The 121896-nt window shown below is 52.5% G+C and overlaps 5 protein-coding genes and 1 long non-coding RNA gene across 12 annotated transcripts; 3 read left to right on the forward strand and 3 right to left on the reverse strand.

Moving 5' to 3' along the window:
* Positions 1–5920: 5920 nt before the first annotated feature.
* Positions 5921–45895, reverse strand: FAM53A (family with sequence similarity 53 member A). Of its 4 annotated transcripts, none has more exons than XM_045528404.1 (5): positions 45807–45895; positions 33837–34087; positions 21528–21582; positions 18711–19459; positions 5921–6811 (listed from the first exon to the last, which is right to left on the reverse strand). In XM_045528404.1, exons 2-5 carry the CDS (start codon positions 33909–33911, stop codon positions 6491–6493), a joined length of 1200 nt encoding a protein of 399 aa, XP_045384360.1. In that variant the 5' UTR covers positions 33912–34087; positions 45807–45895; the 3' UTR covers positions 5921–6490. The 4 variants fall into 4 exon arrangements, with proteins under 4 accessions (XP_045384360.1, XP_045384362.1, XP_045384359.1 ...); XM_045528406.1 differs by lacking the exon at positions 45807–45895 and adding an exon at positions 45193–45491 and having other exon boundaries at positions 18711–19456; XM_045528403.1 differs by lacking the exon at positions 45807–45895 and adding an exon at positions 45193–45491.
* Positions 29988–31498, forward strand: LOC123622213 (poly(rC)-binding protein 2-like). The gene is given in 3 exon segments (XM_045528407.1): positions 29988–30528; positions 30531–31013; positions 31056–31498. Coding segments are annotated over 3 exon segments (1056 nt in total). The 5' UTR covers positions 29988–30215; the 3' UTR covers positions 31316–31498.
* Positions 45896–61827: 15932 nt separating the features above from the next.
* On the reverse strand, positions 61828–83285 carry LOC123622915 (stem-loop binding protein). Of its 3 annotated transcripts, none has more exons than XM_045529616.1 (8): positions 83121–83285; positions 82822–82938; positions 79478–79582; positions 74468–74527; positions 74019–74156; positions 73223–73372; positions 72039–72105; positions 61828–62925 (listed from the first exon to the last, which is right to left on the reverse strand). In XM_045529616.1, exons 1-8 carry the CDS (start codon positions 83177–83179, stop codon positions 62821–62823), a joined length of 801 nt encoding a protein of 266 aa, XP_045385572.1. In that variant the 5' UTR covers positions 83180–83285; the 3' UTR covers positions 61828–62820. The 3 variants fall into 3 exon arrangements, with proteins under 3 accessions (XP_045385572.1, XP_045385571.1, XP_045385573.1); XM_045529615.1 differs by lacking the exon at positions 61828–62925 and adding an exon at positions 67388–68332 and having other exon boundaries at positions 83121–83282; XM_045529617.1 differs by lacking the exons at positions 61828–62925; positions 74468–74527 and adding an exon at positions 67388–68332 and having other exon boundaries at positions 83121–83283.
* Positions 83286–83345: 60 nt separating this feature from the next.
* LOC123622916 lies at positions 83346–84303 on the forward strand. Its single transcript, XR_006729662.1, has 2 exons — positions 83346–83938; positions 84098–84303. It is a non-coding gene; the product is annotated as an uncharacterized LOC123622916 (long non-coding RNA).
* Positions 84304–87500: 3197 nt separating this feature from the next.
* Positions 87501–92791, reverse strand: TMEM129 (transmembrane protein 129, E3 ubiquitin ligase). 2 transcript variants are annotated; one of them, XM_045529619.1, is made up of 4 exons: positions 91886–92791; positions 89757–90231; positions 89199–89319; positions 87501–89081 (listed from the first exon to the last, which is right to left on the reverse strand). In XM_045529619.1, the coding sequence occupies exons 1-4, from the start codon at positions 92088–92090 to the stop codon at positions 88833–88835; spliced, it is 1050 nt and encodes a 349-aa protein (XP_045385575.1). In that variant the 5' UTR covers positions 92091–92791; the 3' UTR covers positions 87501–88832. The 2 variants fall into 2 exon arrangements, with proteins under 2 accessions (XP_045385575.1, XP_045385574.1); XM_045529618.1 differs by having other exon boundaries at positions 89160–89319; positions 91886–92788.
* A 187-nt stretch (positions 92792–92978) lies between these two features.
* Positions 92979–108278, forward strand: TACC3 (transforming acidic coiled-coil containing protein 3). The gene is given in 17 exon segments (XM_045529620.1): positions 92979–93104; positions 94737–94899; positions 95036–95178; positions 97450–97930; positions 97932–98029; positions 98878–98953; positions 99152–99284; positions 101110–101162; positions 101600–101703; positions 102605–102692; positions 103005–103112; positions 104316–104413; positions 104504–104547; positions 105434–105594; positions 107603–107709; positions 107795–107915; positions 108032–108278. Coding segments are annotated over 16 exon segments (2040 nt in total). The 5' UTR covers positions 92979–93104; position 94737; the 3' UTR covers positions 108095–108278.
* Positions 108279–121896: the final 13618 nt, after the last annotated feature.

The following is a 121896-nucleotide window of genomic DNA, read 5'->3' on the forward strand; positions in this document are numbered from 1 at the left end:
AGAAAGAGAAACTGCATGTCCACGGAGCCAGCTTCAGAAGGAGTTGGCGGAGAATTCACAACCTTAAATGTTTTTATTACTGAGCAAGAGAGACTGAAAATAAATGAACTAAACATTTGACACAAGGAGGGAAAAACAGAACAATAAAGTAAATCCACGGGAGGCAGGAGGGGGTGGAATAAAGATAAAGGTGGAATTAATGAATTGGAAACAAGAAAAATGGGAGACCCCATCAGTAAATCCAAGAGCTGGTTCTTCAGATAAATAAATAAATAAAATAAACAAACCTCTGACCAGTCTAATCCAGAGAGAGAAAACACAAAAGCCCAGAGGACCAAGAAAGAGAGAAATCAGAGCAGCAAAGGAGATTAAAAGTGACAAGTTAATGCATTTAATATTCTTGATAAAATTGACAATTTTCTAAGACAATATAAATTATCAAAATTAACTTAGAGAAGCTTAAAAAAAAAAAACCTGTATCCGTAACTGCAGAAAAAATAGAAAAAGGTGAGTGATTGGGGACCCAGCTACAGGGACTCACTTGCCGTCCAACATAGCACCAGGGCAGAAGCCCACCACTCAGAGGGAGGCAGCCACGGCTGCAGGGACCCCGTTGAGCACCAGCTGGGGGAAGCCCAGGGAGAGGCTCTCTGGCAGTGGGTAGGGAGTGGCAGAGGAGTGAGGGCTGAGGTGTAGGCCGTGGACCAGAATTGCGGTGGACTCTGCCTGCTTGTGACCCTGATCTTGGGGTGTGGTAGGACAGCCTGAGCTTCTTTGTGCAAACAGGGTTCCCTTAGGTGGGGATCAGACAAACGGCAAGGAAGGGGCCACTGCTGGGGTCCCACTGCCCCCTGGGACCAGCTGAGGCTCCTGGGTACCCCCTGAGTTCCATCCCTGCCTCCATCCCCTCCATGCCATCCAGACACACAGGGAAGTCAGGAAAAGGAGAGGAGCCAGCCCCTCAGTCTGACTCCGCTCACAGGGCCAAACCCGAGGGATTTCCACACCACCACCTCAGCCACGTGGCCAGCCAACACCAGCCACCACTGTTCCCGCCTGGTTTTCACATCAAGATGTGCTTCATGAAATAACTGGGAGAGGGTCTCTCTCCATTCTGAGAAGGAAATTGTGAAAGACTAGAATTTCCTTTCTTATGTATTTTGCAGAACTTGCCTATAAAATCATCTGGACCTGCAGTTTTCTTTGCAGGAAGATTTGAAACTATTGTTCATTCTGTTAAAAGGTTACAGGACTATTTGTGGGTTCTCTTTCTTCTTGAGTCAGTTTTCAGCAATATTTTTCCAGGAATTAGTCCATTTCCTCTATGGTGTTCATAACATTCTCTAATTATCTTTATGATCTCTGCTCCATCTATAGTTTTGTCCCTATTTTCAGTAGTAATGGTGCTTATTTGCTCATTATCTCCTTTTCTCAATCCAGCTCAAAGCCTTTTGTCAATTAAATTAGTGTAGCAAGAAAAGACTTGTGGATCTTCTTTGCTGTAACTTTGTCAGTTTCATTCCTTTTTGCTCTTATTTTATGAGCTCCTTTCTTCCCTTCTCTTTAGCTTTATTCTTTTATTCCCCTCACTCAGGGTCAGCAAGTAACAGTTTGTGAACTAAATCAGTCCCCAGCCTATTTTTGTACAAGCCAAGAGCTAAGAATGATTGCTGTTTGTGAAGAGCTGAGATTGGGGGGAGGAACAGGGGAAGAGAAAGACAAGGAGCGAGGTTGGCCGACTCCCAGACAGAGGCCTCCACCCACCTGCCCACGGCTCTGGGGCCTCCTGAGAGCCGGGTGACCTGCCTGTCTCCAGTTTAGAGAGGAAGGATTGTCACCAACTCCAGGCCCACCTGGTGGGTGATCAGCCAAAGCACCCCCTCCCCCACCTAGGCTTTAGGTAAAAGTCCGGGAGCTTTCCCCACCTCTGCCCCCAGGGGCCCAAGTACATACCTGAGGCAGCCACAGAGACCCACACTAGCTGCACGGGCTTCAACTGGTGGAAATGGGGTGGAGGACAGGGCGGTCGCCACCACACCTGAAGTGCCAGCTGCTCTCAGCCTGGTCTCACCTCACAACCCTGCCAACAGGCAGGTGACCCCAAAAGGCAGAGCAGCAGACTCAAAGCCACATCATCCCAGGGGATGGATGGACGGACGGACACACACACACACACACACACACACATACACGGACACCCATACCCCTGGGGACACACATCCCCAGGGCCAGGCTGGGAGCCAGGCATTTCCCCACCAGCTCACTCTTGGCATACACACGCCACACTTTGCCAGACAGATGGGGGGACCCAGGGATGCCCTGAACTTTCAGCCTCTATTTCCCCATTAGCACAAGGGACATGGCAGGTCCATCCCGCAGAAGAACCAGCTGAGCTGCCTCTGGTTTCAGGATTCAGCAGAAGCCTGCTCAGAAGGGTCACTCTGGACTTGGACTACTCTGGGCCCATCCACATTGCCCCACCAGGGTCCCAGCCCCACCAGACACTCCAGATCCTGCCCCACTGCCCTCCCAGGCCACCTCGAGGGCACTGAGGGGGACTGTCCCTGGCACCATCCTCAGAAGGAGCTCCCCACCAGCCAGGCTCCAGCCTCACTGACCAGCCAGTTGAAAGGTCCTGGGACACAGGTGAGCTGAAGTATTGGGAGAAAGGAGGAGATGGGGGAGGACTAGTTCTTCACCCATTCCCAAGACCTAGAAGGCTGAAGGGATGGCCCAAGGCCTGGAGCCCAGACAACATCCCAAGGGAGGGGCTGGCCATCGTACTAGGATCTGCCGAGGGGAGGCTGGGGGCCCGGCAGAGCTTTGGAGAGGACATCAAGATGGGCAAAGTGCATTGCCCACTGGCCACGGGCGTGAGTCTCTCCCAGCCACACAGCGAAAGGCTCTCACCAAGCTGCATGTCTGGGGCCAAGAAAAGTGTCCTTGCAGGTGACATCAGGGCCAGCAGGAGGCTAACAGGCAAAGGCCCCACTAGGGAGGCCTCAGGCGGCAGCAGAGGTGTCCCAGGAGCAGCAGGAGGCCTGTGACTGGATGGGGTAGGAAGGTCCCTGAGCTTGGGCCTAGGGGGCAGTGGCAAGACACATGTCTCTATCCTAAGATTGGCAGAAAGAGCAACAAGACCCACTGTCTGTCTTAAAGGGATTCAAGGTGGACAGGCAGAAGGTGGTCCATCCACACAGTGGAATAGTGCTAGGCCTTAGGACGGACACCCCGACACCTGCTACTGCACAGAAGAGGCTGAAGACTGACACTCAGTGAAATGACCAGTCACAGCAGGACAGGTCCTGTGTGATTCCTCTCAGGAGGTCCCTGGCATCATCACCGGATTCAGAGAGAGCGGAATGGTGGGGCTACAGGCCCAGGGAGGGAGTGGGGAGCTAGTGTTTCATGGGGACAGAGCTTCAGTTTGGGAAGACTGAGAACCTTCTGGAGCCCATGGCATGGTTACACAATATTGTGGATGCAACGTTAATGCCTCAGAGCTGTGCACATACAAATGGTTAGCATGGCTGCCAAACACCCGCTTGCAGGCTCGGGGGTGAGAGGAGTGGGGAGCCATAGGGGTTTGAAGGGAGGCAGCACTTCGTCCCGGTCTTGTGGGAGATGTGAGGACACTAAGGAGGGGCAAGGGAGGAGGGGGTATGGCAGGGTCAGGCATCAGGGACCCTGGGGGGCTGTGGGCAAGACGGAGGCCTGCGTCTAGGGAAGGGGAGCAGCCGTGAGGTGAGCGGTGCTGGGAAATAACTCCACACGCAGACACCCCCTGCCCCTGCCCACCCCACCCCCACACAGCACCCCCCAGCAGCAGCACAGAGCAGTCTTGCCCCTTACCCAGCCCTGCCCCCATCTAGTCCCGCCCACCTGGCCCACCCCCCTTATCTGGCCCTGCCCCTTCCCAGCCTCTCCCCTCCATCTAGCTCTACTCCAGCCCAGCTCACCCTTCTTGTGTGGCCCCTCCCCTCCTGTCCACCTCCACCCCGCCCCTCCTGTCTAGCCCCGCCCCTGACTGGCCCAACCCTCTCATCTGGCCCCACCCCTTCCATCTGTCCTGGGCAGGGCTTAGCCCCTCCAGGTGAGGGAAGCTTCCGAGGTGGGGGCTGAGCTCTGGGGCTATACAGGGCTGAGGGGCCCCCCAAGCCTGGATTGCTGTCCGCGGGAGGGGACGTGGGGCAGGCTGGAGCTGTGCCCTGGAGTCTGACCACCCAGGCCCAAAGGCCCCTGGTCCTCCCGGGACAGGGAGCACAGGACTCACTTTACAGAGCTCAGTATACAAGAAACAACATGCAGCGATTCTCAGGATGGGGGCCCTGGCCCCGCAACCCCATGTTCTGGGCAGCCAGCCTGCCCCCAGAAAAGGAAATGAGGGGACACCCCCCCTGCCACGTGCCCACCAAGTGCCCAGGCCCCCATGGGGACCGCCAGGCTCTGTGCTACTGCGGAGCACACCCTGCATCATCTCTGAGCCCTCCCTAGCCTCCCACCAGGCCCCTCGGGATGCACACAGTGGCCACCAGGAGGGCTTTCCAGCAGGCCCTACCCCCGGCTGCTGTCCAGACCACCCTGTCCCAGAGGCCATCAGTGGCCAATGCCCTGAAAGCCCCCATGACCCCAAAGCCCCCCAAAACTCTGTCCTTGCAGCCACCCTGCCCTGCATCTAGTCATCTCAGAGCACTGCTGACTGCACCCCAAACCCCAGAACACTGGACCCAGCAAGGACCACTGAGTGGGGACCCAACTTCGTGAAGGCAGTCTCCACGGATCCAACCAGGTCCCACTTCCCAGTGTAGTCTGGCAATTGTGCCCCAAATCCTGACCTGCCCTGTGATTCATGAGGGTCTTTCGGGCTCCTCCTTGGGCCAAGGCTGACTCTGGGGAGGCAAATGACACTTTCAGGACCCCGGAGGCCCCGTGCAGCTGAGGGCCCAGCTGGCTCCTGTCCCACTATCACCCATACACACCAAGGCTCCACGGCAGTCCAACTACAGTGTCACAGGCCCTGGCCTGGCCACGCTCCTGGTGGGCTCTCCTCAGCCCGGGGCACGAGGAGCACAGAAGATGGCTCTTCCTGCACCCAGACACCCTCAGCATCTTATTTTTATCCTTCCCTTTTAAATTAAACTCCCCAGTGGTTGAGAGCCACTGGCTAGATGATAGACAGTTCTAGAACAAGGCACAAGAGGCTCTTTATTCAAACCATACAGTGTTCACTAAATGGGCTGCCCCTCTTCATGGGACACCTCCCGCCTGTTTCCTGAAGCATCCGACTCACATGCAAACAAGATTCTCAACTGTGCACCTCTGGAAATATCAGTGCTCCTCAGGCTGCAGCCTAGGTTTTAACAGAAAAAAAAATTCTTTCATATTAATTGGAAAGGAAACCACTACGGCCACTTCAGAGTTGTGCAAATAAACGTATCAGGAGAGCAAGTGCCACTGAACATTCACAGGTATGAGTGCCTGATGTCCTCAGGAGGGCAGGGCCAGGCAGGGAGCCCTCCAGCATGCTGAGGCCTGGAAGCCCCCCACCCTGCCTCCATTTCACAGGGCGACAGGCTGGGGGGGTCCTGAGAGCTGGTATCCTGCTTTTACTCGCTCTGGGCTCTGCCTCAGGAAGGCTGACCCAAAAAACAAATCACTTCCCACCTTTATCCGCCTTTGATCTATCTATAGCCCAAGCCAGTTAAGAAGAAAGCATCAATTAACATCTTGGAGGAAATAAAAAAGGATATTTCTCCAAAAGTTATTAATGTTTTCTTTCGCTATCACAAACTCCTTCCTGTTAACCAACATTCCTTAGGCCAATGTCTTTGGTAGAAATCCCTGTGATTTTCTTAAGTTACAGGAAGGAAAACCAGGTCCAGCCAGGCCCATTTTAACTCATGGAAATGAAAGTCAGAAGTCACACATGCAAAGCAAACGCCTTTTATTGAATTCACAGACCAGGTGCTGACTGGTGCTGCCAAGAGATCTCCTTCCAGGAGGGCCGGCTTCACGTCCCACTTCAGGGGACCAAGACCCTCCTCGGCCATGGAGCACAGACTTGCTGCAGCTCGGCCCGCCCCAGACAGCGTCACCGCCAGCTGGCAGTTCTCCAGCACACGGATGACAGAGCCTGAGGCACCAAATGTCCCTGTGCAGGCCAAAGCACTCCATGAGCCCCTCTGGAGGCTTCCTAGCAACGAAACCGTGCAAGGCCCTCTCCACAGTGGGCTTTTCACAAAAGGAACGTACCCACACTGAACTCTGTATGCAGACTCATGTTTAATAGAATGCCCTTCTGAAAATTCATTTCAAAATAGAGACACTTTCCCCAGAACTATAAAAGCCATAAAAATGCAAAATACTTCTTTAGGAAAAATTGAATCAAAATTATAGCTCAATCTTCAAAATAACACATAACCTATCTTCTGTCTGTGCGCTGAGAGCAGACCCAGGCGACAGCCCCTCCAACCCCATCCCCCAGTGGGAGTCAGTTGTTCTCGATCTGCTCGAGGTCCAGCTCACCATGGTCCAGAGGGAAGACGCCCTCCTCCCCAGCACTGTCCCAGTCACTGGGGTCCCCACTGCTCCTGCCCACGCTCTCATTGGCCACCAGCTCCCTCGAGGCCCACAGGCTGGGGCTGGTGGGGCAGGGCCTGGGGCACGCACCCCAGGGGGCGCAGCCTGCTACAAGGATGCCCATGAGGCCCTGTGAGTGACTTGGCGAGGACACGGCCGTCTTCACTTGGGCATCACCCTCATCGTCATCTTCGCAATCGAGGGAGCAAAGGCTTTTTGAATTTTTTAAAGTCTGCAACAGAAAAGACATGTGCTTACAGCATCTCTGGTAGGTTATGTGGGAGCGTGCGCAGGGTCTAGCCCGTCCCCAAGTCCACACAAAGCGCCAGCATCCTCCATGCCCCATGCATCAGCCACTGGCCCTTGGGGCTGCCTTCTCAGGACCCCGCCCAAACACGTCCCTGGCCTTTACCTCCCACATATCCCAGCCCCACACCAAATGCACCAGGTCCTTGGGCGCCTGACACCTGAACAAGCCCTGATGTCCAGCTGCCATGTGACCATGTCCCTGAGCCGCAGTCTTGCACTCAGCACACGGCTAGACAGGGAGGGCCCGAGGTGCCCCCCACTTCCAACAATGGCCCCCACCCCACCAGGGCCACGCTAGGCAGACAACCTTGGGGCTGCCTTCAAGGCCCTCGGGGGGGCTCCCTCATCCTGCCTCCACCTGGACCCCATTGGGCCCCTCCAACTTCACCCATGGCAAGTCCCCCAAATCCAGCCTCTTCCCCTGTCCCTGGGGACCTGCCTGTCCCACCTCCCACCATCCTCTCTCTCCCCAGGCCTCCTCTTCCACTGCTATTCTTCAAATATGAACATGTATAAACCCTTCTCACCTCAAGATATCTAAGACGACCAGGTACGTACGTACAGGCCTCCTCCAAGCTAGTCCCACGCCACTTCCCAGGCAGGCCCCCACTCCAGCCATCCAGCTGCCTCCCCCACATGCCAAGCCTAGGCCACCCAGGGCATCGGGGCTTAAAGGGCCAGGCTGGGGCAGCCCCAGCCCCTCCCCGGACATGCCACTGCTGCTGCCCGTCTTCTGCTCTGCACCCTGGCCAGCTCTCACACAGCAGCACCCAGGCCCCTCAGAGACAGGGCTCCCTCCAGCCTGCTTCCCCAGACCAGCGCTCTCCTGTGAACTGTGGACAGAGTCCCTGTCCACTCTGGGTGGCATCTCCTGGACTGTCCCCTGGGGCTGAGACCTGGCAGGTGTGTCTACCTGGGTTGTGTCCAGGCCCAGCCCTGGGGCCCCGCAGCAGCAACCCCTTGGCACGTCCAGCCCGTGTCCCCAGACACCACCTCCTGGCCCTCACCTCCACTTCCTCATGCTCAGCACCCAGCGCTGTCCATGGCAACCTCTGCCCACATCTCCATGTCGGCCCCACCAGGAACGCCTCCACCTGGCAGCACCTGGCCCAGCTGTCACCTCCAGGCCTCCTCAGGGTCAGGGGCTCCTCTCCCGGGTAACACCACCCTGGCCTCAGGCACGTTACCTCGTGGTTCAGGGCTTCTAAAGGATGCGTGGGCAGTCAGCACAGGGGTGCCACACTGCTGAGGACAAGGGGGCACACCACGCAGACACAACACTACTTGGATGTCAGCAACACTGGCCACTTAAAATTATGAAGCTAAAATACAAGCTAACCAACTCCAGACAACGAAAATATCTCCCCAAAGTTACCTTTCTCTAGAGCAATGAAATGTCTCACAGGACAAAAAATCTATTTTTTGGCTAAAACATTCCCTAGAAACAGTTCCACAGCAAACTTAAGTAAATAAACACATGTCCCTTAAGAGGACAGAGTTCCTTTTTGAAATTAGTACTTTTAAGGAAACTATTTGGTTCTGTAAGACAAACTGCCATGTTTTTTGGTTTTGTTGTTCTACCATAAAATGCGAATCACTGTTCAGAAGTAAAATTCTAAAGAATCAAATTTTTATGCATACAACTGGCTGTGTGCTTTTGTCACAACATGAGGATGCTTAACTCCTTTTTCAGTCAAATCAAGGTGAACCTGACTTCGGCTTCAACTGAGTCAGCTGTGGTCCCGGCTGGGCGGCGTAGAGGCCTGAGACCGGGTCTCACCCTGGCTCTGGCTGGTCTTGCTGGTGACCACGCGAGCTCCCACCAGCACCCTGCCCAACTAGGGCCGGCTCCGACCCCACAGCACGGGGCCCAACTGCACGTGCACACCTGCGTCCACAGGGTCCTGGGGCTTGCAGCGGCCGGTTTTCCTTAAATCTCACACTAACATTTTTGACTTGATTCAGGGTTGGCTCTCTGGATCAACTGCACCAACCTGACAGAGGAGGAGCTGGCGCCATGACACGGGCCTCACTCACAGACGGCAACTGTGTGGCTCGAGGAGGAAACCAACAGGCTTCTTAAAACCTCCGCTTACAGAATATGTGACTGAAAAAGAACTGTTGCTGATAAACACGGCACCCGCAGAGCTAAGAACCTAGAACACTCCTAACAACCACACAGACATGCACTTCATCCAGCACAAAGCTGTGAGTCACAGTGAGGAAACTGAGGTTCGGAATCGGGTACGCTGGGCCACCAGCCAGGGCTGACCTGGACTGGCACCCATCTGCCCTGTGTGAGCCTGTCCCAGACACCAGGCCCAGGGCTAGGCCCCAGCTTCCGTGGTTGCCTGCACCTGAGCAGAGGCAGAGGTACACAACAGAGCTGTTCGAAAAACAAAAGTCAAGTCTTTGAGTTCTAAATCAGGGGCTCTAAATCCCACAGTGTCTTTCAAGTTGTGTGCAAAACAATGCGGTCTGTGGGGATGCATGGCTACCAGAGGCAGGCCCCGACTTAAAGCTGGGTGAGCCTCCAGCACCTGAAGCCGAGTTAGCTTGGCTACAATTAAGCTGGTGAGATTCTGGAAGAAAAAGGGAAACCTTCTTATGAGCCATCCAAAGTTGCTTTGACAAACGTCCAGGGCCCGGCCTCAGCCACACCCACACTTACCCACTTGCCAAGGCCTCTGGCTTTGAACCTTGTGAAAGCACAGTCTCCACCCACCGTGTGGGAATGGCTTGCACAGCAAATCTGCTCACCGCCAAAGCTGACCCTGGCCACTGGCACTGTGGCCACTCTGCTGGCCAGGGCTGAGTGGCACCCGTGGTGGGCTGGGGTCTGCAACTGCTGAAAGCACCTGGAGCCCAGCACGTGTGCGCGTCAAACCAGGCCTCCAGGTGTGAAGAGGAATACCCACAGACAGTGGGCAGAGCCAAAGGTTCCCTCACCCGCCAGAGGGAGGGGAGGCCAGCCTGCTCCGAGCCGCAGAGGGCTTGGCAGTGTCCACACCACGGCAGAGGGCAGAGATGGCCGGAAGCGGGCTCTGTACACATGCAGGCCTGGGCGTGTGCCCAGAGAGGAAGCCGTGTGGGAGGGGACCCTAGGCCCTTCACTCCCTCTGACAAGTGCCCCTCCCAATCACACAGGATAGAGGAGGTTCACACTCAGGAAAGTATAAACCGGAGGGTTTTGGGACTGGGCGTAGGCTTGGTGGAACCTGAGGGGCACATGCAGAAAAGGGGGCTGAGCAAACATCTGGGCCCCAAATGCAGAGCCTGGGCCCCTCCTCAGTGGCTCCAGCACCCTCCAGGCAGGGGCTGGAAGGGTCTTCTCTGGGGACTCTGACCACATAGGAAACTCCCAGAGACACAGATGCTGGGGGTCCCCCAACTCCCAGCACACCCAGACCACCCCACAGAAAGCTCCTGGCCAAAGGGCTGCACCCACACAGAGCCGTGGTTGACAATTCATGCCCATCTCAGACACTAGCAGACACCAGATGTCACCAAACATCTGAGGGAAGCATTCACCCAAAAGCCAGCGACGAGAATAGCTCAGAAGAGGAAGGCAACGTGGAGGCAACAGGCCGTGTGGGGAATCAGAAAACATCCTCCCCCCGACAAAGCGTAACATACCCTCAAGAGACTGCACCAGCCATCCCTCAAGCAGGAAAATGAAATGAAAACAGGAGTGAGAAGGAAAATTAGAGGATCAGACAGGGAGGCCCCATCCCGAAGAGGGGGAGGGACAAAGCACCAGAGGGTGCAGGAAACGGGCTGCGCTGGGCACGTGGGGACATATACACGCGTGAAGAAATCATCTATGGAAAAACTCAGGAAACCTCAGACCTAAATGACGCGAGTCTTCAGGAGAAGGGACCCCAGAACTCTGACACGCGCCCAGGCACTGTGGGAGTCTCTGAACAGAGCGTGGGGACCGCCGGCCTCCTGCAGGAGGACCAGCATCGGAGCGGCCTCCAGCTCCTCTATGGCGACACTGAGATCTGGGCAGCCCCGCGTCTCCCAAGGTCCGTGGGAAATCCGCTTCCCGCCCAGGATCCGGGGTCTCCAGAAGCATGCCTCCCAGGCATCCCTTCTCAAACACTGCCCCAGAAAGTGAGCCAGGGAAGACGACAGGAGGTGACACCTTACGACTCAGAGGGCACGTGAGGGAGCACCGCAGCTGCACACCAGGCGAGGAGGGCTCAGGCCTCGAGGCGCGAGAGACGGCCAGTCCAGGACCAAGTCCAGGGGGGCAGGAGCCAGGCCATTTGTCCCCTGCACCTGGACTGCACACCCTGCCCAGCTGCCAGCGCCATCTGGGACACTCAGTCACCTGCCCAAGAGCTCCAGGCCCTACAGGGGCTGAAGCACCCACCCCACCATTCTCCTGCCCGGTGCCCGGAACCGCCGCACTCCCAGGGCCTCTGCTGTGCTGAGTCCTGTGCACCCAGCCCGCTGACCCCAGCACCATGTGTGACCCTGGGTGACCCCAAGTACTGTGTGTATGACCCCAGTACCATGTGTGACCCTGGGTGACCCCAAGTACTGTGTCTATGACTCCAGCACATGCAAACCCTGTTCCGTGTGTGACCCCAGCACTGACTTCCTCAGACCAAGGCCAGAGCGATAACCATGTCACCCTTGCTACAGCTTCTGTACCCACCACCTTTCACATTTACCTAAGAAATAAAATAACAAAATAATTGGGAAAAAGTAAAAAGCTAAAGTAGAGTAAATCTTTAAAATAGTTTGTTTATCCAACTTTGGGGGCAGCTGAAGTAGAAACAAAAACAGTCGGAGAGAAAGCAGGCACAGCAGTACACGAGCAGGAAATGAGCTTCAAAAAGCCCGAAGCTGGAGACCCAGCCAAGCCTCTCCTGGGTCCTTCCGGGCCTGCACGGAGGTGGAAGGAGGATGTTCCATGGTGGGCAGGTCTATACAGACCTACCCCCAAGTCTGAGAGAGCTGAGACGCTGAAGAAAGAGGCTGACATATCCAGTTTCTCAGAAATTAACGTTTCATAGGGACCTACGAACAGAAGCCAGGTCCTGGCAGCCATGGGACAGGATGGCGGATGCCTGCACCATCACCCCAGATCTAGGGCTTCCACACCATGGGAAGGAAAGGCAGGACCCTGGAGCCGACCTCTGAGAGGAGCAAGGGTGAACCTGCCTAAGGGCAGGAATAGTAGATAAAGCAGAAACTCAGAGGCGCCCGAAGGGGTTACTTAGAAGTCAGCCTGGGTCAGCACCCAAGGTGGGACTGCTTCAGCCTCCACAGCGGAGGACTCGGCCATGATGTGTGGCCTGCTTCCGCGGAGCTAACTGCCCACCCCAGACATGGCCAGGGCTCCAGAGGAGCCAGGATGACGCAGATGTGGCAGCACCACTTCCTGCCCAACTCGCCCTCTGCTCACCTCATTGCACCCTCGCCCTCGCTGCTGGGCCTCCTGGAGAGAAAAAGTGGTAGCTGCAAATTCCAAACGTTCAGCTGTGCGATCTCATCTCTCATCTCAAACATTTCGGGTTCCTGATGGTCCCTGCTGCGGTTTAAATGCTGAGGGGACCCACTGTGGTGGTACCGAGAGTGAGGCCTCCAGGGAAGTGACTACCAGGCAGAGCCCTCACGGGTGGGTTAGCACCTTGCAAAAGGGCTGGCGGGAACTATGGTGGCCCTTTTGCCCCTCTGTCCCTTCCCCACTCAAGGACACAGCATCAAGGTGCTTTCTTAGAGACAGAGACCAGGCCCTTCCCAGCCATCAACCTGCACAGCCTCAATCTTAGACTCCCAGCCTCCAGAACTGTGAGGAATAAATTTCTATTATTTATAAACTCCCCAGCCTGTGGCATTTTGTTATAGCAGCACAAATGGACTAAGACAGTGCTTTTCTTGGTACCATGAGCTTCTCTGAGCTCCTGGGTTTTCTAGTTCAGTGGTGAGCAAGAAGAAAATGGCTCGGCAAGAGCACTGGAGCTTTACAGAATCTGGCAGAGCTGCGTGAGGGGGGGCCTGGTGTCTTCATGACTCTGAGGGCCGAGGATGGCACCATCTGTTCAACAAACTCAAGATCTCCAGAAGTCCAGGGGCCTGAAGGTCTAGACACAGCTTCCCCGTACATAATTCCGGTCTAACTGGCCTTAGGTCCTTTGGCGCCCAAAGGAATTACTGACAAAGAAGCTACTGCAGCTGTGAAGGTCCCCCGGGTGCCTGAAGATCCGGCTAGGAGGCTGCAGGGAGCTGTTTTCTTCATTACAACAGTCTTAAGTGACCTCAGTCACACCAGAGGTGGCCAAACACTTCCTCTGAGTGGTAGAAGCTTTTCAAAGCCCTAAAAGCACACAATTCTATAAAAACCAGCACCCGCTCCCACACTCTGTGGGAACTGTCACTGATTTGCACATTTTCATTGATAATGTTTTAACTTCAATTGGAAATATAGCTTTGCCAATAAAAGCAGAAACTCATAAATGTCTTGTTGTAAAAACATTCACTGGCTGTAAGTGAAAGGTCAGGAAAGTGCACGTCCACTGGCTGCTGACCAGAGCCCCTACCCCTGTGCCCCGTGCAGGGCCAGCCCACGAATCGAGATTCAGGGTTCCCTCTGGGCAGTCGACAGGCCCTGCCTCTGGCTCACTGATCAGAAAGCTGCCCCCCACCCCTGTTTGGAGGGTGCCCACTGAACCCTGGGGTAAGGCTGGCATGATCCTGAGGCCAGAACCAGAGGGCAGAAGAGCAGCAGGAGGGAAAACAACAGCCCAGTCACCTCATACACACACCTATGCAAAACTCCTAAACAGTGAGTACACAGACTGCACAGCACAGCAAAACAGGGTGTGTGCACCTGTGAGGGGGGGGGGGTGTGCCTGTGAGCACAGTGGTGTGTGTGCACATGTGTGTGCATGTGTGACTGTGCACATGTGAGTGGGTGGGTGGGTGTGGCTATGAGCACAGTGGTGTGTGTGCACGTGTGCATGTGTGTGTGTGCACATGTGAGTGGGTGGGTGAGTGTACCTGTGGGCACAGTGGTATGTGTGTGCACATGTGTGTACATGTATGAGTGTGTATGCACATGTGAGTAGGTGGATGGGTGTGCCTGTGGGCACAGTGGTGTGTGTGCACGTGTGTGAGTGTGTGCACAGGTGAGTGGGTGAGTGTGCCTGTGGGCCCAGTGGTCTGTGTGCACATGTGTACACATATAAGTGTGTGTATACATGTGAGTGGGTGGGTGGGTGTGCCTATGGGCACAGTGGTGTGTGTGCACATGTGTACATGGATGTGTGTACACATGTGAGTGGGTGAGTGGGTATGCCTGCGGGCACAGTGGTGTGTGTGCACATGTGTACATCGATGTGTGTACACATGTGAGTGGGTGAGTGGATGTGCCTGTGGGCACAATGGTGTGTGTGCACATGTGTACATGGATGAGTGTGTGTACACGTGAGTGGGTGGGTGGGTGTGCCTGTGGGCACAGTGGTGTGTGTGCACGTGTGTACATGGATGTGTGTACACATGTGAGTGGGTGAGTGGGTATGCCTGCGGGCACAGTGGTGTGTCTGCACATGTGTACATCGATGTGTATACACATGTGAGTGGGTGAGTGGATGTGCCTGTGGGCACAGTGGTGTGTGTGCACATGTGTACATGGATGAGTGTGTGTACACATGTGAGTGGGTGGGTGGGTGTGCCTGTGGGCACAGTGGTGTGTGTGCACATGTGTACATGGATGAGTGTGTGTACACGTGAGTGGGTGGGTGGGTGTGCCTGTGGGCACAGTGGTGTGTGTGCACGTGGGTACATGGATGAGTGTGTGTACACATGTGAGTGGGTGGGTGGGTGTGCCTGTGGGCACAGTGGTGTGTGTGCACGTGTGTACATGGATGAGTCTGTGTACACATGTGAGTGGGTGGGTGGGTGTGCCTGTGAGCAGAGTGGTGTGTGTGCACGTGTGTACATGGATGAGTGTGTGTACACATGTGAGTGGGTGGGTGGGTGTGCCTGTGGGCACAGTGGTGTGTGTGCACGTGTGTACATGGATGAGTGTGTGTACACATGTGAGTGGGTGGGTGTGCCTGTGGGCACAGTGGTGTGTGTGCACGTGTACATGGATGAGTGTGTGTACACATGTGAGTGGGTGGATGGGTGTGCCTGTGGGCACAGTGGTGTGTGCGCACGTGTGTGTGTACATGTAAGTGGGTGGGTGTGCCTGTGGGCACAGTGGTGTGTGCATGTGTGTACATGTACGAGTGTGTGTGCACATGTGAGTGGGTGGGTGGGTGTGCCTGTGGGCACAGTGGTGTGTGTGCACATGTATACATGGATGAGTGTGTGTGCACATGTGAGTGGGTGGGTGGGTGTGCCTGTGGGCACGGTGGTGTGTGTGCACGTGTGTACATGGATGAGTGTGTGTGCACATGTGAGTGGGTGGGTGGGTGTGCCTGTGGGCACAGTGGTGTGTGTACACGTGTGTGTGTGCACATGTGAGTGGGTGTGCCTGTGGGCACAGTGGTGTGTGTGCACGTGTGTACATGGATGACTGTGTGTACACATGTGAATGGGTGGATGGGTGTGCCTATGGGCACAGTGGTGTGTGTGCACATGTGTACATGTATGTGTGTACACATGTGAGTGGGTGGGTGGGTGTGCCTGTGGGCACAGTGGTGTGTATGCACGTGTGTACATGGATGAGTGTGTGTGTACATGTGAGTGGGTGGGTGGGTGTGCTTGTGGGCACAGTGGTGTGTGTGCACGTGTGTACATGGATGAGTGTGTGTGCACATGTGAGTGGGTGGGTGGGTGTGCCTGTGGGCACAGTGGTGTGTGTGCACGTGTGTACATGGATGAGTGTGTGTACACATGTGAGTGGGTGGGTGGGTGTGCCTGTGGACACAGTGGTGTGTGTGCACGTGTGTGTGCACATGTAAGTGGGTGGGTGTGCCTGTGGGCACAGTGTGTGTGCACGTGTACATGGATGAGTGTGTTTACATGTGAGTGGGTGGGTGGGTGTGCCTGTCGGCACAGTGGTGTGTGTGCACGTGTGTACATGGATGAGTGTGTGTACACATGTGAGTGGGTGGGTGGGTGTGCCTGTGGACACAGTGGTGTGTGTGCACATGTAAGTGGGTGGGTGTGCCTGTGGGCACAGTGTGTGTGCACGTGTACATGGATGAGTGTGTGTACACGTGAGTGGGTGGATGGGTGTGCCTGTGGGCACAGTGGTGTGTGAGCACATGTGTGTGCACATGTAAGTGGGTGGGTGTGCCTGTGGGCAGTGGTGTGTGCACGTGTGTACATGTACGAGTGTGTGTGCACATGTGAGTGGGTGGGTGGGTGTGCCTGTGGGCAGTGGTGTGTGTGCATGTGTGTACATGTATGTGTGCACATGTGAGTGGGTGGGTGGGTGTGCCTGTGGGCACAGTGGTGTGTGTGCACGTGTGTACATGTACGAGTGTGTGTGCACATGTGAGTGGGTGGGTGGGTGTGCCTGTGGGCACAGTGGTGTGTGTGCACGTGTGTACATGGATGAGTGTGTGTACACATGTGAATGGGTGGGTGGGTGTGCCTGTGGGCACAGTGGTGTGTGTGCACGTGTGTACATGTACGAGTGTGTGTACACATGTGAGTGGGTGGGTGGGTGTGCCTGTGGGCACAGTGGTGTGTGTGCACGTGTGTACATGTACGAGTGTGTGTACACATGTGAGTGGGTGGGTGGGTGTGCCTGTGGGCACAGTGGTGTGTGTGCACGTGTGTACATGTACGAGTGTGTGTACACATGTGAGTGGGTGGGTGGGTGTGCCTGTGGGCACAGTGGTGTGTGTGCACGTGTGTACATGTACGAGTGTGTGTACACATGTGAGTGGGTGGGTGGGTGTGCCTGTGGGCACAGTGGTGTGTGTGCACGTGTGCCCACCCAGGTGAGGAAGGACTGAGTGTCCTGTACCACACAATTATATAAGCTTTAGAAGGAAACCAGAACATTTCTTTCTGGCTTTGACCTGGGTAGGGAGGGAACTGACAGGCACCAGGGCCGCAGGCCACCTGTTCACCAAAGGTGGCACACATGAAGACGGGACACAGGCACAGGCTGGGGGAATGTCTGCAACATGCATGATGAGCAGAGTGCCAGCATCCTGACCAGAAAAGAGAGAGACTGCAAACCCACTGGAAAAGTAATCAGCGCTTCATGGAAGAAAGGGGGAGGGGAGGGGAAGGGAATGGAGAAGAGGGAGGGGTGCACTGTGGCGCCCCACACACAGCCTCTACCTGTGGTCCCCGCCATCAGCCCCCCACCTGGTCAGTCCCACCCTCCACTTACTCCCATGGGATCTGGAACGCTTGAGCCTCTCCAGAGCAGGACGGCTGCTCAGTCACCAAGCGTCTCTGGCACGAGGTATCTGTGCCCCACCTCCTGCTATTCACCTGCGTCCCTCCTGTGCTCCAGGCCTGCCACGCTAGCACGCAGAGGACGGCTTGGTGTGTACGGGAAGCATGCGGCCAGCTTGCCAACATTCAGTGGCATTCCTGGTTGGTCCACCTTTACTGCAAAAGACCAGAACCTTCTTTTCTAAACCCCAGCTCCCTGGAGAAGCATTTCACAGCCGGTAAGTCTGGGTTTTCAACCCCTCAGCCACTGAGAAGAATCTTCCAGAGAACCCACTGGTCAGGAGAGGCAAAGCTGATGGTCATGTTGGGGTGGCCTAAAGCAGGCCTCCCAGAGGACCCCCAGGGTCCCACATAGGATCCCGGCCATGGCAGGTGGAGGAAGACCTTGGCTACCCGTGCCACTTCTCCCTGATTTAAATTTCAACAGACCACACTCCACTCGCTGCCCTCCCAGGACAGCCCAGACGCAGCCCACCTGACTGAGAGGGTGCAGCAGACACACCGAGCACAGCCTGCACTCACCCCCACCAGCCCTCAGAAGCAGGGACAGGTCAGGCCGTGGCCCAAGGGACAGGCAAGAGGGGAGAGGCTGACACACAGCCCTGCCCCTCTCAGCCTTGGCCCCCTCTGCCCCTGGCTTACACTTGGAGTTGGCACCAGGATGTCCCTCCTCATACAGACCCTGGGACCCTGAGCATAGCCCCCCCCTGCCCGTTATGGCCTCCCTGCCCTCTGAGTGCCAGGGCCCTCGAGGCTCCAAGCTGAGACCTGAGGAACAGTCTCCTTGGTCCTGTTGCTCTCCTCTAACTGCCGGCCTGTGAGCTGTGGGGGACCAGCAGTGATGGTAGGGAACGAGAAACTCTTTCAGACCACAGTTCAAAGGCTCCATCAAAATGCTCGCTGGGCCAGGGAGGGCCCTAGGCTCATGGATGCTGCCATCGGGGTTCCCGCTGCCTCCCATGAGAGAGGGGCCTGGGTCTGGGCACAGTGCCCCCCTGCTCTGCCTTGTATGAGGCTCCCAGGATGGATCCTCACACCCAGAACCCTCAGCACCCCAGAAAAGGTAGTGAGGGATCCCAGCAGCTGAGGCTACCGAGTGGGCAGCTCCACCAGGACAGAGGCCCACAGGTCAGCGCCTCTGCCCCCAGCTCCCGCAGCCTGCGAGCCGGCCCTGCCTGTGGGGCAGGCGGCCTGACCAGGGCTCTGAAGGCAGGGACAGGACCACCACCACTCCCACAGGGACCCGGCCCCAAGTCTGGTAGGCATTCCCGACCTGGCTCTCCTTACACCCATGTCCTAGTGCAGAGAAAACCAGCCAGCCAGTAAAACCAGCTATGCAGAAAGTCAGCTTGCTGCCTGCTGGCACCTACCTCACCCCAAGAATGGCCATGTCCAGACCTAACCTTCCCTGAGCACCGGGAACAACAACAAAGCCTCACCCGAGTCATTTTTAGGAAATCCAGGGATGGGCGTGTCCACGGGGCATCCTCCTGGTGCCTCCGCTTGCGCTGGCTCCTCGTCCTGCTGAGCACGCACGGCTGTGAGTGGCACCGGAGCAGGCCGTGGCGCCGGCCCAGCTCGGGCGTGGATGTGGGGGTGCTGCTGGCTGAGGGCAGGGGGGTGCACGTGCCCACAAGGTGCTCCTGAGAGAGGGACAGCCGGCGCCTCGAGGGGAGCAGGCAGGGCCCCACCAAATGCCAGGGTGGGCCTGAGCCGGTGCTGCTCTCGCTGCTGTCCACAAAGCCGCCGCTGGCCGAGGATGGCCGGGGTGCCAGGGGCGAGGTGGGGCCAGCCAGCGGCACAACACTCCTCGGCAGGATGGTACCCACGCTTTCCTGCAGCGTGGTGCTCCCGCCACTGTTGCACCACCTCTTGGAGACCAGAGTCCAGACCTTGGAGCTGCTGGGGCACCACAGGGACCTGCAGCGTGCCAGCTCCTCAGGCTCGGATGGGGATCGGCAGTGCCGCTTGGTCGGCGGAGCCACAGGTGGCCCTGTGCTCTCACTGAGGTCCGCAGCGCTGACCGCATCCAGGCCTGTATGTGGGCCCAGCGACTCCGGCTGCCACCGGAGACCCACACTGTGAGCTGCACCAGACAGGCTGGGCAGGAACGGGAGATCGTGGCCTGTGGCCCCCTGGCTTCCAACAGGCCATCCTCCACCTAAGACCTTCTGGGGGTTCTGGTCTGCTGAGGAAACAGGAACGGGGAGAAGAGACAGGTGAACAGCAGGTGAGGGGTGTCCTCTGCCCAGGGGAGCAGCCCGACACAGGCCAGCCAGGGCCTGGCCCGTCACCTCCACCTCAAGGCCTCTTCTCAGAAACGTCTGCTCCGAGGGACTCGCCAGGGCACAGGTGTCTGTGGGAAATGCCACTAGTCACACGGTCAGCACCAGCCCCACCTGCACAGACCCTGGCTCCTGAATGGCCCTGCTTTCCCTCCTCAGGTTAGTGATGGAACTAATTCACTTTGTGAAGGAAGACGCCTGGTCGTAGCAAGGTAAGTTAGTGTCCCCATGCCTGAAAACCACCACCCTGCTCTGTTCTCCCTTGAGCTTCACTAAAATGTTCTCCTTGTGTCATCAAAATGCTTTTCCTTTGTCTGTGGCCAAAGAGTCTCACAGGTGAGCGACTTCCCCAGCTGGGACCCCTAAAAACAGCTCCTGTTACTTCATGATCTGGGATCACACCCCTGAGGGCAGGTGTCTTCAGGGAGTCTGGGCTTCAGAAACTCCTCCCCAACCTTGGACCCATTGGAGCCGAGCCCCAAGGCTCCCAAACTCACTTCCTTCACCCCTTTCCCAGAGAAGCACCCACATAATCCCCCCGAGTCCCCAGTCCTCTCTCACCTGTCCCCGTCCCTCCACCTGGTGCCCGGACCCACAGGTGCTCAGAGCCATCACGGCCCTGGCCACCAGCCTCCTGACCCACTCCACCCCATCACTGTTCACAAGGTGGACTTGACAGCAAAGTCAGGTGTGTGGGCCTTTTCACATGGAGCTGGCCCCCGGCCGCAATTCCTGGACCACAATGACCTCCCCGGACAGTGCTCCAGGATATGCTCTTGGCCGGGGGACATCCGGCACCTCCAGGGCTCCCCAAGTGGCTCTTGCACTGTCCAGCTGAGGGACCCTGAACTGGAGGATACAGGGAAGAAGGCCAGGTCCACTTCTAGGGGAAGACTGTGCAAAGGTCCTGGGGTGACCTGGGGCAGCAGGGAGGCAGGGCAGGGGTGCGGGGAGCAGGTATGGTTGGAGAGAAGCGGCCAGATGAGGAGTGTGCAAAGCCCTACAGGGCTCTGGGCAGGGACTGAGGTAGTCAGTCTGGCCCCGCATACAGGACGAGCCCCAGAAGGCCAAGGCAGAGGCAGGAACAAGGATGTGGCACCACAGGAGGGCAGGTGGTGGGACTCAGACCCTGCCAGGCACTCACACTTCCTACTTCTATCTATTCATGAATTTGGTAAAAAACAAAACAAAACAAAAATAACCCTCCACTTTAGGAACTTGGCGCTCAGAGAGATGAGCCTCTGAACACGGATCGCAGCAGCAAAACCCTAAAGTCCTGCTCCGTGAGCACAGTGTGCTGGGCGCCATCACCCAGCCCCAGTCAGCGGGGGCCAAGAGAGGGTGACGCCCCGATGACCCAGGGCCTTCGCTGGGGGAGGACCTGGGACTCCAGGGTTATCAGGGTGTGAACACCAGTGAGCCTTCACACTCAGGCAGCTGCCTGCTCCTGGTCACAGAAGGGCCCGGGTACGGGGTGGGCCCAGGCGGATCCACACACTCCACAGCACGCACGTCCCAACACACAAAGGCGGCTCGGCATGCGCCACAGCAGAGCTCCCACCAACACTGCATGCGTCACCTGACCCACGGTCCCGTTCTTTCTCTAGAAGCCACAGGATGGCACGGGGTGAGCCTTGTTCCTCCCAGAAAGGCCAAGGCAGCCCCTTGGGCCCACATCGCACCCCCACCAGCAAAAAAGGGATGGGCCTTTCTCGGCCCCAACCCTGGCATGGGCTGTCCTGCTCACAGTCCACCCCGACCCCTGGCCCAGCAGCAGGGAGGATGGCTACAGGTGACCTCCCCCACCCCTCGGTGCAGGACACGCAAATACTTCCCCAGGACCTTTGCTCTGAAGATGTTCATGTTCAGCTTCCAGGACCTCCACTCGGCCTGGGGCCTGGCCCCAACTCCACTCACAGTCTGGCCACGCCAGCCCCACGAAGACCCTGCCAGGGCTGCTAGGACACTCACCACTGATCTCCAAAGGGAACAAATGGCCACTTCTGTTCAGCTTCTCAGCATAATACTGAAATGATAAAGAGAAACTTCAATACCGAGAATTCAGAAATAAGAAATATTCCTGTATTTTCCTCATTGCAATACATTCTATTTTTCCCCAACATTTTCTTTTTGGTGATTAAAATGAAAAGCACTGGCCGGGCGCAGTGGCTCACGCCTGTAATCCTAGCACTCTGGGAGGCCGAGAGGCGGGTGGATCGCTCGAGGTCAGGAGTTCGAGACCAGCCTGAGCAAGAGTGAGACCCCGTCTCTACTAAAAATAGAAAGAAATTATCTGGCCAACTAAAAATATATACAGAAAAAATTAGCTGGGCATGGTGGCGCATGCCTGTAGTCCCAGCTACTTGGGAGGCTGAGGCAGGAGGATTGCTTAAGCCCAGGAGTCTGAGGTTGCTGTGAGCTAGGCTGACGCCGCGGCACTCACTCTAGCCCGGGCAACAGAGCGAGACTCTGTCTCAAAAAAAAAAAAAAAAAAAAATGAAAAGCATTGACCTCTGGAATACTTTTTTTCCTTAATAGAAGTTTTTTAAAACCTAACAAAATTCAACTAAGTTGTCATTTTTCTTCCAAGCCACAAGGGTGCTTCCTGTCTCTGCTCCTAAAGTACAGACTTCTTTCCTTTCTGCTTATCCAAGCTACAACCATCTTTACAAAGCTCACCACTTAGTTACTTTGCAGCAAGATGGTCTTGAACTGGGATATAAGGAGCCCGCTTGCAACAGCTTAAACACGGGACCCAGGCTCTGGAGGGCAGCGCTGATCCAGGGAGACAGGCAGGGCCTCCCTCCCGCCAGCAAGGTGGAAAAGCCACTGGGCACAGTGGCAGCTGCGGGGCCTGCAGGGAAGGTGCTACTTTTTCCCCTTGGTTACGATTCTACCCCATGAAGTCTCAGGGAACTACTTGGCCAGTTGCATCTCCTTCAATGCCTTTGCGTGACTGCCTATCTGCTCCCACACACTGTCCCAGCACAGGCTCCAGGCGCAGAGCCCTGGGGGCCTAAGCCCCCATTAGAACAGGGTAGGGGTGTGCACACAGGAGACACATGTCCTACTGGAGCCCCACGGCCGTCACCGTCTAGCTGGGCACCCAGCAAGCTCTGTAACCTCCTGGAGCCTCAGCTTCCTTGTCTTTGAAAACACACCTGTAGTCCCAGTGTGCAGCAGGACACCCGAACACACCCAGCCCGACGCCACAATGGACCTCTAGCAAGGAAAGGGCTTTCTCAGCCAGCTCAAATGGCTCCCACGGGTGGGTCACGGGAGCCACAGACCTGCACCTGCCCCGGAGTTTCCACCTCAGCGCAAGTGCACACAGCGGCAGGGTGGTGCAGCTCAGTGCTCCCCAGGGAGGACTCCCAGCAGTGCTGGCTGTGTGGGATGGGTGCACAGCAGGGAACAGATGGAGCCAGGACACTAGGACAGAAGGGGACAGCAGGGCTCTCTGCAGGAGGGTGGCTGCTATGCCGCATGCCTTCTACTCGCTAGGACCAGCCTGTACAACATGCCTCATACTCAAGGGTCCTGACGAGACGAGGCGGCTTCTGAACCTTCCCTGGGAGACGCTGCAGAGGCGCTGAGACCACAGGATCCCGCTGAGCCAGCTGAGGCGGGCCCAGCCCCACCATGTACTCCCCGTGAGACCTGAACTCAGACCCTCTCCTCTACTGTAGAACCAGGTGACAACCCGTGCAGTGCCTGGCCACAGAGCCGGGTTGGGGGCTGGGCAAATGTGGCCATAAGTCCAGCTCCCTGACCAGTTCAGTGACCAGGGCAGGTGAGCTCCTCTCTGCAAGCCTCAGTTTCCTCATCTGTGACACAGGCAATAAGACGATGCCACAGGGCAGCGGTAAGGTTTACCTAAGAACACACGTAACCCACACAGATGATGACGGAGACCACATGTCTCTGCAAAGAAAAAAAGGAGAAACCAACCTTGACCCCTGCCAAATACAAAACTCAGTGCAGAGCGCGGTGCCCAAGCTGAAGGCAGAACACACGGGAGGACATCATCAAGTTTGGGTTAGCACAGATTTCTTAAATGGAATACAAAACACACTAGTTTACAGGAAAACATCTACAGTAAATTTAGAATTTCTGATCCTCCAAATATACTGTGAAGAGCAATAATGCAAACCGCTATATAGGAGAAAATAATCGCAAAACACATATCCAAGACAAGACTCATGGCCAGATTACAATTCTGTCTTTAAATCCTTTCTCCTCTCACATTCCACTCCATGCTGTCCAGAGAAGCCACGCTGCACCCGCGACACTTTGCTTAGACGTTTCCTCGGCCAAATACCCAATCTGGTCAGTCACAAGTGCCAGCTTCCAGAGGCACTAGAACACAAACACCACACCGCCAGGCTCCACGCCACTTCATAACCGGGCCTCTCCCCCAGGTTCCAGTAGCACATCCTTCATGTCTGTCGAGGGGGCCTCGGAATGGCCTTTACCGTCCGTACTTCTGCCAATGTTTTGCTCAGGATTACTCAGTTTACCCTCCAGGATGATGCACACTTTCCCTGCAGTTCTCTCTAGAGAACTTTTCCTGAGCCCTCACTAGAGTCACCTGCAAAGGTCTGTTCACAGCAGTGTGGCTTTTCCTAGAGTGCTCCCAGAACTCTCCGCGTGAGGCAGGGCCACAGCCGCTTCCTTGTGTCTAGGTGTTATATTTGTTATAGCAGCCTTCACTTCTCAGTACCAACTTCCCGCACTGACCACCACTGCTGGGGTGGCCCATCAAGAGCAAACACTTGGTGCCCACGGTTCTGGAGGCTAACAGCCCAAGATCAGGCACCAGCAGGTTCAGTATCTGGTGAGGGCTGCTTCCCAGTTCAGGGGCAGTTGTCTTCTTGCTGTAATTTCACACGGGGCTGGGGTTTCCCTGAGGTCCCTTTCAGAGGGTACAAAGCCCACTCATGAGGCTCTACCCTCGTGACCTACTCAACTCCCAAAGGCCCCACCTGCTAACACATCCCCTTGGGGGTGAGGACTTCACCATATGAATTTGGGGACACAAACATTCAGTCCATTGCACATCACCCATAAATTATGCCTCAACAAAAAAATATATTTCAAACGAATGGTTTATAAAAAGCAAACCCTCCACCAAGCAAAGCCTGAACCTGCACAGTTGGACGTGGCTGGAGGACAGCACAGCACACCAACCGCCACCGCATACCCACTGGGCTGGCAGGCCTGCTCTACTCTCTGCCCCCGCTCCTGGCCCCAACACCCCTGCCCATCCCCGCTCTGGGCCAGCCCCAAGTCAGGGGCCTTGGCCTCCCTGACACACTCTCACCCCATCCTGTTGCCCTGACCAGATCACAGCCCCCTGCTCTGGGCCCCGTGGACTCCCCGCTAAGTCAAAACCCAGGTGCCCATTCCCCAGGGTTCCCACCCTTACAGCGTCCCCCAGTGTCTACCCCTGGTGTCCCCCAACATGTCCCCCATGTCATCCCCAGGTGTCCCCCCATGTGTCCTCCCCCAGTATTTCCCCAACGTGTCCTCCCCCAGTGTCCCCCATGTGTCTCCCACCAGTGTCCCCACCGTGTCCTCCCTCATGTGTCCCCATTTCCTCCCCAGTGTCCCCCCACAGGTATCCACACAGCTCACCACCACCCCAGCCCTACCCAAATCCTAGCAAACGTCAGCGCCCTCAGCTCTATTCTCCTACCAGCCACAGTGATTCCTTCTCCACCTGCTCACTGGCAGCCTCCCCCAGGAAGTGACCACCTGCGTTCCCAGCCCAGCACCCAAAACAGACACAGGCACAAAGCAGGGTGGTCTTCACGTGTGAAAGCTAGGCCCCACTGCTTCCTGGCTGCTGTCCCCTCTCTCTGGGGACACCTGACCCCAGCATGATGTGATGCCCAGCCCCGCCCCCCCCCCCCCCCGTCTGCAGCCTACCCCGAGGCCCCGACGGCCTCCACCTGCCTCACCAACGGCAGGACCCCACTCACTGTTCTGTGCGCAGCCCACCACAACCCCGGCCCCTCTGCTCCCGCACCTGGGTGAGGCCCCCATGCCTGCCACCCTCAGCGCATCGAGGACAGAAGCCTCAAGGTGGGCGGCACCTGAGCTCCTCCTCCGAGCCCAGCACCTCATCTGACCTGGAGCCACACAGTGAATGAATGAATGAATCAGAGCCTCTGAAGTGTGGTCGAGAACACCAAGATCAGCCTGTCAAGTTCCACAAAACTCACGTTAGGATTTCTACTAGAATTGCAGTGATCTCTCTACAGGTGCATGGGCAAACAAACCACACAGCCACACCGTGGGACGCTTCACCAGGACAGAGGAGCAGCGACTGCCGCAGACAATCACCTGAGTGCATGTCCAGGGATGGAGTGGAAACGTGCCGCAGATTCTACCTATACGTCATCCTTGAAGTGCCAAGATTACACGGTTAGAAGAGACCAACGACTTCCAGGGACCCAGGAGGAGCAGACAATGAGAGGGAGCAGGCTGGCCATAATGGAGTGACCTAAGTGAAAGACTCAATGTCATCTTAAAAACTATGTTATCCACATAAATGGGCATTTACTCTCTATCTGTGCTGTCCAAGGCAATAGCCAGTAGCCACATGAAGCTATGTGAATTTAAACTTAAATATATACAATTTACAGTTCAGCTCCTCAGCCATACTCTTCGTACCTCAAGGCTCAATCATCACACGCCATAGTGGTTGCTGGCTTTGACAGCATGGGGCTCCACTGTCACACAAAGTCTCACTGGACGGCGTGGCCCTACATCCTCACCTACCTCCTCAGTGCAGCCAGCACAAGGTACGATAACTCAGTGCTACCTGGCACGGACAATGCCAGGAGACTCAAGACACAGCCCCGACTCTCAGGACACCTACTATCCTACCAGGGCAGGCAGGGAGGCAGGCCACGGGCCTGGACATAACCACTTGTCTTTCCAGGCCTTTTTGTCACAGCTGGATGGTCCTACAGTCCAAGTACATGGAGGCTAAGCAGGAAGAGCTCAGTGTAGCCTTGTAACAAGAGAGTTTTATAAAAACAGAGGGGCCTTCAGAGGAAGTAGGGAGAGCACTTCAGACCAGAGTAAAGGAGGCTGGACGTGATGCCTCATGCCCATAATTGTAACATTCTGGGAAGCCAAGCTGGGAGGACTGCTTGAGGTCAGGGGTTCAAGACCAGCCTGAGCAAGAGCAAGACCCCCATCTCTACCAAAAAATAGAAAAACTAGCCAGACGTGGTGGCACACACCTGTAGTCCCAGCTCGCTTGAGCCCAGGAGTTTGAGGTTGCTATGAGCTAGGCTGACACCATGGCACTATAGCCTGGGCAACAGAGTGAGACTCTGTCTCAAAAAAAAAAAAAAAAAAAAACAGACCAGAGTAAAGGAAATAAAATGAAGAGATGGGAGGTGACAGCCACACTGGACTGGGTGAGGCTAGGGGTGGACAGAGGGATAGGAGAATGTCAACAAGAAGCTGTAGGGCCTGGCACCCCCAGGCACTCACGCACAGGCAAAGGGTGCGTGATGGACACAGGCCCACATTGCACAGGTTAGCTGCCATCTATGACAGAGCCCTGGGACTGGGGGAGGTACCCCTGGGTTCCCCCTCACCTCTGCTGGGCCTTCTCAACTCAGTGGCAACCTCTTCACCCCGAACTTGGCCAGAGGTCCAGGACTGTGGTATTCACAGCTGTGTCCCAAAATGATGATGGACTAGACAAATGACCCAGAGCAGCACTATTGCTACAGCACTGGAGGCACTGAATCGTTCATGATTTTTAATTTTACTTAAATGTTTTTACTTTTAATTTTTGTTAGAGATGGGGTCTTGCTCTGTCGTCCAGGCTAGAGTGCAGTGGCATCATCATAGCTCACTACAGCCCCAAACTCCTTGGTTCCTCTCACCTCAGCCTCCCAAGTAACTGGGACTACAGGTATGTGCCACCACATCTGGCTAATTTTTTAAATTTTTGTAGAGACAGGTTCTCACTATATTGCTCAGGCTGGTCTCAAACTCCTGGCCTCAAGTGATCCTCCTGCCTTGGATGCCCAAAGTGCTGGGATTATAGGTGTGAGCCACTGCGCCCATCCTTACTTAAATTTAATTATTTTAATTTTAAAATTGATACTCAGTTGAGCAATTGGAAAATTTTTAAGTATAGTTAGAACAACTTGGGAATGTGACTCTACTTTTTCAACTAAAAATTTTATGAAATCTAAATACAGATAAAATTCTATGTAATGAAAACTTAGTGTCTGAATTGAGATTTACTGTAAGTGGAAAATACACACTAAGTTTCAAAGACTTAGCTTTAAAAAATGTAAATTTTAGATAAGAATGCCAAAGACTATTCAATGGGGAAGAAACAGTGTTTTCAACAAATGATACTGGCACAACAATGAAACTCAAGGAAGACATAGTCTTCATAACCTTGGATTTGGCAAAAGATTCTCACCAAAAGCACAAGCAGCAAAAGACAAAACAGATCAACTGGACTTCACGAAAATAATAAACTTCTGAGCTTCAAAGGACAAGAGAGTGAAAAAACAACAGGCTGAATGACAGAAGCTTTTGCAAACCATATATCTGATAAGGGACTAGTACCCAGAATATATAAAGAATTATTACAACTCAACAATTAAAGAGAAATAATCCAATTTTGAAATGGACAAAAGATTTCAACAGACATTTCTCCAAAGAAGATATACAAATGCCCAATGAGCACATGAAAAGATGCTTACCGTAACGAGTCATCAGGGAAATGAAAACCCAAACCATGATGAGATACAGCTCACACCCTGAGGATGGCTGTAACAGACAGATGGACAAGTGTCCACGAGGATGTGGGGAAACTGGAATCCACATGCGCTGCAGGGGGGATGTGAGGCGAAGCTGCCATGGAAGACAGTTTGGTGATTCCTCAAAAGGTTACACACCGGATTACCGTATGACCCAGAATTCCACCCCTAGGTATGTATCCAAAAGAAATGAAGACATATTTCCACACAGAAACTTGTACATGAATGTTCATAGCAGCATTATTCAAAATAGCCAAGAAGTGGAAACCACCCAAGTGTCCATCAGCAGAGGAGTGGATAAACAAACTGTGGTCTGCCAAGCATGACACTGACCGAGCCTCACTCGCTGCCCAAGAGAGCTCTCTGTGCTAAGGACCGCTGACGGCTCGTTCCATTCTGCACCATGCACGACGACAGCCACTAGTCACACGAAGATACTGAGCACTTGACACGTGTCGAGTGCAATAGAGAAATAGCATTTTTAATTGTGTTCAATTTTAATTAAATAAACTGTCTGAAAAGACAGTTCAGGGACACCATCAGCTGCATGCTTCTGGGGGACGGTCCAAGACAGCAGCTCGGTGTCCTCAACAAACGAACCCTGAGGGGAACCTACAGATCAAAAGAGACATGAGACACAATGCATCTGTACCCCTGCACAAATTCAAACTGAGACAAGTGAGGAAACTTGAACACCAAGTATTTAATGATATTAAGGAATTACTGGGGGGGTTTAGGAGTGAAAACGATATTCTGGTCATGTTTCTTAAAGTCTTTATCTCCTAGAGACACACACTGAACTATTTACAGAGGAGATACGTCTAGAATGTGGTGCAGAACAATCGCAGGAGGAGAGTGGCTGAGGGCACTCAGCAAGGATCCGTGGGCTGATGGTGGCACTTTGCTCTCTTGTTCAGGCTGGGCAGGGGGCTCACTGAGGTTTCTAACTCTCTACTATTGTCTTCATTTATTTTTCCATAAAAATACTACTTTAAGTCACCTTTAAAACCATCAAGTTCTATCTTTATATAACAAATTGGCTTTTTAAAATACTGATTTGTGCCAGTGAGTGTCAAAAGTAACTTGTAAGGCCAGGCGCGGTGGCTCACGCCTGTAATCCTAGCACTCTGGGAGGCCGAGGCGGGTGGATTGTTTGAGCTCAGGAGTTCAAGACCAGCCTGAGCAAGAACGAGAGCCCGTCTCTACTAAAATAGAAAGAAATTATATGGACAGCTAAAAATATATATAGAAAAATTAGCTGGGCATGGTGGCACATGCCTGTAGTCCCAGCTACTTGGGAGGCTGAGGCAGGAGGATCGCTTGAGCCCAGGAGTTTGAGGTTGCTGTGAACTAGGCTGATGCCACGGCACTCTAGCCTGGGCAACAGAGTGAGACTTTGTCTCAAAAAAAAAAGTAACTTGTATTTAGACATTTGCAGGTAACGTGGGAGAGCTGGCCTCACCTATAATTTCCCACCCAGTAACCAGATTTCAAAGTTCTTCAACACAGTTGAACACACTGTCCTGATCACAAAATGATACTAAGAGATTCTGATAGCCCAGACCAGCAGAGGCAGCAGCCGGAGCAGCCGCAGCCTGCACCCTCCACCCGCCCCGGGGTCTCTTTCCCCCTTCCTCCTCCTCCTCCTCCACTCCCCCTTCCTCCGGGGGGCGGGGAAACCTCGCCTTACTGCCCGCCCCTATTGTTCCGCCCCTGGCCTCCCGCCCTTCCCATTCCCACCCGTTCCCCTTTTCCCCTCAGTTGCCTCGCGCCTGCAGTTTTTGGCTTTCACCCCCACCAGTGACCAAAGACTTGACCGCTCAAAGTCCAGCTCCCCAGAACAGTGCTCGACATGGACACTGGTGTGACTGAAGGTGGATTAAATGTCACTCTCACCATCCGGCTACTTATGTATGGAAAGGAAGTTGGCAGTATCATTGGAAAGAAAGGAGAATCAGTTAAGAAGATGCGCGAGGAGAGTGGTGCATGTATCAACATCTCAGAAGGGAATTGTCCTGAGAGAATTATCACTTTGGCTGGACCCACTAATGTCATCTTCAAAGCCTTTGCTATGATCATTGACAAACTGGAAGAGGACATCAGCAGCTCTTTGACCAATAGCACAGCTGCCAGTAGACCCCCGGTCACTCTGAGGCTGGTGGTCCCTGTAGTCAGGGTGGCTCTGTCATTGGAAAAGGTGGTTGCAAGATCAAGGAAATACGAGAGAGTACAGGGGCTCAGGTCCAAGTGGCAGGGGATATGCTCCCCAACTCAACTGAGCGGGCCATCACTATTGCTGGCATTCCACAATCCATCATTGAGTGTGTCAAACAGATCTGCGTGGTCATGTTGGAGACTCTCTCCCAGTCCCCCCCGAAGGGCATGACGATCCCGTACCGGCCCAAGCCGTCCAGTTCTCCGGTCATCTTTGCAGGTGGTCAGGACAGGTACAGCATAGGCAGCGACAGTGCGAGGTTTCCCCACACCACCCCGTCCATGTATCTCAACCCTGACCTGGAGGGACCACCTCTAGAGGCCTATACTAGTCAAGGACAGTATGCCATTCCACAGCCAGATTTGACCAAGCTGCACCAGTTGGCAATGCAACAGTCTCATTTTCCCATGACGCATGGCAACACCGGATTCAGTGGCACTGAATCCAGCTCTCCAGAGATGAAAGGCTATTGGGCAGGTTTGGATGCATCTGCTCAGACTACTTCTCATGAACTCACTATTCCAAATGATTTGATTGGCTGCATAATTGGGCGTCAAGGCGCCAAAATCAATGAGATCCGTCAGATGTCTGGGGCACAGATCAAAATTGCAAACCCAGTGGAAGGATCTACTGATAGGCAGGTTACCATCACTGGATCTGCTGCCAGCATTAGCCTGGCTCAATATCTAATCAACGTCAGGCTTTCCTTGGAGACGGGTGGCATGGGGAGCAGTTAGAACAATGCAGATTCATCCATTATCCCTTTCTGCTGTTCACCACCACCCATGATCCATCTGTGTAGTTTCCGAACAGTCAGCAATTCCAGGTTTTAAATAGTTTGTAAATTTTCAGTTTCTACACACTTTATCATCCACTCGTGATTTTTTTAATTAAAGCGTTTTAATTCCTTTCTCTGTTCAGCTGTTAAATGCTGAGATCCATATTTAGTTTTATAAGCTTCTCTCTGTTTTTTTTTCTTTTTTTGGCTCATGAATTTTATGTTTGTCATAGAAATTAAGAGTGGAATATTAATACATTTCAGTTTAGTTCTGTAATGTCAGGAATTTTTCAAAAAAATTAAAAGATGGACTGGAGCTTTTTCTTTGTGAATAGAAAAAAAAAAGAGAGGTTCTGATAAACTAAACACTCTAAATCAGATGGTGCTAGGGATGACAGGGACTTCTTGCTCAAAAAGGTATGATTTGTGTATACCACTGTATGTAAATTATACTCATTTTTAATAAAGGTGACTATCAGCAAAAGCAGGTGCTATAAACAAAGTATAACACACCCATGCTACAGAAACCACACAGATACAGCAGCAAGTCCTACCAGGAACTCACCGAAACGCCCACTGGTAATAAGGGAATTATTTTCCAAACCGTTTATATTCTGGACAGAAAGACTGACAGGAAATTCACACAGAGGGATTACTGGGTTACAGTGGAAGGAATTCTAGGGGGGATTGTTCTTGTCGTCACATCTCTTCACAATGAAAGCCTTCCTGCGTGCCCCCATCGCCTGCTGCACGCCACCCCAGCGGCACCTCCACAGGAACCCCAGCAGTGGTGAGTGCAAGGCCGAGGCCTCGCCAGGCCACAGTTCTCCCCACAACATAAGGCCAGACAATCCTTCAAACACCAAAACGGCTCCTCTTAAAAGTCAAGATTTAGGTTTGGTGAAAAAAAGTTTCATTCTCCCATTTCAGAAGAAACGACTATGGCATCCACTGGAGTCCTGGGGAACGCATCACCAGAGGCAACAGACTCAACGGCAAACACCCTGGGCTAGGCACCAGCACAAGCAGCGCCAGGCGGAGGCCCAGGAGCAGCCTGTGAGCTCAACCCCCGTTACCCCTCACTCCACGCCCTCCAGGGCCCCTGCAAGGCCGGGGCCTGGCTGCAGAACTGGCCACGATAGCTTCTCTCTGTCAAATGACAAAATGTTCCCTATAAGATGTCAAGAGTGACCATCTAAAGAGCCGAGAATGTGGGGGCCCACAGGCATCACTGCATGTCAGGGGTCTGTGCAGACACCTCCACTGAGGGGACCCTGCCTTCTCCCTGGGAAAGCGACCCAGCACCCTGGCTGACATCTGCTTGCCAGGAATGTCCTAAGAAGCATGGGGCCATCTCATGAGGCATGTACTACCCCATATCCTGTGGCCTTGGTTAAAGTCTCCTTAAAACCGTTTTCTCCATTTAATCAAAAGAAAAACTGGGAACCGGCATGCAGTGTCATGGGCATGGGCTTACAGCCCAAACTCATCTCCCCTGCTTCAGTCTATCCTGTGGGAAGGAGACCTCACCTCCCACCCCATGGGCTGAGAGCCTGGAAGGCACAGACCGCAGGATGCAGTCAGCGCTGCTGTAGTCACCACTGTCACAGCAGCCCCAAGTGCCAGGCCCTGCAAGCAGTGCTGGCAAAGGTTCCGGCCACCTGCCACCTCCTGCAGGGAACGGAGCCCAGTGACCACGCTTACTCACCCCACCTTGAGAGGCAGCTCTTGGAAGGAGTGCCTTCAGCTCAGACCCTCAGATCCTCCTCAAAACCACCTGCAGTCAAGAAAGGCCACACATGCCTGGCCCCAAGGCCTGGGATCCACAGATGTCCCTCTGCCTTCTCATCTCCTTAACATGCAACAGGCTACAAGTTAAACCACATTCATAGGACAGGCATCGAGTGACAGGAGGGAGGCTCTGGGTCCCACTGGGGTCCAGTGAGACCCTCCAGGCCCAGTTGTCTGTGTCATGCGTGAATCTGGTGGCTAGACACTCAGCCACCACCTTCTGGATCTGTGATCTAACCAGGGGAAGGGGGCTACTGAAGATGACACATCAGAAGTTACTTTACCACAATGCAAGAAAATGAATCTGCACACACAAAGTTCAAACCAGGCAAAACTAATCTGTTGTGACAATGTCCAAGACAGAGGCTCCTCCAGGAGGGGTGGTATTGGGAGGGGCACCCAGTGGGAGTCTGCACAGCTGTTGGATCTGGACAACGGGTAACAGGTGCACCACACCCATGACTCCCAGGCTTCTGTGCACAGGTCTGCCTTTCATTAAAAGCTTATTCTTTTTTAAATGACACTGAAAGCCCACAGTGAGGATGTTGATGGGCTCTGGGACCATATGTGTACTGGACACCCCATCCCGGGCCCAGCAGCGCCTCCCCCACCTGCCCTCACCCAGGCCCCTCAGCCTTCAGCCTGCACCACCACCTCTGACTCTGCCGTCCGCCCCCACAGTGGCTTACCGGGCCAGCCTTGGCCTTACGGGTGAGGTCGTCCAGACTCTGGCTCTGCAGCTTCTCAGTGATGAGTGTGACCATGGTCGGGGCCCCAAGTCCTCCATCCACGCTGACAGGCACTGGAGTTCTGGAACATTAGACTTCAGAAGGCCCAGGCCACAGGTGGGGCTGAGCTAAGTCTCAAGGTTATGTCTCCATTTACAGAATGATCCATTTTCAGAATGATCCATTTTCATAGACTCTTCAGAGCTTTGTGTCTGTTTTTCGGTACAGAAAAATCATGTGACTATATGCAAAACCATCTCGCTGACATTTCTGTTATGTGCCAAGTCCCCTGTGTATAAAATATTTCTGATATCCTATAAGTCAAGGATGGGGAGTTAAAGGCACACACTAGACCCAGCCACTCCCCAAGCCTCAACTAAACAATAAGAAAGGCCCCATCCACTCCTGCTTTCAAAAACAGCAAAGAAAACAGGGCAGGAGACAACGGCAAGGTCATTTTGGAAGCTGGGAAGCCGCTGGAAAGCCGATCTCCAGCCAGCAGTGCAGTAACCCTGACTATAAACTACTGAACGCCACCAGGTCTGCTCCAAGGTTGAATGCCCCTCCCACCTTCAATCCAGCCAGCTGGGTTGGAGCCTCCCACTCAAGCTGTGGTTCCCTCCTGCGAGGCAGGTGGGGAGTGAGCCAGAGTTCTGCACTAGGCCCAGCTGACGGCCAGGGACCAGGACATGGGGGCTGCAGGACGATGAGCTCTCCAGCCCAGGAGTGGCGGCTCTGACCACACCTCAGGCAGAGGCTGAGACATCTGCACCCACAGACCCTGCCAGGGCAGGGCACCAGCAAAGTGGCCCACACCCACCTGCAGCCAGACCCAGCTACCTTGCAACTTCGGTCCCCTCAGTGGCCCTGCTGGGTATGAGCAGCTGCCAAGAGCCACCAGTTTAGGACACAATAGAGGCCAAATGGACAGGGAAAAGCAGACAAAACCAGCAACTTAGAGAAGATCAACCACATAAGTGGGCAAAACCTTCCACAGTATCCTCAATGTGACCCTCAAAGCGACAAGTCGCTGTCTCCGTGAAATAAGATCAGGACACCCTTAAAAAGGAACACTCAGAGAAAAAAGAAAAAAGCTCTTGGAAATTATTATAAAACAGCAGTGATGGAACCGCCACAGAATCTCCAGAGCTTGTGTCCCCAACTGCCACCCAGCTCTGCCTTCTGAGGCCCCTGGGGTAGGCGCAGGACACCAATGCACCTGGGAGCCCAGGCCCCACCTCCAACCAGGCAAGGCCACCAGGGTGCAGCATCGCTCACGAGCACTTGCACCAAGGCCTTGGCATGATCTGTACCTGTCAGAAGAACCTGTCATGGCAAACCCAGGCTTGTGTTAGAAAAGCAAGGAGCATCTAATTATATGAAATCTGTTAGGAAAATTAATTAATAGATCTAAGGAGAAAAGCCACATGAACATTTCTATAGATGCTGTAAAGATTTCAACAAAACTCAATACCCATTTTTCATTCTTAATAATACATACATATACATACTCTCAACAGGAATCAACAGATTCCTTCCTCAGAGGCCTAAAACCAGCATCTTATTAAACAGGGCAACACTGAGGCGTCCCGGCAGATGTGGGGAGCAGAGCAGGGCGCTACCAACGCTGCACCTGAGTGCGTGCCTGGCTCAGGGCATTCCTGTCAGGAGGCGCAGGCCCAGGGGACCGGGCAGGCCGAACCCAGGCAGGGGCTGTGAGCAGAGGTGCTGTCCACACAGGGGCTGTTCCAGGCCAGGGGCTACACAGATAACTGAAGTGCTGTTCCTCTTGGCTTATCTGACCTGAGATCCTTTCCACCGTGCCTTTAGCTCTTGCTGTCCTCGGCGCTGACCACTCCCACCATCCTTGGCAGAAACGGCTGTCATCTCCAGCCCACAGCTGAGGACCCCAGGCTCTGAAGGGGTGCAGCAGAGTCAGCCAGGCCCGCCAGGCCTCCCCAAGAGGTCTCTGCACCAGCAGTGGCTCTATTTAAGTGTTTCTCAAACCAAGGAACCAGAATGAGAGCCAACTGCACTGCACACCCAACACTGGCCCGACCTGAGCTGGGCAACCTGAGACGCCAGCTCCCCAGCACTGCACTAGCTCACCTCAGCCCACACTTCAGAGCACTGCCCTCACAGGATGGGGCCCAACAGGTGACAAGCTGCCACTCTCCTTAGCCCCCCACCCCAACATGCACAGTAACTGGCCCCACAGGGCTTGGAGCAGCCTCTCCTCCACCCGGCCCACGAGGGGCTCACACCCGCCTTGTCAAAACCCCTAGTTCCACAAAGTGCACACATACACACACCTAGAAAGGCTACAGTAGCCGCAATACAACTTGAAAAATTAATAAAATAACTAGTATTTTATTTTTAAAACAGGTCACATAGTGCTTAGAGAAATGCCGGATTCCAGGGCTAGAGTGCCTCGAGGTGCAGGAAGTGAGGCTGGGCTCCCAATGGCAACTAGCAGGTGACGGATGACAACAGTGGATTCTATGCCACAGAGTAAAGAACCCACAAATCCATGTGACGGAAATAACTGAGAAAATCAGTGAGCAGGAGAAGGGAAAACTCTTCCTTACAGAATACCAACTAATAAATGTAGATGGAAAGATGCAAATTTTTTTAAAAACCATGATTTGACAAACATCCCAACATAATGGTTTCAGGCAAGAATCGTCAATGATGCTAAAATCTACGGGTGAAAATGTAATGAGAAATGGAACATTTACATAGTCTCAAAGTATCTCCCTATAAGACACTTATTAATTACAAAGAAAAATAGTAACTCCACAGTGGAGAAACCTGGCAGATGCCACCTGAGCCAAGTGATCAGGGTGAATGCAGCTGATAACAGGCCACATGGACCGCAAGCCTCCTGACAGGACCCTGAGGACACAGCCCTGCGGTGGGGCTCCTACCAAAAATGCAGAACCCGGACTTAGTTGAGAGGAAAACTCAGACAAACCCAAGTGAGGCCAACTCTACAATATAACTAGCCAGTGTTATTCAGAAGCACCAGGGACACGAAAGACCACGAGGCTTTGTCCAAACTGGAGAGGAGAAAACGCAACACGCGATCCTGGGTCAGAGAAGGAGCAGAAGGGACCACCTCCCAAACCTGGTTGAACACCATCAGATGACAGTACTGTGCCACACACTCTCTTCCTAGCTGTGATCGCTGTCCTGTGCTCACTTGAAGACGTGAACATTTGGAGGATCCACATGCCCCTAAGTAGGCTAAGTGTGGACAGTCACACTCTCTCAGTTCAGATGTTAAAACATAAAGCATGCTCGCGAGAGCTTGTGGGGCGATGTGTCCAGTGGGAGGAGCGTGCACAGCACAACGCACAGGCACACCAGTGGCATCCAAGGCAGCTCGCACGTGTCAGGAAAAGCTCTGCAGCATGGAAGGGACAGCAGCACTGCTGACAGCACCTCCCTCCCTGAGCCAAGCAGACGGGATTGTGAGTGCTGGGCAGGGGAGGAGACCCTAGTGCAGAACAAGGATTTCCTTCCAGAAGGAAGGCATGTGACTCAGGTAGCTACAGAAATGTGTAGTAGCTTCCCATGGCTGCCACAACAAACTCCCACAGAAAGGGGTAAAACATTTGAAGTTTATTCTCTCACAGTTCTGGAGGCCAGACGTCTGAATTCAAGGTATCAAGAAGTGCCTGTTTGTGGAGACTGAGGGGGAACCTGTCTGTTGCCTCATGGGACACCACAGTCAGGAGGTATGACAGACACCTCCTCTGAGGGGATCTCAGTCTGCTTGAGGGGTCCAGGATGGAGCAGGTCAGGACCTGAGGAAGCCGGGGCAGGGAAAGCCGAGAGATAAAACAGTGACAGATGGTGGCTGGTGAGAAGGAAGAAGCCAGCAGATCCCTCCATGGCAGGATGACCCGTTTAGGGGGGCATGACACTGAAGCCAGGACTGAAAGCTGAGCAAGAGGCCCCCAGAGAAGAAGGGACAAAGGCCAGATGGGCAGGAAGAGTCCTTAGGGTGCCAAGGTGGACACAGGGCAGATGTGGGAAGGCCAGAGAAACCCAGCGCCAGGGTAGCGGAGGGGAGGGACACAGCAAAGCCTGGAAGGGATCACTCCCAGGCGCCTCCAGCAGCACAGCCACTGAGCAACATCCTGCCCCAACTCCTGGGCCACTGGAAGCCAGCCCCTCTGCACAAGAAGCTGTCCCGACTGACCCCACGAGCAGGTCCGGGGGGACCACCCTGAGCCCCGGGATGCCCCCTCCCCACACTGAATGAACCCACTTCAGAGGACAGGCTACAAAGAACTCATTTCTACTTTTCCTACAATAAGTAACTCAAAGCCTCCATCCTCAATTCCAAAGGCTCCAGCTCTTCGTTGAAACTGAGACGGCTAAGCCGACCCTTCCCACCCACTTGGCAACCCTCGACCCGCCCTTGGCAGGAAGTGGATCACAGGCTCTGAGCCCCAGAAACATCCTTCATGGCCCTTAGGACCGACAGAGGCCAAAATCCTCACCCTGACTCTAGGTCCCCCTACCTTGTCCCCTCGCTCCCCACGTTCTGGCCACACAGGCACCCTCCAGGCCCCCAGCAGGGTCACATGCTTAGCGGGTGCACCATAGGAGCAGCAGGGGACAAGCCTGTATTATGGACACTGCCTCACTCAGATTCCTGCCTCTACTGGACAGTGACAAAAACCTCTCAGCTGGTTGCTCTGGCCACTCTCATTCTTTGGAAATCTACTCTCCAAAAAGGCACCAAAGTAGGTTCTATTTTTCTGTTTTTTAATTCAAGTTTATTAACATGGAGTCAGATATAGCATTGGACTCCACGTTCAGCCATGAATCAGTTTCCTATGGCTCTCATAACAAGTATCGCAAAGTGGTAGCACAGAGCAGAAATTTAGGCCAGAAGCCTGAGATCAAGGTATTAGCAGGGGCCACGCCCCCACAGCTCTGGGAAAGGGCGTGCTCAAACCTCTCCCAAACATGGAAGCATCGTGCCAGTCATCCTCCTGCATTCTCCCTGTCTCTGTGTCCAAATTTCCCCTTTTTATGAGGACACCAGTCAGTGGATTAGGGCCCATCCTACTGCAGTGTGACCCCATCTTAACTAATTACATCTGCAACGACCCTATTACCAAATAAGGTTGTATCCTGAGGTCCTGGGGTTAGGACTTGAACACATGAACTTGGAGGGTAGACACCCTGTAACCCTTCACCATGGCAAGGCATACACAGTGGTTCTGGTTTAAAATACACTTCTGAGTGTTTCCTGACCATGTAGAAGACCTGCCCCCAGCTGCTCTCACAGTGGGCACTTCCACCCCTCCAGCTCTTAAACAGCACACGTGCCTGGCTGTGCCGGCTACACATCACCCACTGAGGCTTAGGTCTTGTTCACATCAGCCCCTAAACAGCACAGGTGCCCAGCTGTGCCTGGCTACACTCACCCGCCAAGGCTTAGCTCTTGCCAGCACATCCTCATACCAGCTCCCCCACACCACACTTCCCACTGGGGCTGTGTAAACATCTGATTAAGTCATTGCTGACTTTATCACATCACTGTAAATAGCGTTCCCAGTTAAGCCACACAGGGGGGTCTGTTCCCCAAAGCTAATAATTCCTTCCTTTTTCATATGCAAAGTTTCTACCTAGTACAAACTCTTCCCTCAAACTCCCTAGTGGAATTATAACCTCCCAGGATTGAGCTTCCTTTGGTCCAAGACATCAGGACACCCTTCAGCCTTTTTACCCCTCGAGCACCAGCCTATCTAGCCCTCCCAGGATGCCCCCACCCTCATCTCGTAGCTTCCGGAGAAGGGGTGCGTGTGAAGACCACGTCTCCTCTCTTCCCTCCCGACGCAGGAAGCCCACACCTCTGACGCCTGCCTGGTTCTCGGGGTCTTCTCTCTCCCCAGTGTTGGGACCTGTGCAAGACACCTCGGGGCAGGCAGGGCATTCCAGCCCTGAAGACAAAGTCCTTTGGCTTTCAGAGGCCCACTGGCCTTGAGGCTGATCACCTGCTGCCCTCCTTTCCCCAGTCTGTTTCTGGAGCTGCTCCTGTACCAGGCCCCTCCTCTCCAGCTTCTCCACTCTCTGCTGCTGGTGCCGCTCTACTTTCCAGGATCCGTCCTCAACTTCATCCTCCAAACCTTCCAGTAACATGCTCACTTCTCCTGGCATATGTTTAACCTCCCAGGGCTCCTTCCTCTTCCCTGAATGCTGTTTTAGAACCTCTGTTTTCACTCTTTTCTCTAAGGCCATATACCATAGGGCTATTTTTTGTGGTTTTTAAGAAATTATTTCCTCTGGTCCATGTACTATATATCTCAGTTCCCCTGGTCTTCTCCGCTTTTTTTTTTGAGACAGAGTCTCACTCTGTTGCCCGGGCTAGAGTGCCATGGCGTCAGCCTAGCTCACAGCAACCTCAAACTCCTGGGCTCAAGCAATCCAACTGCCTCAGCCTCCCAAGTAGCTGGGACTATAGGCATGCGCCACCATGCCTGGCTAATTTTTCTATATATGTTTTTAGCTGTCCATATAATTTCTTTCTATTTTTAGTAGAGACGGGGTCTCGCTCTTGCTCAGGCTGGTTTCGAACTCCTGAGCTCTAACAATCCGCCAGCCTTGGCCTCCCAGAGTGCTAGGATTACAGGCGTGAGACACCGTGCCCGGCCTCTGCTTTTCTTGGTATCTGCTTTCAGGCTGAGAGTTTCCTCTGACGTTTATCATCTTGGCTCTCCATTCGCAATAAGAAGGAGAAGCCATCATCCATTCTGCCTTGCTGCAGAGGGACTCAGTGGCTTGCAGGGCTGCATCCCCCTTCAGGTGGCAAAAGAACTTATCCTGGTTGAGCCAGGCGCAGTGACTCAGGCCCGTAATCCTAGCACTCTGGGAGGCCAAGGTGGGAGGATCGCTTGAGCTCAGGAGCTCGAGACCAGCCTCAGCAAGAGCAAGATCCCATCTCTACTAAAAATATAAAAATTAGCTGGGCATGGTGGCACACACCTACAGTCCCACCTACTTGGGAGGCTGAGGCAGGAGGGTCCCTTGAGCCCAGGAGTTTGAGGTTGCTGTGAGCTAGGCTATTGCCATGGCACTCTAGCCCAGGCAATAGAGCGAGACTCTGTCTCAAAAAAAAAAAAAAAAAAAAGCCTCATCCTGCATTTCCACCAGCAGGCCACCTGGCACTGGGAAGTCAGTAAGAATTTTCACAATAAATGAATTTGTGTGGATCACCAGGCTCAAAGCAGCACAAGCCCAGGTGAAATGGATAAAGCTACCTCCAAACCGCAACCTCTTGGAATCCTAGGGCAGGCGCCCAGCTAACCCAGAGCCTATCACTGGCTGCAGATCAGGCACTAAATCCAATCTGGACTTTGGACAAGCTACTTCATCTCCTCCACTCTGGTTCCTAAAGTCTGAAATAGGGAGAACAACTTTTCATTACCTACTTTAAAAGTTTGTTGTGTAGTAAAAAGAGACTCTATTCATCCCAGCTAACGACTGTTTCCTAGTTACGGAACTTGGAAGGCAGAAACCTTTGGAAGGTGCTTAGATCCTGAAGTTGTAGCCCCCTGGAATGGGATTAGTATTGTTACAAAGAGATCCCCAGGGAGCTCCCTCACTTTTTTTACCACGTGAGGACATAGGGAAAAGATGGCTATGAACCAGAAAGCAGGCCCTCAGCAGACCCAGAATCTTCCAATGACATGATCTTGGACTTCCAGTCTCCAGGAATGTGAGAAATAAATTTCTGTTGTTTATTACAGACCACTGAGACCATCTGCCCATTCTTATGTGGCTGTTACTGAGCAGGCACATGTGCACAGCCTGTGGCTTGTCTTTTTATTCTCTTGACAGTGTCTTTTGCAGAGACAACACAATATTGGAGAAGAACCAAGTTGGAGGGCTGACACTACCCAACTTCAAGACTTCCTATAAAGCTACTGTAATCAAGACAGTGTAGTATTGGCAAAAGAACAATTAGATCAATGGAACAGAGTAAAAAGCCTGGAAATGGAACCACATAAATATAGTTGCTGACCTCTGACAAATGAGCAAAGGCAATACAATGAAGAAAAGACAATCTTTTCAACAAATGGTGCTGGAGCAACTAAACATTCACATGCATAAAAATGAATCTAGACATAGATCTTACATCCTTCAAAAAAACTAACTCAAAATGGATCACAGACCTAAAGTAAAATGCAAAACTATAAAATTCCTAGAAACAGGAGAAAATCTAGATGACCTAAAGTTTGGCAATGACTTTTGAGATATAACACCAAAGGCATGACCCATGAAAGAAAGAATTGACAAATTGAACTTTACTAAAATTAAAAATATCTGCTCTGGAAAAGACACTGTCAAGAGAATAAAAAGACAAGCCACAGGCTGGGCACATTAGGTCAAACCTATAATCTTAATACTTTGGGAGGCCAAGGTGGGAAGATCACTTGAGGATGGAAGTTCAAGACCAGTCTGTGCAACGCAGGAGACCCCATCTCTACAAAAAATTAAAAATTAAAAAATAGCCAGGCATGGTGGTACATGCCTACAGCCCCAGGATCAGGAGGCTGAAGTGGGTGCATCACTTGAGCCCAGAAGTTTGAGGTTTCAGTGAGCTATTATCGCACCACTGCACTCCAGCCTTGACAACAAAGCAAGACCCTGTCCCAAAAAAAAAAAAAAGACATACCACAGACTGGGAGAAAATATTCGCAAAGACATATCTGATAAAGGACCATTATCGAAAATATACAAAGAACTTCTAAAACTCAACAACAGAAGCAACCAAGATGCCCTTCAGTAGGTGAATGGATAAATTGTGGTACATCCAGTCAAATATTATTCAGCATTAAAAAGAAATGTGTTATCAAGCCATGAAAAGACATGGAGGAGCCTTTTTGTTTCCTCCAGCTTTGCATGGATAATGGAGGAATCTTAAAAGCATATTACTAAGCAAAAGCAGCCAATCTGAAATGGCTACATATTATATGGCTCCAACTATATGACATTCTAGAAAAAGTAAACTATTGAGACTATAAAAAAAAAAAATCAGTGGTTGCTAGGGGCCTAGTGGAAAAAGAGATGAATAGGCCAAGCACAGAAGATGTCTAAGGACGTGAAACTATTCTGTATGATATTGTAGTGGTGGAAACCTGTCACTACACATCTATCTAAACCCACAGAATATACAACACCAAGAGTGAACCCTAATGTCAACTGTGGACTTTGGGTGATAATCATATGTCAATGTAGATTCATCAACTGTAACAAATGTACCACTCTAGTGGGGGCTGTTCATAATGGGGGAGGCTATGCATGTGGGTGGGTAGAAGGTATATGGGAACTCTGTACCTCCTGCTCAATTTTGCTATGAAACTAAAACTTCTCTAAAAAATAAAGGTTTTTGGTGGGTTTTTGTTTGTTTGTTTTTTTGAGAGAGAGGATCTCACTGTCACCCCAGCTGGAGTGCAGTGGTGTCATCCATCATAGCTCACTGTAACCTCAAACTCCTGGGCTCAAGAGATCCTCCTGCCTCAGCCTCCCAAGTAGCTGGGCATACAGGCATGTCCCACCACTTCTGGCTAATATTTCTAGTCTTTTTAGAGACAGAGTCTCACTCTTGCTCAGGCTGGTCTTGAACTCCTGTCCTCAAGCAATCCTCCTACCTCGGCCTCCCAAAGTGCTGGGATTACAGGCGTGAACCACCTCGCCTGGACAAAAATAAAGTATTTTTTATGTGCACAGAAACCATGTTTGGAGTGTTACCTTTGCAACCTAACAAAGGATAAGAATCTCAAATCTTAAAATGGAGATTATCATTGGTACCTCTCCACTGGTGAGTACAGACTGCACCATGTCACCAAATGGAAGAAGATAAACACCAAGTAATTTCATTCTGAGATAAAGAGTATAAAGTGAGCTCTGATCAGCTGGGTAGAAAACCCAGGTTCAGACTCCAACTGACATGCGTACTAGCTGGGCTTCCCCAGATAAGTATCTTCACCTCTCTGTGCCTGGGTTTCCCAGAAACTGAAAATGGGAAGGCACCACCCACTTCATGAGGCCTCAAGGAATCAAATTAAACAACACATGTGAAAGTATCTGAGTCCCTGGCACACGTTTTTAAATTATGATCACTTATAACAAATGCTTAAAAGATTGTGAAAGTCAATCTTCCTTTAATATCATTGCAGAAAATGCCAAAAGGGTTTATATAAAAAATTTTAATTTACTTTTTAAAAAAAGTTTTGGAGCACCAGTGAAAAATACCTAAGTGTTTTCTTGGTTCTTTTATCTACCAGTAAAAATGGGTTCTCTCTCGGATGAAAGCTTCCTTAGAGTCCTGCTGCCTATGCACATAAGTGCATATGAGCAAATGTTTCTGTAACCAGAAAGGTCCCAATGCAGCCACTTAACAAAAATGATTACTTTGGCATTGTCTCCGACTTACTTCAAGTAGCAAAAAACACTTTTCTTTCTGTGGCCTCCAAATCCAACCTAAATCAAGAAACCCCAAAGGGGCAGAACCATTACCATAGCCCCAGTGTGGTCCTCAAAGTAGCATCACAGAGCACACCAGAGGGACAAAGCCCCAGAACCAAGTTCTAAGTTCATGGGACAGCAAGGGGAATCATCTGTGAAACCACAGAAGGGGATCAGGATTGCCACTGCCCAACACACAAGAGGACTCAGGAGGAGGACAATGGCGCCAGACCCAGGAAACCAGAATTATCTGCAAAATTGCCATCTAGAATTCCTGCTCAAATGAACCCAATTTAAAGAGAAACCACTGTTTCTAAACAATTTCAATTCAATTTCAATTTTGGATAATATTCAAGAGCTTCAAAATCAAAACTGTTTCCCAGCCTTCTACCTTCACAGCCAGAGGCTGCACTTCCCACTTTGATCAGGGACAAGCTCCAGTGACGGTGAGGTCTTTAAACAAGCTGCATCAATATGCTCAAGTTAAATTTCTTAAATATTGTGAAACACGAGCACATTCTTGAAGTCAAACTAGCCATTCTAAAAGTTCTCAGGGCTGAGAGATCATCATAAAAATATCAATTATAAGTCAAGTTTGAGTTTAAAATGAAAAGTACTTTCAAGTTATGGAAGCTTAGATTCAAAGAAAAGCTACCCAATGATAAAATTCAAAAACCTCAAGAATCACTGTAACACAGATGAGTGACAAACTTCAGATCTGTGACTGTACTTACACTAAGGGAAAAATAAAATCCAATCTACAGAGTAAGGCAACAGCAAATCAGGAATAAAGTAAAGGACGCCTAACGCTCCTTTTTCAACTCACAGGAAAAGTCTTTTAAAAAAAAAGAAAGAAAGAAAGAAAACACCGCTCCAGTCTGTAGCAGAAAATGCGGCTTCGGAATCCACTTCCAAGTCATCTTCCACAGGTCGTTGGGAGCGTCTGGCCTCCCTGAACACACCGTTTTATCACGTCAAACTTCCTGCTTCTCTCGCGTTACAAAATGACAAACACATGAGCTCCAGAGCCGGCCATGGGCCGCCAGGCTCAGCACCGCGGAAAACAGCGCAAAGTTGGCTCCACAAGTGTCAGCGCGCGCCGGGCGACCCCTTACAGCCGGGGTGCGTGGAGCGCGCAGGGATCCGGGGCGCACGGGGGGGCCTGGGCTGGTCCGAGAGGGTCCCGGGATGGGCGGGGCCTGGGCCGGGCCGAGATGGTTCCGGGATGCGCGGGGCTCCCGGGCCGCACGGGGGCCTGGGCGGGTCGGAGGGGGTCCCGGGGTGCGCGCGGGGTCCCGGGGTGCGCGGGACCTGGGCCGGTACGAGGGATCTCGGAGTGCGCGCGGGGTCCCAGGGCGCACGGGGACCTGGGCCGGTCCGAGGGGGTCGTCCGCATGGCGCGAGTCCCAACACCCAGTCCCGAGTCCAGGGGGTCCGCACCTGCGACCGGCTCGGGCTCTCCTCCAAACCCGGCGAAACTCTCGGAACCGACAAGCGCCGACTGACATCGGGCGACGCAGCGCGGTGACAGGAGCGGGGACGCAGCGTGCGGGGCGCCGGCCAAGCGCACGGTCCGCGGGGCTGGACACCTGAGCGGGCGAGGGACGGCGGTGGCCGCACAGGCCGCGCTCCGCCCGCATAGGGACAACGCGCCTCAACACCCGCGGAACAAAACCGCGGCCGACGCCCCGCCCCCTCCGACCGCCCCCATTGGCCGCTCGCGCCGCCGCCGCCAGCCAGTGAGCCCGGCCGCCGTCTCCCGCCGTCGCCGCCGTCCCCCGCTGGTCCCTCAGCCGCGCCGACGCAGGGGGCGGCCTGGCGCCGCTGGTGGGCGGGGACTCCAGACCTCCCGCCCCCTTTAGCCCCGCCCACTGGCGGCTGCCTAGGAGCGCGCTACTGCGGCGAGCTCCGTACCGACCCCGCCCCCGTGCGCGCTTACGTGCGCTGGTCATGGCGTCGTCCCCCCGGGCCGGGTGGGGGCGCTACGAGGTCGGGGCTGCGAAAGGGGGCGGCGGCGGCGACCTGAGACGGCTGGACAGAGGCGCTCAGCGGAGACGGTCGGCGACCCCCGGCCGGCGCAGGTGGATGCCCAGCCCTGGGCACGCAGTCCCGGGCCCGAGGCTTGCCGGCGCCTCCGTCCCCGCCCCGCCTTTGACCTGCTGTGTGGCCTTGGGCAAGCCGCTCGCCCTCTCGGGCCTCACTTCTGCATCTGAGCAGTGTGACAGAGAACTGTGAATCAGACACACTCGCGGGCACCTGGACGGGCCTGGCGCTGGGCTCCTGGCAATAGACGGGGGTGTAGACTCTTTCCCCTAGAGCACAGTTGGCCCAGTGTGACCAGACTTCTTGGGGGTCCCTAGGGACGAGCAGCCTGCAGAGAAATGAGGTTGGTGGGCAGCGGAAGGAGGCTGTGCCAACTCTTTTGGGGTCTCCAGCAAACTCCCAGGAAGGGTGTCCCTGCCTGCCCCTCTAACCTCCCATCCTGGGGGACGAATGTGTCCTTGGGTTGAGGAGCCACCTGATCCAAGACACTGGCCTTTCAGCAAGGCAGATGGCCTCAGGTCCCCACAGCAGATACCAGGTCCCCACCATCCGCAGCTCGCGGCCAGGCTGTCTGGGGATCGAATAACTCGGGGCAGGTTCCAGTAGGGTGAGATTTGTTCTAGATGCTTTATTGAAAGTGTGTAGGGGCCGGGCGCGGTGGCTCACGCCTGTAATCCTAGCACTCTGGGAGGCAGAGGCAGGTGGATCGTTTGCTCAGGAATTCGAGTCCAGCCTGAGCAAGAGCAAGACTCCGTCTCTACCAAAAATAGAAAGAAATTATATGGACAACTAAAAATATATACAGAAAAAATTAGCCGGGCAGGGTGGCGCATGCCTGTGGTCCCAGCTACTCGGGAAGCTGAGGCAGGAGGATTGCTTGAGCCCAGGAGTTTGAGGTTGCTGTGAGCTAGGCTGATGCTACAGCACTCTAGCCTGGGCAACAGAGTAAGACTCTGTCTCCAAAAAAAAAAAAAAGTGTGTAGGCAGGAAAATTCTCCCACCGAGGGAGAGTAGTCATACGGTAAGAGGGGCATGGGGACCATGCTGTCCAGAGTGCCGTCATTTGAGTCCCCAAGCCCTGAGCTTTGGGTGGGGGTGGTGAGAAGGAGTGGGTCAGAGGGGAGAAAGAGCCACCTGTGTGCCTTGGCCCCCTGGGAGGTGCAATGGCCAGGCCCTACAGTGGATGCTGAGGCCAAATGCATGGTGGCCAGGTAGTGCCGGGAGGAAGCAGTGGCATGAGGGATAGAGAGGACCAGGTGAAGCTGTGGGCCATGTGGCACCCTGGGGCTGGATGTTAGGAGAGGCAATGGGGTTGCCAGGGGTCAGGCCAGGCCTTGGGCAGGTTCTGGGCCCAGCAAGGCCAGTCCTATGCAGGCTGCGAAGCCAAGCCAGCTATGCCAGGACAGGCTGGAAAGTCATTCTCACCTGTCTGAAAAAGCAGGAGCCCCAGCAGAGCCAGTGACAGATGGGGCCAGGGCAGGCGTTGAGGCTGTTCCTTCCACTGGGGTCCTTTAATCCCCACCTACAACAGTCAAGCTGGGCTGGCCAAGTCACCCGAGGACAAGTGGCTCTGTGACCTGGGCCAGAGCAGGCAGGGGCCAGAAAAGGACTGAGATACCTGGCAGGCACCTATGTCAGGAGGGGTCTGCCCATGGTAGCCCTTCCTGAGTTGGGTTTTCCATCCTAGCCCATCTGGACCTGTGACAACAACTTCAAATCACCAAGGTCACCTGTGTGTGTGTCAAAGCCGTGTGACTGATTAAGTTATATCCACCTGTTTGTGTCAGCACTTACTTGGATAATTATTAAAGACTTTTAGTGGATTAAGAAATAGAGTTTGTGCCCCTTTAAAGTCATGTCTCTCATTTGGTTTGCTGATCTCATGGAAGACCCTTCTGACCTGCAGGCCAGAGGTGGTTGCTGGGTCTCAGCTTATATGTGGGAGGGGTCAGGTCACACATGCACTCCAGGTGTGGGAGGCAGCTGGCCCTCGCTGGCCAGTCGGAATTGTCACAGTGCCAACCATCAAGCCCTTGCCATAGGCAGCCCACAGGAAGGTGTTAGAATCGTCCCACTTCACAGATGAGGAAGCTGAGGCTCACAGCAGAGGGTCCCACCATGAGGTGACCATGAGTCCCACCACGGTGACGTGGCATGTGGCACCACTGCCACCCTCCTGGCTGCCACCTCAGCCCCTCTAAAAATGTTATGTACTCCCATCCAGGAGAGGCTGAATTGTCACTAGGCCACAGTGGCCCAGTGCTGAGGAGGCCTTGAGGACCCACACAGCTTCCCAGAGCAGATCCCCCAAGTCGCTGGGATGTGGGTGGCTTCAGTGGCAGGACCTCAGGACAGTCCTGAGCCTACCTTGCCTGCTGCAGGAAAGAGGTGGGCTGGCACAGCTTCGAGGAAGCAATGACCAGAGGAGCAGATCCCCAGCACGCCCAGCCCACAATGTCAGAATGGCTTTCAACTCTTACTTTAAACACAAGTGAAAACAGTCTAGTGGTTCCTCAAAAAGTTAAACATGGAGTTACCATATGACCCAGCAGTTCCACTCCTGGCTATATATCCAAAAGAACTGAAAACAGGTAGTCAAACCAAAGTCTGTACATGAATGTTCACAGGAGCATTATTCACAGTAGCCAAAAGATGGAAACAACCCAAATGTCCATAAACAGATGAATGGATAAACAAAATGTGGTCTAGCCATACAATGGAATATTATTCACCCTTAAAAAGGGAATAAAAATTTGACACATGCTATATAACATTGATGACACCTTGAAAACATTATGCTCAGTGAAGTAAACCAGACACAAAAGCACAAATATTGTGTGATTCCATTTATATGAAATATCTAGAATAGGCAAATTCATAGAGACAGAAGGTAGAACAGAGGTTTCCAGGGACTGAGAGGAAGAGGGGAGTGAAGAGTGCCTGCTAAGAGGCATAGGGTTTCTTTTGGGGGTGATATTGATGTTCTGGAATTAGTGGTAATAGTTGCACAAATTGTGAAGGTACTAAATGCCACTGAATTGTACATTCCAAAATGGCTAAAATGGTGATTTTTTTTCTTTTTCTTTTTTTTTTTTCTTTTTCAGCTCAGGTAACCAAGCTGAGAAAAATGGTGATGTTTTTATGTATATTTTACTTTAATTTTTTGAAATGGGCAAAAGGGCCGGGCAAGGTGGCTTACACGCTTCAGGAGGCAGAGGTGGGAGGATCACTTCAGGCCAGGAGTTCAAGAACAACCTGATCAACATAGCAAGAGTGACTCCATCTCAGCCAAAAATTTTAAAAGAATTAGCCAGGAGTGATGACATACACCTGTAGTCCCAGCTACTTGGGAGGCTGAGGTGGAAGAATCACTTGAGGTCCGAAGTTCAAGGCTGCAGTGAGCTATGAGTGCACCACTGCACTCTAACATAGAGCAAGATCTTGTTTCTAAATTTAAAAAAAAAAATGGGCAAAAGGTCTGAATAGACATTTTCCCAAAGAAATAGGCAAATGGCCATAAACATATGAAAAGATAATATCATTAGCCATCAGGGAAATGCAAATCAAATCCACTAGGAGATACCATTTCTCACCCACTAGGATAGCTATAATAAAGAAAACAAAAAATGAAAAATGTTGGTGAGGATTTGGAGATACCATCTGTATCTGCAGGCTCCACATCCAAGGATTCAAACAACCTTGCATCAAAAATATTGCAAAAAATTTAAAAATAACACAACCTTAAGAAATAACACAAGTTAAAAATATAGTATAATAACTATTTACATAGCATGTACATTATATTAGGTGTTATAAGTAATCTAGAGATGATTTAAAGCAAGGGGAAGGTGTGTGTAGACAATATGCAAATATTACACCATTTTAGAGCAGGGACTTGAGTATCTCCAGATTTTGGTGTCCACGGTGGATCCCAGAGCCAATGCTCTGTGGATAAGGAGGGATGACTGTGTTAGGGACTTCTTGCAGCTACTTTGGAAAACAATCTGGCAGTTTCCTAAATAGTTAAAGAGATACCATAAGACTCAGCAATTCCATTCCTAGATATCTATCCAAAAAAACTGAAAATATACATCCATACAAAAACCTGTAACAAATTTTTTTTTTGAGACAGGGTCTTGCCCAGGCTGGAGTGCAGTGGCATCATCATAGCTCACTGCAACCTCCAACTCCTGGGTTCAAGCAATCCTCCCACCTCAGCCTCTTATTTTTCTATTTTTTTGTAGAGATGGGATCTCACTATGTTGTTTATTTATTTATTTTTTGAGATAGAGTCTCACTCTGTTGCCCAGGCCAGAGTGCCGTGGCGTCAGCCTAGCTCACAGCAACCTCAAACTCCTAGGCTCAAGCGATCCTCCTGCCTCAGCCTCCCGAGTAGCTGGGACTACAGGCATGTGCCACCCTGCCCGGCTAATTTTTTCTCTATATATTTTTAGTTCTCCATATAATTTCTTTCTGTTTTTTTAGTAGAGACGGGGTCTCGCTTTTGCTCAGGCTGGTCTCGAACTCCTGAGCTCAAACGATCCACCCACCTCGGCCTCCCAGAGTGCTAGGATTACAGGCGTGAGCCACCGCGCCCAGCCCTCACTATGTTGTTCAGGCTGGTTTCGAACTCCTGAGCTCAGGTGATCCTCCCTCCTCATTCTCCCAAAGTGCTAGGATTCCAAGTGTTAGCCACCACAACCGAGTCACAGATATTCTCAACAGCATTTTTCACAATAGCCAAAAGGTAGAAACAGTCCAAGTGTCTATTAACTGACAAATGCATAAATAAAATGTGATATATCCGCATAATGGCATATTACTCAGCCACATAAAGGAATGAAGAACATGAATGAACCTCAAAAACATTACGTTAAGTTTAAGGAGCCCAACATAGAAAGTCAAATACTATATGACTCCATTTATGTGAACTGTCAAGAACAGGCAGAAAGTGGATTAGTGGTTGTCAGGGCTGGGGGAGGGGAATGGGAGCGACTGTTTACTGGGTACAGGGTTTCCTTTTGAGGTGATGAAAATGTTTTGAAACTAGATAGAAGTGGTTTTACAACACTGTAAGTGTATTAATGCCACTAAGTTGTACACTTTAAATGGTTAATTTTATTTTATGTGAATTTCACCTCACTAAAAACCATCTAACAGAAAGGATCTGGAAGCCATCCTGGCAAAGATCTGACAAAACTGTTCTGGGTACATAGGCTTTCATTATGTTGTTTTCCATACTGTTCTGTACACTTCTTGCATATTTCGCAACTTAAAAAACTGAAGGAATAAAGTCAGGACAGCTAGTGGGGCCAGCAGGATGGGAGGGTGGGGGCAGGAGGAAGAGGGAAGACAGAACAAAAATCAGTCAGTGCACACACAGCACAATATGGCTGGACCGGAGGACATGATGCTGACTGAAATAAGCCAGTCACAAATCCTGTGTGATTGCACTCACGTGAGGTTTCTAGAGGAGTCAAACTCATAGAGACAGAGAGTAGAATGGCGGGTGGCGGGGGGTGGGAGTGGGGTGGGCAGTTGTTTAATGGGGACAGAACTTCAGTTTGAGATGATGAAAAGTCCTGGAAATGGTGGTGGTGATGATTGTACAACATTGGATGTATTTAATATGACTGAGCTGTATGCTAGAATATGGTTAAGATAGTAAATTTTATGTGTATTTCACCACAATAAAAAAAGAAAAAGAAAAAAATCAGTCCATACAGCAAAATCAGGAAAAAGCACAAAAAGCATTTTTAAATGAAAGCGCGGTAAGATGGTGGGTCCAGCGTCAGTGACCACTCCACATGGAGGGTTTCAGTTCTCAAGATAAAAGGTAAGTGCTCTGATGGGTAAAAAAACAACTGCTCTGCCACCTGCTGTTGACAGGAGCCACACCCAAACAGGCCACTGGAGAGCAGAAGAGAGGTCCACCCAGCCTGGCCGCACACATCCATCTCGCTCTAACGGGGTGTCCTCCACTGCAGGGGCCAAGAATCCTCAGGGGTGCGCCCACAGCTGCAGGGTCCCTGGCAAAGAGGGAAAGCCATGGGGAAGTGGCCTGAGACACTGTTGCAGGAATGTTAACAGTAAATCCAGGAGGGGACACGGGCACCGTCTCACACAGCCACAGATGCGCTGACCCTCATCACACACCTCTGGGAATTGATCCGAAGGTGCATGGCCAACACCACAAAAACACATCTGCACAAGGGTCCTCTATGCGGTATCATTTAAGGCAAAGTATTGGAAACGACCTCAATGCACCTACCTGGAAATCAGTGAAATAAACCATGATACACCCACACAAAGGAGCTGCGCCCTCACAGGGGATCAGGAGAAAGGAGGAAGGCTCTGAAGTGGTAGAAAGACATGCAGGCCACACCGGAGAGGTGAAGATGCCAAGCACAAAAGAGCATCTATAAGATGCCACCTTCTGCGTAAGAAAGGTGGGGAAATAAGAAAACAGCCACCTCCCTGCTTATTATTACAAAAATTAGTGCAGGAAGGTAACCCGGAAAACAGCAGAGGTGGCTACCTAAGGGACACAAGGGATACGAATCCCTCTGGTAAGCCTGCTTGTGACGGCCCCACACCTGGGTCGAGTTCTGACAAACACAACTGTTAACTACCACATCAAGCTACAGAACATTTCCATCACCCCCAAAATCCTTCCCAGTGACCCTCCTCTACCCACACAACCACCCATTTGCTTTCCACAGTTTTGCCTTTTCTAGAGTTTTATAATATAATCTTCCAGTATGTAATCTTAATGTCTAGATTGTTTCACTTAGCACAAAGTTGCGTTCATGTTGCTGCATGTATCCGTCCATCCTTCCTTTTCGTTGCCAAGTGGTTGGTACTCCACTGTATGGATGGAGCAGTTTGCTTATCCATTTGCCTGTTGAGGGACATTTGGATTGCTTCCAGTTTGGGGTTGTTACAATAAAATTTCTATGAACACATGCACAAGTCTTTATGTGAATGTAAGTTTTCATTTCTCTTGGGTAAAACCCTAGGAGTAGAATTGCTGGATCATATGCTAAGTGTATGTTGAACTTTATTAGAAACTGCTAAACTGTTTTTCCAAAATGGTTGTACAATATTGCATTTCCACCAGCAAAGTATGAGTTTCCATCCTTCCACATCCTCTCCAGCACTTGTTATTTTCTGGGTTTATAATTTAGCCATTCTCGTGGATATGTATTGGTATATTATTGTGGTTTTAATTTGAATTTCTCTAATGGCTACAGACACTGGGCATTCTTCCTTGTGTTTGTGTGCCATTCACACACCTTCTTTGAAGTGCCTGTTCAAATCTTTTGCTCATTGTTTTGACCAGATTATTTGTCATTTCATTATTGAATTGCAAGAGTTCTTCATATATTCCGGGTATCAATCCTCTGTCAGATATTTGTATTGCAAATATTTTTTCCAGTCCATGAATTACTTTTCATTTTTAAAAAGTTTTTATTGTGGTGTAAAAATATACATAACATAGAATTTACCATTTTAGGCCAGGCGAGGTGCACTCACGCCTGTAATCCTAGTACTTTGGGAACCGAGGCAGGAGGATTTCTGAGGCCAGGAGTTCAAGATCAGCCTGGGCAATTGTAAGACCCTTGTCTCTACAAAAAAATAATAATTAAAAAAATGAGCCAGCGTGGTGGCATGTGCCTGTAGTCCCAGCTACTCGGGAGGCTGAACTAGGGGGATTGCTTGAGCCCAAGGGTTCAAGTTTACAGTGAGCTATGACTGATTGTGCCACTGCACTCTAGCCTGGGCAACAGAGCAAAACCTTGTCTCAAAAAAAAAAAAATTTACCATATTAACCATTTTAAGTGTACAGTTCAGTGTCATTAAGTACATTCACAATGTCGTGTAGCCATCACCACCATCCATCCACAGAACTTTCTCATCTTCCCAAACTAAAGTTCTGTCTCCATCAAACACTAACTCTTCATCCTTCTCCCCCCGCCCCTGGCACCCACCATTCTACTTTCTGTTGATATGAATTTGACAGCTCTATGGACTTAATGGAAGTGGAATCATGCAGTATTTGTCCTTTTTCTGACTATCTTACTTCATTTACATAGTGTCCTCAATGTTCATCTTTGCTGTAGCATGTGCCAGAATGCCCTTCCTTTTTAAGGTTGAATAATATTCCATCACACGAATGGGCCACATTTTGTTCATCCATTCCTCTGTCAGTGGACACCTAGGTGGCTTCCATATTTTAGCTATTGTGAATAATGCTGCTATGAACTTCAGTGTACAAAACATCTCTTTGAGACTTGCTTTTAATTATTTTGGGTATATACACAGAAGTGGATTACTATATTATTTGGTAATTCTATTTTTAATTTTTTAAGGACCCTCCAAACTTTTCCACAGCTGCCTTTTATCTTTTAAACAGCATTTTTTGAAAAGCAAATGTTTTTAAGTTTGGTAAAGTTCTATTTATCAATTTTTTTATTTTATGGTTTGTCCCTTTTGTGTATTTCCTAAATATACTTCTGATATTTACCTCTAGTTTAATTTTGTCATGGTCAGATCATATACTCTGTATGATTTCAGTCCTCTTAAATGTCTTGAGACTAGTTTATGGCCTAGTACATGGTCTATCATGAAGAATGTTCCAAGGACCTAGAAGGACACATCAAACTGTAAACTGCTTGTGATTGTGGGTGACTTTGTTCTTTGCTTCTTCTGCTTTTCAGTTTCCTATGCTGCATATATTAACTTCAAAAAAAATAAAGGTTATTTTAAAACTTGAAAAAAAATGTTCCAGGAATACTTGAAAAGAACAGGTATTCTACTCTTTATGGGTAGCATGTTCTGTAAGCATTGACTAGGTAAAGTTGGCTGATAGCTCTGTTCCAAGTCCTCTATATCTTTATTGAGTTTTTAGTCTACTTGTTCTATCAATTACTGTGAGGGAAGTGTTTAAATTCCCAAATTGTGGACTTGTCTATTTCCCATTTTAGTTCAAGCAATCTTTTACTTCCTGTACATTTAAGCTCTGATATTAAGTTTCTACCCATTTTGGATTGTTATATCTTTCTGCAGAAATGACCCCTTTATCACTAGGAAATGTCTTTCTTCCTAGTAATATTTCTTGTTCTGAAGCCTATTTTGTCTGGTATTGATATACCCACTCCAAGTTTAAGTTAATACAGTATATCTTTTTCCAGCTTTTTACTTTGAACCCACATGTGCCCTTATGTTGACAGAGCCTTTCATGTAGACAGCATGGGTTTTGCTTCTTTATCAAATTTGACAATCTCTGAATTTTAATTACAATATTTAGGCCATTTATATTTAAGGTGGTTATTAATACAGCTGATTATCTACCATCTTGCTATTTGGTTTCCATATTTCCATGGGTCCTATCTGTTCTTTGTCCCTTGTTTGCTTGTTTCCTGTGTTCTTTTAGATAGTGTATTCTTTTATTATTACATTTTAGTTCCACTACTGGATCATTAGTTATATGTCTTTGTTGGGTGTGGTATTGGATTGGAATTGTAGGTATCAATTTAAACTGTGGGATACTTTATACAGACACACATCACACATACGATTTTCTGCCACTGTCCACTGAAAGGACCTAGAAGCAATGATAGCCCAGTAGCAATGAGCATACCCAGCACCCAGGGCTCCTTAGAGAAAATGGCTGACTTCAGGTGGGGGATGGTAGGTATAGGATGAGCCTGGGGCATTTTGCTGTGACAAAAATCAAGAAAGTACCTCCCAACACAGGTGAACCTTGAAGACATTATGCTAAGTGAAGTAGGCCAGACACATAAGGACAAATACTATATGATTCCACTTATATGAGGTACCCAGAATAGTCAAATTCAGAGACAGAGAGTAGAATAAAGGTTACCAGGGGCTAGGGGGAGGGAACAGTGAGGAGTTAGTGTTTAATGGGTACAGAGTTTTAGTTGTGAAAGGTAAAAAAAACTCTAGTGATGGATGATGGTGATAGTTACACAACAATGTGAATGTGCTTAAATGCCACTGAACTGTACACTTAAAAATGGTAAGATGACAAATTTTCTATTATGTATATATTAACACAATGAAAGAAAGGAAGGAACAAAATGATGGTATGCCAAAAGGACACAGGAGTCAGCTTGAAGGAGCTCCAACTGGCCAAATCTGAGACAATTTGAGCATCAAAACAAATAAGGACAGTAACAGACATGGTCCACTGAATAAAATAAAAATTCATGAGTCTGTATCCATAATAAGTAAACAAATAGGAGAGAAGGGAAAGCTCCTCCTTACAATAGAAAGCTGGCAAATAAATGTATACGGGATGAAGGTGACAATGGTATAATATTAATAGCAATAACTGATTCAAACCAGAATTATCATGGATGTTGCAATGGCTAATTTTATGTGTCATCTTGGCTAGGCCAAAGTACCCAGACATTTGGTCAAACACGTCTGGATGTTGCTGTGAAGGTATTTTTCAGACAAGATAAACATTTAAATCAGTAGACACTTATTAAAGAATAATGTGGGTGGCCAGGCGCGGTGGCTTACGCCTGTAATCCTAGCACTCTGGGAGGCCGAGGTGGGTGGATCGCTCGAGGTCAGGAGTTCGAGACCAGCCTGAGCAAGAGTGAGACCCCGTCTCTACTAAAAATAGAAAGAAATTATTTGGACAACTAAAAATATATATAGAAAAAATTAGCTGGGCATGGTGGTGCATGTCTGTAGTCCCAGCTACTCGGGAGGCTGAGGCAGTAGGATCGCTTAAGCCCGGGAGTTTGAGGTTGCTGTGAGCTAGGCTGATGCCATGGCACTCACTCTAGCCAGGCAACAGAGTGAGACTCTGTCTCAAAAAAAAAAAAGAATAATGTGGGTGGACCTCATCCAATCAGTTGAAGAACTTCCAAAAAAAAGACTGACCTCCCTGAGGAAGAGGGAATTCTACCAGCAGATGACCTTTGGACTCAGTCTGCAACATTAGCTTTTCCCTCGGTTTCCAGCCTGCCCCACAGATTTTGGACTTGCTAACTTCTTTAAATCAATCACACGTGCAAGAGAGAATGAACGTTATTGGTTCTCTCTCTGGAGAACCCTGACTAGTGACTAATACAGATGCTAAAACTAATGAATGAAAATATTGGTAAAACTAATACAGATACTGCAATAACAGATGAACAGGGTATTTCCATAATCTCAAAGTATTTCCCCAGAGACACTTAGCAATTTGCAAAGAGAAATGTAGCAAGTTCACAATGGGGAACACTGGCAGATAGCACCTCATCCAGGCGCCCAGGTTAGCATCCCCAGTAACAGGGTGATCTAATGTCGTTTGCCTCCCAATACAACCAGTGGGGCATTCACGTGGAAAATCCTTATTCTGGATCTGGTCCCATGAGGAAATATGGGACCACCCAAAGTGAGCCAAGTCTTCAACACAATAGTTGAAGAGTATAGTCTTCACCTATACTCTTCAAAAGTCAAAAAAACAAAATAAGCCAAAGCAGTCAGTGCACACAACAGGTGCTCAGGAAGTACCAAAGCAAACCCATGAGCCTGGAGCAGGAACAGGTTCTCTACGCAGGACACCACTGGGTGCTTTTCAATAAGGTCTGTGCTGTATAAACTTTCCCATTTTGATGACTGTAGCACCTTTTTTCATTTTTTACTTATTATTTCAGAATTTTACTGGGGTACACACGTTTTGGTTACATAATTTGCTTTTGTACAGTTTGAATCAAAGTTTTAAGTGTGCCCTTCACCCAGTTAGTGTGCATTGTACCTGTGAGGTGTGAATTTACCCATCCCCTCCTACCCCCTCCCACCTACTTGATTTCCCTTGAGTTTTACTTCCACACATTTTTAAGTGTCCTATTCCCAGGAAATACATGCTGAAGCATTAGAGGCTAAAGAGTAAAAGGCATGATACATGTGCACCCATGTGCCTGTAGGTGTGCAGACATAATAATATATCTGGACCCACATATCTGCTGGTGTACAGACAATCTACAGACAGAAGGTAGAACTGGTTCCTGGGGCTTGGGAATGGGAGGGCTGGCAGTGACAGCTCCAGGCCGGGGTTTTCTTCCTGGGGTAATGAAAATGTTCTAAAACTGACAGTGGTGAGTCTGCACAACTCCATGAATATACCAAATAGCCATTGAATTGTACACTTTAAACAGGTGAATTATATCTCAATAAAGCTATTAAGAAGGAATAGAATGGCGCCAGCCACCCCAGGAGGCAAGTCCCCTGCCCAGGCAAACCCCACCCTCCCTCGTAAATCATCATCAGCCTGACTTGTAAAATCATCACTTTTTTGCCTTTAAAAAGTTTTATGGCCTTGAGGTGAATGCTTAAGACATTTTAGTGGGTTTAGTCTTGCCTATTTCTTTATTTGGTGTGCCTCTGGCAACTTTTATCTACATAAGCCCCCCTCTGTCTCCTTCCCTTCCCTTCCCTCCCCTCCCCTCCCCTCCCCTCCGCTTCCCTTTCTTTTCTAACCTGTTGCAGAACCTGGACCATAAGACCTGGGGAGCTGCCTGTGGTCTGCATGTGGCTGCTGGCGTCCTCGGGTGCAGCTCAGCACGGTCCTAGCTCCTCTGGATTTCCTACCAATTGGGTCAGACTCAGCTTTGATAACCTTGGCAACACTACAGCTGGCATGGGGCAAAACCATCAGTGGCATGGAATGCCCGGGTGTCTCATTTCAAGTTGCAAACGGTGCTATTCTAATTCAATTTGTTCCTCTGCTTTTATTTGTTGGATCCTTTTGTGGATGCTCCTGTCTGGTGACTGCGTGGCACAGCTCATTTAGGATGGGCTGGAGAGATGCTCACGAGCTTTCAAGAGAGTGAACTGGCTCCCATCATCCCCCAAAAGAGACTGACTCCTCTCTTTTCCCAACATATTTGATGAGCTGCATTTCTTATCCCTTTTGAAGATCAAATTGTCCCATCTGTGGCCGGGGTGGAGGGCAGGGGGTCTCTTCAGGTTGCTCCTGAGTCCTCTGGGCATGACTCTGGTGGGTTTATTGGCATGAGACCCCACTCCCTGCCATTCTCCAAGCCCTTTTATTGAGAAATGGTATTTCAAGACCACAGTATGTGGCAAGGAATACTCATGTGACTGGGCTGGTCACTGTATCTGGACCTTTTCACCAGAGAGAGCTAGAGGGGACACACATGCACATATAAATAAAGTCCTTGGCAACCACTATTCTGTTCTCCATTTCTATAATTTTTTCCTTTCAAGAATATCATATAAAAGGAACCACACAGTACGTAACACTTTGAGATTGACTCTTCATCAGGATTTGTGCCAACAGTTCCACAGTGTGCACATCCACCTTTTGTGTAACCGTTCGCCCACCCAAGGACATCTGGATTGTTTCCAGATTGGGGTTATTACAGACAGAACTGCTATGAGCTTTCATGTACAGGTTTTTGTGTGAACTTAAATCTTCATGCCCCAGGGTATGTGGTAGTTATATGTTTAGTTTTTTAAGAAGCTGTCAAACTGCTCTCCAGAGTGCTGGTACCCTTGTACACCCACGCCAGTGGCGCACAAGAATGGCTCCCAGTCCTCACCAGCACATGGCACCATTGCTGTTCACCACACAGCCACTCTGTCAGGTGCTGCTCAGCTGCATCCCCCAGTGACTAACAATGCCAAGCACCGCCCCATGCACCTATCTGCCATCTGCACATTCATTTTCTTCCATGAAATGTCTGTCCCCATTTTGCCCATTTTCTAACTGGATGGTTTGTTTATTGCGGAGTTTTGAAAGTTCTTTACATAGTCTCGTTAAGATACAAGTCCTTTGTGGAATGTGTGGTTTGCAAATATTTTCTCCCAGCCTGCAGTTTGTCTTTTCGTTCTCTTAAGAGGATCTTTCAAAGAGCAAGTTTTTAATGTTAAGTCCAATTTATCTACTTTTCCTTTTTCAAATTGCGCTTTTGGTGTTCAGTCTAAGAATTCTGCATAGCCCTAGATCCCAGTGATTTTCTACAAGTTTTATACTTTACATTTAAGGTTGTGATCCATTTTGAGCTAATTTTTCTATAACGTTTGAGACTTAGATTGAAGATCATATTTTTGCTTTCGGATGTCTAAATGCTCCAGCACCATTCATTGAAAATACTATCCTTCTCCACCCAATTTCTTTCCTTTTTTTTTTTTTTTTTTTGAGACAGTCTCACTTTGTTGCCCGGGCGAGAGTGCCATGGGGTCAGCCTAGCTCACAGCAACCTCAAATTCCTGGGCTTAAGCAATCCTCCTGCCTCAGCCTCCCGAGTAGCTGGGACTACAGGCATGCGCCACCATGCCCAGCTAATTTTTTCTACATATATTTTTAGTTGTCCAGATAATTTCTTTCTATTTTTAGTAGAGACAGGGTCTCGCTCAGGCTGGTCTCGAACTCCTGACCTCGAGCGATCCACTTGCCTTGGCCTCCCAGAGGGCTAGGATTACAGGCGTGAGCCACCGTGCCCGACCTCCACCAAATTTCTTTTGCACCTTTGCAAAAATTCGGCACCTTGCCAAAAAAAAAAAAAAAGTTGGCCAGACTTGTGTAGGTCTACTTCTGGGTTCTTTGTTCCCTACTCCGTTGGTCTAAGTGTCTGTCCCTCCACCAATACCAGTCTTGAAGACAGTAGCTCTACAATAAGCCACTAAGAGACTCATCCTTCTCACTCTTTTTCAAAGCAGTTTCATCTATTCTAGTTCTTTTCCCTTTCCATATGAAATTTAGAATCTTGCCTCTATCTACAAAAAATTGCTGGGATTTTGATACAATTTCCGTTATAACTGTATATCAGTTTAGGAAGAATTGACATCTTTGAGTCTTCTAATCCATGAATATGGCATAATTCTCCATTTCTTTAGATCTTTCATCAGCATTGTACGTTTTTCAGCATACAGGTCTCGTATGTGTTTTGTTAGATTTGCACCTAAGTGTTCCAGTTTCTAAGCAATTGTAAATGGTACAATTTTTTTTTTATTTCAGTGTCTATGTTTGTTGCTAGTATTAGAATTTTTTAATATTTTTAGAGATGGAGGTCTCACTACATTGCCCAGGCTGGTCTCGAAGTTCTGGCTTCAGGCAATCCTCCCCCTGCAGCCTCCAGAATAGCTGGGATTACAGGCGTGTGCCACCACAAGAGCCTAGTATTAGAATTACAACTGATTTTTGTTTATCTTGTATCCCATGACCCTCATGAACTAGTTTTAGGAGGGTTTTATTTTTTGTAGTTTCCTTGGGGTTGTCTATATAGTCCATGTCATCTACAAACAAAAGCAATATTAGGTCATTAAATATGAAATGTCCAATTTCAAATCAAAAGTATAGTTTATTATATCTCAAACAAGAAGCAGGATAATTAATCAAAGTATGGACCTAAACTATTTTTTTTTTCCAAGCCAAACTGTATCCAGCTTTATTAAAGATACTTTTCATAAACAATCATGGTATTTCAGGCAGGACATGGGCAGACAATCGTTAACAGTATACAACAACTTTCAAACTCCCTTCTTCAATGGTCTACCAAAATCAGAAAGCCACTATAAAATCCAATGAAGCCTTCATTTGATGCTCTGAACAGGGAAAGTTTAGAGTGAGGGTTGACATTTCACATTTAGCATGTTGTTTAACAACTTTTCACAAGCCGACCCTGACTTTCAGGAAATGAAATGAAAATGACAGAATTTATCTGAAGATCCACAACCTACAGATGGAACTGCTGCTCTTTTGAGGGGCACCGTCTCAGTGGTGCCACTGGAAAGTCCAGATCACCCGACATACTGGTAAGCAATTATTGGACGTCAGGCCCCAAGAGGTGTCTGGGTTTAAGGGAGTTAAGACTATGCTGAAGGCAGAGAGGGAGAACAGGACATAAAAACAAATTAGTTTTTCCGTACCACAAGGCGTTTGTGCCAAGGTGGCTATGTGTCAACGTCAGGGAATCCCTCCTCCTGAGAGCCAAGAGGAAGTCTCTCAAAACTAGAAGGGAAAGGTGTTTTCCCCATATGGATCTAGCTTTGGAGACGTTCTATTAGTGACATATGCCCCCTTCCCCCCAAAAACAACAATGAAGTGTTCTGTGTGCTAACAACATAGCTTAAAAAAAAAAAAAAAGTAAAACAAAATTCTGCATTTTTATAAAACTTGATAAAAAATAGTATTTCAAACTGTACAGTCACCAGAAGTACACAGTTATCAAAAATGCACACACTTCACTTGGCATCTCCAGCACCTTCAGCTTTCTGTGCCTGGTCTGTTTTGGCATCTCCGTTTTCTGCAGGGTTATTCCCCTCCTTGCACCCCCGTTCTCAGGGCCTCAGCCTCTTGGCCACTTCCTCCCTCTTCTGCCCTTGCAGTTGCTGCTGCCGCACAGGCCTTGGGGCTGTTGCAGGTTTATGCCCATCCCTTGCATCTTGGGTTCAGAAAACATCTTGTCACCTGGCTTGGTTGTCCCTGGTATCTGTTGGAGTCCAATCTTGCCATCTTGCTTCCGTCTTTCTGTGGGGATATGGAGAGATCAAGAAGCTGCCCAGGCCCCCCAGGTTTGGGCGAGCTTTGTTGAGTTTAGTAAAGCTGACACCATGGTGAGACTGGCTGTGAGGTCAGGAGACTGGGAAGGCCCAGTCTGCACATTCCAAGTGCCTGTTCAACCCACACAGGGCTGTCTGCCAGCAGCTAGACTTACATGTGTGGGACCCAGCAGAGGATGAGGTAGGGGCATAGCTGGGAGTTTCTGGGATGAGAGGTCTTGGCAGGAAGGGTGGGCAGTGTCTCGGCCTGAGCAAGGCTGACCCTCCCTGGCTCTCAGCCTCCATGAAGCAGCCAGGATGCCCTGAAACAGATTTCATACTTCTAAGCACCTGCTGGTTTTTTTTTTTTTTTTTTGGGGGGGGGGCCGGGTCTTGCTCTGTTGCCTGGCTAGAGTGAGTGCCATGGCGTCAGCCTAGCTCACAGCAACCTCAAACTCCTGGGCTTAAGCGATCCTACTGCCTCAGTCTCCCGAGTAGCTGGGACTACAGGCATGTGCCACCATGCCCGGTTAATTTTTTCTATATATATTTTTAGTTGGCCAGATAATTTCTTTCTATTTTTTCAGTAGAGACGAGGTCTCGCTCTTGCTCAGGCTGGTCTCGAACTCCTGACCTCGAGCGATCCACCCACCTCAGCCTCTCAGAGTGCTAGGATTACAGGAGTGAGCCACCGCGCCTGGCCCACCTGTTGTTTTTATTCTTGTCTGAAGACCTTATCCAGCCTAAGAGGACCAAGGAATCAAGGGACGTGCAGGGAGCTCAGCAATAGCAGCAGCACCAGAGGAACTGTATACAGTCACCGTCTTTGTTGAAACCTTAGCCACCAACTTGTTAGTGCTAATATTGGGGCTTTGCTTCCTATACTCCTACACTGAGGGTTTTTCCTGGAAATTTTATGTGCATCTTTAAAGTATGATTTTTACCAAGTGGTTTAGGGCCAATCTGCACATTAAAATGCAAACAAAACAACAACAAAACAAAAAGAAAATCCCTCAAACTTCTCTCTTAAACATAAAATTATACACAGACTAGGCCAGGCATGGTGGCTCACATCTGTAGTCCCAGCTGCTGAGGATGCTGAAGTGGGAGGATCGCTTGAGCTCATTCGAGTTGGAGGTTGCAGTGAGCTATGATGACATCACTGCATGCCAGCCTGGATCACAGAGCAAAACCCTGTCTCAAAAAAACAAACAAAAACCCAACAAATTGGCCAGTGCAGTGGCTCATGCCTATAATCCTAGCACTCTGGGACACCAAGGTGGGAGGAATGCTTGAACTCAGGAGTTTAAGACCAGTCTGAACAAGAATGAGACCCTGTCTCTACTAAAAAATAGAAAAAAAAAATTAGCCAGGCAACTAAAAGTAGAAAAAATTAGCTGGATGTGGTGGTACACACCTATAGTCCCACCTACTCAAGAGGCTGAGGCAGGAGGATCGCTTCAGCCCATGAGTTTGAGGTTGCTGTGAGCTAGGCTGATACCATGGCACTCTAGCCTGGGGAACAGAGCAAGGCTCTGTCTCAAAAAAAAAAAAAAAAGAAAGAAAAGAAAACAAAAACAATTGAGCCCCCCTGCTCAACCTCCCCTAATTAAACACATTTTCTTAATTATATGCAGACTGATGACCAAATAGTTACACTTCCTTCCCCTCCCCTCAAGCCACACCAGGTTCAGAGTAGACAGTAACACACTACTGTGCAAAGTACTTCAGTTTTCCCAAGTACTGTACCATGACTTTACCTAGCAGACCTTCCAGATTTGCCCACATGGAATAACAGATGCAGTAACCCATCAATTAATCAGGAGCCACCACACAGGCCCAGAAAGCCAACAGGAGCTGGCCCTGTGGTTCAGGCAGAGGCTATTCGATTCACCTGGGAAATTCCATTGACATTTTCCTACCAAAGGGATGGAGGAATCAGCAACGTGGTGGCAGGATTGCTGAAAAAGAGAACCTAAAGGACAAGATCCTGACAGGTGAGCAAGAAACATGAATGGCTGCACAATACAGGGAGAACAGTAAGTCTGGGGACGCAGGATGACAACCCTGATAAGCTGACCCCAGCTTATGTGGAAAGACAGAAAAATGACTCACCCACGGGGATGAGATAGCAATCAGCCTGGGATTGTGAAGAATTAATCATGCTGGACAAACTTAATTTAGTTCTGACACTTCTAGGTTTGATGTACAAAAGTTAAGAATAAAGACAACTCAATCCTATCCTATTGGTTATTTGTAACACTCAGAGAAAATACTAGATTACATTAACAGCATTAAGAGGCAAGCACTGAAGTCTGAAGATTGATTTTCTTGCTGCTGAAAAGCATTCCAAGAATTTAAATGTGAAGCAAAACTTAGTAGCCAGAGCAATTCTTCTGAAGCCCAAGTCAGGCCTCAAACCCCCACTTGAGACAGCCATGCCTGTCTCACTCACCCAAAGCAGGGTCAACGTCCTGCCTGCACCCACCCCCAGCCCTGACCTCACCAATCACAGCCCTGCTCAGACCACCATAGCCCGCCCTCTGGCCATATAGATTATTTATAATCCTCCAAAATGCAAGATATGCTCCTGACCAAGGCCTCTAAGTCCCACCCCCACCACAGGGTCAACCCAAAGTCCAGAATGTCATCTGAATCCACTCCCGTGTGGACAGGGCTCCTCGGACATGGTTCCTTAAGGTCAGCTCCTGGGGTTGAGCCTCCCTACAGATGAAGACCTCAGAGCTAAAGAGACAACCTACCCGCCCTCCAGCCCCACCAGGCTACACACCCAAACTTACGATAGGGGGAGTAACAGACCTAGGATGCCTGCAAGAGCCACTCCCTGGTCCGCCCGGCAAACGTCACGTGGGCAGGTCCCCATGAGGGCTTGGCCTTGCTCCAGAGATTCTCCAAGTTTCTGGGCTCAAGGTCCCACCCTGCAATTATCCTTCCTCTTCCATGAAAGGTGGCGTGTGTGTCTCAGCCTGCTTCCTGCTGGTCCAAGGCCTCTTTCATTTCGTATTGCCTAGTCCTTTGCAGCCCAACCTGGAGGTGATTCTGCCAGTGTAATTCTTTCAAAAGCTTTTTCAGACTCCTGTGACTCCTACTGGGGTTCAATTCATTAGGCAAAAGTCACACACACGTCTTTTCAAAACAGCCCTTGTCTGTCTCGTGCTCCTGTCGAGGCACAAGCAACCCTGCTGCTGGAAAGGTCTTAGCGGGTTGCAAAGCCACACCCTCCGCTTCAGCATAGATCCGACCTTCCTGGCTGTCCTCTGGATGCCCCCTTTGCCATCTGGCAAGGCTGTGGACATTTGAGAGCGCTGCTCCTTCAGAGTTAGTGCCCTCCCTCACTTCTCCCTATGCTGTTTTAGCTTTTAACGTAAGCAGGACGCCAGAAGCTACCTTCCTAGAAACCTCGTCCACACCATCCAGCTCGTGAGACATTTTCTATGTTCTGCCATCATGGTGGAGGCAACAGTGTCACTACACTTTGTCTAATCTCCCATATTATCCACACCTTCCCGCTGGTCCTCACTCACAGCCACAAAGCCAAGGCTTCCTCTAGCAGTTTCCTCACAGGCACACCTCAAAAGTCCTCCCACATCTTAGAATGTTGTTGGCAGTCAACATGCTACACTCCTACCCCAGGGCCTTTGCACTTGCTGCCCTCCCTCGGGTGATAAGAGTATCTCAGCTCAAACGCTACCTCATTTGCCATCCCCCAACCACCCTGAAAATACTGCCAATTGCCTGTCCCTACCCTGTTCTACCTGACACCACATTTACTATCTTATCTCCCCACGAGAGTATGAGTGCAGACTTCAGGCAGTCTGTCTCCTGCCATGCCCCAGTATCTCCCACACTGTTAACAGGGTTAACGCAGATGTGTTAACTAAACAAGGAAGGGCCTTTTCAAACTCCTGGAACAAAGTTGCCTGAGCCCACCCTTCGCTTGAAGCAAACCCAGTATCAATTCTGAGGGAGTGTCTTTGGGATGTGGCTATGGCTATGGGCTGGCAGCCATGTCTCCAGGCAGGGTCCCAGATTCGGCTACGGAACGCAGGCTATGGCTAGGCACCCCTTAGGACTCGGCCTAACGCTGGCTCTGCTGCAGGGTCTGTCCCTGTCATCCTAGCTGCTGAGGAATAAGTATGGAACCTAGGTCACTGACTCCCTGTTTTGGGTCGGGGCACCCCCTGAAGGAGCTCCATGCCTATCAGACAAGGGGCCTCACCTAGTGGCCAGTGGGGCTTGATGAGCTAGCAAAGAGGGGCACACAGCAACCACACCTGAGCACTGGTCACAATTCTCTCTCCACACCACGTGCTGCCCTCACCTCATGCCAGATGAGCCCTTCAGACCTGAAACAGACAGATGTACACTCTGCCCCCCCCCCCAAACACATTAGTTCTCACAGTATCTAGCCCACCTGGAAAAATCCTAAATCAGTTAAAGAAGGTTTTATTTTTGCAATATCATTGCATACAAAAGCAATAGAAACTTAAGTCTTAACAAGAAACTTACGATTGAATATTTGAACAGAAAATCTGTACACAGTATCATTTACAGAAATTTTACACAGTAAATTAACTGATTGCAAAAAAAGTTGTTTCTAAATACCTTTGCTGCCTTAACTCTTAGAGTATTATAGATAAAGAGCCTATCTAGCACTATTTACAAGTGCCAAATTAAGACTGTATAACTTACATAAAACCCATTAATTTAACATGTTTAACTGTTCACAGCTCTGTATGAGGAAAAAAACTCACTTCGACATATTGGAAAAAGGCCAAAAACTAACTTTCCATAAAGATATTTAGGTGTCTGACACTGAGAATACTTTGTCTGACATCTGTAAAGAAGGCTGACTCTAGATTGGTCCCATGAATTCATGGTTAAATCCAAAATAACCCATCTGACAAGTGGCAAATTTATGCCTCAAATACTTGTGGGAAACCTGTTGAAGGATACTTGTAAGTTTAACTTGGAGGATGGTTAAGAATAAGCAATTAAGTTTGTTGCAAAATTGCTTTAAGTCCAATCTTCCTTGGATTTAGCGCCGTTAACAATTTAAAACATGCAAAATACACTCACTGGTACATAAAATTAATGTTTCTTATGAAAATAAGGCAGGAATATCAATTCATCATGAGATAATGAGTTATTAACAAAGAAACCATCCAGGTACAAGGGCACAACACATGCTTGGCCTTAGCTGGCCTCCCACCAGGTGTGAGGGCATTTGTTCCTCTGGCCACCGCCAGGTGGCACAGTTAGCTCACAGCTGAAAAGTCTCTCAAGGGTTCAGTTAAACAAGCTTCCAAGTCGAACTCGTCCACCACTTGGCAGTCCACATGTCTGACTTTGGTGGGTGTGCCAGAGAACACATCCTAGAAAACAGAAGCGTGGGTCATGTTGACGTTCAGACAGACATTAAGCACAGGCCTACTACTCGCCGACTGAGGGGACAGTGCACACTCCGGTGCCCAGCAGCAGCACGACAGGCCCAAGATAGACTCAGCATCACCAGTGATGATCACATAAAGGCAGAACACAACAGACAATCCAAAGTAGCTAATTAAAACTCATGGGCCTGGCTGGTGGCTCACTCATGCCTCTAAACTAGCACTCTGGGAAGCCAAGAGGGGGCAATCGCTTGAGGTCAGGAGATTGAGACCAGCCTGAGCAATAGGAAGATCCCGTTGTCTATTAAAAAAATAGAAGGCCGGGTGTGGTGGCTCACACCTGTAATCCTAGCACTCTGGGAGGCCAACGCGGGTGGATCGCTCGAGGTCAGGAGTTCAAGACCAGCCTCAGCAAGAGCGAGACCTCGTCTCTACTAAAAACAGAAAGAAATTATCTGGCCAACTAAAATATGTATATAGAAAAAAATTAGCCGGGCATGGTGGCACATGCCTGTAGTCCCAGCTACTGGGGAGGCTGAGGCAGTAGGATCACTTAAGCCCAGGGGTTTGAGGTTGCTGTGAGCTAGGCTGATGTCACAGCACTTACTCTACTCTAGCCCAGGCAACACAGCGAGACTCTGTTTCAAAAAAAAAAAGGAAAAAAATATGCTGGGCAACTAAAAATAGAAAATATTAGCTGGGCGTGGTGGCACACACCTGTAGTCCCAGCTACTCAGGAGAGTGAGGCAGGAGGATCACTTAAGCCCAGGAGTTGGAGGTTGCTGTGAGATAGGCTGATGCCATGGCACTCTAGCCCAGACAACAGAGCAAGACTCTGTCTCAAATAATAAAACAAAATAAATAAGTAAAATAAATAAAATAAAACTTATGGATAATGAATAACATCAAACTTTAGCTGGAAGTGTCAAATTCCTACCCAATAAACTACCCCCTGCCCCAGGTTAGAATCAGAAGCTCACTGATCCCTTGACATCTCTGAGCCACAGCTACCTCAACTCTAAAGCGAGCTGCTTTGAGGACCAGGCACAGGACATCACCCACCTGTGACATGTGAAGGAGAATCACACCAAAATGGCCAAGCCACCCACTGGCCGAGGAAGATCTGCCTCAGCTCCAGCATGGCAGACCCGGGGACTGAAGACAGGCCTTTCCCGAGCCCACCTCACCCCTAAAACAGGCCACTTCATACACCCCACACCTTAGTGGCATCATGTGATATACTGCACATGAAGGTGTACACCTCAATTGCAGTTGAGGTGGATGTTGATGATATTGCAAAGAGGAATCAGATGTACCATTTACAAAATACTATATAACATATAAAGTTTAGATGTGTACATATGTTACAAGCATAGAAAGAATTCTAAAAGGCACAGAAAGAATTTTAAAAGGTCTCTGGTTGATACCACCTGAATCATGATATAACCTTAACATCACGAACAGGACAAACCGATACACACTCCCCATCGTGGCATTCTTGCCCAAAGGATCCAACCTGAACTAATCCCTAAGGATAAAATCCAGCAAATCCAAACGGACACTGCTTTACAAAAACTAAACTGATCCTCTTCAAAGAAATGAGTCAAGATCATGGGGAAAGGCAGGGAGCCTGTTCTAGGTGAAAGGAAAGAGATGGGGTGGTTTAAGTGTGTGATTCTTGATTTAATTCTAGATCAAAAAAGGAAAAAAGTGCTAAAAAGGACATTGGAACAACCAGAAACCTGAAATGTGAACAGCTTATTAGACAGAATTTTGTCAATAACACATTTCCTAATCAGGTGTGACAACTATTTTGTGCTTATGTCCATGAGAAAATCCTTAATCTTAGGAGACAAAATTGTTAATATTTAGTGGCAAAGTTCCACCACCACTTTCAAGTGGTTGAGGTACACACACAAACAGGAGACAGCTACATAGGTGTTTGCTATAGAATGTTTTCCAAAACAGTGTTTGCTCTTCTACACATCCAGCAATCAACAGCCACCTCTTCTTGGAGGCCCCCAGGATCTCTCACCAGGACCCCACCACCCTCTAATCCTGCCCCCGACACCCCAGCCTCTTTGCAGCCAGGCTCCCCCACATCCCTGCAGTCACCTCTCCTCTTCTCTTCCCCCCAGGATTGTTCGTTTACTTCTTCTTTTTTTTTTTTTTGAGACAGAGTCTCACTTTGTTGCCCGGGCTAGAGTGCCATGGCGTCAGCCTAGCTCACAGCAACCTCAAACTCCTGGGCTTAAGCGATCCCCTACTGCCTCAGCCTCCTGAGTAGCTGGGACTACGGCATGCGCCACCATGCCCGGCTAATTTTTTCTATATATATACTTTTTTAGTTGTCCAGATAATTATTTCTATTTTTAGTAGAGATGGGGTCTCGCTCAGGCTGCTCTCAAACTCCTGACCTCGAGCGATCCACCCGCCTTGGCCTCCCAGAGTGCTAGGATTACAGGCGTGAGCCACCGCGCCCGGCCTACTTCTAACTTCTGACACTGCAGCTGGCATGTCATAATCTGTTTCTTGAACTGGGACAAGAGTTACATTTTTAAAATATTACAAAAGCCATTCTTAATCCAAACTAAGGATACCCACCTGCCAAGATCTTGACAGGTGTTTTAGTCATATCTATGCATAACTATCACAAAACTGAGCTGGCTCAGTTAAATATCCTTTTTACCTATAATTAAATATTCTTTTTAGATTTATCTTGACAAATTTCCCATGTCATTAGATAGTCTTTGAAAATATGATCTGTAATAGGTGTATTCCTTAAGAAGTGAATATAATTTTGCCACTCCTCTACTGATGGACATTTGTGTTACTCCTAATTTCTCCATCACAAATTACCAGTCATAAATAAAGACTGTGTGGTGTTCAAATGGTCAAATAGACTGGAAGGACCTAACCAAGCAAGGGTGACACAGATGGAAGGAAGGCAGGAAAAGGCAACTGTGCACCTTTATTTTATATGTTCAAATACAGTACAGGATCTTATACGTTTTACATGAGTATTTTACAATACTCGTTTACATATTCTAGTTTTTAGCCTGTTTTTTTCACTTAATATGTTGGGTGCTTTTATATGCAAATATTACGGTGGTCTCCTTTATAAAAATAATAAAGGGATCACTTTGCTATAAATTGTGCACGTGCAAAAGGGTCTGGAAGAATGTGTACTCAATCATTACAGAATTAGAACAAGGCAATTTTGTATACTGCTCTTCATCTTTGATGCTTTTCATGATCAAAAACATGTAATTTAAAAAAATCAGCAAATGCAGGGAAAACTGCTAGGCACAAAGCACTCCCTTATTTAATAACAATTAGCACATGATTCCTATTTAGCAATTTACCAGCACAAACCGTATACAGCCTATAATTGAATGCTAGTGACAATGCATATGCAGATGCTAGATTCAAAGGAAAAAGGCCTTTTACTTTCAAATGAAAATGCTGGGTCTGGTTAGCTGGACTGAACCAAAAATCTTAAATTAAGGTCACTACCTAAGAATTAAATCTTACAATCAAATCTGATACTTCAATAATGGGGAATATGGTAAGGAGTCCCTTTTTCATAAGCATCTGAATCAAACCTCAGTTTATATATAAAGTGGCACATGTTATCAACAATTCATCTGAAACCCCCAAGCTGAGAGACCCATCCAAAGAAAGTACTTACAAAGTCATCTTGAGAGCTTGTCTGGGGCTCAGAGCCACTTTCTGTGGACTCGAGGTCTATAGGGTGTCTGTGAAACAAAATCCAACAGCGTGTTAGCCACTGGCCTAACAAAGTCAGGAGACTTGGTGTATACCTAAGTTCTCCAAGTCTGTTCATTGAAAACAAGCCCCACCCCCATCATGCTGCCCTGACAGACACTGACAGTGTCCCTCCTGTTTGCCAGATCCAGCCCTGGCCCAGTCGATCCAGAGAGAAATTGGCAATTACAAGAAGTGAAAAGACCTACCTGCTTCCCGGCACACCAAGACCAGCCCACTCTCTAGCCTCAGGATTACTCGCACCACGAGCAACCTCAGGAGCAGGGGCACTTGTAACAAGCCCAGTTTTCAAGGGAGGGAACGAATACTGTGACAAACAACACTCTACACTATCACTAATGTTCCCCATTTTCTATTCACAGAGAATTGTACAATGGTTCACTCTGGAAAGAAACCCATGTGACATCTATCAGGCCAAATTTGTAAAGCCATGTGAGAAAGCATTTCAAATATGTCAGTTTCTAATAAACTTCCTAGCACAAAGAAATTCAAATATTTGTTGAATGACTAAATGTGTCTGTGGAAGGGAGAGGCTCAGGACCACAGGGAGCTGAGAAGAAACAAATGCCATCCAGGGGAGGCAAGCACAGGATCTCTCCAACGCCCCGGGCAGCAGGTATTCCAATCATGGAGCAAAAGTTCAGGCCTGAGATGTTTTCAACTAGGCATGAGTTTAAAAACCACTAAGGAAAAGATAAAAGCCTTCCTTAATTAAAATAAGACCTTTCATTTTCATAGCTCAACGTAAATGACTCAAATACTTTTTAGGATGTTTCCATTCTTTAAACAAAAACAACCACCGTGTATTCCTAAATTTACTGAGTTCTATCTTTCCTAGCTACAAAAAGTAAATTCAATCACAGAAACAAGCTCCTCCCTCCAACCCCTCCTACCCAGCTTCACACACTACAGAGAAACCCAGCATGGAGCTATGGTGGCCACTTCGCTCCCTTACAACTGTCAAGGGGACCTAGACCTATGACAACCTGCCTGTGGCACTATGTTATCTGCCTGTAAGTGACACACAGAGAGCTGCTCAGTCACTGTACCAATCAGTAACAGAATAAGAATGCAATAAAAACATACATTTCTTGCAAATCACATCCTTGTTCAGCTGGAGGATCCCAAAAATGCAAAGCCACCTTCCAGAGTTTGATTTGCTGGTCCCACGACCGTCGACTATACTTCTTAAATTTGTTGGGGGTCTTGGGATGGATGCCAGGTTGCCGAAGGTGTCTGTAAGAGAGCAACAGCACCCCACACATGCCACTCATACTTGCACATTAGCTTGAAGATTAACCTAACTTTGAAATCAGTGTTATTTTAAAAATTATAGATCAACTGAGATTTTACAAAATGAGATAGTAATGTATAAAAAAGCACTATCTCTTTCAATCTTACTATTCTTTTGCCATCTATGTTCCAGAAAGGTAAGTTTTAACACCAATCCCGCCAAAAAGTTTAGGAAAACTCTAAAGCCTTTTTTGTATCCTTTTGTGTCTATGTGTTCAAGGGAATAGGACAGACAAGAACATGCTGCTTTAGAATACAGGGCAATGCCAACTTTTTCCAGTTAGATCTTGACAATCTTTAACTTCATTTTTTTCCATCATGTATTTTAATAACTATACCTGTAAGTCCTGAAAAATAAAATGTTATCTAACATTCAAAATTATGAAAGTGATTTTATTTTTAATCTTCATGTCCTTGGTTTTTCAGTTGCTAATCCATTCTTTACAACATAAGCTCCTGTGAGTTCCTACTAAACAGTTTTTCTCAGGTGTAAACTATTCCCAGCATCGGATTTACTACCTAATCTGAGCAACACTAGAAGTGCAACACCCCATGACTTGCTGAGGACACGCCACTAAAGCAAGACTACCTTGGGACTTCTTTAATATAGCGATCATAGGCGATCGTGTTCTTCCCATAGTTGATCTGCTTCTGTCTCCTCATCAGGACACTTTCGTCTGTCTCAAAGTCAGCCGGCACTGTAGACATGAACTCCTTTGAATCAGAACTGAAAAATGAAAGATTAACAGAACAAGCCTTGCAATTAAGATCACCACATAAGGTGAGCCAAGAAAATGTTGAAACACAACAATAAAGGAGGACTCATTCTCCAGATTCCAAACCTTATTAATAACAGAACAGTTCAGAATCTTTGTACAGATGGGAATCTGGTACACAACAGACACAATATTACAAATCAGTGAAGGTGGCACTGATCAATACATGCTATTAGGATGATTATTTCTCACAAGAACAGTTCTTTTCATTAACAATCTACAGTCTATCAAATTAGAAAAGAAATGTTTACACAGCCTTTACCTTCCCGATGATGATTTTCTCTCTCTTCCAAAATCATTTATGAGGAGTTTTCTTTTATATCTGAGTGCAAAATAAATATTGCTATTTTTAAAAAGGTATAAGAATACCCCTAATACTCTGAAATAAAATAAAATAAAGAAACAGTAGCACCAAACTGTTCCTAGAAAAAGCATAATTAACTTTTAAAAAATGTTCTGGGGAGGTGGCTGTGAGGAGGGATATAGATGAAACAGGATTGACTCTGTGGAAATGATGGTTGGAAACAGGAGGTGTGTTGACTGGGTGGTGGGGGTGGTTGGGTTGTGATACTGTCATCCACTTGAAACTGTCATCTATAGTTCTGTGTATTTTAAGTCCATTAAAATTTGTATTTATAGCATAATAATTATCAGCAGTAAATAAACCAGTAATAGATAAATAAAAAAAATAAAGCACCCAGTTCTGACAAAACTCTGCCCTGAACCCTCAGGTACACAATCCTATGCAATACAAGGGTTCCCTAGACCAAAAGAAATCTTTGACAGGTTCAGTTTAAGTAGTGAGATCCACATAACAAAAATTTACATCCCCAAACTCAGTAGCCTTTAAAAAAAACCAAACAAACAAACACTTAAACCTAAGTCTAAAAAAGACTTAAATCTAAGGCATGAAACTATAAGAATTCTAGAAGAAAATGCTGGAAAAACTCTTAACGACAATCAGCCTAGGCAAAGAATTTATGAGGAAGACCCCAAAGGCTATCACAGCAACAACAAAAATAAATAAATGGGACCTGATCAAATTAAAAAGCTTCTGCACAGCCAAAGAAACTATCACAACAGCAAACAGACAACCTAAAGAATGAGAGAAAAGGCCGGGCGCGGTGGCTCACGCCTATAATGCTAGCACTCTGGGAGGCTGGTGGATCGCTCGAGGTCAGGAGTTCGAGACCAGCCTGAGTAAGAGCGAGACCCCTGTCTCTATTAAAAACAGAAAGAAATTATCTGGCCAACTAAAAAATATATATGGAAAAAATTAGCTGGGCATGGTGGTGCACACCTGTAGTCCCAGCTACTCGGGAGGCTGAGGCAGTAGGATCGCTTAAGCCCAGGAGTTTGAGGTTGCTGTGAGCTAGGCTGATGCCACGGCACTCACTCTAGCCCGGGCAACAGAGTGAGACTCTGTCTCAAAAAAAAAAAAAAAAAAAAAAAAAGAATAGGAGAAAACATTCACATGTTACACATCTGATAAAGGACTGATAACTAGAATCTATATAGATCTCAGGAAAATCAGCAAGAAAAAAATCAAACAACCCTATCAAAAAGTGGGCAAAGGACATGAACAGAAACTTTTCAAAAGAAGACAGACTAATGGCCAACATATGAAAAAATGCTCAACATCTCTAATCATCAGGGAAATGCAAATCAAAACCACAATGAGATACCACCTAACTCCAGTGAGAATGGCCTTTATCAAAAAGTCCCAAAACAAGGCCGGGCGTGGTAGCTCACGCCTGTAATCCTAGCACTCTGGGAGGCCGAGGTGGGTGGATCGCTCGAGGTCAGGAGTTCGAGACCAGCCTGAGCAAGACCCCGTCTCTACTAAAAATAGAAATAAAAATTATCTGGACAACTAAAAATCTATATAGAAAAAATTAGCCGGGCATGGTGGTGCACGCCTGTAGTCCCAGCTACTCGGGAGGCTGAGGCAGTAGGATTGCTTAAGCCCAGGAGTTTGAGGTTGCTGTGAGCTAGGCTGACGCCATGGCATTCACTCTAGCCCGGGCAACAAAGTGAGACTTCGTCTCAAAAAAAAAAAGTCCCAAAACAATAAATGTTGGTGCGGATGCAAAGAGATAGGAACACTCATATACCGCTGGTGGGACTGCAAACTAGCACAACCTCTGTGGAAAGTAATACAGAGAACCCTCAAAGAGGTACCAGCAGAACCACCATTTGATCCAGCAATCCCATTACTGGGCATCTGCTCAAAGGAACAAAAGACATTCTATAAAAAGACATCTGCACTTGAATGTTTACAGCAGCACAATTCACAATTGCAAAGAGGTGAAACAATCCAAGTGCCCATTGATACATGAGTGGATTAATAACATGTGGTATGTGTATACCATGGAGTTTTACTCAGCCACAAAAAAACAGTGGTGATCTAGCACCTCTTGTATTATCCTGGATAGAGCTGGAGCCCATTCTACCAAGTAACACAAGAATATAAAACCAAGCACCACGTGTACTCACCATCAAATTGGTATTAACTGATCAACACTGATGTGCACATATAGTAGCAACATTCATCGGGTGTCGGGCAGATGGTAGGGCGGAGGAGGGGAACCTAATGGGTATGGTGTGCACCATCTGGGGGATGGACATGCTTGAAGCTCTGACTCGGGCGGGGCAAAGGCAATATATGTAACCTAAACATAGGTAGCAAATACCACAATTACAAACAGGATGTGTGTGCCTGCTAGGCACTTTGTGCCTTTCCCAGTCTCGGTAACTGAACACCACCCCAACATCCCTCACTCCTCGTGAATTTCATGAGGCATCAGCTTTCTGTGGCAGTAACTACCAAAACCCAGCTTTGCAAAAAAAGGATGATGTCACTCAAAGGAGCCTAATGAAATTTAACATTAAAACCACAACCCACCTCAAGCCAGAGGTTCATTCGGGTGTCTGAAAGATGCCACATATCACTGTGCCTCCCTCCAAATCTAAAATCTGCCTCGCAGTGTGCTATGGTATCCAATGCAGTCTGGACACCAGGAAGTAAGGAAATAATTTATATCCTGTGTATCTTGCACAGCACTGGTTATATTTAATAGATCATCTTTGTAAGAATTGAGAAATTAGTCCCACAAATCATTTTCTGTAGGGCTTCATTCTCTCCAGTACCCCAGATGAGAAAGACTGGCTTCAGGTATGATGACAACTCATTTTCAAATTCTTACATTGCCAGTTTGTATTCTGTTACTCTCCTTAAAGTTTATAATAAGCTGACTTCTCATACTCCCCTTGCAAGGCAGGGAAGCTGTCCTGCCTTGTAAAGGTTCACCATGGGGCCAGGGGGTCAAACTACCCAGGTTGTACTAAAAGCAGCAGCCTTCCATCAGAAAGAGCATAATGAGGCCAGGCGCAGTGGCTCACACCTGTAATCCTAGCACTCTGGGAGGCCGAGGCAGGAGGATCGCTTGAGGTCAGGAGTTCCAGACCAGTGTGAACAAGACCTTGTCTGTACCAAAAATAGGCCGGGCACGGTGGCTCATGCCTATAACCCTAGCACTCTGGGAGGCCGAGGCGGGAGATCGCTTGAGGTCAGGAGTTCGAGACCAGCCTGAGCAAGAGTGAGACCCCCATCTCTACTAAAAATAGAAACAAAACAAATAATTTGTTTAAAAGAAAAATTAAATTAAAAAACTTTATAAAATATAAAAAATATATAAAAATATAAATAAATAAATACCTTGTCTCTACCAAAAACAGAAAAAGTTAGCCAGGTGTGGTGGTGTGTGCCTGCAGTCCCATATACTCAGGAGGCTGAGGCAGATCACTTGAGCCCAGGAGTTAGAGGTTGCAGTGAACTACCATGACGCCACTGCACTCTATCCTAGGGTGAAGGAGCAAGACTCTGTCTCAAAAAAAAAAAAAAAACACCAAAAAAAACAGCATAATCAATGGAGTGGTCCAAAACAACACTCTAGACAAGAGTAGGCCTGTTTTCCAAAACAGGACAATTTTCAGATACAGGCCCATAAGATAACTAAGGAACAAAGAGGGGTCTACCCACAGGAGGGTCCAGACAGGTGGGGTCATCCTGCATAAGGGCTGCAGATAGACCCTGGCTAGTGATAACCTGGAGGAGCAACTAGGACCACAGGTTGGCAAGAACTATTCTAATACTCATGAACAGAACACAGAAACTATACAGATCAAGTCAAATGTTGTAATTTTATAGTTGAGAAAATCAAGACCTATGTAAATAAAATTCATTCAAAACACTGGTACCCACATCTGTCAACTCTCGGTTCATTCTTTCTATCCAATCATACTACTCAGCCACACATTTTGATACCTAAAAGAAATTAAGAATGACCCCTGAATGCTCAATAACCAATTGCCATGTGTTCCTGTGCCTTTTCAGAGGAGGCAGCTATAAATACCATCACCAACTGCTCAGACAAGGACAGGAAGGTAAGTCCTGCTCCCCTGGCTGACATTTTCTCACCAGAATTAAAAACTAACGAAGATCCTGCTTGTTCTACAGCCACTTCTCAGGTAGAAATCTCTTTGTAAAATACTTCAATTATAAACCACAGCTTAATTCAAAGTTCATTCAGCTAGCTTGGGTTAGATGGCCTATATCAAAGGAGAAAACAGCTCAAAAATTTTGATAATGTAATCAAGGGAGATTAGGAGATATTAAGGATGCATTATCCAAATGATAAGGAGTCAAGGGAGAGGAAGAGGCTTAGTTTGCGACAACTTGGGCATACAAAACAATTTGTGTACAACTGCAGGCCCTGAGTTAGGGACCCCTCCCTGGACACTGGCATTTCTGAGCTTTGTTACCTGAGCCAGGTGTCAGTAAGAGCACATTCCCTCACCTAGAGGGCATATTACGTCTACTGTGCTGGGCAGTATGAGCATAGCATGTGACAGGTGGCAACATAACTGTAACTACAGTCCAGCAACATCACGGTATATCTACTTCCACTCTCAGAAGGATCACCGCCAAGAGGATGGTGGTGTAGAGGGAACAGACTTTAGGCTTTAGGGAGTAGACTCACCTGGAGGGCTTTGTGCAGGGTGGCCAGGCCCCACCCCACTACCACGTTTCCATCAGCAGGGCTAGGGAAAGGCTCGAGAATATGAATTTCTAAGAAGTTTCCAGGAGATGCTGATGCTGTTGGTCTGGAACCCAGACTTTTGAGAAGCAATGCTCTAAGACACTCCCCAAATTTAATGTACAATTGAAAACACCACAGATAACACCTTCAAAATGGTCCAAAATGTATACCTTGCCATTTCTTTGTTAACTGTGGTCCTCATTTCATCTTCCTCAACTGCACTTGCCCAGTCTGAACATCTGGAACGGGGCTTAGGGCCTTCGGGAGTGGTAAAGCTGTAATAAAATGAAAATGCACATTTGAACCATGACACATACTTTCAGTGTCCTTTCCAATTATATGTCAGGAAATATTCAGCAAAAAAAAAAAAAAAATACTCAAAGGCTGTTTGGCAGAATGTCAAGGGAATAGGCTTCAGAGTTGAATCATATTTGAAAGAGAACCTCTGCTCCATAATTTACTAGTTCACTGAGTTTGAGCAATTCACTTAAAGCCTTTCTAGGCTTCATTCATTAAACTTCTGCCTACCTACCATGTGCCAGCATTGGCTAAATCATGGGGACACAGTCCACTGAAAGCAAAAGCAAAGTCAACAAAGCACTGTTAGCACTGAGAAGAGCACCTAATACAACTTATTTTATTTGCAAAATGAGGAGCTTTTTTTCAGGAGTTTTTAAACAATTTCAGATAATACACAATAAATACTAATCACAGTGGCCAGCACACAGTGGGAAACTAATATATATAATATATGGTGCCTAACATATATTTACCTTGTGGATGCACACAATTAATGATTCAGGATATATTACCCCAAAATTAAAACATGTAGTGGAGGGTAATAAGTATATATTTCAGAGTCCTGGATACATTAGGAGTTAGTCTACTGGTTAAACCTAATCCAGGTGCTCAGTTCTATCTCAAGCTTAAGGAAATCTTTAATCAAGATCAGGAAATTTGGGAGGAAAAAAAAAGTGACAATTTGAAAGCTTAAGGCTCAATGCCAAAAATTCTGGCAGCTGGAATTGCTGATGTGCCTATTATTTATATATTAGATGTGAACTTATATTTTAATTTTTCCACCCCATCCTCTATTGGCCACCACTGATATATCAAAACAAGGCACTAAATTCAACCACACCAAATAAGCAACTTCATATATTTTAGTAGTGAACAAAACGGTGTGCTTTGAAAATGCAATTGCAGTAACAAAGGAATAATTCCTTTATGTAATTATCATTTCTTCATACCACCCAATGAAACTTAAATTGGATTTCTAAAGTAAATTTCCAGATTCAAAAATTGGCTGGAAAGGTCTGATATCAAATTAAGTAATTAACTGAAAGTTAAATTGACTCAGTAATCGTGTTGCAGATAAAAAAACAAACGGAGGCTTGTCCAGGATTAAAGACTAACATCCTCACTAGTGTATCAAGAGGTGCAGATCTGAGGCTCCAGCAGGAATCTGAACTATAGGAATACTTTTTTTTTTTTTTTTGGAGACAAGGTCTCACTCTGTTGCCCAGGCTGGAGCGTAGTGGCATCATCATAGCTCACTGCAGCTTCAAACTCCTGGGCTCAAGTCATCTTCCTGCCTCACTCTCCCAAGTACTTGCTGAGACTAAATGACCAACCCACCACATCCAGCTAATTTTTGTAATTTTTCGTAGAGAAAGGGTCTCACTATGTTGCCCAGGCTGATTTCAAACTCCTGACCTCAAGCAATCCTCCCACCTTGGCCTTCCAAAGTGCTGGGATTACGGACATGAGGCACCACGCCTGACCAGGAATACTTAAAGGGTACATACAAATAACTTTACCCTACATCTCATGTTTTGGTACCTTTCATGGAACTAAAGTCCATTTGTTAGATTAGGCTGGTTATACTCACAATCTACCCTATCTTGGGACAACAAAGCCCATTTATACACTGAGCTAAGCTATTTCCAAAGGTACCACTTCTTGCCTTACTCCATCAATGACCAGCACCATCCCCCACGGAGATGCAGCTGGCTCTACTTGTCAGGTACCTCCGCGCATTCTCCACACAGAGCAAACAGCAAGTACCAAGGCCCCAGAACAAAAGTACTTCTGCCATTGTGAAGAATGAGGAGGCTAGAGGAGTACTGGTCCAGATACCAAGGACTTCTAGAGTATTATAAGGATTTCACATCTTATCTTCAGCTAAATAAGGCCACTGGAGGGCTCAGAGCTTGATCTCAATATGGTTTGATTGTCCTTCCTATCTAGCCCTGGGGCTGTGCTAGGACCTCTCCTATACCTGCCCCTAGTCCTAACTCTTTAAGTACCATCTGTATGTGCTGACAACTCAGAGTGCTTGGCGTGGCCTCCCCGTCCAGACTCCTAGATCCCATTATCTTCTTGACATCTTGCCTTGCTGTCTAAGAAGTTTCCCTCCCTATGCAGGTCTACTTCCACCTCTTTATCCTGGAAATGGCCCCACAATCAACACAGGTGTTCTGGCCTAAAGTCTTGAATCATCTTTGACTCCTCTTTCCTCCTGCTCCCACCCCCTCAGCAAGTCCTACAGGTCCTACCTTCAGAAGTCTATTCTGAACTATGCACTTCCTACCACTTTCACTGCTCCATCTTGACCAAGTCACCATACCTTTTCATTTGAGCTCAACAGCAGCCCTTGGCCTCTGGTCAGTTCACAAACATACCCACCTAAGAGCCTTGGCACAAAGCTCCTCAGAGGGACCCGCACAAAGATCACTTCCTATTTCAGCCCAGTTGTGACCCAAAGGTCCTCCAAGAGAGGCCTTCCCGACCATGGCCCTGAACAGCCCCCTCACCACCACCACAGACACCCCTCCCTCTGAATTACCTGTTTGACAGGCCGTCCCACCTACTTCAGGCTATAAGCACAAGAACAAAGACCTTGTTCAGCTCACATCTTGACCTTCCAGCACACTGCCTAACCTACAAAATGCTCAAGCAAATACTACAAAAGCCTCAGGAAAAGCCTCAGGTAGAGCCTCAGTAGCATCAGAACGGAAAAAGGGATCTGGAACTTGAATTGCATCCTGGCTTTCACTTAACATCCTTTTCCACCCTGTAACTTCTCCAATTTAACTTTTAAGAGTAAAATAAAAGCGCCTCGCTATCTCACAACGTTTTAAAAGTTCGTGATAGTCCCTATCACTCTCCCCGGAGCACAGCAAGGGCTCAAACTGGTTGAAGTTCGCTTTGCTGACACCTATTAATGGGAAAATGCTTCCCGGGCGTCCAGTACCTCACAGTACGGCCATGGTGGCCCAGCCGGAAGGCACCCGAAGGCTGTGCCCGCCTCCTAATCGTCAGTTCACTCAGGTCAGTTAAAGCAGGGGGCTCGGGATCGAGCAGAGACAAAAATTAAGGGGACCCAGACCGCACCTATCTGATCTGTCCCAGTATTTTTTGAAATCAGGAGCAGAGAAGACCCCAAAGCAGCCTCTGCAAGGGCCCCACCGCGCCCCTCCAGACCCCCAAGCACCGGCGGCCTGGGGCCCACCTCTCGGGTCTGCGGTCGGCGCCCCGGCGCTCGCCATGCTCTGCGTCCTCGGGCTTCCTGCGCCTCCAGTCGGCTCTGCGCTTCCGTCCGAGGCTCCATCTCGCAGGGGACGGCGGGCTGGGGGCAGAGACGCGGTCGGCGGGTCTCGCATGGACAAGGACCCCCCCGCCCCACACGCGGCCCTGCCCCGGCCCGAAGACCCCTCGCCCCACACGCAGCCCTTCCGGGCCCCAGCCCCGCCTGACGCGCGCGCCCGTGGATAGGCTGGGGACGCCCACGGCCGCGCGGCCCGGCCTCACCTGGTGTCGCTGTCGCAGCGGCTCCCGCACCTGGGGGGGCTTCGCGGCCGACAGGCCATGGCGGCGTGGGAACGCGGAGCGGACGCGAAGAACTGCCGCTGAGACCGCGACCCGGTAGGTCACCTCGCCGCACGGGCGCCAACAAGCTCTGTGCGCCCCGCCCCCAACCGCTTTTATAGGCCGCTGGCCCCGCCCCTCGGCGCTCCCGCGCGCGCCCGGGCGGGCAAGACCATCCGGCCCGTGCGCGGGGGAGGCCCGTCAGCTGCGCGCGCCTTGCGGGCCGGCTGCAACGGGCCTGAGGCCTGAGGACCGCGGCGGGCAGCGCGGCCTCCCGGCCAGACGCTCCGTCTGGCTGACTGAGAAGAGACCCGAGGGAAAGGTGGCCCCGCACTGAGGCGGCCAGCGGGCCCCTAGTGCGCCGATAGGTCGCACCTTCGCGGACCAGGGAGGGGTCTCGGCGGGAAATAGGGACGTGCGCGACGCGGGCGCGGGAGAAGGGGGAAAGCGGCGCGTTTCTGATTGGTCCCAATCTAGGTTCGGGCGCGTCTCCTATTGCGACGTGTCTCCGCGCTGGCGGGAACCGGAATTCCGAAGGTGCGGTCTTCGGAGCCGCAGTTGGCCTCACCCGAACTACCCGACCGCGGCAGGCTCCCGGGCTGCGTGGTGTAAAAAGGCAATCAAAGTCTCAGGGCCACCCCCCAGCTCCTGTGCAAAAGAGAAGGTAAAGGCCTCGGGCACCTGTAAGGAACTGGCCTCACAGAGCGTTTAGTAAGGAAATTCCTTGCTGGCCTCTCATAAGCACCTAAAACTGAAGCCTGGTGAGTCCACATTAATAACGAATTACGAGTTTATCTTAGAGGTAACAGAACTGGAGAACAAGATGGAATCAGACATTCTTCCACCTACCCAAGGACATCTACATAATTAATGCTTCCTTTACTCCTTTTTTCCTTCCTAACCTTCTTCTTCTTTTATAGATAATGCAGATTTCCTGGGCCTCATGAGAATGTAACCACTTTGCCACAGCAGAGCCCCCACCCTCGCCTTTTCCTCCTCTCTGTATGCCTTCAAAATGCTAAAGGTTCCAACTTTCCCTCCAGAAAAAACAGCCATAGCTTGTCTGTGGTTCGTGTTTTTCCTGGGCACATCTTCAACTTTGGCTTAATAAACCTCCATTGATTGAGATTTTTGCCCCAGTCACTCATTTCCGTTGACAGTGGTCTATTGTTTTAGGCCATTAAAAGTCTTGGCGTAATCTTTTAGACTTTGGTAATTGACTGCATCTTCTTGGTTGCACTGCCCTGGCGGTTGGCCACACACCGGCCACTGCCTGAACTGCTTGTCTCCACCCTTGCTGCTGCTTGTCCCCCTTCCCCGTCTATGACATCCTCCGGAGTCCCCAACATCCTCTTATGTCCTGGTGCCTGGCGCTCACAGGCTCTCAATGTACTTGTGGGTTTAAGAAGTCAGTCTCGTCCCCTTTCCCCGGGGCCAATTGGCCCTGCCTGGGGTACATGGTGCCTGCAGACTGCCCCACCCTGTCCAATCCTGCTTCCCCGCAGTCAGAGCTGCAGCTCCAAGGTTCCAGGTGAAAGAGTGGGCAGTGGAGACAGAGGTCGAGGCTGAGCCCCCAAGGGAAGGCTTGGGATCCCCCTTACCTCCCACACCCCTGGGAAGACTGAGCTTTTGCACATTCTGCACTCAGGATGGTGCCTTGATGTACCCCCTGCCCCCTCCCTTTTGAACTCAGGAAGATCATCCCCAAACTAGGACAGCCATATCCTGTCCCCTGTCCCCCCAGACCCCAGGCATCCCCATCATAGCCCTCAGCACAGATCTAAAGGGTCCTCGAGTGCCTGTAAGCCCTAGGGTCTGATACACAACCTTTCAGTCAGTGTTTACCAGTCTACATTGTTTATGGTTGAAGCACTGCTGGCCTGTGTATGCAAAAGAAAAAAGGTGAAGACAAAGCCTTACATTGGAAAGAATCAGAAGATGTTTTTCTTGAAACGGGATTTTAAAAAATAATCAGAAAACCCTCAAAGCACAGAAAACATGAGTCCATGTGTCCTATTTTTTTCAAAGAGGTTACATGAACTGCTTCCCAAAGAAATGTTCTGTGGGGCAAGTGAAAGGACGGCCTTGTAATCCTAGCACTCTGGGAGGCTGAGGTGAGAGGATCGCTTGGTTTTAACACCAGATAAAGCAGGTCAAGAGTTCGAGACCAGCCTGAGCAAGAGTGAGACCCTGTCTCTACTAAAAGTAGAAAAAAAATTAGCTAGGCAACTAAAAATAGAAAAAAAAAAACAATTAGCCAGGTGTGGTGGTGCATGCCTGTAGTCCCAGCTACTTGTACTTGGGAGGCTGAGGCAGGAGGATTGCTTGAGCTCAGGAGTTTGAGGTTGCTGTGATCTAGGCTGATGCCATCGCACTGTAGCCCAGGCAACAGCAAGACTCTTGTCTCAAAAAAAAAAAAAATTATCTATTTTCTCAGTAAAGGCTAAGATCATTCATATGAGCTCTCTTGCTAACAGGCACCCCACAGAGTTCTGTTTTCACAACATCTGAAAAGAGCTGAGCAAACAAAGGAAATGTAAAAAAATTCACCAGACCTATTGCTTTACAGTCTTGAAGGGTTCCTGAGCTCCAGTAAGGGTGGGAGCTTCAGACCTCAGTTCCTGCCCAAAAAACAAATCTCAAGGGCAAGATCACTGAAGAGATCTTTGACATCCCACAACTGCTTCTGTTATCAGCCCACCACTAAGAAAAAAGAGAAGAAGCGGATACAGCAGTACCTAGCTAATTGGGATATAGACATAAATCATCTTCACCCACTTTACAACCCCTAAATAAAAAGCCTGCGTCACTGGTCTTCTACACCTGACACACTCTCCCTCCCTCTTTCACTTCCATGTTTGCCCTTTTTCCATTTGGAAAAAGTAAAATAAACTTTTTTTTTTTTTTTTTTGAGACAGAGTCTCACTCTGTTGCCCGGGCTAGAGTGAGTGCCGTGGCATCAGCCTAGCTCACAGCAACCTCAGACTCCTGGGCTTAAGCGATCCTACTGCCTCAGCCTCCCGAGTAGCTGGGACTACAGGCATGAGCCACCATGCCCGGCTAATTTTTTGTATATATATTTTTAGTTGGCCAGATAATTTCTTTCTATCTTTAGTAGAGACGGGGTCTCGCTCTTGCTCAGGCTGGTCTCGAACTCCTGACCTTGAGCAATCCACCCGCCTCGGCCTCCCAGAGCTAGGATTACAGGCGTGAGCCACCGCGCCCGGCCTTTTTTCTGTCCTAATCTTTGTGTGAGAAATTTTTCTCCATCTGCACCATGAGCTCCTTTTAAGTTCACCACTCTTACACAAGGAACAGGACGGGGGAAACAGCAGCTAGCACTTACTCTCTGGCTGTTGGGATATACACTTGGGGGCTCCGGGGTGACAATGCCCAGGGCCATCAGGAATCCTGGGGTGCTGCCCAGTAAGCCTGGGTCAGGGTGAGAAACAGAGATAAGCTCTCTAACCGCAGGTGCTGTCTGGCTGCCTCAGTGCTCAGCTGGTGATTCCTGGGCCACCGTAACCCACAGCAAGGTCAACAGAGACAGCCCCCATGTCCCCACAGGACACAGCCACAGGCACAAGAGTGAATCAGCAGGGGCCATTCAGTGTTTGGCCACCAGTGTGTGCCCCCAACAGCTTCTGCATCTGGAAGCAACCACACAGTGACTTCCCCATCCCCCATGACACACAGCAGGACACCCCCAAGGGCCCAGGCTTCCAACACAGGAGAGGATCAACCACTGCCCCTCTACCAGACTGCCAGGCCCAGGAGGCTGCCTCCCACCCTGCTCCTGCAGGTGGCCCTGGGGCCCCCAACTAGAAATCAGAGGGGAAGTTTCCTGCAGCACCAGCCTCCCAGCCAATGTGTTTTTCTTCCTTATTCTGAATAAACCACACTCAAGTGTGCACAATTCTACTTCTAAGATGGCTTCTCCAACATCTCGCAGCCACTTTCCCAACTGTTACAAAAGCTTGGTTTTATTTTTTGAGACAGCTGTTTTTTTTTGAGACAGATTTTCTTTCTGTCACCCAGGCCAGAGTGGGTGACAGAAACATCATCATAACTCACTGCAGCCTCAAACAGATTCTCCTGCCTCAGCCTCTCAAGTAGCTGGGACTACAGGCACATGCTACCACGCCCAGCTAATTTTTCTATTTTCTGTAGACAGGGTCTTGCTCTTGCTCAGGCTGGTCTCGAACTTCTGGCCTCAAGCAATCCTCCCAACTTGGCTTCCCAGAGTACTGGGATTACGGGCATGAGCCACCTCGCCTGGCCAAAAGCTTAGTTTTAACATCAAGTAAAGCGAAATACAGTATATTGCTTCAAACTAACATTTTATTAAATTCTGCATTATTTAACTATAATAGATTTGTCTTTATAAAATTAGGTAACTTCTTTTGTAGTAAAAATAACCCCAAACCACTGGCCTTTCCTTGGCCCTTGAAACTGTGGACTGAGGCTGAGTCTGACTCCTGGCCACTGCCCCCAAGTGCCCCAAAGAGTCCCACAAAGCTGAGTTTTCTCTGCTCCCAAATCCCTGGAGTCAGGTGCTGCCTTGGGTAAATCATGCCAGCTGAGGCCATCACCTCTGCTTGAAACAGCCAAGTTTAGGGGTTTTAGGGCCACAGGTGTGAGGGCCCTCCACCTGTTTCAGAGCTACACCATGGAGCCTGGCCAGCATCTTCCCCGGCCCTCCCCCCACCTGAACCCTCAGGAATTGGGTGAGATGCCCGTCAGAGCCTTGACCACGGAGGCCATCCCCTTCTGAACTAGGCAGCCTGGGGCAGTGGCCAGCCCTGTGCACACCCCTGGTAGGACTGCTTTCTGGGTGTTGCTGTGGTGGCTCTGTTCCTCAGCTCAACCCCTGCCCTGGCCAGGAGTCTGAGACCTCAGCCTTCCATAGACTTGTAGGGGTAGCAGAAAGCACGGAGGACAGAGCAAATGCCCCTCCAGAGGTATGTGGTCCCATGAATGAGTAGGGCTGCCTTGGCCTGCCCTCCCATCACCACCCCAACAGGAGGGGCCCCTTGGCTGGCCACAGCCACCAGGAAGCACCACTAGGAGTGCTCCCATACTGGAGTGGCACCCCTGTTCTCCACCTCCTCCACCATCTGGCTCTACCCATGGTCTTCCAAGCAGCCCCTATGGCTGGGGAGGGGGGCCCTACACCACAGGGCCAGTGGCCAGCTCCAGGACATCAGTGGGAGAATAGACCACAGCCTCCTGGGCAAATCTGAGTCTGGCACATAACAGAGGGGCAGGGGTGCTGCAGAAAATTAAGGCAAGTGGCCCAGGTGAGGACCATCTGGGGTAGACCCCAAGGTCTTCCAGAGAACAGCTCTGGGGACAGCTCAATGCTGTGTTCTATGTCCAGTATCTGCCCCTACCTGGAGGAAGGTGGAGGGAGGCAAAGAGGTGTGAAGACCCATCCCACTGCCACTGGGGAGAAGTGTTTGCATGAGAATTTCTTTTAAACAAAAGTCCTCAGCCTTCTGCACTCAGGGTAAAGACAGTTGCTGCAGATCATGTGCTTTAAATAGAGCCCTTTGCAAGTGGAGGCCTGGCCTGGCTACTCCTCCCTCCCGCCATACCCTCCATGGCTGGTGGGGTACAGAGCCAGGCCAGGACCCCGTGGCCCCACCTGGCTGTTCAGCGCACGGTGCACACATCCAGGATGCAGAAGCGTGCACGGCAGGTGGGGCAGGGCACTCGACTGGCCAGCCAGGTGTCGGGGCGCTGGGGGTCCTGGCGGCTAGCGAACCACTTGCCCATGCAGGTGAGGCACCACATGGGGCGGCAGTAGCACTGCTGGCACTCGCCTGCTGCTGCCTCCTCACAAGTCTTCACCAGCTTCACACTGGCGCGCGTCTGCATGCAACCGATGCATGCCTCCAGCTCCTGTGGGCAGGCAGAGGGTCACGCAGAGCCCAGGGATGGCTTGGGAGCCCACCCACCCCACCCTGGCCAGCCCCCCACCTGGCTGCTGGGGACCAAGTAGGCTGGGTTGACCTCTACCAGGGAGGCGAACGTCTCCAGGAACAGGTCGCCCAGGCTCTGGTGGATGACCACGTTGGTTGCGCTGCGGATGGGTGCCTGGAGTTTCTCACACAGTTCCCCGTACTCCGCCGAGTTCAGCCTGGGGAGAGGCATGGCCCTCTGTCTGCAGCCTAGCCGGGACCCTGAGGCTGGCAGGGAGAGGGGAAGCCACAGCTGCTCCCCAAGGGGGCAGGGGCAGCTACCCCACCAAGCCCAGAAAGATGGCCCTGAGGCCAGAGCCTGCAGCCCCAGTCCCTGCTCACCACACAGTTTGAGCAACGGGACAGAAGACCTGGGAGCCAAGGGCAGCCACCAAGCCTGTAATCCCATACTGTCTCCGGAGTGCTCCCCAAGGTCTCAGGGGGAGTTGAGAGCACGGGGGTAGGAGGGGATCCTGAGGGAGGATGACATTTGAGGAGTGAGTGGCCAGTATATCACAGACACCTGGCCTGGTACCGTACAGGCCCATGCCTGCCATGCCCAATACCTCCCAGGGGGCACGAAGGCCAGGCCTATCGGAGGCTACCTCATTCTTACCGGATGTCAAAGGCCTGCACACCAGGGCTGGCACTGGCCACGCGGATGGTGAGGAGCTGCACAGGCAGGTTGGAGTCTGGCGAGAGCTCATGCTGCCTCGACTCTGTTACAGTCAGGTGCACATCCTGCTGCTGGGCCACGTGCACACGGTATGTGGTCACCTTCATCACCCACGTGTCTGTCACAATCACACGGGCACCTGGCGCCCCGGTGGCAAACTTGTCAATCCGACGGAACTCAGTGTTGACAGAGGAGGCAACAGCCTGCCAGCCTGACTGCGGGAGGGCATAGAGCGCCAGCGTGCGGGCCAGCGGGTGGCGGGCCCACTGGTCTTGGGACCAGTAGTAGATGAGGGTGCAGGCAAGGGAAGGGAGAGTCACAGCCAGCAGGAGGAAGAGCCACCAAGCCTCCGGGGCCTGGCTGGGGGAGTAGAGCTGCTTTTCTGAGGCTGCGAAGCACATGCCCACGTAGTAGCCTGCAAAGGATGAGGTGAGCCTCAGGGGAGCTTGGGACTGCCAGGCCGCTGTCTCACCCCTAGCTGTGCCCATCCCGGGGCTGTAGCACCATCCCTGTACCTGGGGGTGGTGGGGGGCACTTCCTCTCTCATTCCCAACCCTGGGCATGGCCCCCCACCCTGATCAGCTCCCACTCAGCCCTTGCCCACAGCAGTGGTATGATGTATTGGGGAAAATATTTTAATTTACTACTTTAGTTTTACACAATTAATAAATGAGTATTGAAAAACCACAAAAACCAAGAAAAGCAAAAATACACACGACTATCCGGTGGCACCTCATGCAGAGCTGAGCCCTGGCTGCCGGGGGCGGTTCCCTAGGCCAGATCTCGGGCTCTCAATCTGCCCACCTGAGGCAGCAGATCAGACATGGTCCACCTCAGAGCTGGGAAGTTGTGTGTGAGAAAGCAAGTGCTCAGAGAACCATGGCATGCGGCACATGAGCCAGCTGCAGGGCCCAGCTGGCCAGATTTGGGATGACATGGTCAAAATAAACATCAAAGATGCCCAGAGGCTGTATAGGAAAGTTCCAGTTTCAAAAAAATAGTAAACTTTGGAGAAGACTAGGCCACTATATTTTAAGGTAATCTGTTATGTAACAAGAAGTACATAATAGATCTACAAAGTTTGAGAGCTTTCCTTAGTAAGTTAAAAATAAAAGAAAGCTTGACAATGGGCTGAGGCCAGCTCTGCAGTCTGCTCAGGGCGTGGCCCCTGTTGAGTCACTTGTGCTCCCTAAGTTTGGGTTTCCTGCTGGTGGCTTGGGGTGCCTAGCCACTCACAGGCCAGGAGGGTGGGGAGGGTGCAGCTAGAGGGGCTACAGAAACCCACCCCACGGCTCTCAGGGAAGCAACCTGGCCAGGGCACCCCCTCAGAGCCCCATATTCATTATCCACCTCACAGGGTGCTGGATCCTCAGGCTGAGTGACCATCCAGCCATTCCAGTGTCTATCTCTCAAGCAGGCACCCTCTGCCTGCCTTCTTCCCCAAAAGGCAGGCCTGGGCACCTCCACCCCTCACCTCCCTCCAGCTCGCAGGAACTCAGGCTGCTGTGTTCTCACACCAGCGAGAAACACCTCCTGTGTCCACAGAGCTGCAGCAGTGGCAAACCAAGGGCCATTTGCATCTGTCTCTGTCCTCCAGAGGGCTCCCACCTGGTACCCCCCCCATCCTCCAACCAGCTAGTGCCCGCTATCACCTAGGTTATGGCACCCAGAGGCCGTCCCACAGCCTCCACATGTGCGGCCCCCAGACTGCAACTGCCTCCATCTCTGCCTGCCATCCCCAAACCCGCCCTCCAGGGAGCCCATCCGATCCCTTCCATTGGAATCAGTCTCTTGGAGCCTACCACCCCTACAAACAAAGGCTGCCAATCTTGCAACTCCCAGCCACGATGGGGATTCAGGACGTGAGCCCAGGAGGCCGGGGCACTCCCTGCCCGGGGTGCTGAACTTCGGTTTCTGCCATTTGCAAGCCAGTGCAGGCAGCGTCGCCCACTGCGGAGAAGCATGGCGCCCGCTGCCGACGCCTGGGATGGCCCAGCTGCCCCCGCAGCTGGACGCCCAGAGCTTCCGCGTCCCCGTCCCTGGGAGGGAGCTGGTGGGCAGCGCCTCACCGAGCGGCAGCAGCGAGTGGCACAGCAGCGTGGCAGCTGTCCGGCGCAGGTGGAAGGGCACGAAGGCGGCGTCCTCGCTGCCCAGCCAGCCGGACAGCAGGTTCTGCACCGTGAGCCCGGCCGAGTGGAACTCATTGGGCGTGAACACGAAGCACACGGCGAAGACCAGGTAGGCCAGCGTGAAGGTCACCTCAGGGCTGTCCATGGCACTGCCGCCAGGAGGCCGTCCGCCGACTGCCCACCGCCCTGGCGAAAGGGAGAGACCAGAGCTTCTTTCCGGGGCCGTTTGGTTGTGGCCGCCCCGCCCGGCCGCCGCGTGGCACTCTGGGAGATGGAGTCTCCCCCGACGCTCCAGTCAAACCACCCGAAGGACATTCTGGGAAATGGAGTCCCGCCGCCCGGCCGCTGCGGTTCACTGGGAGATGGAGTCCGACCCGACACCGCCGCCGGCACGCAATCTGCGGAGCACTCCGGAAGATGGAGTCCGCCCCCCTCCGTTATACTGCCCGTGGGACACTCCGGCAGATGGTGTCGCACCCGCCCCGCCATGGCGCGCGGGGCACTCCGGGAGTTGGAGTTTCCCCCTGCTCCTGATTTCTGTCCACTGCGGGACACTCTGAGAAATAGGCTCTCGCCGTCGAACCGCCACGGAACATTGCGCAATGGAGCCTCTGCGCCCTGTGCCCCACCAAAAGCGGTGGGCCGCCGTGACAGTGCCCACGAGGGCGCGGACCCTCCTCACAGGCGGTCCCGTTGGTGGCGCTGCATCTGGTCCCATTTTACAGCTCAGGAAACTTAGCCCAAGCCAGCGGCTCTCAGGCTCCGGCCGTGCCGCGCAGCCCAGTCGCGTCCGCGGCAGAGGCTGACATCCCCGGGACGATGCTGGGTCCCGCGACCCCGGCCCTCCCTCCAGCAGAGGTTCTCCTCCGCGAGCCAGCGGTCTTCGCGTCTCCCTCCAAACCTAGCATACCGCCCACCCGGAAGGGGAATCGCAGGCGCAGGAGGGGGTGGGGCTGTCGCAGCGTGTCTTCTTATTGGCGAGCCCGCCCCCGGTCGCACGCTGATTGGCCGCGCCGATCCAATCGTCCGCATTTGAATCCTCGGGCGCGGCGGCAGCGACGAGACTGGGCTGTGGATACTCTGGCCCTGGCGGAGCGGCCAGTCTCCTTCTTTCCTAGCGGCGGTGGCGCGGGCTCGGAGCCCCGGCAGCGGCGAACAGGTAGGCAGGCCGCCGCCGTTCCCCGCTCAGGGTTCCGGGTTCTCGAGGATACCCCCCAGGCTGCAGCCGCCGCCGGGCTCGGCCCCTCGGGTTCCCCTCTGGCTGCCGCTTTCCCGGAAGCGTCTCCTCCGCCGGAACCACCTGGCCCCGTCAGCGGGCCCTCCGGTGGAGTGTGGCCCTGGACAGTGGCCGGGCTGAGCCGAGCCAGGCCGCGGAGGGGGCGCGGGGCCCCGCCGTTGTCCGCGGGCGAGCTGAGTCGATTCTCTCTCCCGAAGCACCGCGCTCCTGCTCCGAGGTTCGCTCCCGTCTCACTCCCGCTCCCTCTTCTCGCGGTGCCTCTTGTGTGTTGCTCTCCTCTAGCCTTTCTTCTGGGGCCAACTCCAGCTGTGCCACCTGCCACAGAAACCTGGACCCTGACCCACACCGCAGAGCTGCCAGAAACCAAGCCCAGCTGTCGCTCCTGCTCAAGAGCCCCCTATCCTCCCAGCCCCGCGCAGTCAACAAAAGCCCCGCCTGCCAAAGGGCTCGCTGTTTTCCCGCCTTATTCCAAGCTAGGGACTGGCAGAAAGGTTTTTCTCTGTCGCCATCTCCCCAGTTCTAGGCTTGTGCATCCCAGGGCAATCCAGCACCGCCTCCCCGGCCCTTTACTCAGTTGTCCAAGCTGAAAACTTCAGCCTTGCCCTTGACTTCTGTTTGCTTTTCCCACCTGCACAAGTCCCACCTGGGCCCACTAGCCAAGCCAGGGTCTGGCCTCCTCCCCACACTGCAGGATCCCCTGGTTTCCCCACTTACCTCCTGCCCTTCCCTGTCCACCCACACACAGCACCCCAGCGGGCTTCTCAGGCCACTTCTGACCCCACGCCTCACTCTTCAAAGCCCCCCGGCACCCCCACCACCAGGTGCCTGTGATATCCCCCTGGGCAGGTTGGCACTGGGTTCTCTAGCAACTCCTAGGTCTGCAATGTTGTGGACGGAAAGGGTGGAAAAATGTGTCCGTGACCAGCGTGAGGACCTGAGAAGTAGGAATGGAGCCTTTCTAGAACCTCTGAGCTTGACTGGAGGCCCTGGTGTGTGTTTCTAGACTCCAGGCCCCGATATAGTTGTTCCCGGACACCCACCAAGTAATTCTAGATCTCCACGCTCCCTTCTCTTCTCCTTTCCTCAGCTCCTCCTCCAGGCCTGAACCCTCTCAACACCCTGTTCTGGTCCCCACTCTCTGGCCCAGTGGGAGGGAGTGCAAACCAGAGCCCCTGTCCTGCCCTCAGCTGCACTCTTGTGCCTTATACCACAGGCAGAGGCCTGTGGGGAGACTGGGGCTTCCTCTGGCTCTTCTGGTTTTCCTACAGGCCAGGATTTTCCTGCCTCCTAAGTTTTACCCAAGAGAGTAATCCAACAGTAGGGGTTGTTATGAGGACTTGGGAGGTGGGACAGGGACTCACTCTGAGGTTTTCTCTGCCTTGCTTTGCAGAGGACACCTGTGTGAGGTGAGCTTTAGGGTGCTGAGCCCACCTGTGCGGGGAGGAGACTTCTTCCCCACAGCACTTTGGGGCAGCTCTGTCTCTGGGTTATGTCTGTCCAAACAATGCAGTGTCATTTCCATCATGCTGACACAAAGATGTTCTGCTTTACTAGAATGAGTCTGCAGGTCTTAAATGACGAAGATGTCACCAGTGAAGAAAGTACAGAAAACTGTGACTTCCTGTTTTCACCACCAGAACTTTCCGGAAGATCGTCTGTTCTTTGTCTGTCACAGAAAGAAAATGTCCCACCCAGGAACCTGGCCAAAGCAATGAAGGTAAATATAAATTCCACTGTGTGCAGCCTGTCAGGTTGCCCTGGGGCCTACTTTTCTTGTGACCAAGCTGAATGGCCGACATTGTTGTAACAATTTGAATTAGCAAACAGGTTACTCTATCCTCGCTCCTTAACAGGTGACTTTTCAGACACCTCTGCGTGATCCACAGACACACAGGATCTTAAGTCCGAGCATGACTAGCAAACCTGAGACTGCTTTTGTTCTGGATGACACCATTGGATTAGAAAACTTTCAACATATTTGGCCACAGAAAGAGAAGTAAGTGTTGGTGCTGTTGAATGTACCGTAGCTTCCCAGTCTCTGACTGACTTGGGAAGATTCTGTCACATCTTTTTTTTTTTTGAGACAGAGTCTCACTTTGTTGCCTGGGCTAGAGTGAGTGCCGTGGCGTCAGCCTAGCTCACAGCAACCTCAAACTCCTGGGCTCAAGCTATCCTACTGCCTGAGCCTCCCGAGTAGCTGGGACTACAGGCACATGCCACCATGCCCGGCTTATTTTTTTCTATATATATTTTTAGTTGGCCAGATAATTTCTTTCTATTTTTAGTAGAGACGGGGTGTTGCTCAGGCTGGTCTCGAACTCCTGACCTTGAGTGATCCACCCGCCTCGGCCTCCCAGAGGGCTAGGATTACAGGCGTGAGCCACCGCGCCCAGCCTCTGTCACATCTTGGCTGGATTTCTCCTGATCTCTAGTGAGTTTATGCAGTGTGTGGCCCGTTGGTTAGCCGAAAAGTTGATCTTCAAATAATCAGGATAAGTTTTTACTTCATCGTTTACTGCTTTGCTGTGCCCTTGCCAATCAGTTGGCCTCAATCTTTGTTTCTCTAACTCGATGAAATGTCCTGACCCACCTCCAGGGAATGGCGATCTGCCCTTTCATTTCTCTGTTTCATTCTGCTCATTTCAGCACTCGGAAAGAACAGATAGAACCTTGTAGGCAGAGAAACTGTGTTGTACTGTCTATACCAGTCAAAATAGGCGTGCTGGGCTGTGGCGCATGCCTGTAGTCCCAGCTTCTTGGGAGACAGGTGGGAAGATTGCTTGAGTCCAGGAGTTCTAGGCCATAGTGCGCTTTGCCGATCAGATGTCGGCACTAAGTTTGGGATCAATATGGTGACCTTTCGGGAGTGGGGAACCACCAGGTTGCCTAAGGAGGGATGAACTGGCCCAGGTCGGACAGAGAGCAGGTCGCAGCTCCCTGGGGATGAGAATATGTGTGGTCAAAGGGCTGGGCCTGGCATCAGGCACTTGGCTGGGCAGTCTGCTGGCCGACCTGACGCGTGATGGTGAGTGGCACCAAGGCTCATCCTGTCTTTGCCTGGAAAGGGAAGGCCCTGGAGGCCGTGCCTCACTCCACAGCTGAGCTAATACATCTCACATCTAGTGTGCGTAGGGGCCTCCTGGCACCGTTTTCTAGTGGTTTTTGCTGATTTAATGGTTCAAAACTTTTAAACAGATCATAGATGTACAGAGAAAAGCACAATATAGCACTAATGTGCTCTCTACCTAACTTAAATTTTAAAAATGTCACTAATAAATGCCAGCAACATTTCCTGCATCCCTTTATGGTCCATGTGTCCATCTGTGGGGGACAGAGGGCATGGAGGAGCTAGGAGAGACAGAGAGGGTGGCCCTGAGAGGGTTGTCACATCTCTGGTCTGTCTGTCTCAGCCCGTGTGTCCCCAGATGGCTGCCAGCACTGATCTGTGGTCATATCCTTGGGTGAGATTCAAACCAGAGGACAGCGTTGACCGCACATTCTTGTTTTCTCCCCATAGCAACAGATGTTGTAGTTTATATCTTTAAGACAGCACCCCTTCAAGGATTAGGAGAAACACAAGATGGAAATGAAGGTTTTATTACTTACAGGCCCTGTCGGTACACAGCAGGCCTAGAGGCCACACTTAGGGCTGGGAGTGCTAGCAGGTGGGGAGAGCTGAGAACGTGGCAACTTGCAGTGCGTATCAGGGAATAGGGTGGGGGTCACTTGAAGTTCACGGGCAAATGCCCAAGCCGTCCCTTTAAAGGAAGCCGCAGAGAAGCGGGGAGCCCAGTAAGCTTATACGTGGCCTGAGCCATTTGGTGTGGTGTCCTCCTCCTAATGCCTAGGCAGCAACCTGTGCTATGTCACTCCTGTTACCGTTGACCGGCCTGTGCCTCAGCACTAGACCGTGTGCACGACATGAAAGGCTACTGGAGAAATGTGGGTTGGGCACCTAGGAAGGCATTTGGTGAGCATGATGACCAGGCAGGCCACAGGTGGAGACTCCATGCGCAGCCACCCCTCCACTGTGGGTGGGCTGTCTGCAGCTGTGCCCCAGGGAGCTGGTCACCAGCAGGTGGTTGTGTTAGGGGACACCACAATGAGGAACTGTGGGTGGGGAAGGAGTGTAGAACTGGAAGCTGTGTCAAGGGTGACAGGCCCGGCTTCTGGTGGGGAGGGTTAAACTTGTATTCACGATGGACACTGAGGCGGTATAACGTTACAAGAGTTCACTCCAATTGACATTAAGTCTATTTTTAAAAAGCCAACAGTTTATCAAGGAAGTGGACTCCAAAACTACCAATAGAATTCTCCAGAAACAAGTGGTGCCTGGTGCTGACGCTCCTCCAGGGAATGCAGACCCAGCCTTTGAAGGTGGCAGCTCCGTGGAGCCTGGCCCGGCCCCCCTGGCCAACCCAGGTGCCTCCAGCTCTCCCCAGGGCCCAGGAAGTCCTGAAAGCCAAATGGCACCTCTGAGGAAAACGTCTGGCATCCCTGACAGAGACTTGGAGGAAAACATTAGTTCTCGTCCCTCAGACAGAAGCGTGACATCCACCTCTGAGGCCCTGGAAGACCCTCCCAAGATAGCGTCCCCCACCAAAGCAGACACTCCTCACAGAGCCGAGGGAGAAAGTGCATGTGGCGGGGGCTCTGCCTCCTTGGCCGAGGCTGCTGTGCCTCCTGGTACAAGCCCTGAAGGAGCATGTGGAGTGACCCTGGCAGACCTCCCTGGCGAGACCCCCGGCCCTGGCTGAGAGTGTGGGCACCTCCGGGCCCCTGACAGCTGGCAGGGCCACAACCCCAACCTCCGGGCCTGGGGCCGCGGAGGACTCAAGTCTGAGCCCGTAAGTGCGGGTTGGCTGCTCTGTGGTATGTGTGGTCAGGGGTCCAAGTCCAGAAATGACACTTAGACACTCCTCTGTGGCCAGGGGTACCCCCGAGGAGGGGCCTCTGGGCAGAGGAGGCACAGCTGCAGGGTCCCCAATCCCGAGACCGGGAGGGTGCCAGGAGTTGGCTCTGCGGTTGTGTGGTAGTGCGCCCTCGGTTTAAAGAAGAATCAAGCACGTGAGCGCCGGCACTCGAGTTGAAAGCAAAATGTGGCCAGCCCCAGAGCAAGGCCCCCTCCCCCAGCTCAGGCACCTCCCCAGGTGAACCTGAATTCTAACAGCCAGATGAGCCTGTTACCACCTAGGGTGACTCTCAGTCCCCACGTGTGTGCCTTCTGGTTGGAGCACCTTCTGGTGCCGCTGCTCGCTGGGGTCTTAGCCTTCCTCACCCCACGTTCTGGGGTGGAGCTTTCCTAGCAGAGCCTCCAGGGCCAGCTGCCATCCACTGTCTCCCCTTAGGCCACACCCCATGGCTTGAGTTGCTCAGCCCTGGGATGGCCCTTTCCTACCCTCTGTGTCCCCAGGCCCTTTGCTGATTTCACAGTCAAAAGACTACAGGGAGTCGTCTTTGCTTGCCCTGCCCCATTCCTCCCAGAGTGAGCAGGCAAGGCGCGTGTTTCTCATGCTGGGTAGGGTTGGCGAGGGCAGCTTCGTGGTCAGGTCACTTGGGCAGCCCCTGTGCCTGGCGCACTCTAGCTGAGCATTGACGTGACCAACGCAACAATGCAGGTGGGAGGCAGGTGGGCAGCTTGGTGCTGGGAGCCACGGGGCAGGGCGCCTGGCCTCTGCTGACTCTGTCTCTCCAGGCAGCTGCGTCCAGCCTCAGTGGAGGACACGCCTGTGGCGCAGATGACAGCCGAGACCCCAAGCGCAGAGGGCAAGGTATGGGGTGTACGTGTGAGGGCTTATGCTCCTGCACTATCCATGTAGGAAAGTGTCAGGGTATGGGAGGCACAGGTGACCTTGCGGTGGCAGGATGGGATACCCTGCTGCCCCCGGCCCCATTGATGAGACTGGGTGAGGCAAAATCCCACCCAGAGCGTCCTCAACTGCAAAGGGTGACCCTGACTTTCCCTACAGGAGGGAAACTGGAATTCTTCAGGCACATTGGTTCCCACAAACTGTCCAGGCAGTGAGGCAGTGCCCCCCAGGCAGCAGGGGCCAGAGCCTGCCTTGGAGCCCAGGGAGGAGAGCTTCAGAGACCCTGCAGAGGGTAAGTCGCCTCAGGGCAGACGCCCTCTGGTTTGCTTTAAATGTATCCCCTGACCATTGGGGTTTGGTTCCTAAACTCCCCTGTGTCATTAGCCGCTGGCCGTTCTACAGGCTGGTCTGTCCCCTAACGTTAAGTAATTCATACGCAAACTTCTAGTTTATGAAAAGATAGGCATTTTCAGTAGGATAGGGCTCATCCCTTTCGCAGATTCTGTATACTCGCTTAGAGAAATTCAGCCAAAGGCATAAACAAGGCGACGCACGGACAACATGCAAACTCGTAATCGCCAGCTGGGCACTCGTTGGTAATCAGGGAATTAATGAAATGAGAAGCTTAAACCTTCAAGACCAGGCTGTGGTGAAATGTGGAAGGCAGAATGGTCATTAAAGTGCGTCAGAAGAGAAAAGCAGGAGAAAAGAATAAATAAAGTGCATTCAATGAGTTAAAATTGGATTGGTTTAAAGGCTATAAAGCAACTTTGTAAGATCAAGGTTTTGGTTACTTAAAAACTCAGCCATTGGGAAGACTGGAAGGTGAACGTAGGGTTTATCTCTGGCAGGATAGTCATGGGTTCTGGCCACATGGGGATAAGCTTAGCTGGGGTGGACCTGTCACCCCCATGTGGGACCCCCGGAATCACACACAACATGGGCTCTGAGTCCGGCCTCTCCAGGGAGCGCAGTGTTTCCAAGCCTCGTCCCCGCTGTGGGGACATTCATATTTTGTTCATTCATTCATTCATCGATGGCCGCTTGGGTTGTTTCCACGTTTTAGCTGTTGTAAATGATGCTATGAACAGTCATGTCTTTAGGTTTTTGATCTATTTTGAGTTAATTTTTCTATATGGTGTGAGGCACCCTTAAGATTTTGTGTGGACATACATTTTCCTTCTTTTGCGTGTATATCTGGCATTGGAATTGCTAGGTCATGGTGACTCTACGCTCACCAGGAACTGCCAGACTGTTTTCCAGAGGGGCCGCACCATTTTACATTCCTACCAGCAGTGTAACAGGGTTCCTCACCCACACTTGTTATGTCTCACTGATCCTGGCCATCCTAGTGGCTGCGAAGGGCTATCTGGTTGTGGTTTTCATTTGCATTTCCCTGCTGGCTAATGAACCTCTTTCGGGCATCTAAGAGTTTTATAGTTTTAGCTCTTACATTTTGTTCTTTGATCATTTCGAGTTCATTTTTGTATGTGGCGTGAGGCACCCTAAAGGTTTTTGTTTTGTTTTTAATTTTTTAGAGATACCTCACTGTGCCGCCCAGGCTGGAATGCAGTGGGTGTTCACAGGCACAGTCATAGCTCCCTGCAGCCTTGAACTCCTGGGCTCAAGCGATCCTCCCGCCTCTGCACTGGCTTACCCTCAGGTTTTTTAATCAAAATTTATATTATCAGATCTTAAAAGATTTTTCTAAGGTAGTTTTAAACAGTAGTTCTGAACTAGGGTACTTGGTCCCCCCAGGGGACCTTATTGATTGTCATGCCTAGGGGGTGCTACTAGCATTGAGTTGGTAGAGGCCTGGGATGCTGCTTAGCAGCCTGTAGTGCCCAGCACACCCCACCGCAGAGAGTGCTCAGGCTCCAAGTGTAAGCAGCGCTGAGGTGAGAGATCCCACCAAAAGGCAAAGGACCCTCGGCCCCAGGTCCCAGGTCCCAGGTGAGGAGGCTGCTGGCCTGGTGGCCAGGAATGCTCCTTGTGTTTATTCCACCAGAAAACCATGGTCACATCTTCTTGAGGGCCATGGGAGACCTAGCCTGTGGCCCTCGGAGCCCTGGGGGTTAGGGGGACAGTGACAGCAACAGTGACTTGCTCCCTCTCAGTTCTAGGCACAGGGGCCGAGGTAGATTACCTGGAGCAGTTTGGAAGTTCTTCGGTAAGTCCTGGGCACTGTGACGGCAGCCTCACCTGCACTGCGTGTCCCCAGAACAGCCCCACATTGTCACGCCCAAACAGCTGGATGGTTCTTCACCGTGGAGCGTCACTGGGTGCCCGTATTTCCCCTGACTCAAACAGGCCCGAACGTTGGGACTGGTCCTGAGTCTCTCTAGGGCCCTGGTTTTCTGCAGTTTCTCATTTAAGTGGTGGCCTGTGGTCCTAGCAGAGTTCCAACCCAGGTGCTCTCCTGAGGCACACCTGGACATGCTGTGATGCCAGGAGTGGCGGTACCTGGGGCAGAATTGTGGGCGACCACAAGCAGGAGTGTGTTGTGACCTCCCCAGAGCCCTTTACCTGGTGTGCAGCTCCCCCCAGGGCTCTGGGGACTGTTCTGGGACAACAGTGACACCTGCTGACTTGCCCTATGCCCCCCAGTTTAAGGAGTCGGCCTTGAGGAAGCAGTCCTTATACCTCAAGTTCGACCCGCTACTGAAGGACAGTCCTCGTCGTCCAGTGACCACAGCCACTGGGACAAACAGGTACCCGCACGCCATTTGTGGAGGCTTTAGCGCAGGCCAGGGAGATGGGTGGCTGTTTCCAGGTGCTCCATTTGATCAGAGACTTTTAGACTAAGGGGATGATCTAAACTACAAGTGAGTCATGGTGGGTGCAGGACAGCAAGAGTCCCGAGCTCCTTGGTGGGCACCGTCAGGACCCTGTCCTCTAGTCACAGGGACCCTGCCATGGTCATTATTGATACCGTTCTATGGAGATTAAAGAACTAAACATACTTTTTTTTTCCTCTCATGTTTTTTTTTTCCTTCTTTTAATTTCCTTTTTTTCTGTCTTCTTTACTCCCGGAATTCCCCAACAGATAAACATTTTTTTAAGTAGTAACTCTAGAACAGAGGTCAGCAAGCTATGGCCAGTGGACCAAACTCTACCCACTACCTGTTTTTATAAATAAAGTTTTATTGGCACACAGCCATGCCCCTTCCTTTACAAATTGTCCATGGCAACTTTCACACTACTGAGTAGTTGTGAGAGAAGCTGTGTGGCCTTCACATCCTAAAACGTGGAAAACGTGGGCTGACCCCGGCTCTGGAAGGAAACACAGCACATTTATGTAATTTTGAGGAGACTGACCTACTAGGCATTACATGAAAGCCATGAAGCTGAGGAGGAAAAATGTTTGCCGCATCTCATAATAAAAATTAAGCCTTTGACGCAGGAAGGACAGCAGGCAGAGGGAAGGGGCTCGGGGCAATGGGAGAGGTTGGGCTTGCTAGACACAGTCCTGCATTTTCTACTGCAAACCTGACTTTATTGGTTTTCAACTAACAAACTGAGAGCTTGGTTAGACTGGACACATCTGTGCTTTATGTCCTGCTCAACACTGAGAGGACCTGAAGTGACCCAGGCTGCTCTGTTTGGTCTCAGCACACACGATGCGGACTGGCCTTCCTCAGGAAATCCGCCAGAAGCCACACTCGTGGAGCTTGATTTCTTGGGAGTGCTGGATGTTCCCGTAAGTACTTTAGTCCCTCTTGAGTGATCTTTCTGTGGTCTAAAGAGATATGTTGTTTTAAGGACCTGTCCTATGTTCTCAGGGTCCAAAGCCTTCAGCTGAGATGGTGTGGTGGGGCTGCTGGCCACTTGACAGATGGGGGCTTGTTGCAGGTCCCGCCACCCGACCCCTGCTATCTCCATGGAGTTGGGCTAGGTGGGCCTTTCCTCCTAGATGGCAGGTTGCAGGTGGGAGATGGTAGGAGGCAGGCTTGTGGCTCCTCCCCACACCCCCTGGGTGCATGGCTCCCTCCTCATCTCCATCTCCCTGCAGGTGCCAGGCCCACCCCCATGTGTCCTCATGCCTGGGAGCCCACCCCGGCCTACCACTGGGCCCATCGTAGACCTGCTGCAGTACAGCCAGAAGGACCTGGACATGGCAGTAAGGACACGAGGCAGCTCCTCTGTAAAACTGGCAGGCCGTTGTGGGCTGGCACTGAGTGCACGGCCCGGTGCCAGGCATTGGGTCCAGGGCACGACCACCGTGCATGCTCCTGATCCTCCTGGTGGAATCACAGGCACCTGCTGGCATCGATTACTGGACCCCCAACCCCTTAACCCATTCCTGATGCCCACATAACTGAGAATTTCAGGTTCCCGTCCAGCATCCAAGTAGGCAGCTGCCCACAAGCCAACTCCCCCACGCAGAGCTGTCAGACAGCCTAGACTCTGGCCTGGGGTGCAGTGTTCATCTTGGGGGTGATCTCGCACCCTTGAAGGTGCCACTTGCTGCCGTGAACCTGGGTGTGACCCTTTCTTGCCCCACCCTCCCCCACCAGTGCAGACTCCGTCTCTGGATGGGTTAGAGAGCCCCACCTCCACCTTCCTCAGATTTGAGGGTCCCCTGTGTTTCCCTCTGTCCTCACCAGACACACTGAGGCTCAGCCTGTTTAAATCGCCTTATCTGTGGACACTGGAGGGGCTGGGTGTCTTTGGGCAGCATACTGAGCTGCTGTCTGCCTGGCAATCGCCAGGGAGGTATGGATGGGATGGCCCAGGAGGACAGCTGGCCTGGCTGGGGCTTAAGCCCTCGAGTCTTCTCAGGCCTGCAACACAGGCCCTGACACACAGGCCCCCAGCAACCCCCTGCGCCGTGTCGGGGCCCATCCGAGTGGCCCTGGAGCAGGCCTAGAGGCCCACAGCACGTAGCGTGGCCTTCTTTCTGTAGCTGGCCACCCTCCACCCTGCAGGCCCGGGCTCCTGGGGACTGGCAGGCCTCTGGGCCCTGCCTTCCCGCAAAGTTCACTAGAATGAGTCAGTGCCCATGGGGCCCTGACGGGTGGACATGCCAGGTGGATATTCACTCCCTGGGCACCTACTGGATTCCACCAGGGCCAGTCACTCGCAAGCACAGCCAGCGACCCCATGCCTCCTGGCCCTGTGGTGACCTAACTTGCATGGCCTGGGCCTGACCAGGGCTCCCAGGGCCTCCCTGGAAATCCCACATGGAACTGTGACTTGCTGATATGGCCCCAGACACCTTGGGTGTGGGCACGGTCAGAGCCTTGTGAGAGGCACACACCAGGGAAGGTTGCGTGGGGGCGTCAAGGTCCCACCTGCCGACTCGGGTGTGTGGTTTGCACAGGTGAAAGCAACACAGGAGGAAAACCTGGAGCTGAAACGCAAGTGTGAGGAGCTCCACGGGAAGAACCTGGAGCTCCACGGGAAGAACCTGGAGCTGGGGTAAGTAAGCCTTGCGGCCTCAAGCCAGCCATGACCTGGGCTGACCTGGCCACAGAAGGTCAAGGACACTCATTTGTTCTCCTCCCACAGGAAGATCATGGACAAGTTTGAGGCAGTCATGTACCAGACAATGGGTGAGTGCCCAGGCCACCCACGGGGCTTACGCCTCTACCAGGTGCCAGCTGCTCCCCAACCCTGCCCCCCCAACCCGTGTGACATCCCAGCTGTGTGCACACTCGGTGAGGCCAGGTTAGTTCTACCTTTCCAGGGTCCCTCTTCCTAGCACACAAGTATCCCTTTACAGCAAACCCACCATGGAGCCACTGAGAAGTTAGGGAGAATCCGGCAGTCAGAGAGGCTGGTGGCACCTGTGTGGCTGGCATGTGTCAGGCCCCAAAATTGTTGAGACCCTGAGCTGGCAGCTGGGGCCATGGCAGGGAACAGAAGTCACCCCCCCAACCCCCCCATGGGTGCTGCTGGACAGCAGGCCTCACCTGGGACAAGGGCTCAGGCTCCCACAGGTACCCCTGTGGGGACCTGTCTTAGGTTAAGTGTCAGCCAGGGGCAGGTGACTTCCCAACCCTTGTCTCCCTCTGAGAGCACTACAACACCACAACCAGCAACCTCAAGCTCGCCACACCAGCTCCCAGCTTGCAGGTCACACTGTGGGCTCTACGGATGTCCGAGCACTGCCCCTCTTCAGCAGCCTCTGCTGCTGGGTCCCGGGCTGCAGGCCCCGGGCTTCATTGTCCACTCCCTATGGTCCCCCGTGGAACTGACACTGAGGGAACAGCTGTGTTCTGGGCTTTCTGTCCCACCCTGGAAAATCACAGGTAGAAAGGGGAGCTCATCACCTTGAGAGGACATCTGACCAGGGACCACATCTGCTGGGGCTCACACGCAAGCTTGCCGCCTCTCCTCCTGGTGCCTGGTTCCCTTGCCTCCTGTTCTTGGCTGTTTCTGGACCCCAGCGTTTAGGTTGCCTCTAATCCCAAGTGCTTGCTGTGTTTTTCTCTCCAGAGGAGGCTCAGAAACAGAAGGAACTTGCCAAAGCCGAAACCCAGAAAGTTATAAAAGAAAAAGACCAACTTACTGCAGACTTGAAATCCATGGAAAAGTCCTTCTCCGACCTCTTCAAACGGTTTGAGAAACAGAAGGAGGTGATTGAAGGCTACCAGAAGGTGCGCCGTGCTGCCCTGTGTCCTTACCACGTGGGCTCACAGGGGCTTACGGTCCACACTGACAGGACCTGATCCTATGCCAAGCCTTCCCTTGTTATGGGACGTGGGGTGTCCCATGAACAAGAAGGGCTGCTGGTGGGGGTGAGAGTCGCATGGCACAGCTGGTGTGAGAGGCTTTGGCTGAGGTTGGTTAGAGCACAGGTGAGCAGAGCAGCCACGTGGGCACAGCCTGGAGGCAGGACATGGCAGGGGTGCAACGAGCATAGAAGGAGAGTCCGGGGCAGGTGGCAAGGGGTACGGCTGTACTCGGTGCACGGGACAACCTGCCTTCTGGAGAAGGTCCTGGGCTCTGCAGCGTCTGGACCGTCCACTGTGTGTAAAGAACAACTCAGCTGTGATCGAAGAACTATGACATATAAGATAGCTTAACTCTTCGATTACTGCTGCAGACGGTTTTACAGAGAACACCTGGCACAGGATAACCAGGTGCTGGAGGAGGAAACACGGTGAAAATCAGAACCAGTCAGTAGAAACAGACCCAAAGGAGCGCCAGACACTGGCGCCAGCAGGTGTTGGTGGAAGGTGCTTCTCAGATCTGCCTTGGGGAGCAGAGTTGGCAGGGGCTGCTGTGTGGATGCTGGGAGAGACAGGACCCCTCGAACAGTGCCATGGGCTCGAGGACGCCCCTCCCAGCAGTGTTTCCTGGCCCTCCCCTCGGCCACGCTGTGCTCTGTATCACCGGCCTCGCCTCTCCCAGGCAGGCCTATGTCATGGCTACACCCAGCCACCTCCCGAATCTCATGGAGGCTTCTCTGTGCTTCATCCCACCTTGGAGGACCCAACCGAGGTTTTGGGGGGGGGTTTTTGTTTTTTCTTTTTGGAGACAAAGTCTCGCTCTGTCACCTGGGGTAGAGTGCCATGGTATCAGCCTAGCTCACAGCAACCTCAAACTCCTGGGCTCAAACAATCCACCTGCCTCAGCCTCCCAAGTAGCTGGGACCTCAGGCACATGCCACCATGCCTGCCTGATTTTTTTCTATTTTTAGTAGAGACGGGGTCTCGCTCTTGCTAAGGCTGGTCTCGAACTCCTGATCTCAAGCAATCCTCCCACCTCGGCCTCCCAGAGTGCTGGGATTATTGGCATGAGCCACCGTGCCTGGCCCCAACATAGGCTTTACAACAATCACTATATTCAAAGACATATGGTTTCAGAACTAGAAAGGGACCAAATGAAAGTTCTGAACTGAGAAATGTACTTACCGAAGCTAACAATTCACTGGACACAGTTCAGACTGGCTGCCTTGAACATTCACCACGGAAGGAAGAGACTGAGTCAGGGGCCAGGGTGCAGCCTGCAGCCCCTGGAGCTGGGGACGGAAGACAGGGAGATGCCGCTGTGGAGGGAAGGCCTGACCACACACGCCAGATGCCTCACCTACAGGCAGGTGGTCAGGAACTTCCACAGCCACGAGACACAAGGCTGTAGGTTTAGCAGGAGGTGGGAACCTCAGCAGAACTCGGTTTTAAACCACCCAACACACCACAGCTGGTGGCTCCTCACTGTCACTGGGGTGGGGAGGGGCCAGCAGGGCTGTGGGGGAGCAGCATGTCGAGATGCCAGGTGGCCCCTGCTGCCATCCTCTCGGTGCCAGCCCCAAAGCAGGGGTCTCAGCTTGCAGGGGGAGGCACCCAGGGGCGGGCTGGTCAGTGTTCCCAGTGCCTGGGCACAGAAACTGGCTGGCTGAGGGTGTGGTGAGAGGGGTGACAGCTGCAAGGGCCCAGGGGTCAGAACCAGTGACCCAGAGGGTGGAGAGCCTGGGGCTGTCCAGAACCTCTGAAGCGGGTGGGCTGGGGAAGTATGTGGAGTGGCTTTTTCACTGCTAATGTCCCAGGCAGCCTCGAGGGTCTGCAGTCTGCACCTGACCCCCGGGGTCCCCAAGTGCCAAGCCTGGACCATCTTACATAGATGAGTACTGTTAACAGTTAATGTCTGCTCTCATTGCTGAAGAACGAAGAGTCGCTGAAGAGGTGTGCTGAGGAGTTTTTAGCGAGGATTGACAAGGAGGGCCAGAGATACCAAGCACTGAAGGCCCACGCAGAAGAGAAGCTCAAGCAGTGAGTGTTCGGGGGGAGGGAGCCCCCAGGAAGGAGGGTCTGGTCCTCAGCCCCTTGGGCTCAGCCTCTGCCCTTGCCTCTCCAGGGCAAATGAGGAGATTGCCCAGGTCCGGAGCAAGGCCGAAGCGGAGGCCTTGGCCTTGCAGGCCAGCCTGAGGAAGGAGCAGATGCGGGTCCACTCACTGGAGAAGATGGTGGAACAAAAGGTGGGGCGCAGGGAACCCCAGGGCCCACCAGGCTCAGGGGCATCTGTTCTAGGCCTGTTGCTGTTCCCTCTAAGCATGTTCTGCAGAAACCCAGCGATTCGTCTTTTCTCCTTCAGACTAAAGAAAACGACGAGCTGACCAGGATCTGTGATGACCTCATCTCCAAGATGAAGAGCTGACCGGAAGTCACTGACCAGTAGCCACCCTCCCTCCTGTCTGTCTGTCTGTCTGTGTCTTAGGTTCTGTTACACCCTCCCTCCTGTCTATCTGTCTGTCTGTGTCTTAGGTTCTGTTACATTCTTTCTACTGTTAACTTGTGTTTAGATTGTTATAAGGTCAAATAAAGTTTCCCTTAAATTCAAAGGCTGAAGTTACTGGTGCTGGTTAAAGTGAAGATTTCCTGGCCCTGGCCTGAGGCCCAGCTTATCCACAGCCATTGCCCCGTGTGCCCTTCCCTCTTCCCTGCCCCGCAGCCGGCCGCCTTGATCCCGCCTCCCTCGGCAGGCGCCATGGGACATGGGGACCACAGATCAAAATCCAAGTGGGCTCAAGTTTTCGAGTAAAAACATGAAAACTATCAGCAGCCAGCTGTGATGGTGGGTTTGGTGTCATCCTGGCAGGCCTGCAGCCCAGTGCCCACGTGCTCGCCTGCTGTGGCGTGCGTGTGGTCAGGGAGCACCTGCAGAGTCAGCACTGTCAAGATTGTCTTCGATGATGTGAGAGGCTTAGAGCAGAAAGCATGTTTCCCTGAGGAAGAAGAAATTCCATGAAGACGGCAGGGTCAGCTCCCATTTAAGTTTCCAACCTGCCAGCCCACCCTGCACATTTCAGACTCTGGGACAGGTGCAGAGGCTCTGAGGCAACCTGGGACCCAGGACAGGCACCGAGCTGACGAGACACAGGTCGCCAGGGCTCTGAGCCATGGCACCTAGGCCCCCAGAACCAGGGACAGCCAGGGCATCCCCTGGGTGGCTGCCTCAGGTGGGTGTGGGGCTGGGAAGTGGCACCGCTGACCTGTTCCTGGGGGCTGGTGCTACTGGGCCTGGGCCTCGCTGTCGTCAGGAGCCAGGCAAGTGGGAACGCCCAAGGCCGACAGGTGAGCGATGTTCAGCTCAGGCCTGACGAAACTTAAATGGAAGCGCTGTTTTCTCTCATCAGTGGGGCGTCAGTGTCCCCACCAGGCCGCATCCTGCCACAGTCATGTGGTCCTGGCCAGGTCTCAGCCACTCCGGCAGTCTGAGCATTGAGGCAGGGACAGGACACAGTCCCAGGACCTGCCTCGGCGACTGTCTGGCACTTGGGTCTGGTGACCAGACCTGGCATTGACCCTTGGTTGGGCAGCAGCAACAAACCTGGCTCCCACCAGGGGTCGCTGCCCACCATGGGCCAGGGTGCAGGGATGGACCAGGTGGCTGATGTCCTCAAGGGCAGGGCCAGGGTGCCAAGAAGCCAAGGGGCCCACCAGGAAGCTGAGGAGTATGCAGTTGCCTGGGGTCGGGGGCCTTCACAGCCTGGGCGGCTCGACCCAGGACTCAGGGTGTCCGTGGCCCTACGGGTAGGAGGACAGGTTTGTCAGCCCATGTGGAAGGAAGGGCTTGGTGCAGGACAGAAGGCCACAGTGAGCCGCTGCCAGGCACTGCTGGGGTGGGGACCTGGGCTGGCAGAGTGTTCCCCAGGCCCAGGCCTCTCTCCCCTTCCCCCCGATCGCCCTCTGTGCTCCAGATCCCTGTGGCACCTCCCACCTGGCCTCCTGGGACCATCTCATCCCCAATCCTGGACAAATGACACAGTCCCTGGCTGAGGGCCCCTGGCAGCCTGCCCAGGTCCACTGAGACCAGTGGCTGTTTGTTGGAGCGGCCAGGCCAGTGCAGGTTGTGGGCAGGTCTTCTGCAGCCTGGGGTCGGGGTGGATGAGGGAGCGGAGGGGCCTCCAGAGCTCGTCCACTGTCCCATGGCCTGGAGAGCTGCCCACAGGCAGCACTGGCCTTCGTGTCCCCACCTGCCTGCAGGCATGTCTGGCTAGGGGGGCCATGTGGCCACAAGGCTTCCACCTCTCTCCGCTGGGCCAGGGTCTGCTCTGAAGCAGCCTCGAGAGACAAGAGCAGCAGCCGGAGCCTCGTCGCCCAGCTTTGCCTGCCCGGTCCCCGCGGGGCCTCTGCGAGCCAAGCCAGGAGTCTGCCCGGAGAAGGCCAGGCAGGGCGGCTGGACGTGTTGGGGCAGCCGGCCTGGTCTGGGGCCGTGCCGAGGACACCGGCCACCAGGCAGCATCCTGGGCTGGGAGCCTCTCTCCCAGGACAAAGGGGCCTTGTGCGGCTGAATGGTGTTTATCCTGGAGCCTGAGTTAACTCGAGGCCGCGAGGCCGGGCGGGGGCCCTGGCACTGGCCTTCTTCGGGTAAACATGACCCGTGCTGGGCACACAGTGGCGGGCCTGGACTTTGCGGCCCTGTCTCCCCTGCACACCCACGCGGCCAGTGCCTCAGGGGCTGCCCGCCAGGAGGAGGGGACCCGGGAAATTGGGAGCTACCCTGGGGGCTGCCTCCCAGTTGTCACCATTGAACAGGAGAGAAGAGAGGTGACCACAGCCACAGGCTGCCCCTCCCAGGAGGCAAGGGTCCCAGGAGGGCGCTCCGAGGTGTGGGGGCTGGTACAGGGAGATACTTAAGATTAGGGGAGGTCGTGAGGGTGGGTCCCTGGCTTGGCAGGATTAGTGTCCTCACAGGAAGGGGAAGAGGCCAGAGCACACTCTGCCATGTGGGATGCAGTGAGGAGGTGGCCAGCCAGGAGCCCTCCCAAGGACCCTGGTCTCAAACTTCCAGCCTCCAAAACTGTGGTAAATAAAGGTCCGTGTCTGTACCCGCCCCCGCCCCCAGTGAGCGGTGCGTGAAGGCAACAGGATGAGACGCTGAGGTCAGGGCTGCGCAGCCCATGGCACCCCCTGCCCACCCGTCCTCCCTGAGGCTGCTGGGCCTCAGCCACACATGGAGAAGTCAGGCCTGTGGGGCACACCCACCCCTCTGAGACCACCTCGCAGTGGAGCCCCCAGCACCTCCCTGGGCTGCTCAAGTCCCTTCCAACGGGCCGGCGGCCACGGCTTCTCCAAGCTCGCACAGTCACTCTCATCCTCGTTCAGGCCCTCCCTCTGCAGGGGCAGCCGCCACGGGGCTTAGAGGGACAGGGAGCAGGGTCCCCTGGGCGAAGGGTGGGCTGGGGGTGCAGGGAGACTGGCCTGCAGAGTGGCTGACCATAGCTCAGGCACTCCCTATGCGGCATCACCCCCTGTGACCCCCACCCTACCCTGGCCCACCAAGAGCCCTGGGGGAGGGCGCTACCACCCGCAGGCCACAGCTGCCCCCAGCCCAGGCGGAACCTCAGGCTCCTCAGAGTCCAAGCCAGTGAGGGTTGCTGCATGCCCAGAGGGGACCTACCTGGGCCTGCCATCCTCTGGTAAGGAACCTTGGGTGGCACTGGTGTCCCTGTGACCCAGACACTCAAACCTAGGCTCCAAGCACCCTCTCACTGGACCCTTGGGCTACCCTAGGTGGGTTGAGCCCATGTCCCTTGTCCCTGCTGAGGAGGTCATCGTGGCACCGTGGGAGCATACATGGAAACAGCTGGCCTTGTCCCCACGGCCCTGGGCTGGACAAGGCCCAGGACGGGTTTCTGCCCGAGTCAAGGCCTTCCTTGGGGTGTGTTCATGGGGCAGGGGTGCAGGCGTGGGGTGTGCCCATGGGTGGAGGAGCTGCACATGTGCATCCTGGCTGGCCCGAGACCCAAGCCCCAAGACCCCAAGCTGCACTTCTGGCTGGGCAGCCGTGCTGAGCCCTTGGGCCAGGAAGCCTGCAGGGGGCGCCATTGGGCCGCCTGAACCCCTCCCACCAACCATGTTGAACCGGCCATCCCCAGTCCTCCACGCAACCTGGGGTGTCGAGGGGCTGCCGGGGGCGCTTCCCAGCAGGCCTAACCAGCCTTGCCTCCCCTCACCTCCCCAGGCCCGTGGGGACCCCAGCACTCGCCAGGGCCTCATGAGGCTTGTGGAGGGCAGGGCCGGCCACTCTGGGGCTTGCCCGCTGAGGGTCTGGGCCAGCCTTGGGGTGGAGCTGGGGACAGGGGGTCCATGGCAGGGCCCAGGCCCATCCAGCTGTGCTCTAGGAACTCACCCTGTTGGAGGTGGACACTGCATCCCTGAGCCACCCGCCGGATACCCTGGTCCTCGCTGTCCTCCCTGCAGGCTTTGCTGGGCACCCCTCGCCTCTCCAATCTGCAGGCATCGAACGGACTCCTCCAAGAAACACCCACCCCACCACCCCCAGCCTGGCTCCAAGCCCTGGGCTGCACACTGCACCTCTCAGGGCATCTGTGGAATGAATGAATGAATGAATGTGCATGCACGGGGAGCCCCCACAGTCAGCCTCACTTCCACTCAGGCTCCTCTCTCCAGGCCAGCAGGGGGTGAGGTAAGAGCTTAAGGCCCCCGCAGAGGGGTGGCCACGTCCCCCGGGGTCCCTCACTGTCTCTCTGTCCACCCCCACCCTGACTCCTCACAACATCCCACCCTGGCAGGACTCTGCAGAGGGGAGAGGAGTGAGGAAGGGGTGCAAATGGGGCCGGGGGCTGGATGCAGAAGGGCTGTCTGAGGGGCCTTGGGACGCTCAAAGAAAGGGCTCCTGTGCGGCTGGGTCCTCTGCAGACGAGTGTCCCTAGCGGCACCGTGTCTGTCCACTCCTAGGGCCTGTGGGACTCGGGGGGACAGCACCTGCCTGCAGGGCTGTTCTGGGAGGAGCCACGGTGTAGGTGGGGTCCCGAGGGGGGACCCTCCATACAGCACCCTTCTGGGGATTGCAGTTTGGGGCACCTCCTGGGGCCCTCCCAGGAGAGCAGAGGGGCTGGGCCTGAGAGCTGGGGTGCCACCCGATGGAGCTCTCTCGGAGCCTGCTCTCCTGGCAGGTCCCCCTGCACTGGACACTGCCTCAGGCCAAACTAAAGGGGAGCCTGGCAGGCCCCAGGGCTTCTGCCTGGGACGTCTGGTGACCATGGCCCTATGGACCCTTCCAGAACTCGGGGCTGGTGTCCCGGCAGCACGGGTGGTGCTTGGTACCAGACAGCCGGGGCTGGGTGGGCTGGGGCCAGGCTGTCGGCTCTGGGTAGACCCCCACCCAGGCCCCCACCCACCAGCCCCAAAGCTCGGTGTCCCCATCAGTCTGTGCAGGCAGGGCCCTGAGATGTCATCACACACTCGGTCATTCTTTTTTGTTTGTTGTTTTGACTGTCATCTCAAATCGGTCATTCTTAAATCCACAGGTCAAATGTGCGCTGAGCAAATCCTCTGTTCCATGCAGTGTTCCAGGCCCCGGGATATGGCTGGGGACGGAACAGCCTGTCTCTGCCCCGTGAAGACAAACCGGCCAGGGTGGGGCAGGCACAGAACATGCCGGCTCTGACAGTGCTGCGGGGAGGGAAGGGTATGGCATCGTGGGTGGGTTTCCAGGCACCCCTCTGTGGCCAGAGGGGTCCCGCTGCTCTCGTCACAGTGCCCCCTGCCCCCACCTCGCACACCACAGAGGTTGCCGCAACTCCACTACACTTCTGCCCGGGGCATTCATACCCCAACACATGCCAGGGTCCCCGACATGGCCGGAGGCCAGAGCAGCAGGGGCTCAGGGGAGGAGGAGTGGGGCCAGCTCTGTAACTGGCAAGCCCAGCACTCCCACAGGGTGCAGGCAGCACCCTCCCGACTGGCCCAGCAGCTGCTCCGGCAAACAGATGGCACTGGCCCTTGCTCTGGGACCCCAGGCAGGCCCCTTGCCCCTCTGTCCTGCACGGAGGTCCTGGGCCCTGTGACCCTCAGCCTCCTCTCGACCTGGAAGGAGGCCCCCCACCAGGTCCACCCCACCCCACCCCAGATGGGCTGGGGCCGCCGGGTGGGTCGTCCTGTAGCAGGCTGGGCAGCCTGGGCACTGGGCGGGCCCAAGGTGGGTGGTGCCTCTTGCACACACACCATGCTGGGGAGGCCTCGAGGAATCAGAAACACATGGCCAGGCCGGCCCACTGTCCCCTAGACCAGCCCTCCGGCGGCTCACACACAGAGCCGCGCCAGGGCGGGGCACGGACGGCAGGGCCCTGCCAGGACGTGTCGTCCCCTGTCTGAGGCCTCTCCACCCCACCAGTTAGGCTCGCCCGCTGCCAGGGTCTGGAGGCTCAAGCCCTTGTGCCCAGGCTTCCAGGTTAAGATGTGTTCTCCAAGCTGGGGGCTGCTCACGAGTGAGGTGTCCCTGCCCCATGCCCTGGGATCTGGAGGACCTGGGCCTCCAAGGTGACAGGAGTGAACCAAACTTGAGTGACTCCTCCTAAGCACCGTGTGGTGCCTGAGCCTGCTGTCCACACCGGTCAGGGCCCAGGGGCCCTTGTCACCCCCATGCTGGAGAGGAGGCACATACCGTGGGAACCAGGCCATGCTGGTCACCCCTCCTCTCTGAGGGGAACATCCCTGTGGACATGGGTGGGGATGGGGGCAGCCCCAGCATCGAGGGCTTCCTGGAGGAGAGGGCTCTTGAGTGGAGGGCTAGCGGGCGCTGCCAGGCTGGGGCCTCTTTCTTAGAGGAGGCTTCGAATGCTGGTCAGTGCCCTACTGGCCCAACCTGTAGGCTGCCAAGGGGGTCCATGTGTTCCACTGGGAGGCCTTATCCAGACACAGCGCTGTCCAAGCCAGGCGGGCAAGCGCCGGATCTGCACCCGTCCCGACGTGCCCACGACGTGGCTCAATCCACGAGGGCTCCCTGCCCGCCAGGTGCTGCACCTCTGCCAGAAACATGAGCTCATTCCACCCCCGGGGGCAGGGCGGGTCGAGGCAGCACCCCACCCTACAGGCGACCTGACTTGCCCGCAGTCACACAGCCATCTCTGCCTGGTGCTGCTTCCCTGAACACCCTGGGACGGCAACACCCGCTGCCGGGCCTGATGGGGAGCCGAGGACAGCTGGGCCGGAGCCACAGGGTGGCTGGAGGGGCCAGGGAAGCAGCACCGCAGGACACAGTGACCGAGTGCCAGCTGTGCCCAGGCCGGGGTGCCAGGGGACCTCCTGTGATCGGGGTCTCTGGGGGCAGGAGGGAGGGCTCCAGGAAAGCCAGCCGTTTTGCTTATTGTTGTTGTCCTGAGCTCCGGGCGGCCTGTCTTCCAGCCAAGCAGGAAGCGCCAGGGGCTCTCCCCACGGGCCGCCAGCCAGGCCTCCTCAGCGTTTCTGGGAACCCACCTCCCCACACACCCAGAAAGCAGGAATGTACCTTTGCCCCGAGCCCAGGCTTGTCTGGCCCCTGGTGCCCCACCGGGCCCAGCCTGATGCGCCCCCTCCTCTGGCTGGGGACAGCTGGGTGAGGCCAGAGCCGCCACTGTGGGAGGAGGCTTGCTGGAGGAGGTGCCGGCGGCCCTGCAGAACACCAGGCCCGTGGCATGGGGGTGCTGGCGGGTGAGGACTCCAGGCAGAGGTGAGGAAGCAGAGGAGGCAGGCAGCGCCCCCTCCTTCCCCTCGCTCTCCCCCCGTTCCCGGCCAGACTGTGGACCCCCATCTGCCCATGGGAGTCCCCGGGCCCAAACCCCCAAACCCAGGCCCCTGACCTCCACCCGAGAGAGACAGAAGTCAGTCCCTCTAGACCAGCGATCCACGGGGCCCACAGCTGCCGAGACATAGCCTGTGCCTGGACGGGGCGGGAGGAGCACCTGCCCTGCCTCTAGTGAGGCCGAGGCCGAGCAGGCCTGTACGCTCTCCCGTTGAGCCCTGCACACAGATCTGGGTGGGGTCCTTGCCTGCTGGGGCTGGGGGCTGGGGGCTCTTGCAGGACTGCAGAGCCCGGGGGCCCTTCCCTGGAAAAGCCCCCACACCCTTCTAAGCTCATCCTGCTCACCAGCACGTGGGCTTCTCCAGCGGCCCGAGACAGGCGACAGCCACTTCCAGACCGAAAGAGCAAGGCTCGGAGACGGTCCCACAGCTGGGACTTTAAACTTGAGAGTCTGAGGGGAGGTCCTCGAGCCAGCTGCAGCCCACAGGCACTTGGACCTAGGTGGGCCCCTGCCCTGGGGAGCTGAGTCCAGAGAAGTAGCAGCCTCAGGGAGGGCCCGAGTGTGCACTGGGGAGGAGCCTGGGACCTTTCGGGATGGCTGTGGACAGTGTCCCTTAGGGCCTGGGCTGTGGGACATGCTCGGGGCTGGGGGACCAGTGCCAGGTTGGGAAGGCGGGGTGGGAGCCCGAGGACAGCAGCTGCCAGGGCCCTGGGAAGTGGGTGCCGGGCTCTGAGCCTCCCACACTGGGCTGAGCCCAGCCCTGGCCACGGCAGCCTGACAGCCGCAGGGCCAGGTGGGTGCCCAGCACTGCAGCCTTCCCCGGGGCTTCTTCCCGCCAGGGAGCCTGGCATCAGGGTCCCATGGCAGTCAGGCCCCGCTGCTGGCGGGGGGGAGGGGCACAGCCGCAGAGGATCTATCACCGGTTCCAACGCTGGGGGCTTGTGCTGAAGGAACCCCAAGCCAGGCTGCTGGGGAGGAGGGCTGGGGAGGCGCTCAGCCTCGACCAGCAGACGAGGTCAGCCAGGTACACAGCTGGCACCCAGCTCAGCACGCAGCAGGCGCTCGGCTGGGCCAGGGGAGGAGCCAGGGCACATGGTGAGTGCTCTGCGGGCATCCTTCTCCTCAGGCCCTGGCGCCCGCCAGGCAGTGCTTCTTCACTGGGGCTGCCCAAGGCTCCAGCACCTGGGGCCCATGGGCTGTGACGGGGCCCCACGCACAGGGCCAGCACGAGACTGGCTTCGATCGGGGAGCTGCTGGCATCATCCCAGTCACCTGCAGACCGACCAGGGAGAGTCTGACAGACCACTCTGAGCTGTGGGGCCAGGAGGGCAGCCACCGCTTGAGGTTGGGAGGGGCACAGGCCTTCCTTGGAATCTGAGCTTATGGTGGGACAAAGGACGGGGTACTGAAGGCTGCAGGAAGGGCAGAGGGCTCCCTGGAGGAGGAGGCGCTTGTCCTCACAGGCCCTCAGAGCAGGTGTGGCAGCTCCAGGCAGGGACGGCCAGGTAAGGTACAGGCGGGAGAGAGAGATGGCCCATTCTCCACCCAGTCCCCGGAGCTGGGGCACCACTCCCCTCAGCCCCTGAAGCCTGAGGTTTGGCAGAGGTGCCTGGGCTGGGTGAGGGACTGGCCACGGCCAGGTACACACCCCTCTGAGGCCCTCTCCGACCCCAAGCCCCACCCCGGGCCCGCACTCCGAGGGGCTTGGGTGACCCTCGGGTGGATCTCACAGATAGGGCCACATCGGGGAGGAGGCTCCAAGTGTTGCAGAGGGGCATCTACCAAGGAGGCTCCCTGGGGTGGGAGGGTGAGGCCGGAGGACAAAGGACCAGGAGAGGAAGCGAAGGGGTCAGGATGGAGCCCGTAGTCTGGCTGCCCGACTCTCGGTGGGGGTGTCCGCCCCAGGCCTGGGAACTGAGGGCACAGCCTCCGCTGGCTCCTCGGCAGGTCCAGGCCCCACAGTGTGCACAGGACCGCCGGGGACAGGGGCAGTGGGTGCAGCACAGCCCTGGGGCACTCGCCCCACTCCCCTCCCTGGAGGCCTGGGCACGTCCGTGCGGTGTGCTCCACGGGAGCCACGGAGGCAGTCTGGGCCGGCGGACGCTGTGCAAGTCCGTGCGCCACCCCCCCATGCCCGACGTCAGCACGATCCGATTTCATAACCAGCCTGGATTCTGCCCCAGCCCAGGAAGGAGCATAAAACCCAATATATTTTAATTATAGGGCCCAGAGCACGATCGTTTCCAGATGGGGACCCCGTGGATGGCCGCTCTGCCCGCTGGGCCTGGCCTGGGGAGGAAGGGAGTGCAGACCACAGGCCGGCTCAGCTGACAGCGCCGAGGCCCAGGCCACCCCAGCAGCCTTTGTCACAGGGTCCTGCGGCAGGACTGGCTGTCATTGTCATGCTTTCCATTTTGCAGGTGGGGAAACTGAGGCTCAGGGAGACAGGCTTGGCACAGAACTGTCTGTGTCGCACAGCTGGAAGCAGAGGCAGTGGTGCCCCGACCCAGAGGCCCTTCTAGGCTGGGAGGTGCCTGGAGTGGCCTGGCCCAGACCCGGGAACAGGCCAGCGGGAGCTCAGTGTGTCAGGGGCCCTGGGGCGGGGCGGGGCGGGGTCTGGCCCTGCACGCCCTGGCCTGGACCACACTGCCCAGGAAATGCCATCTCCACGGGCTGGGCCAAGCCTGCTGCCTGCACTGAGCCCCTGGGACAGCACCGGGCACACAGAAACCTCTGGCCATTGAATGGCGACTCCGTCCTGGCTCCGGCAAGTGGGGGGCGGATCCCTGAAGCCGCCAGAGCCCAGGCCGCTGAGTGGGACCCCAGCACTGGACAGGCCTCCCACAACCCCCTCGGCTTCCTCAAAGCAAGGAAAGTGCCCGGACACCCAGGAGCCTTCTCAGCCAGAGGGAGGCCCAGGGCCGGGCAAGGGCCGGGGGAGCTGGCCTGGCTGAGGACTCTGAGGGGGAGATGCAGGTCTCCCCTGGCACGACCTGCCCTGGGGAGACCCGCTAGGGTCGCGCGCAGGGTGGAGGGCCTCCGGCTCCCACCTCCACTGGGCAGGCAGGAGGAAGGTCGCTGGGCGGTCAGCAATGGGGACTTCGGAAGTCTGCCAGCTAATAAGATTTGCCTGCTCTGCCTTCCTGGCTCTTCCTGGTGTCTGCCCGGAACCCCTCCCTCCCACTGCCTGCCGCACCCCCACCCCCCCAGGAGGGGCTGATAGACGCAGGATGGCCACAGGCCCCAGCTCCGTGCCTGGTGATCTGGGAAGGGTGGGCGGTAGGGGCCCGAGAAGAGCCAAGGGACCATTCTTGCCTTGGCACGGTCTGGCGCCCCGATCCCCACCGTGCCCGGCCAAGGCCAGCAAGGCTCCAGTTTGGATAGAGGGCAGCTGCGGGCTGTGGAGGGGAACCTGCCCTGCCCCCAGCGTGGTGGCCACAGGGTGTGGGGCTCCTCCTCGAGCCCTGACCTGGCCCCTGCCTGGCCTCGGTGCCCCTCCCTGAAAAATGCACACAGAACAGAGAAAGTGTGGGGTGATCGCGTGGTGTAGTCGGCACCCCTGCACCCGGTCAACTGCTCTCTCTCCACCCCTGTCCTGCTCTCTGGGGACGATCCACCATGACCCCCACCTCCTGCCATGCCCAGCAACCCCAGAGATGACCCCAGCCCCAGCCTGGCCCCTTACAAGCCCCACCAGGGGACGGAAGGGGAGAGACACCCTTGGCCCTGGACAGCCCAGAAGGCCCAGTGGCCAGTGCAGGGGGCTCTGGGATGCCCGAGGAACTGGCCAGGCTGCCCAAGGAGGGGCATCTGAGCAGGCCCAGAGGTGCCGGTTGGACTGGTGGGTGGCTGGGTGGGCGCTGTGTGTCATCCTCCTTCCCCCTGGTGCCTGCCCGCCTGGTAGCCCCAAGACAACCTGAGTGAGTGGAGGCTGGCAGCGGGTACCCACAGCAGACACATCACATTGGGCCTGGTGCCCGCTCAGAGTGCGAAGGACAGGGGTGCCTGTGGGCTCACTAAGGCAGGTGTGGGCGCCAGTTCGTGCAGGGCTCCCCGAGACTGATGACTTACCCCTCCCCGCCCACCCTTGGCCCCCAGCTCTGTTCCAGGCAGGGGGAGGCAGAGGTGAGCGCTGCCCGAGCCACAACACCTCAGGCCAGAACCCCAGCTGGCCCTGGCTGGCCCCTGGCCTCCTGGTGCATGCCGGGGCCCCACACTACTCGAGCTGTGGCACAAGCTGGCAGCGTGGGCCCTGCTCTCCGCACGCAGGACTGCGTGGGCGGCCGGCCGGCCCCTGGGCTTCTACTCTCCCTGACAGGTACCTCGGAAAGGCCCTCACTCCCGCCCTCCTAGCCTCATAACCGCCCAGCCCGAGCCCCTCCTCCTTGGCAGCCTCTCCCCTCCACTGCTCTCCCACCAGCCCCTGCACCCAGAGGCCGTCCACCCGCCACTCACCCCTCATCCGCTCCTGCCCCCCACCCCCACCCTGTCTGTCCACCTGTCATGCGTTGACAAACATTCACTGACCACGTGCATCGTCCCAGGCCTGTTGGGGATGGGGCTGTGCTCTCAGGAGCTCCCAGCCAGCCTGGGGGGCTGTTGGTACATGCAGGAAGGGGCTCTGATCAAAGTAGGTGGCTGCAATGTGTGGTGAGGAGGTGCTGCCTCTGAGAGTGACAGGAAGAGCCAGCGGGGGCAGCGGGCACCAAGGCAAGAGGGCAGGAGGCGCCAGAGGAGCCCAGGGAGTAACAGTCCCAGGACAGACCTCGTGAGCACCTGCCGTATATGGGATAGTTTGGGCTCCGGGAAAGAAGGTGTGGAAGGGGACCGAGTTCCTCTCCCTCATGGGGCCGTTGGGCCCGTTCCAGAGGACACCGCACCCAGGGTTGGCCACCACCCCCGGGGGTGGAGGTGCCTGGAGAGGCCCCAGCTGGAATGGGTTGGGGAGAACAGCACAGACCCCAACTCCGGGCTTCAGCCTGGGGTTCTGGGGATGCCTAGCCTGGACAGGCCTGAGCACGAGGGTCCAGGCAGGTGGCAGGCACAAACCGAGGCCCTACCTGCTCCGCCCCCAGCAGCAGGGGTTGACGTCTCCACTGCCCCAGCCCCTGCCCTGCCAATGCCTCCAGTGCCAGCATCACTGCCCAGCAGGAATCCCGCCACAATAGGCGACTGCAGGGTCCCACTAATGCAGTCCAACCCCAGCAGTGCAGGCCACCTGTGCCCTGAGCCCAACACCTACTCTCCAAAAGGCCTTCCCTGTCTGGCAGTGAAGAAGACATTTGGTTTGAGAGCCCCCTCTCCTCAGTGGCCATACCCCTGCCCGCCAGTGGAACCAGCTCAGTGAGGCTGCACAGGCTGGGAGAGGCCCAGGTGGCCGGCAAGTCTGCCGTCCACCCCTGGCAAGCCCTGTGCCCTCCCAGGGATAGCAGCCACAGCCCCCAAGGCAGGGCAATGGTTCCATGTGGTCACCACTGAGTCCCCTGGGCTGGCATGGCACTTGGCCCATGCAGATGGGTGCTGCCCTCTTACACCTGAGAACACGGAGACCCGGCCCCCCGCCACTTCCCAGTTGGGATGGGGTCAAAGCGGCCAGGTGAGGGAAAGGGCCCACAAACAGAGGGGACAGCGGCATGCACAGCTGCACTAGAAAATGAACTGGTGCAGGCATCGGCCAGAGAGTGGACAGTGGGGCTGCAGCATGGGGTCCCAAGTGGGGGTGTGGTGGGCGTGCGGTGGAGGTGGGTGAGGGGGTCTCTTCCTCGGCCTTCCTGTAACCCAGCCCCCCGGGGCCAGCTGAGCTGTAACAAAGAAGCTTAGACCCAGGACCGCTCAGGAAAGCCACCCTCACCGGGCTGGGAGTTGGCTGCAGTCTCCAGGAAGAGTGGGGGACTAGCAAGCTCCTGGGGTGGGAAGAGGGGTCCTGGCAAGGTCCCATGGCCCACTGCTCCCCGAAGCGAGGGGAGCCCTGGGCACCTCATTTATGCCCATTCGTGCCCCCAGCCCACAGAGCAGTTCACGGGGAGAAGGGGCACCACGGGCCTGGGGGGTCAGGCCAGGCTCACCCTCCCCCATGGCACACCAGCTGGACCACTGAGCCCTTCCCTTCCCCAGCCCCCAGAACTCTGGCCAGAGGACAGGCTCAGATAACGTGACCGTGTGACCGAGGCAGAGATAAACTGTGGCCGCCCCAGGCCCTGATTAGCAGCAAATCCCAGGAAGTTTCCGCCCCGTCCTGAAACCCCGACTCCTCAGCCTTCGGCCATAATCCCACCCGTCACCCATCCAGGCCAGGCCCGGGCCTGGCCACCCCGGCAGCCTCCCTACCCAGAGCGGGGTTGGCCCTGCCCACAAAGGCCTTCCCCACTTGGTGTTTGCTGTAAAGTGAGCTTGGGGTGCTCTCCTGGGGTTGGGCCAGGGCCCCACAAAT

Source organism: Lemur catta, chromosome 17 (assembly GCF_020740605.2).
Source record: "Lemur catta isolate mLemCat1 chromosome 17, mLemCat1.pri, whole genome shotgun sequence".
In the NCBI taxonomy this organism is placed as follows: domain Eukaryota; kingdom Metazoa; phylum Chordata; class Mammalia; order Primates; family Lemuridae; genus Lemur; species Lemur catta.

Bases quoted from the DNA above. Each gene is read 5' to 3' on its own strand.
- TMEM129 (XM_045529618.1), bottom strand. From the start codon at position 92,090: ATGGACAGCCCTGAGGTGACCTTCACGCTGGCCTACCTGGTCTTCGCC. The intron at 90,232-91,885 runs GTGAGGCGCTGC...CATCCTTTGCAG, and splicing joins CCACTCGCTGCTGCCGCTCG to GCTACTACGTGGGCATGTGC. The intron at 89,320-89,756 runs GTAAGAATGAGG...GCCTCTCCCCAG, and splicing joins GTGCAGGCCTTTGACATCCG to GCTGAACTCGGCGGAGTACG.
- LOC123622915 (XM_045529615.1), bottom strand. From the start codon at position 83,179: ATGGCCTGTCGGCCGCGAAGCCCCCCCAGGTGCGGGAGCCGCTGCGAC. The intron at 79,583-82,821 runs GTGGGCCCCAGG...ATTTTATTACAG, and splicing joins GCCGACCGCAGACCCGAGAG to CTTTACCACTCCCGAAGGCC. The intron at 72,106-73,222 runs GTATGTTTTTAT...TTTGTTTCACAG, and splicing joins GGATGTGATTTGCAAGAAAT to ACACCCTATAGACCTCGAGT.
- FAM53A (XM_045528404.1), bottom strand. From the start codon at position 33,911: ATGGTCACACTCATCACTGAGAAGCTGCAGAGCCAGAGTCTGGACGAC. The intron at 19,460-21,527 runs GTGAGTGTCCTA...CTGTTTCCTCAG, and splicing joins GTTCCCTTTGGAGATCAGTG to CAGACCAGAACCCCCAGAAG. The intron at 6,812-18,710 runs GTGAGGCTTTGT...TTTCTGTTGCAG, and splicing joins ATTTCCTAAAAATGACTCGG to ACTTTAAAAAATTCAAAAAG.